This window comes from Sander lucioperca, chromosome 4, assembly GCF_008315115.2.
Source record: "Sander lucioperca isolate FBNREF2018 chromosome 4, SLUC_FBN_1.2, whole genome shotgun sequence".
In the NCBI taxonomy this organism is placed as follows: Eukaryota; Metazoa; Chordata; class Actinopteri; order Perciformes; family Percidae; genus Sander; species Sander lucioperca.
In genome coordinates this window covers 13390608-13523282 of record NC_050176.1, presented here as the reverse complement: position 1 = coordinate 13523282, position 132675 = coordinate 13390608, and the positions used below count along the sequence as shown (strand labels likewise).

Here is a 132675-nt window from a genome sequence, read left to right as displayed (position 1 = left end):
GAAACAGGTATTTGCAAGACTACAAAAAAACGACTTAATGTCTTTTAATATCTCTAATTTACGCAAATTTAAATATGTTCAGTTTAGTAGACCTTTTGGGGCTAAATACATATGTTTGCTTTAATTCTGACAGACAGCAAAAAAAGTACAGAGGTCCCAAAGTCTGCCCCGCAAACAGCTTCCAATCAGGAGCCTAGCTACTTTGAGATCCCAACCAAGGATACTTCCTCAGCAGGCAAAGTGAGTGGTGAAGCCCCTTCACGAGAACAAGAGGCTGGTGCTTCTTCTGCTGCAGAGCCCATCCACGGCCACGCCTCCTTCACCATTGAGTTTGACCCTGGGGCGTCAGGTAAAGTGACCGTCAAAGATCGAGTGGCGAAGGTGGGACCGGAGACCAGGCCGCATCCTAAAAGAGCTGTTGGGGAGGAGCTGAGTCCACTTCAAACAGCCATGGTAGCTGCGGAGGTTAAAGTTGCCGACTGGCTGGCCCAGAATGAGCTGCCGTTGGCCCTGAAAGACACGGTCGCAGAGGATGATGGGGAAAGTGTAAAGAGTGATGTGCCTGTACAACTGAAGAGTCTTAAAGGTGTGTATGTGCAGCCATTTTGGCAGCATGTGTGTGTGTGTGTGTGTGTGTGTGTGTGTGTGTGTGTGTGTGTGTGTGTGTGTATTTAATGTTTCTTGTTGTTTACTTCAGTTTAATTTAGCCAAAGCCTCTCTTTAACCTTCCTCATCTCTGTCTTTACATTTTTACACATTACCTTCTTCTAAACCCTTGCCGTGCCAGGCAGTAAACATGAGGACGGTACTCAGAGTGACTCAGAGAATGCACTTGGCGAGCAGCGCAGGGCTGCAGCAATGGAGGAACGCTCGTGGGGGCTGTGGGGCGGTGCAGGGATGAAGATCAGAGAGGGTCGTGCTAACGTACCAGAGGGGCTCTTCGCAGAGGAGGACAGTCCTGCTCGCCGTCGCAAGACTTCGACTTCCAAAATGGCAGGTGGATTCGTGGAGAGGCGACGGGGCTCGGCACCACATCAGCAGAGTGGGCGTGATGAGTGCTATCACCACGGGGATGATTATAGTGACAGAGGGACCTATACTATTGAGCTGGAGAATGGAGATCATGAGGAGGAAGAGGCTAGGAAAATGATCGACAAGGTTAATTAACCCCATTTCCTATAATCATAAAACAATCATTTTCATACATGTATGCTTGCTCACTTTTGCATGTGTGTGTGTGTGTGTGTGTGTGTGTGTGTGTGTGTGTGTGTGTTGCAGGTGTTTGGTGTGGATGAGCAGGAGGGTGTGTGTGTGTCCAGGTTGGGTGGTGCTGACCAAAAAGAAAGGCTGACCTCCCAGAGGTCTGGTACCGGAGACAGAGGAAAGCCTGGACGCATGGAGACAGAGGTGCAAAAACTGAAAGCTTTTGAATTCAAGCCAAAAATTTGCCAGGTGTCTAAACAATGTAATTTACTATCATGTTTCTCTTGTATCTTTCATGCTGCCTTTGTGCAGGTACTATCTGAGGAATTGATGGTGGGCGGTCCTCGCTGGGTTTCGCAGTGGGCCACTCTGGCTGCCAGTCACATTAGGACAGACCCTGAGGGATCAGGAGGAGAGAGTCACATCATGGTCACAGAGGACAGAGGTAAGATGGTCAATCATTTAAAGCTGAAGTGATTTAGGGCCCTATTTTAACGATCTAAGCGCACGGTGTGAAGCGCATGGCGCAGGTGCGTTTAGGGCGTGTCCAAATCCACTTTTGCTAGTTTGACGGCAAAAAAAAGGGTCCATTCGCCGGGCGCATGGTTCAAAAGTTTTGTACTTAGTGTCTTCATTAATTCATAGGTGTGTTTTGGGCATAACATGCAATGAACCAATCAGAGTGTCATCTCCCACCGTAATATTTTTATTTGTAATGTTTTAAATGTTTGTGTGCTGCTGCGCTTCCCTGTTTGTGTGTTATCGAGCATAATGTGCGCGCACTGTGCACTAGCCTAGGCGCATTTTACTAATTTGCTGTTAAAATAACAATGAAATGCTGCACTATTGACTTTAGACCAGGTTTTTGTTGGTCAATGGCACATCTCATGGTTCACCTGGTAGGAAGTAGGGCTGCACAATATCTCGTTTTTTTTATCGTCATCGAAATATCAACTGGCGCAATAACCATATCGCGAAAGGATGCGACATATCGTGATGGACGCTTACGGATGGATTTTTTTGTGTTAGTTGAAAGAAAATATCAGTAGAAACCGCACTTCAAAATCTAATTCTTCATTCTTAATTTAGTGGGGCCTTTTATATTCAATTCAATGTTCAATTTTTTCAATAAAATAATGTTGGAAATGGTTTCCTTTCATTTGTTTTAAATTCAACAATTTTTTTGTATTATAGCAGAATACTGAAAGCAGCAGAACTGAGTCCACTTTAATATCTGTTTTTATTTATCGCAAGTAATATCGTTAACGCCATATTCAACGTTATCGCATATTTTCCTCATATCGTGCAGCCCTAGTAGGAAGAGAAACACTAAATGAAAACCACAGTGCCAGTGAATAAATTCTACCAGAACACCACCCACCGTTGATATGTAATACACATTTATCCAAGGACCCACTTTAGTAATATGTTTTTCTCTCCTTTCAGCTGAAATAAGTGAGTCCAGCTATTCAGCCTCCTTTGTCTCATCTAGCTACACGGAGCAAAAGAGGAGAACCCTGCCCCAGCTGCCAGGTGAGGAGCTCACCTTAGGAAGGAGGACCCCAGGCGCAGGCTTGCGTACAGATTTGGGGGAGAAACAGGACACAGAGCTACAGGAGAAGGAGAGCCAGGGGGAGAAGACGGCCAGGGGAAAGAATCGGCCCGGTCATGGCGTTGGAGGTGCAGGCAGTCACGGTGGTAGCCCCAGTCGCTCCTCACCAGCCAAGTCGCAGGACAGTGCTGGAGGGAGATCATGCCAGTCAGGTGTGTTGACCAAGCTCCCCCCTCGTCCACTGACCAGCGGGGAGAAAAGACTGGAGGAGGCACGGAGGAGGAAAAAGGAAGAGGAGAAGGCTAGGGAAAGTAGCGGGAAACCATTGTTGAGGCAGGAGAGTTTTACTGTGGAGAAACCAAGCTCTAGCATGCCCATTGAGCTCAGACCTTGTATCGATGGGCTCAAAAGCAGCAGATCTCAGAGCAGGGAGGCTGGCATTGACAGCACCACACTGCAGAAAGACTCGGAAGCTGTGGCAGCCTTTTTAGAGACAACTGTGTCAGACCAAGGTGATCCACCAAGTCAGTCCATTGAAGGCTCCATGTCACCAGAGTCAGACGTGGACACGACCAGCACAGTAAGCCAGGCTGACGGAGCCAGAAAAGTAAAACGGCGGACTCTTGCAGGACAGCAGAAGGAGAGAACGGTAGTGTGCTCATCCGGCAAAGGCCCCGCTGGGGGCCGAGAGACCCAGGACAGGAGGGTCAAGACCAGGGCATCTGGTCCTCCACAGCCCAGCCGCCCCTGGACTTCCCTAGACCTCACTGATGATGACGTCAACTCCAACTCACTCCTCTCTGACACCCAGCCCACCTCTACATCAAGAAAGGAATCTAGAAGCTCACATACCAGAGCCCAGACTGGGAGCACAACAGTGGGGGCTGGCACCAAGTCTAGTCGGGCTAAAATCAACCAGGCCCCAGCCTCCTCTGCAGCCAGTAAAACCACTAATGTTCCCAAACCCAGGCCCACCAGGGCGTCCCTGCTGAGGCGAGCCCGCCTTGGGGACTCCTCAGACACTGAACCTGCTGATCTTGACCGGATGTCGGTAGCTTCTGAGGCCTCCACCGCAAGTTCCACATCCAGGACAGGGATGGCAAGAAGGGGAATGTCCAGGATAGAGGCTCTGGCACAGCCGAGGAAGCCGAGGGTGGGCTCCCCGTCCGCCCAGAGTGACTCAGAGGCCACTGTGACAAGAAGTAGAGGTCTAGGGGCCCGGAGCACTGCAGGTGATTATGCCATAAGACAAGGACTAAGAGGGACTAATATGACCTCAGTGTCTGGACCCAGAGCTCGGGCTAACAGCGCCTCCAAGCTGCCTGACAAAAATAAAGGCACCTCCTCATATGGACATGTCACACCTGCGTGTAAGTTGTCTTTCCATATTAAACCATTTACTCTCATGTCCATTGAATAAGGAAATAGTTTGGTAACACTTTACTTGAAGGTATCTACATAAGAGTGACATGACACTGTCATGAACACATGACACTGTCATGAATACATGAACCCTAACCCCAACTCTAACCCTAACCCTAACTTGTCATGACAAAAACCGAGTGACACTTAATGACAGAAGCGTTATGTCATAAACGTGACACGTTCATGATAGTGTCATGTCACTCTTATGTAGATACCTTCAAGTAAAGTGTAACCAATAGTTTTATCCTTCACACATTCTTTCCAAGTCACTGCCTAAAAAGTAATACAATTTGTCCGTAAAGCATGTAAAATGAACAAACCTTACATAAACAGTGGGTCAAATGATTATGTATAATGTCAAAGGAGTCACTCATAGTGACGAAACCACGGAAAATTATCACTCTTAATTTTGCTGAGTTTTTAAAGCATCTTTCAGCTTTTTGTTTTGGTGTTATGGTCCAAAACTAACAGCTCCAAGCAGATTGACTAAATGGTAAACATCCTGCTGCATTTAGCAGCTATTTTTCTTTGTTGACGGAGACCAAAAAAGTGCTAAAAGGAGAGTGAATATTGGTATGGGTTCATTAGGTTGCCATAAACATGACTCCAAATGAATGTTAATGTTGTCTGATGGATGTGTGTAAAGAACACATTTGCCACATCAACCTGAATGTTGTGTTTACACCACATTTGAAGCACCGTTTAAACTTAACTTCCATTTGTTCCTAACATTAGCTGGCACTCGGTGGCGCCGCGTGCCTGTGGAGTATGCCTCCACCTCAGAGGACGAGTATGGCTCAAATCGCCACATATCCAAGCAGGGCCACTCGCGGCCGTTCCCTTCCACTCGGGTAGGCCAGCTAGGAGGGTCAGCCCCAGCAACTCCTAATCCTGCAGGCCTATCTGCCCTGAGGCAGCACTCCAGGGAACAGGACGAGTATATGAGAGACTGGACAGCACACAGCGAGGAAATAGCTAGGTACGTAGATGAGAGGGACTCCAGGGCAGTTTAAGAAGAGTGATGGGTCATGATAGCAGTATTCAAACATGCTTCTCCTGCTCAGAGGTATATTTCATTTTCATGATTTTACGTTTTGGTCAAATAAAACAAGAAGAATTTGTTTATTTTTTGTTTACATATATCAGATGGTGATTTCATATTTGTGCTTGTTCCTCAGAATTAGCCAGGACCTAGCCAAAGACCTAGCCATGCTCGCCAGAGAAATTCATGATGTGGCAGGAGAGATAGACTCAGTCAGCCCTGCAGCCACTGACCCTGGAGCGCTGGTAGTCAACAGATTATAAAATTATTATTTCTATCTGCTAGATTAGATACCTACAACAAAAAAATCTAATTTTGTATATATTTGCTGCTACTCAGATGGAGGAGCGTGTATTTGATGACAGCTTGGACCCGAGTGGTCCTTCTGCAGAGCACAGCAGTATTCTGGGAACCAATGTGCGGTCTGTGGAGCTTCGACCCCAAAGCTCTAGTGGACAGAGCTCCCGCTCCATCCGCCGACAGACATGGAATAGAGATGATGTGAGTCCCTGTTTCAATTTTAAACAATACTCAAAATACGCAGGCAGTCTGCATACAATAGGGCTATTCCAGAGTTGAATTGTGGATGATTTACTCATTTAAGTCTTTATTTCATGTATGAGTAAGGAGTTTACTGCTGGAGCATACTGAACGTTTGTCAAACAATTGTGTAGCAGAAGGTCAACTCATGTCAGTCTGTACCACAGTGTGCCACAAGAGGGGGCTCGCTACATGCCAACTACAGTCATCCAACAGAAAAACTGTGCTTCTGATTGGACCCAAAGCTACTGACTGAGCTGATGAGAAATAGTTTATAAATGCATAGTCATAGCTAAATTAGGCTAAATTTAGCATTAGCATTGAAAGGGTTGCGTTACCTTTCATAGTTTCTCTCTATAATTCCACCATGTGCATTCATTGTATGTCAGTGTTAAATAAAAGATGTGTTCCTTTTCGTCATCTATCAGGCGGTGCTAGACAGTTTACTACTAGCATCTGTCACTCAGCTCTCAACGAGGATACGTCAGTCTGTTGACAAAACAACCTGCAAAATCAGGTGAGCATCATGCTGCATGACAAAACAGGAAGTGGGTCCATGTGCTGCTATAGTTATTTGGTGTAAATGTAATATATGTTATAGCCTACTGAGAAATAGACAAGTGCAGGATAGAATTGTTAAAATGGAAACATTAAAGAGAGGTAAAATTCCTGTATGTGTTGTTTGATGTTAGAACTAGGACAGGCAACACAATTTGAGTGGCACATCACAAAGGTTTACACTGACAACCAGCCACATGTCTTACTCATTAATACAGGCAGGATGACAACTCAAAGGCCTTTTCTTTATTCCTACAATCTACAGACAATGAATGAAATCATTTTAACAGTCAACTAATACTTCTATGAAGAGGTATATTAAAAAATATTTTTCACACATTTTACTTTCATCTATTTTTATACCGACTTGTCTTCCAGGATCCTCTTCAAGGATAAAGAACGAAAATGGGAAGAGATTGAGAACAAACTGCAGGCAGAGCGTGACTCCTTGCTACTCAAGTGCTCCAATAAGGTGATGAGCCTGTCCACTTCTCACACTTTGTCTGTTTAATCTGCTGAAGGCTCGTGAAACAGACAAAAAAGTGATATTTTTAGCCACGCTAGCAGCATGGTTCTAGATCTCTCCACCTTTTGTCCAGACTGAAATATCTCTATTGGATGGATTGCCATAATATTAGGTTCAGACATTTATGTTCCCCTCAGGTTGAATTGTAATCACTTAGGTGATCTCTCAACCTTTCCTCTAGAGCTCTACAAGGTCCAAATTTCACTTTGTCCAATACTTTGGTACTTACAAAACTAATCACATTCCCCCCAGGCTCAACTGTACTTTGTGTTAATTGCTAATTAGCCAATGTTAACACACTAAACTAAGACGGTGAACATGGCCAAGATTATTCCTTCTAAACATCAGCATATTAGCATTGTCATTTTTAGCATGCTAATGTGAGCATTCAGCATTTCCAAACCAACTAGAGCCTCACAGAGCAGCTAGCGTGACTGTCGACTGTTCAAGTGTTGTGTCCAAATGTGTGGTGAGGATTTCAGTATGGGCTCAAAATATTTTCTGTGAAGAAAAAAAAAACATGAAAACCACTGTTCATTTTAAAGTGATGTGTGTCATGTGGTATTAACCATGGCTGAATAGCACAAAAGAAATGGTCACAGAAAAAAAGAGTAAATGTGTGCCTGTGTTAGCATGTTACCATCATTTTTTGCAAATGGAAAGACGTGCATTGTGTGAGGCATTTTACATCAGACAGTCAAATTTCAGGCAAGTCTATCAGCATAATAATGTGCTATTTTTAGTTTGGCATAAATTAATACAAAAAGACAGAAACTGAAAGGCAATTTGATATGGCTACACTAATGAATTATTTTGCCTAAGAATTTGTTAATGTCAGTAATCCATTAGCTTTTCAAAGGGTGAGATTAATGCCATACAGTTTTAAATACACTCCTTCCCTTTCTCTGTAATCGTACAAGCCACATAATATTTGATTACTTACTGAAGCAATCACAGTGAGTGCTGACAGTATTACAGCTGTCTGGGGGATCAAATCAAAGACGCTTCAGTCTTGCACATACCATTTTGATTACCTTGCACATTCCCTTTTTGGAGAGCAGAGCACACCAAACATGGTTGTTTTGATGGGGAAAGAAGACTTACAAGCTGTTGCGGGTGCAAAAAGTTTAAAGTCCACAAAACTTCTGCCTCTGACAGTAGCCAGGTAATAAATCCTGCCTTTAACCCAGCCTGGCCTCATGTGAACCCTTCAAGAGATATGTCTATCCACCACACAGTCACAGGCCTCATAAAGCATTACTGAGCGTACGCGGCACCACTCCAAACTTATTCCTGCTGCCACCAAGAGATGAATGGAGTTGATTTATTTGGTGTATGAACTTTCACTTACTTAATCACATCAACCAAGTTTTATGTTTTCGTTACAGGAAATTTCAACCATTATTCAAGACCTGAGGAGAGTGGAAAGACAACTGCTCGGTATGAATGTGATGATCTTTGAGTTTTTAGTGAACTATGACCCATCAAATTACAAGTGCCTGTACTGCGTTGAATTCAAGAATAATTTCTAATGTTTGTTCTGCGCCACTCTGACAGTAATCGACATGATGGTGGACCCAGACGGCACCCTGGATGCCCTGTCCAATCTGGGCCTAACCAGCCCTCTGACTGACCAGAGGATCGGCCCTGGGACTCAGGAGGGGGTGTCGGTGTTGCACCCTGGAGCTGAAGCTTCCTCCAGCACACTCTCGAGGCCTGAAGGACGGGACACTGAATCATGCGGACCTTCAGGCCATGCAGAGGTGGCAGAGCGAGACCCAGGGTCCCGACAGAGCCCGAGATCCTACAACTGATACTGTACATCATTCGGAATGCATCCTTTATGTTGGACATATCCTGAAGGTGTGAGGTGAGAAGTATTTGGTTTCAGACGAAGGGGGAAAGAGAATAATTGCCTATTCAATGGGAAAGCCTGACTGCCCTATCTGTCAATCAAAGTGACTCGTGATAGGACTTTGTAAAGGTCCAACACTACCAAATAGCAGCTCTTGTCAGATATATAATATGAAACATAACAGTTTTTATTGGTTAGCTCATGAAAAAGCTATGAAATAATATACAGTAACCCATATGTGTTTTTGTGTTGCAGCTCATTCTTATTATACATTATCCTTGACAACATTTAAAAAAGAAGAACATATGTAAAAATTGAGAGGATTCAATGTTAAAGATTAACTTAAGTTGACTTAGGCCAATGCAGAAACCCAAACTAAAAAGGTCAAAAGGTGTGTGTGGAAAGTGTTCTTCTATCCTGCCATAGAATTATTTATAAAAATATATATATATATTGTTGGCCTGTTGCAGTTGCAATCCCCAATCCTGTCTCAGTAATGATTTTCCGTCAGAAAAGGCCATGTTGCTTATTTGCTGGGAAAAGAACTGGGTATGTACAGTGTGTACCAGTGTAAATGTTTATTATAGTTCAATTGAAAACTCCCATCCATGCCATTTCTTCTTGTGGCAATGTCATATAAAAACCAGTGTATCAAAGATGGACTGTGTGTGTTAATAGAAACTATTAAATCAAATGTAGCTCCCAGAAAGGTTTTCCTCTTCCAAATGTATTTTGTCACAAGTGCCCTGGATTAAACAATCATTACAGTAGGAGATGAGGGATGCTAAAGTGTACCGGAGATGTGGCGGAGATGAAATTTGTTTTGCACATTACAAAGCTGATATATGTTAATTTTCATCTCTGATTGACCAGCACGTGATGTGCCCATGCGGCACTCCTTTATCATGTCGATGTCCTCGATCAAAAACAAAAGCAAGGTGAAAGCCAGCTGCCTGCAGATGAACAGTTTGTCAAATTATATTCTGATCACAAACAAAATGTTGTGTTTGAATCAGCATAGACGGGGGGCTACCTCCAAGTCCTGCAGCTGCATTTTATTGTTAATGATGCAATGAGAAGAATGCACAGTGTAATGACTGTAGGTTTTCCAATGTCTTGCCTCATACCAATGTTTACACATGAATGTAACCTGATCAGAACTGTTGAAAACATTTTAGCCAAAACAACTTGAATAAAGACTGATAATTGCATTTTGTGCTCAGCACTTTCTGTACTTTGTCTTTGTTTGAGCATTTAGAGAATTTTTGTTTGGATGTTTTGTATACCGTTTTTTCTTTGTAATGATGTTTGGTTAAATGTTGACCTTGCAATACCTGTGTATTGTTGGTCTCATTTCCAATAAAATGCATGATAATCATGAGCTATTTTGTTTGTTATTTTTTCACAATGATTCCACTGCAGTGCAGTGTTGATCTGATTTGGTGTGAAATGATTTTTAACAGTGGTAGAAAGTAACTCAGTACATTTACTGTGCTCAGTTCTGAGGTACTTGTGCTTACTTGAGTATTTCCATTGTATGCTACTTTATATTTCTACTCATTTCAGAGGAAAATATTGTACTTTTTTGTACTGCTTCACTACATTTATATGGAAGCTACTTTTTACATGCAAAGCATATGATCAGATTATAAAATATAAAGCATCATAGATTAAAATACACAACAGTATAAAGTAGTTAGCTTAACGTCCACCTCTACAGCCTTAAAATTAGGCCTACATGTTAATGTATCAATAATAATATAACACTCTGAAAGTGGTCATTCTGCATTATAAGTTATACTTTTACTTTAGCGACTTTTGCTGATACTATGTAGCCTACTTTTAAGCGACTATATTATTCTCATAATAACAAAGGTGTGATCACATTTAGGGTATTCTAATTGGAGATATTTACCACTTAAATCATAATGTTCCAATGTTTCCTTTAACTATCTTCTATGTAGTTTTAAATCACTATTCATCAATCACTATCTAAATCACAAATGAACATATATAACAAAACAATGTATCAAATGCCTGTAATGTGAAAGGTGTTGCTAGGAGTGATGAATCCTCAGAGAATCAATACCGAAACAGCACTGTCATCGATCCCCTCACATATACAGACAGACCTCTGTAGCAGGCACATGCACACTTAAGACATCGAAAGGGGCTTGAGCACCTGCCCTTTTTCCTCCCTGAGAGAAAGTGCCCTTTTTTCTGGATGTATGTTTTTTTTATTTATTTTTTATTAATGAATGTAGCCTATATAAATTTAGCACAAAAAGTAAGGTTGAGGTGGTTCGGGCATCTGGTAAGGATGCCCCCTGGGTGCCTCCCTAGGGAGGTGTTCCAGGCACGTCCAGCTGGGAGGAGGCCTCCGGGAAGACCCAGGACTAGGTGGAGGGATTATATCTCCAACCTGGCCTGGGAACGCCTCGGGATCCCCCAGTCGGAGCTGGTTAATGTGGCTCGGGAAAGGGAAGTTTGGGGTCCCCTGCTGGAGCTGCTACCCCTGCGACCCGATACCGGATAAGCGGACGAAGATGGATGGACAAAAAGTAAGGAAATTTGCTTTTTGGCAATAAATCTTATACTGTTGGAAAGCCTGTTTAGTTCCCTTTCAAATGGTGCCCCATTTGTAAGGAACATGCATTTGTGGGATGAGCAGCAGCGCTGAGTATGTGGGTTGCGCCCATGAAAAATTTGCCAAATCTTCTCTGCCAATGCCAAAGAGTTTATTCTGCCATTGACTCGTTTGGTGTTTGGTGGATTGGATGATTGAAGTTTGAAGGAACAAGACATATTGACAATTTAACAATTTATTCATTTCACAAACAGGAGCCTCAGTAGCGTGTGGAAGAACCATACACAGCCACAACAGCCTGGCACCTCCTCCTCATGCTGGTCACCAGCTTGGTCACACACTGCTGTGGGATGGCATCCCATTCTTCAACCAGCATTTGTCGCAAGTCAGCCAACATAGTTGTGTTGGTCACTCTGGCACGAACAGCACGCCCAAGCTGATCCCACAAGGGTTGAGGTCAGGACTGCTGGCAAGCCATTCCATCCTCTCCACTCCCACATTCTGGAGGTAGTCTCTGATAAACCCCGCCCTGTTGGGACGAGCGTTGTCATCTTGGAGGATAGAGTTCGGTCCCAGACTGTGGAGATGTGGGATTGCCACTGGTTGCAGAATCTCATCTCTTTATCTCTCTGCATTGAGATTGCCTCCAATGATGACAAGCCGTGTTTTTCCAGTGAGGGACATGCCGCCCCACACCATCATGCTGCCTCCACCAAAAGATGTTACTCTATCGGTGCAGCAATCAGCATAGCGTTCTCCGCGTATTCTCCACACTTTGACCCTATGATCCAACTGCCGTAGGCAGAATTATCCAATCCACCAAACCCAAACGAGTCAATGGCAGAATAAGCTGTTTGGCATTGGCAAAGAAGATTTGGCAAATTTTTCATGGGCGCAACCCACATACTCAGCACTGCTGCTCATCCCACAAATGCATGTTCCTTACAAATGGGGCACCATTTGAAAGGGAACTAAACAGGCTTTCCAACGGTATAAGATTTATTGCCAAAAAGCATTGTTACCACAGACAAATAATCTACCAAACACAAATTTCCTTACTTTTTGTGTTAAGTTATATATATATATATATATATATATATAGTGCAATCAGGAATATTTATATGGCTGAACAAAATTGATGTTACCAGTGTTGTGACCAAGTCATTGACTCCGCCTCGGCGAAACTTACATACTTTTTCCACCAATGGTTTTTAATATTACATTAAAAAAGGGAAACGGTGTAAGATAAAGTAAAACAAAATCTTATCAGATATGAGGTCAAACTTGATTCGTCTATCTCTACTAAAAAGCTGATTACTCCTTTTAAGTTTCTACTTCTTCTTCATCACCCCAGAATCTCCTCTTGGCAGTCATCATCCAAAGCTACAACCTCCCATATCCTTCCTCCACAAGAAGCCCAATCTCCCCCCTCCCTATCTGGCCTTTCTCTCATTCTTTGCAGAGGCAAGTACACACAGCAAATTAGATTTTAGAGGCCACGCTGCCACAGCCAGTGCACTACTAATTGTATGTGTCCAGATATTCTGCTCCACTTCCTTAATCCTTAAAGCTGTGTCAGGGTTTTTCTCCCTTGCGAACAACATTCATCGTGGCTTCACATCAGCGCTTGTGCAGGTGTTCACCTAAGTGGGAACAGTTTGGCTGAATTGTTCCCACTTAGTTTTATTAAGTTCAGGTTCCCTGTAGATTTCATTGCCACTCTCACACTGCTCGCATTTATTGCATACAAATAAAATATTCATATCACTGCAGCTATTTTTTGTCTCGTAGCTGTTAGTCTGGACCTCCTTAACATAAGAAGGATGTGTTTATTTGCTCATGTAGACAAATTAAAATATCATATCAATATAAGGTTATGCACAGCATGTGCCCTATGCACTATTCAGTGTAATTTCAACTGTCATTGATGATTTAGCACCCATGCAGCCTCAGAGTGAATAAGATGTATGACGCTGCGCTGTGTGTGTGCAGGATACTGAAGGTATTTTACATATTCGGCACCTCCTCATTGATAGACCATCATAACTTATGGGTTTTGGGGAGGAGAACAACCGGATAAGGCAAAAATGCTTTGTTAGCAAGTTGAATCCACTCCAGAATCCAGGAGTAGCTCATAAACACAGTTAAGTACAGTCCATCAAATGAAATGCCTGATTGACCTTACTGTAACTGTTGAAAAGCTAAAAGATTAGCCACCTCAATGTAAAAAATGTTGAATAACAGTTTAACATTTTGGTCAAGACGCTTATTTGCTTTCTTGCTGAGAATTAAAATGAGAAGAGTGATGCCACTTAGGTATCAGTGCTGTGGAGATAGGTCTGGCAATGAGAGACTAGTCTGAGTGGTACCACTGAGATTGACTGTAGCCAGCTGTTGGTTAGCTTAGTCTTGAAGCAGAGGGAAACAGCTAGCGTGGCTCTGTTTGAAGGTAACATCTGCCTACCTGCATTAAAAATTCTCTCCCAAATCAAAAAACTAGAATGCAAAAACTGAAATTTGTGATGTCATCAATGTACAGTGTGGAACTGCTCCATTGACAATGAATTGGGAAAGATGTTATTATAGATGACACTGAGAGCACCCATAGGAATGTTCTTAGTATATGGGAACATTTTCGGTTTCAGGACTAAGAACACGACAATAGAAAAAAGTCTCATTTTAAAATGCTCCACAACTACTGAATCTTTTTTTAAAGATTATTTTTAGGCCTTTATTTTCACAGGACAGATGAAGACATGAAAGGGGAGAGAGAGGGGGGAATGACATGCAGCAAAGGGCCACAGTTCGGAGTCGAACCCGCAGCCGCTGCATCGAGGAGTAAACCTACTTTACTATATACGTGAACCTGCTCTACCAACTGAGCTAACCCGGCCCCTGAATTAATGAATCTTAGACTACATACAGCTCTGCTGGTATTGACACGGTGGCCACAGGGGCATTTGTATTTTGAATTAGAACAGTGCTGCAAAGTCAATTCTTCTTACACCAGCACCTTTTTCTAACCATAATGTAAATTGTGCTTGCTATAAAAATCATCAGTCACCTCGTGTGTGTGTGTGCATGTGTGTGCGTGTGTGTGTGTGTGTGCTTTTATTGTACTGCGCCAGAGGTGCTGACTGTTTATAATCATGGAAAGCTAAATGGACAGGGTTGATGCCAGGAATAGATGGATCTCCTCGTTATATACGCTCAAAAGCAGTTTAGATTTGGGTGTCTGTGTGAGAGGCCAGAGAGTTTTCTCTTCACAGATGGGGAAGTCACATTCAAACTAAAATCATTGGGGCAAATTAACACCTATGGGGATTATTTAAATCTGATGGTTAAATTGTAAAAGTACATTTTTACATGTACCTTTTATTATAGCCTGCACTTTTCACATAATATGACATTATGACCACCAACTTAATTTGATGTTAATATTGTCAGTAATCTAATATTAATAAAATAACTAAAGTGTACTCCTTTGATTGCATTGTCTCCTGCTCCCCAGCCTTGCTAATAACTGTTTTGTTGCTGTAATTTTGTAATCTCTTTTGAGATGCCCGCCGCCTTAAAATCTTTTGATTAGAAGAAATATCCTAAAAATAACACATAATACTTTAGTATTGTTTGACTTTGAGGATGGAGACGTGTACATGTTGTCCCATGAGTATCGCTTCCGCATGTTTAGCTCTGTAGAGTATGATCAGAGCAGGCATATGGTGTCTCTCGACCTGTGCCAAAAGGTTTCTTAAGGTGAGGCTACAGTGCTTCAGGACATTCTGTCTCTGCCAGTATCAGTATTCTGTATGTGAGGTGCAAACGGGAGAAATTAGATCTCACACAGTGTGTGTGTGTGTGTGTGTGTGTGTGCGTGTATGTGTGCATGCGTGTGTGTGTGGGTGTGTGTGTGCGTGCGCTTATACGTGTGTGTGTGTGTGTGTGTGTGCGTGTGCATGTACGTGTATGTGTCTTCATGTCTGATAGTCTCCGCACACTTTTCTCAATCAGATTACTCTCCTTCACTGTCTGCTTCTTGCTGCTGTGTCCAGCGCAGCAGCTCCTGTTGCACCTCCACCCTGTGTATAAGCCCACAGAAGCCCATTGCCTGCCCCTCCCATAACCCATACCGCCTGCGAGACTGTACTACACACACATGTGTGTGTTGGAGTGTGAGGATGCATTGGTGCTCTGGCCACAAACAGACATGCTCTAGCTCAGACAGCACAGAGACCAATAGTGGCTGATTCAGCTACTGAATGATAGATAGAAATGCGGGAAGTGACAGCATCTCTATGTGTGCTTGGCTGTGAGTGAGTGTATGAGTGTGTCTCTGTGTGTGTGTGTGTGTGTGTGTGTGTGTGTGTGTGTGTGTGTGTGTGTTCTTGTTTAACTATATTCGTGAGGTCCAAAAACCGGGAATACAGTATACTTGTGGGGTCCGGACAGCTTTGTGGGGCCAAAATGCTGGACCCCACAACTTTAAAGGGCTGTTTGAGGGTTAAGACTTGGTTTTACGATTAGGGTTAGAATTAGGTTATGGTTATGGTTAGGGTAAGGGTTAAGGTTAGGCATTTAGTTGTGATGGTTAAAGTTAGGTTAAGGGGCTAGGGAATGCATTGTGCCAATGACGGGTCCCCACAAAGATAGTGCCACGCACTATGTGTGTGTGTGTGTGTGTGTGTGTGTGTGTGTGTGTGTGTGTGTGTGTGTGTGTGTGTGTGTGTGTGTGTGTGTGTGTGTGTGTCAGACTGTCTGTACCACAGCAGACAGCAGTACACAGGTCATCAATGGAACTGTCACATGATCCAAGGTCGAGGGGGCAAGAGGAGGCTCCCCCAGCGCTCCTGCCTGTGTTTCCCAAATGAAAAGCAGCAGCTACAGTGCTGTCCAACAGCAGGGCTTCTCTGCATCCACCTTTCTACAACGCAAAGATATGCTGGAACAGCAGAGATAACTGTCAGGTACCTCTCAAACATCATAATGTAATTAACAGTAAATCTGCTTTTTAGAAGGGGAATCCAAGTTGACTTGGAAATCCAATGCTTGGAAATTGAAAAGGGGCATGCTGCAACAAATACCATTATATAAAATTGAATATGTTAAGTATAAAGTATGTCCGAAAGTATCAAAAGTGTGTAAAAGCCATTCTATTATTCACCAGCCACATTGTCCAATATGCAACATGTCATCCTGTGAGCCCAGGAGAGGCATTAGCTTCATCCACTGGAAACCCTTTCATTCTGCATGCCTGTGGTGCATCAGCCTCGACTCTGGAGAATTGCTGCTGGAGAAGTGTTCAATTGAGCTCAGTTTCCTCCAATGAGAATTGATTACCACTTTCTTCACTGCTGCCACACACCCAGTACACACACACACGCGCACACACACACACATACACACAAACAAAGACACACACTAATAATCCTACAATCTTAATTTACAGAACGTACAGTGTCTTTTCAATTGTTATATATAATGGAGAAGGAGGAGGAATGGAGGAGGAGGTCGAAGGGAGGGATTAGCCAAAAATGCAAACAAGGGCTAATGATATTAACGATGTATGGAGGGGAACCAAAGCTGCCTCAGGAAACGTGCAACCACAAGTTGCCTCAATCTGTAGCCTTTTAATGCATTTGTATCAATGTGACTGTTCACATGAATAGGTTTTCTTCATTTTGTTATCTTTACCGCAGAGGTTATGTTTTCTGTCCAGTATGTTAGTTAGTTGGTTAGCAGAATATCTCAAAAGCAGGTTTACAGTCAAATATGGTGGAACATTAGGCCATCTGCAAACAATTTGGTGTAGGTAGTACCACTGTGTTGTCATTTATAAAGCACTTTATGTGGTCATAAATCCTGAACAGCAGATAAACTAAATTTTAAGAACAAATTATTGTTCACTAAATGTATGTTATAATTATGATCCTACACATTTAATCCAATCTACACCAATTTGGTATTAGAAATATAGGCTGTGGATAGCCTGAAAACATTCTTAAATAATGTTTCTGTTTTCCCAAATCCTGCAACATTTGATGGCATTTTAAGGTCAGATTTCTTCCTTTTTAATTATCTTTTTATTATAACTTTTTTGTTTTACGACAAATAAATGGGTTCCTCCATCACATTTCTTTGAAGAGCATATACGTACGTATAAGCATATAAGCATGACCTCTTTACATATGAAATTAAGAAATGGAAAAGGAAAGAAAACAGGGAAGATTGTCAATAATTTTGAGTGCTTTCTAGGTTCTTTTTCTTGTTTTGTTTTTTCATCCAGCAAGTGCTTAGTCGTGAATAAATCAATGAATCAATAAATCAATCAATTTCTCAACTTCTCTCTTTTAACCATGTTAAACTCCTGGTTGCAGAGGCTGAGCTAGCTCCAGCACAAGGCTGTGAACAGAGACTCACTAATGGAGCTTTCTGACAATCTAACTGGGTCATTTCTCACCGCTGGATCCCCATCTACACCCCATCCACAGTCCATTTGGCATGTGGCCTAGCTGTCTCCTGTGGCGTTGTGACCTGTCAGCCTTCACTCAGCACCATAGACTGTAAAAAAAAAAGGTTGCGTCCTGTGCACACATGGAGACCTGCTGTTGATCTTTTGGTGTGAAGGTGAAACTATACATTGAGGCGTCCTTCATTGTCTCTTACAGGGCGTGTTTAGATGGGGAGGGGATAGGTGATTTGCAGGTCAAAACCAACATCTAGGTTTCTAGATGAAATTGGGTTGAAAAGTGAAAGTTTTGTGGATATCTCGGTACATGAAATAGGACCTAACTACATACTTTTGGCATCACTAAAATGATGTTGAAACAATGTAATCAAACCTTACCTAAAAGACATGATCCAGTTCCAATTCTTGTAGTAAAAAAGTAATGACCAAAACTAGTAAAAGTATAGACCCCAGGGTTCTTTTACCACACACACACACACACACACACACACACACACACACTGCATAAAAGCTATTACCTGGTTTAGGCCCACTGTATAATAATTTGCTCATTTGTGTGTAAAGTCTGAATGTTCCTTGCAGTGTGGCTTTTAAAGATAAGGACTATTTACAATTGGTCACCTGTGTTGGAGAACTGTGCTGTACATTACCAGATAATGATACCCTGTACAGAGAGTCAGGAGGGAACAGGAATAAACTGTAATGGCTGCTGTGACCTTTGAACTGCTCTCCTAAAAACAGCGGCGCTTGAAAAGCGTACAGATCAAGTCAAGAGTTCTTACAGCTGTTCATTATAACGGAAAGGAAAATGGGTGACTGTGCAGTGGGTAAATTGTTTATGTCAACAGTTTTTCGTTGTGACCGCTGCTGACCGTTATGCCGGGGATCTCGTTCATGTTGTTGCTCAGCTAAAAACCGCGCTGTGGTTCAGTCTCAGCTGATGGTCTGTGCTCTGGATGGTCAGGGGGACAGTGAAAATCCCATCCTGTTTGAAAGTGTGTTTGTATACTGTATGTGCAGCTTTAGGAATATTCACCTCTCCTGGGAAGTGGTCCAAACATTTCTGTCCCCTTTGTCTCTGTCTCTTGATCTCTCTTTAGTGCTCACAGGCAGGGTGACGTGCAGAGGGCACCTGCCTCAAATAAACACAGCAGGTTTCACTGCTATGACTTTGTTCCTTGTTGCTACCAATATCACTCTGGAATCTCACATAGTGCTCCACAAGTCTTTATAAATAAAAACCATACTTACTCTATACTCTTTTAACTACACTGACAAATCACCAGTTGTTTCATTGATACAGTAAAACATACACATTTGTTCATGAGTATGTGAATGAGATTAATATAATTAAGCTTAGCGTTAGTTCATGCAGGACACGGAAGTCATGCCCGCTGATTGAATTATCATTTCTATCAGACACACACCTATCACAGCCATTCTCACATCAAGGCGGTCCTCACTGATCCCTGCTACACTGGCGCTGCTTCACTCACTGCTGCTGCTGGCAACATTTTGCCTCCACTTTCCTAGTTCAGAGTCCTAACATGACTCTTTTTGGCTTACTCTTTTTTTTTACCCCGGTTGGGTTTCTGCAAGGTGCTACCTGTTTCAGTATGGCATGCTGCTTGGCTGTTCCAGGGAGCATTGTCAAGAGCGGAGCCGTCAGCCCCAAGCATAACTGTATTTCCATTCCATTTTCCACTGCCGATACACATTGTCTATCATGCGTCTCCAGCTGACCACTTGTGTTTAGATTTTGTTACTGCCTATGCCACTTCCGCAAGAAGGTCAAAGGGCCCCGCACACAATCATTACGTCCACACTCTAGCCAGTCACATTTGCTTGTGTCAATGCAACACTTTGTCCAACTGATTATAGGGCGTTGGCTCATTGTCACCACATCCTGCATTGATGACTTATTTTCCTGTTACATCACATACATTATTTTACTTAGTCTGCCCTTCAGTCCTTGTGTCCGGCCACTTTTCACTTCCCCAGGTCTTTGCATTGCCATTCTCCATCCATCTACCAGATGCACTAAGCACAAACCACAGCTGAGGCCGATGGGAATGTCATTAGTTTTGCAGGTATTTGGTCATCCAAGAATTGGACAATTTCAAATGTGCACCTAATGATCGCGCTAGATGAAAAATCAGAGGAACACCACATTTATTACAATTATTCCCGAGGGAGACATTAATATACCAAATCTCATAGCAATCCATCCAGTAGTCAAGTTCGGTTGAGTACTACTGTAACTATTTCAAAAGTCACAACCAAGTAAACTTAAAATTAAAAGAAACTCTTTCACCTTCCTTCTATCTTTCCCTTGTTTCTCTCTTGTCCTCCATTAGGTCTTTCCTTTACTCCCTGTACAGTGCGGGACTCATAAACACAGCAGCAGCTTGCCTGCAGTCAGCAGCAGCATATGTTGTTTTCTGCAACAACTCTGAGAAAAGGGTTGGGGCGAATAAAATGGCGGAAGACACTGTTGCATATTACATTTCCCCCCATTGAGGCCCTTTAATGTACTTCTGTGCAACAGAAAGCGGCAGAGCTTTCGATTTGAAGCTATATACGCGGCAGTGAAACATGAATGAGTGCTCTGGAATCTGGTAAATTATTGAAAAGAACATTCATTACAGTAATTTAAATAGTGGGGATTAAAGCAGACAATACTGCTGACTTACAGTTTAAGTTATTAATGGCAGCTATAAAGCTGTTTTAAATTATTTTGTCTTCACTGTTCGTGTGTGTGTGTGTGTGTGTGTGTGTGTGTGTGTGTGTGTGTGTGTGTGTGCGTGTGTGTGTGTGTGTGTGTGTGTCAGCCAGCTGTAACACACAGTGGATCACCAGTGGCATGTTTCAGCATCCCTCCCCTCTAAGCCAAGTCCCACTGCTTTCTGCCAGATGAGTTTTGTTCACAAGGCAGATAAAAGAGGAAGATAGAGAGAGAGGAAGAGGAGGGAGGAGTGGAATAGGAGGAGGAGGGAGGGGGGTTGCTGGGGCTCGGAGCTACTGCGCTGTATTGGCCATTTGAATGAGAGGGGTTGGTCTTTCTATATCTCTCTCACTACCTCCACCGAGAAGCAGAGAGTGAACAGCACACGTCAGAGGCTGGAAGAACCATGTCGGGACATGAGACGGACCAGGACTCGAGGTGCACACACATACCTTCCAGGACAGTGAGGAACCAGCAGGATGAAGACGGCGGCATAGAGTGAAGACATCAGAGTGGGACAGGCTGAGTGGTGACAGACAGACAAAGATGTGTGACTGAGCTGCAGTTTCCACACCTGTCAGAGAAGTTTGAATGAGTGCTGCTCTCATGGCGGGACCGACCACACAGGAGCCCTTGAAGGTGATGTTTACAGCCCTCAACTACACTCGCTTCACTGTGACACTTTTCTCACTTTGTCTGTTGGTGGGATTTTAGTGCATATTTGCCTTAAGCTTTTCTTGCTTTAACGATTTAATTATCAATCAATTAAGACATTTTTTATTTTAATATGTCTGTAAAATGTCAGAAAATTCTCTGTGACAATTTCCCAGTGCCTAAGGGGCATCTTCAAATTCCTGATGAATAGTCAATTTACAATGATATTAAACAATTAAAAGAAGAAAATGCACACATATCGTATACAGTCTTTAAATGGTCAGAAAATAGTGAAAGAAATTATCATTACAACTTAACAGAACCCAAGCGGACGTCTTTAAATTGCTTGTTAGACATTCATAATTACCACAATAAAAATCAATACATTTGAATGGAACCAGCTAATATTGGGCATTTTTGCCAATTGACTTTGTTTCAAACAAACAATTGAATAATTGATAATTATGTCAGCTCTAAACTCAATGCTGGCTATTTAAGGTTATATATATATATATATATATATATATATATAAAACACACCTTACTGTAAGGGTATTTTGACTGTACTGTATCATGAGGCTTTATTTCCGAGCAGTCACATCCACAAGTCAAGCGTGGTCCTTAACTCTGCTAAATGTGATGAAGACCTCAGTGGTCTCAGTGGACAGCAGAGGGAGTGTGAGATGCATCCTTCTGCCAGTAGTCTTTCAGGCTCATTGCCTGAGACAGACCGTGTGGAGAGGAGTGGGAAATGAAGTTGACAAACACCCTCTGAGCCCCATCTTCTCTCTGTCTTGGTGCTGAATTGTGAACCTCTTTTGTTTAATAGTCACATTTTATACAAAGTTGTAGCTGTGGGAGTCATCTGTCTGAGAAAGACCCCTGCTTATGCTCGCGAAGTAATCAGCGAGATACGATTCATTTGATGGATTGAACGCAACAAAAAAGAATATTTAATGTGATGTGTTGACAGCTCAAGAAACCAACAGCCAAACAGGGCAGGGAATGAGATGGGGAAAATCTGTAGTCGTAAGCAAAACAGAAGTGCTTAACTGCACTTTTAAAACAGTGGAAATCAAGACTCCTCGGGCTGGATCAGGGCAATAAGGATGCTGCTTCATAACCACTGACCCCACTGACTGTCACTCTCCTCTCACTCCCTTATTATAACCAGTATACCGCATACAGCCACACACATACATGCACAATTATATAGCCTTTAAAATTGCTTGTCATAAATGCAACATTGAGCATATCCATGCTGGCACAGAGGTCATAAAATCCCTTTCAGCTGGGGATTTGCTTCAACAACAAAGCAGACAGGCAGTATACCGAAAAGCATACACCAGACTTTCCAATATTCCTTATAATTGGGCTTTAGTGTGTATCAGTTTGCCTTCAGCTGGAGTTATGTTCCACCTCACTTGTCCTCTGCCCCGTGGCATAAAGTAGGATTTGTGAAGCAGGGGGGTGGGGCTCCAGGGCTTTGAATTCCTTTGCGGCCTGGTTGTCAAATCAAGAGTTTCTACAGTCAGAAGAAGTTGTTGTATCGATCATGAATCTTAACCTCTAATCAATGATATTGAATGAGGACATTGGCATTTAATGGCTGATTTCCCTTTTGTACACCACCCAAAACCATGTCAATGTCTTCACTGCAAGTTGTTAACCTGCTGTATAACAACATGGGAAAGAGTTCTACAGAGTCATGCATCCTTCACAAAAATGAAGTCTGACTTTAGCTAAATGTGTCTTACTCGTCCTCCAGACCCAACAGAAGTGCATTGCCATCTTTGCCCTTCTCTGCTGCTGTGCTGTACTCGTGGTGCTAATTTTTTCTTCAGTGGACATTTGGGGGGATGATGAGGACGGTATCACAGAGGAAAACTGTAACAGAGACTGCAGGTAAGATGCTCTGCAAGTGTGACATGATAACATAACAAGGCAAAAAAAATAAGGTTTGCATTCATGTATAGTGCAAAACTTTAACAAACTGATTCATTCAGTATCTCTAAAGTATCTCTATCTTCATTCATAAGATTAAAAATTTTTGCACATGCAGTGGTGCTCCTAAAGACATTGTTGAGTTCCACTTTAATGCTTCAAAAACTCACAAAAGCAGGTTTTACTTACAGCATTGTGCTCACGGAGAATATTCCAGACGACCTCTCTCTCCCCACAAATGACAGACTCCACCTCCCTCTCTCTGTTGGCTTTCATACATTGTTGGACCAGGCAAAGCACTCAGTTGAGGTTGTGTCACCTGTCTGGGCCTTAAACCCCTGGGCCCTGGAAACAACGCCAAGCACTGCCAAACAGGTACAAAGTCAGATCTTCAGTCTTAATATTACCCAATACATTCCTGCAGAGCTTGAACCTTCTGCATTTCCCAGGTGTTCTTTAAGATTAAAGGTCCAATACGTAATATATTTACTGTAATAAATCCAAAAATTACCACAACGCGTCATCACATATTAAGGAAACATTCTAAGTTGAAATACTATCTTTTCTGACAACAATGCTAATGCCAGTATTTTCTCCTTTTGAAATTTCCATTCCGTGACGGAATTTCTGTTTGTGTTTTGACCTGTGTGTTGTTATCAACTGCCCAGTTTCACAGCCAGGCCGGGTTGCCAAATATACCTGTGAAAACGTCAATCCAGCGCGCTACAGCTGTAACATTAGTACAGCCATGAAAGCAGCAAACAAACAAACAAACAGGATCAACGGATATAAATTCCAACCGACCTAAAAAAAAAAAAAACGGCATTTTCAACAGTTGCGTGACCAGAGACATAACAAACCCCGGGTAAATATTGGAGATGTATTTGAAAGATGGAGACAGCTTAGAGCCTCAAAGGACACCGAATTAGCTAATTTCCTCCTGAACAGGTAGCTAGCTAAGTATTAGCTTCAGGCTAATTTATCAAGGGACAGGTATTTCATGTCTTTTCAACATTTGTGTACTCACGTTGAATTATATAGACGAGTTGGTTACTTGCAAAAACAACTGAGACACAGCCAGTAAAATGATCCCGACTGGTCCTGGCTAACGCCGCCATGCTAACCCTGCTAACTGCTAACGTTACCGGAGGACCAGGCAGGCGGGCCACGGCTGTTTACAACGTGTAGCCTCTTCAGCGGCCGTAGCCGACAACGGTGAGTTATTTTAAACCAAGAGAGGGATGCTGTAAATCGGGAGGACCGTGAGTTATCAGTGTTTAGCGATTGTTGCCGTAATTCTAAGCCAATAAAGTGTGTTCAGACGGGTGGAGAGGACAGCAAGGTAGTGTTATTTTTAGCGGTTCCTACCTTAATTCTAAGCCAAGGAAGTGTGTCTGTCCATCGGGTGGAGAGGATGGCGAGGTTGCGTTTTTAGCGGTTCCTACCGTAATTCTAAGCTGAAAAAGCGTGTCTGTTAGTTGGGTAGAGAGCTCCCCGTGAGTACAGGCTTTTATGACTGTCAATATAGCCAGCATCTAACGTTAGCTACTCCGCTGTGCTGTGAAGTAATGTCCTATGTGAGACAAGCCTCTAGCAACATTGTTGTGGATGCTACGGTCTCAGCACGGCAACCTTCAAGTCTGGGGAGGAGGGGGCGGGGGAGACGACTCTCTCTAGTATTTTCAATTTGTACTGCAGAAACTATTTTAAACACTAGCTGTTGGTATTACATATTGCACCTTTAAATGCAACTATTTTCTAGAAGAACTGTATTTATTCTTTTAAGTGAAGTTAGTTTTACTAAGATCTAAGTAGCACCCTTTGAAAAGACATCCGGAAATGCTGCTCAACCACAGAACATCACTCTCTTCCTCAGGGTCAGCTGTTGTTCCAGCGACTGCTCAGCCTGAAATCTCGTGGGGTTAAATTGAAGATTGCCAGCAGTCTGACTAACTCTGCTGAACTGAAGACCTTGGCAGCACACAGTGAGTGGCTGTCATATTTCCATTTTATAAAAGCAATGCACTATGCCACTGTAACCTTCCAGAATGAAGATTTATAGCTCCTAACAACTCACTTGACAACATTTCCTGTGCACAAACCAGTTTTCAAAAGAAATTTCGCATGTATTCCATGACTATTTTTTAAAATGTTTTTAGTTGGCAGATGTAGGCTCATTTACACCGTGCAGCTCCATCCAGCAGCTCCACAGCAAAGGTCATACAACCGTCATGTCTGCCAAACTTTACAATGAAGGTCAAAAAATCATGAATGTGCAAATGTACCTGGCTGGTTTCCTGTCAAAGCTGCCGCTCAGGCTGCCTGCCTGCCTTGCCGTCAGCCAGTCCAAGGCCAGTTGTCCAATTTCCACGATTCTCTCCATCTCATTCTTTCAAACTTTTCACACTATTCCCACTCTCTGTCTGTCTCACGTTATCTAGATGCAGAGGTTCATTTTGTTAATATGACAGCTCTTACCAGAGGAGGACTACATTCCTCATTCTGGATAGTGGATCGGAAGCACATTTACATCGGGAGCGCTGACATGGATTGGAGGTCACTCTCCAAGGTAACAACAAACATCGACAACATGAGTGTGCAGAATAAAATCAGACCAGAGGATAAATGAGCCGCTGCAGTCAGGTGTGGTCAGGTCTGCGGTTCTTTTCTGGCCTCAAAATGGCTACAGTAAATTTTGGTCTCTCAGAAATAAAAGCTGGACAAATTTAATAAAATTATAACATTTGCACCCCACAGGGACTTAAAACATAACACAGAGTCTGGATTAGTTCCACTATACACCTGTACCTTTTTAATGCAATTACTCGAGCAGCTCTTAATGGGCATCAGGGATGATTTAAGATTGCAGTCTGAGGCGGGCCAGAAATACGTAGTAGCTTTTCACTTTGCATTTACTATGTAATTCACAATAGAGGAGCAACCGGGGAGTATTAGCATACTACTACTCAAAGTGATTACCTGGCACTTTTCATGCTTCAACGCTGGCTGGAAGTAAAGCTACTATTCGGTGTAATTAACAGCCAGAGCGATAGAAAGGGACATATATATATATAAATGTATGTGTGGTGTGAACACACACACAAATGATAGAACGGCAGGTAAGAAGAAAGACAAAAAGGGAACGGGTCAGAAATTCACCATACATACATGGTGGTAGACTAGACTAAGGCCTCTGTTTGTTTCCCTCTGGCTCACTCCACTCACCAAAATGGAACAAACACAAAACATATTTCTGCTGTGTAATTAATGACCAGGATAGAATATATTTAGAACAAATGTTTCGCTGTTGTAAGCCATGCTTTGGTCCAGACCTGAAATATCTCAACAACGATTGAATGGATTGCAATTATATTTTGTACATGTACCATGCTGCAAGGATGGCATATTTTTGTAGGTCAACCCAGAAGATAGCATCGCCTTGGTTCCCTCCACAAAAAGCCATTTATGGGATTTTTGGATTATTGCAGAAAATTGTTTATGATACTTACACTTTTAGGATTTTTAATTTAATTTAATTTAATTTAATCTTTTTTTGTCAGGGACAGTGCATATTAATAAACATTTCTGTAAATATGCCAGAATTAGCCAAAAGGCTAGTTTTCATCTGTAGTCCCTGGCCAGATGTTTCAATAGGCTCCCTTAAAAACAATGATAGGCATCCTAACATGAGCATGACATTAAATACAAATATAAATACATGTGCACTAGATAAAATCACATTACATTCTTGTCTTGTTTACAACAACTAGAATTACATTCCAATTGAATAAAAAAATAAAAATAAAACGGCAACATCACATAATTAAAAAAATATTTCGCCTATAGAGACCAGGCAAACAAAATGAATAAAAAATAATGAAAAATAAAAATCAGATGGATCAATGTTGACATTTTGAAGCGTGAATGCAATTTAATATTCCCGACAACTTCTGTAGTCTCATTTAGCCACTGCCTTTTTAAGACATGTCAAATCTTCAAAATTCATGAGTGGGGTATTTACTGAAGTATTTTATCTCGTAGAACAAAACGTGAAAATCTCTTAAGCTTTTGTTAATCACAGACCTTATTTCAGGCATCTAACCAAAGAAAAAACATTGACTCGAAAAAAGAGGGAACAGGAAGTGCAAAAATGCTAACTCATTTCCGAGTTTTAGGAATCATTCTTGCAGCACTCTATTGACTTCAATGACCCCCAGACTTTTCCTCTAGCGCCACCATGAGGCTGATATTTGTGGTTTTGAGTGAAATGTCTCGACAACTATTGGATGTCTTTAAATTTGTTACACACATTAATGTCCCCCTCAGGATGACTTTAATGATTCCTCACTTTTCATCTAGCCCCATCGTGGAGTTAAAATTTCAATTTGTCCAATACTTTTTTTTTATGATCAAATACCTGCAAAACAAATCACATTCCCATCAACCTCAGCTGTTGCGTTTAGTGTTAGTTAGCAAATGATAACATGCTAATACGCCTAACTATAATGTATAATATTTACTTTGTTCACCATACATGGTAAATATATACCTGATATAACGTCCTCATGTTAGCATTGTCATTGTAAGCATGTTAGCATGCTTATGTTATCATTACGCACCACTGTCCCTACTGCATCACAGAGCCGTTAGCATGGCTGTAGAGACTCTAGAGGAGGAAACCCTTATAAAATTATAATGGGATCAATTTCTAACAGTGGTGGTAGAAGTATTCAGATCCTTAACTTAAGTAAAAATAATAATACCACACTGTGAAAAATACTCTATTACAAGTACAAGTCCTGCATTGAAAATGTTACTTAAGTAAAAGTATGTAAGTATCATCAGGAAAATGTACTTAAGGTTTTAAAAGTAAAAGTACTCAATACAGAAAAATCCTCACATTTTATAAACTAGAAACGATCAACTGTACTTGTGGGCCTGTATATTGTTGGGTAGTTTAATTTATAATAAAACGTCATATTTTATAAACTACATGTGTTTTGTGTGCATACATTGTCCTTTGTAAAGAAACTAGTAACTAAAGCTGTCGGATGAATGTAGTGGAGTAAAAAGTACAATTTTTCTCTCTGAAATGTAGTGGAGTAAAAGTACAAAGTGGCATGAAAACAAAAGACTCAAGTAAAGTACAAGTACCTCAAATTTGTACTTAAGTACAGTACTTGAGTACATTTACTTAGTTACATTCCACCACTGAGTTCTACTATTTTTGATTATCAAATCTTATACTATTCTCACTCTAAAATCAGCATCACTTTTGCCTTTATATAACTTCCTTTCTCACATTGCGGCATGTCTATCCAGTGAACACACTTAACACTCAGACCGCAACTTTTCTGCTGCGTCACCTCTTCCTGTGTGCTCCTTTCTGACGCCCCACAGAGAAAAGAACTGGGGGTGGTGGTGTATAACTGCAGCTGTCTGGCTCTGGACCTCCACCGAGTCTTTTCATTTTACCGGCAGCTCCATGAGAGGGACTACATCCCCTCCATCTGGTCGAAGAGAGTTACAGCCCTCTACGGGAGGCATGACGCCTTGGAGCTACAATTCAACGCCACAGAGGCCGCTGCTTATGTGTCTGTGAGGAACGGCTTTGTTATGTAGCAGTATTCACTGTATGTTAGCACATAAATTGACTCTATACAAAATGCACAAACCACAGGTTGTGTCTGCAATAAATTCTCAGACTGGTTTATATTCCTCTTAAGGCACCAATTTCCTGACTCTGGACTAGATGGTGAAGGTCTTAATGAAAGTTTCATTACCAACTAATAACAGACACACACAGGGGGTGATTAATCATGGTAATATCACGCTGTGGAGCATCTTGAGTCTGAATATCTTAGTACCTCAACCTAATTTGACAGTAATGAATCTTGTTGCTCTCTAAGCGACAAGACGCTTATCAGTTGCATTTAGGACATTTATCATCCTATAGGAACTAATGGAGTCACGCTGTCACAAGCAGCTGGCAACTCCAATCTGCTCTTGTGCCTCGCTTCTTTGAGTGGTGATACATGGTTGGAGATGTGCGCCTTGTTGTTTTTCTAGCCCTTTAGTTTGTCAAAGTTGTTACACTGAATCTGACGTTTTGGAAAATTATAAACTCTAATGATGTTGTCCTTATCATTGTAACAATTTAATGGGGTTGTCAATCAAAAGGTGCGGTTGTCAACTTTTGTTTGTTGAACTGGGACAAAATGAAAAAATGAAATATTGAAAGTAATCTAAATCATATTTTTGTCCACCTTTCAGTTCTTCGATTTGATCTTTATTCAAGGGCATAACTTTGGGTTTAGCATTGGGGAGATTGAGATCTCCACTTTTGAATAAAATTGAAATTTTGAGCATATTATGAAACACTTCATTTCCTGCATTGTGGTGAATTTTCTGCAACAATTTGTGCCTTTTCTGCATCAAGTTATGGTGCAAATGTCTTTAATTATGTAAAGGAAATTATTATTATTAGATATTCGCAGGGGGGTTGCCATGGCCAGTTTTGATTATTGGGGGGATTGTAACCCATCTCCACCAACCCTGTAAATTACACCTGTGTCTTTATTACATTTTTGGTCCAAACTTGTCTGAGTGCTTGTATCGTTTCTGCAGACGTCTCCTGAAATCTTCTGCGCTAAAGATCGCACCAGAGATGTAGATGCCATCTATCAAGTCATCCAGAGTGCAAAGACATTTATCTTCATATCCGTGACGGACTACCTCCCTCTGGTGAGCAGGAGTTTCAAAGGAACCTCGGTCACAAGGTACATCAGAACTCAGATTGGTTCCATTATAAACTGTCATTTTTGGTTGAATGAAATCAAATCTTTCAGTAACTTAACTTTAAGAAACAAACTGTACGAATGTGTCATTGCCTTCAGATGTAAAACGGTGTCTAATTATTCCAATGGTTGCATCAACAGGTACTGGTCACCTATTGATGAGGTGATCAGAGAGGCTGTGGTACTGAGAGGAGTCAGAGTTCGCCTGCTGATAAGCTTCTGGAAGAAGACTCACCCCCTCACCTTTAACTTTGTCACCTCCCTCAAGTCGCTCTGCATGCAGCTGCACAACTGTTCACTGGAGGTGGTACGTGATTATTCCTCCAAATATGTTTCATCAAAGATGTAGTTTAATATTTGCTGTGAACTTCTGGACATTTATCTTGATTCATTATGCAAATATAAAATTGAGAATGGACGTGGTTTCTTTACACATTGATTTTGTTGATCATATTTTTTTTTTTTTTGCAGAGGTTTTTTAGTCACAAGGAGCAAGACGATGATATTCAACATGGGCTCAACCACAACAAGTACATGGTGACCGATAATGCTGTTTACATTGGTAGGCAATGTATAACGTGTTTGCAACTAATTCAATTTACATATAATTTTTTGCACTATTTTTTAATGCTTTGAAAAAAGCAAATAATACTTTGAGGTTTTGGGGAAATAGGCTTATTCTCTTTCTTGTCGAGCTCTAGAAGAGAAGATTGATACTAGAGTGGTTTCAATCTTCTCATATATCTCTCAGCAAGAAAGTGAAGCGTATTTTTTTCAAAAGAAATTAAACATGTTTTCTTTCTCACACACACACTGAGACACATAAGCACCAACATGTATATACATTTGTACACACATAAAGATGAAAGCACAGTAATCAAAAGACTCAAAGTCATTATTTCTTGAGTATACAGACACAATATCTAAGGTTAGCTTTTTGTCCACAGGTAACCATGACTGGGTCGGAAGTGACTTTGCTATTAATTCAGGAGTTGGGCTGGTGGTCAAGATGAAAAATAGTCTTAAAGACAGGGGAGTGACAATCCTGGAACACGTCAAGGCTGCTTTTGAGAGAGACTGGAGGTCCCGTTACACTAAGAGCCTACACGGAAACAAAGGTCAACAGGGCAAATACAGAAACCTGCAACAAGCCAAAGTTCACATGGAGTCTAAGGAGGAAAAGGAGTGGAACAACCCTTTATAAGCACAGAATGTCTTTCTATATCCTAAAGCCTCATGAGGCTGAATACTCTAGAGTTTACAACACATGTACACAATGTAAGAATGTGACTTAAGCTATTAGACTTTAATTGTGTGACGTTATTTGAATAGATTCAATTACAGTCAGCAAAGACAATAATAATTTGACTCACTACAGCTGCAAGTTACAGTAATAGTATCTAACTACTTAATTCAATGTTGACAGTTATATGAGCACGCTATGCTGCATGAATATTGAAAAACAGTATTCAAATTGAAACTATATGCTAGGACAAGCAATATGCTAATTATAAAATCAATATGCTCTCTATGTGAAATTTATTCCAATTCATAAACATATCCCATCAAACTTTACGAATTACATTTAGTATTTAATGATGATGCACTATTTTTGTTTAGTTTTAATATGTATGTTTTATAAACTTTCATTACTTTTTTTAGCATTTAGGACTTTAATGCTATATCGCCACTCGATTGTAACGAATTCAGTTCCTTGAATGCACAAGCTTATGCAGTAGTTTTACAGATGTGCCGACAGCTGTTTATCATCTCATTGAAATTTTCATCTGTACTTATAAAATGTATCTTTTTCCTAATTGTTGTTGTTGTTGTTGTTGTTGTTGTTGTTGTTGTTATTGTTGTTGTGGTGGTGGTGTGTATTTCAACATCACTTTGCTGAGAAAGCATAGAGTGGCCCACATTTACACTAACATAGTGCTGCCCAACCATTGTTCATATTTTCCTTTTATCAAAGCAGTAAGTATGCAGACAGGCATATCTAATGAGGTCAGTGTGTTTTATATAATCTTCTCAAATTGCACCCACAACACAGTTTAAATATTGCATTGTTACAAAGCTAGAGTCCCCTGTTGATAAAACAGAGCATCTCCAGTATGTCCAATAACTCACCCTGTACACTAGAAATAGTCCAAAACATTAGTTCAGTTTGTGTGATACTCCATTTACACTCTGTTATGAACTCAGGCACACTGCATGAACCAGATTTGGCCACTGGTGGGCAGACAAACACCAGAACAAGATGATTGACAAAATACCTGACATGGTGTGTTAGCATGTTAGATAGAATAGTAAATAGATTTGGATTTTTTTATTAACGTTTTTATTTATCTCAAACAATCAACATACTGTAAAAAAAAATGACAAAAATCAGATAAAAACAAAGATGATGTAGATAAACCAATCTGATTCCATCAAAGAACAAAAAAGGAGTTGGAGAAGGAGAAGAAGAAGGTGTTGGCCAACACCACCCACACATAATTATCATCCCATTGGAGACAGTAAGTCCAGTATTCTATTTAACACATTATAGGAATACTTAGATTTATTGTTATGTCAAATAACTGTACACAATTGCGGTTCCTCTTTTAATTCAAGTGGACAATGGTTTATCTGGCTGTTGAATGAGGGAAAACATCTGGCATTAAGATTTATCAAATTAAGATTGAACTTTTGGAAAAATCTTAATGTTTTTAAAGGAAATCATATAGTCATCTAACTGTTTGCATTGTTATTATTGTGAGGCAGTGTATGCTTTTACAAAAAGAAGTACATCCCTTTAAAATAACACTTTTTACACATTTAATTTTGTATTTTTGTGGTGTCGTTTAATTGTGTTGTGCTACACTGACAGTTGTTATTATTTTGTCCACCCCATTTAAATTGAGGGCGGGCTAAAAAACAGAACCAGCTTTCTATATATTGCAATAGTTCAACAACACCACAAACTACATCCTCCAAAATGTTCTGAACAGTATAACCTTAATGAAGGTAGGATTTATTGCAGGACTGATGTATTATGTATGATGATGTATATATATATATATATATATACAAATATATTTAGAAATAACACATGATTTATCTGAAGGCATTATTTAAATTGGTTGTATACTGCAAAATTATATTATAGTATTACATCGTTTTTTACAGTAGGCTATTTGTAATGTAGGCTACATCTATGACAGATTTAACGTTAGCATTCAGAGTTGCTTCCAGTCTTTAACACAAGGAGGCGCCATATATAGCACCATCATACGATCACAGGATGCTAGTTTTGAAAGCCACAGTTTGGCATGATGAGTTTGTATTCAAAAGGAACCTCATCATATCTGTCTCGGATAAAGTCCGACCTTTTAAATTCAGTTTATCACTTTATTAGCACTTGCTGAACAGGATTCCTTAGCTGAACATTGAAATAGAACTGAATATTTTTGTGCAAAATCATATTAGGCTACATCATAAAGTACTCATGATGAGTGTATACTTGCAAATGAATTAAGGGTAATTGCATTGAGGGGAGCTTATTATGTTTATAGTTGTTTATCCGGTGAAAATTTGCTAAATATTAAACTAATTTAAAATAAATAATAGGCACATTAAAAAAACACATTTATAACATTACAAAAGGTTGTTGCAAATTTTCACAACATCCTACTATTTTGTTATGTTAGCCTACTTGAACAACAATATATCATAGCTAAGTGGTTAACGTTGAAGGGGATGTGTTAGCAGCAGTGTTGCTTTTGTTGTCATGTGAAAGAGAGACTGCTGCTGCTGTTGATGGGGAGGGGTGGGGGCGCTGTTGTCATGGTGACAGATTAAAAGGCAAAGATATTTCAGATGGCTCTATTAGCACGTCTGCTGCAGGGGCGGGCAACTGTATCCGAACTAGGGAGGGAACATTTCATGTTATGGTGTCTAGTCCAAGAGTTTTTAAAAGGAAATAGCACATTTGGCTAAACTGTCACTTTTGGTTAAGTATTTGCAAAAGAAATCCCTCCATCAGTTCTAACTCTTTCTGTGTGACGAGCAGGGAAGCTGGGAGGAGGAGGGGGGTTGGGGGGAACTGGCGGCAGATGCCTTTGCAGCAGAGAGGACCAAGGAGGATGTTAGAGTGTGTGTGTGTGTGTGTGTGTGCTTTTGCGGGATGAAATGCGGATAGGACCGCTTTGGCGACGTTTAAAGTGTCGGATGTCGTGGATGTAGCCGCTAAGCTATCAAGAGGAGTCTGTGAGTAGAAACGCCGACAATCTGTACAACCGCAGTGGAAATTATCAACTAGTAGATGCATGGGACGATTTGGATGGTGCACTCCTGCAAGACTGCCTCACTTCTGAAGGAAATGTAGTTAGTGTGTTGCTACCAGTCTTTTCCTGATTGACCAAACTAGGATATTCTGTTGAGATTTATCAGCCACAACCTTGGTAACGATGGAAATTGGAGTGTTTCTGCCCTGTCTGGATCAATTCATGCTGAGCCCACTTGTCACTTGGGTAAGTAATTGCAGAAGGCTCAGATTTCCTGCCAGACTGTGATATCAACCTGTCATCCTGTATATTCTCTGTGTTATTTAGGTGAAGACATTCATGCCACATGATGGGGGCATGCACTTGGACTTTTCTGAATTACTGGATGGAGTTTTTTTGAATGACATAATGACACAAATGTAAGTCACTTCGTGCCAAAGCATTGTTCTTGCATCTTATATTTCATTTGTCACATTTCTAATCTTGTGAGCGGTGTCCAGATGGATATTCAGAGTAGTAACCTGTGTTCTGAAACTGTTGGCTCTCATAGACTTTATATCGAATCTGTCATTAAGTTATGATTAATCGTTCAAACACTAGCAAACAACCCTTATTAAGTCATTTTTTAATAGAATACGTTATCTTCTCCCCTCATGCCATTTATAGCAGCTACTGATACAGTATCAAGCTAACATTCTTATCCAGACACAAACAGTACTGGCTTTGTCACTCTGCAGTAATAAAAGGGGATCTTTGTAGTCTGCAGCAGTCTTTAAATGCAACTTCCTCATTACTTACAGGTTAGGGTTTCTCAAAAAATGTTAGAATTAGCATGAAAGTTACAGACACTGAGGGACAGAAGAAAAAGACTACAAATCTGTCAAGACATGAGGGACATCATAGATACTGTCAAGATGCTACTTAAGAGATTATGATTTGGGTGCCTTATGTTCTGAGGGAATTACCCTCACCCTTAACAAACACTAACTAACTAACTGATGGCCTTTAGGCAATTTACAATGTGACAAAAACTGCTGTGAGCTGACAGGTGGCGAGACCCTAGCTTTAGTCTTTATGTTGGGTTGACACTTCAGACATTGATGGTAGAGCTGAAATTGAAGAGTTGCAAAGAAAGGGTGAAAAAACTGATGACCCAATGCACTTGTGGATAATGCTGTCTAGCCACCCCAACTCTACAGTATCCATTCATCCCACTTATCCCCAAGGGTCACAATAACCAGCTCTAAATGCTCTAGCATTAAAAACAATGCTGCGCCGAGGGGGGGGGAAGAGGCGGGATAATCTCTTGGATTGGGAGACCCTCTGGGATTAGGGCCTCGTTGCTGCTGTTTAGAGGCATTGGGACACAGATGGGAGGGAGGGAGGAGAGACACATAAACAGGACAAACAGCACTGAGATGGAGACAGGCGAACTAAAAAATGTGATGCACTGGGCAGCTAGGCAGCATCTCTGTCTCTCTTTCATCCATTATGTCTTTCTGTCTTTTCCCTGTCATAAAATAACTGACGTGTGATATACATTTTAGTCCATCGCTTTGCTAGCAATCTTTCCTGAGCAAAAAGGTGAAGTCTGACCTGTATAACCGCACAAAGGTTCATGAATGATTGCATTTCAGCTATAATGTATAAAGACAGTTCAGCCCCAGACTACATTAGGCCCGAGCCAACAGCCTGAGAATCCAGCTAAAGGGTTTCCTTTGGGTTGCAAAGTCTAATGCCACCCCATTTGGCTCGAAAACAGTGCGGTTTGTTGGCTGAAAGGAATGATGTCACACAGGCTAAAGTTAGGAATGAATAGAGACCTCATACATGTTTTCATGGCGATCCCTGAGCCAAGACTTTTACCAGCTTTTCTTCTTTCTCTTACTCCATTCCACTGACAACCATTTGTTTGTAATTAGCAGAAATGTCAAGTAAAATGCCTTTATGTTGCATCCCATCTTCAGAAATCCCTCGGCTACACCTCAGGGTGCAAACAAAGTGAGCAGGGATCCAAGTCGGAGGATCCAGAACCTGAACTTCCTTGTCCAGCAAATTAAGACTTATTATCTGGTGAGTTTTGGATGTTCCCTGTTCTTGTTTCTCAGCCATATTATATGTTATCAAAGATACAGGCTGCTAAGCTTTCCATCTCTCTACATCAGATTATGGTATCTGAACATGGACTTGGATTTCTTGCAATTCTGCATCATCCATCACGCACACACTGGCTCACACATGCGCAAACCAGATAGTTGGTAGATCAACTAGTTCTTGTTAAGCTGGTGCCCTAAATATCAGCCATGACACATCTGTGTAATCAGCACAGGAGTGAGGTTAGAGCGCAGCACAGAGACACAGTAAAGCTGCAGTTTCACAGACAGACAGACAGACAGACTCACTAGGGTGTAGGCCTATATGTAGGCTTGTTTGCTGTCTGTACAGTAGTTGCTCTTAAAGGTCCTATGACATGGTGCTCTTTGGATGCTTTTATATAGGCCTTAGTGGTCCCGTAATACTGTATCTGAAGTCTCTTTCCCGAAATTCAGCCTTGGTGCAGAATTACAGCCACTAGAGCCAGTCCCACAATGAGCTTTCCTTTTCCTTTTTTCTTTATAAAGGACAACACACATTAATCAACATTTCTGTAAATGTGCCAGTGTTAGCCAGCCGGCTAATTTTCAACTATAGTCCTTTGGCCAGATGATTTTAGACCAGAGCAGCAGGAAGCAGCAAGATATTAGTGCAGGTTAATCTATACAGACAGAAATCAACGAGACATTAGTACAGATTAAACTACACAGACAAGAGTCAACAAGACACCATACAGACAGCTAAAACAAAAAAAAGCTTTCTCAGTTTGCGATGCAGTGCCACAGGAAGCATCAAAACCCCAGCACAGCTACACATCAAACAGTATCCACCTTCAGTATAGGAAGCCATGCAAACATCAGAACACAGTAACATAGACCAACCCATCTTCTAACACCGCTCAACCATGCAAAGCCGTAACAGCAGTAATGAAAAGATGATACTAGGCTACATCAGTCGTAAGGTATGCGTTAATATGGCACTGATTGTTAAGATGGTAAAATATTTAAAATACAATTTCATTTTTCATACATCCCCAAGAAATGCAGGGCGAGCTAAATTTGATACCGGGCAAGATATCAACACATCAAACTTAGTATGTGTCATTTCTGTGTCTGTAGCTATTGAGGAGGAGAGAGGGGGGGGCAAGGTGGAGGGTGGGGGTGTGGCCTTGACCAACTGCCACTTTGCTCATTTGAAAGCCATGATGTCTCACTCTTTCTCATGGGCGGGCCAAATTCTCTGGGCGGGAAAAGCAGAGAAAGGGGAGGTAACCTTGCTCCTTATGACGTCATAAGGAGCAAGATTCCAGATTGGCCCATCTGAGCTTTCATTTTCTCAAAGGCAGAGCAGGATACCCAGGGCTCGGTTTACATCTGTCGCCATTTCTAGCCACTGGGGGACCATAGGCAGGCTGGGGGAACTCATATTAATGTTAAAAAACCTCAGAAAGTGAAATTTAATGCCATGGGACCTTTAACATATTGCCCCTTGTGGGATTAATAAAGTTGTTGAATTGAATTGAATTTAGAAAGACAGACAGACAGACAGACAGACAGACAGACAGAAAGAGCTTTAGAGTGACACATTAAGTCACGAGATTGAGATGGGCAGACACTACTGATGTTGAATCTTGGATTTGCTGTCTGTGTCAGAGTAATTAAATACCTTTTAAGCTGAGCTTTCTTCAGTTAAGAGCACAAGAAAAATAATTTCACTGAGGTCAGGACAATCAAATTCTTTTGATTAGCACAGCAAAGGAATAATGGGGGGTTATATACTATATTTTTGTTAGCACAGATGTATAGTATATCTGATATCATATCATCATATAGCATTGTTTCTACTGTGGTTACTCTCGGTAAACTCAAAGTTTGGTAACTTTTTAGTCACTCTGATCACATTCATCGCAGCTCTCCTTCCAAGGACCTAACAGGAAGGAAAAATGTCAGAATTAATTTATGCCTGAAACAGACTGCAGCTTCTTTTTATGATTTTGCCCATACTAAAATAACTCTTGAATACGTTTCCTGCAGTAAAAGCAGATGTAGGGCAGCTCTTGCATCTTTTAACCGCTGTCATGTGAAAAGTCAGTCAGTCAGTTAAAGGACTTATTTTTTCCACTGGTTGAAAAATTAGACTGAAGAGTCTCTACCAGTGGTGTAGTCTGATGTATTGTAGTGGGTATACTGTGCTGTATATGGGCCAGAATCTGGGGCATATCATAGTGGGGGGTGTGGGGGTCCTCCCCCAGGGAAGTTTTGAGCATCAACGACTTAATTTCCTGTATTCGGATACAATTTTATGCACCGATTTACAGTGGAAATACATTTATTTAGCCTATGTGAAGAAAGTAAAACACAGATGACAATTCAAAATATATCAAAAATATAATAGAAAGTATGTTGTTGCGTGTCATTGGGCATTTTTAAGTGGGTATATGGAAATCCTGGAGCTTTCTTAGTGAGTATACTGTGTATACCTGCGTATCACGTAGACTACACCACTGGTCTCTACAGCCATGCTAGCTGCTCCGTACTTTGGTACAATGGTACTTTGAGCTACATGCTAATGTAAGCATGCTAACATGCAGATGTTTAGCAGGTTTAATGTTTACCATGTTCACCATCTTAGTTTAGGGTTGTTAGCATGATTTGCTAATGACTTGCTCTCAGCGCCATGCTCCATAATCACACAAGAGCCACACAAGCTAGGAAAGTAGAGGATGATGGGAGATTCACGGCCAGTCAGTTCAACTGTCCTTAAAGGGTCACAGTGGCAATCACTGGAAAATGTGACTATTAGTGCATGGTGGACTGTATTACATCAAAGACTAAATGATTCCTGTCAACTGTAGCTTTCCTTGCATATGGGAATACGTTATGGTTTCCTGAACTTTACATGGTTCCTCATTAGGAACTATTAACAATTACTATTATACTGCGCACACACATACACCACACCAGCACACATACTGTACACATACGCAAGCCACTCATAGCCTGATACAAGGCTGTACTAAACACTTTTGGTGGATTTCCCCACTGCACCAGGGAAACTGGCTCTGTCATCTACCCATTCAGAGCGCTCCTCCATTTGTTGGCTCTGTTTCTATACACGTGTTAAAGCAGCTGCTATGTGCTGTACATACATACGTCCCTGTCCATTCAAGCACTTTGGCTCGACCACAAGAAATGTTGTATTCTGTCCTTGTTTCAGTTTTGGCCTAAAATGTGCTTATCTCCCTTATTTCTCTCCACCCATCTCCCTCGTCCCTCTTTGTTTTTCTTTTTTGCAGGATAATCTGAGACAAGTAATCATGATTCCTTTGCCAAACGTGTTGCTGCTAAGCAGGACTCCTTACTGTGGTATGCTCTTTTATTACTTAGCTCTCCTCTCTATTGGAGCTGCAAAGTCAGTATATGGTTGGAAGCCTGATTAGTCTGTTTGCTGATACTCAATAAGCAGTGCATTCTTTTTTTCCATTGATTTCCATTCATTTAGCTAGGATTAGGACATGTGTAATATGGATTTAGTGTCATTGCTAAACTGGTCGAATTAAAAGATCTAAGAAAAAATACAAGTTTATTAAAATATATATTAAAACTATTAAATATCACATGTTGTAAAAAGTGAGCTTTCCATGTTTTTTTATTATAAAGCAGGTCGAGGTGCTATAACATACTGTGAAAGTATCAAAAACACTCAATCAACAGAAAAATACACACAGCCCGTAATCAGAAACTGTTCCTTTAAACGAGCAGTTAGGCCTTCCATACAGTTGTGATGTCACTACTATACTATACAATACTATACTATACTATACTATACTATACTATACTATACTACAGAGTGTTTTAGACATAGGGTAAATGCAGGTTTTATCAGACAAACAGTGTGAGAAAAAGTATGTTTTTTTTAACATAGTATGTAAACATGTTCCAGTAGAAACCCAAAATACAAGTATGAACCTGAAAATGAACATATGTCCACTTTAAAACTGTTTGCTAATGAAACTAAAGTCAACTACTAGCAATAATGTAATTGGTAATTGCATATAGAAAATGGCAACAATGCAAAATGCGTTATAATCTTTGTTTCTAATTAGTCAACAATGAAAATCAAGCAGCAGTTTCCCCCCCAAAAAAGGCTTCCCAGCACTGAAAACAATTACAGTATTTCCTCACAGACAGACTGCGTTAGGTCTTTAATACAGTTTCTGATACAGTTTTAATTCAATTGCACTCTATTAGTCTGATAACCACACAGCCTTGTGATGGTAAGGCTTTGGAAAGTGGTGACCTAAATTCACCAGCCAGCATTCTATTCAACTTAAATCCATGCCAGCATCCCTCAGAACTTCAATCTGATAAGTTCTATTTCAGATAATGAACTTTTTTCCCCCTCAGAACAAAGTCTGGAGGAAATGAAGAAGCTTTTGCTGCTGCTGTTGGGATGTGCAGTCCAGGTAAAACCTGACTATCTGACTATGGCTGTGCAGAAAACCTGAAACAGACTGCATAATAAATTTAATAATAATAATAATAATAATAATAATAATAAATTTAATTTGTATAGCGCTTTTCAAGGACTCAAAGTCGCTTTAAAGACTCAAAGTCGCTTTGAGGACTAAAAGTCGCTTTGATGTCACTTTGCATGAGCTGTGGAGATCTAAATTTTTTAACATTTTCACTTTCAGTGTGAGAAAAAAGAGGAGTACATCGAGAGGATCCGGTCGCTTGACTTTGACACAAAAGCTGCTATAGCTGCACATATTCAGGAGGTATTTGACTTTATATGACGTGAGCTTTGAAATGCCACATTCGTTGTGCAGGATATCAGTTTGTGTGTAGTCGTGCTCGTACCTGGGAAAAATAAAGAATACAGTTTGTGTTAGCTAAATATATTATGAGAAATACAGTTTGTATGAAAGTTTCTAAGGATTTATTGGGAAGTAAAAAAAAGTTACTGTGTATGTCATTTTGTAGCTGCATCCTGAGGATATGTGTGCCACTTTATATTCTTTCACATTATATTGTGCTTTTTTTCTGCTACCCTGAATGTCCCTTCCCATGTTAACCAGTTGACTCACAGTCAGGAGAACGTGCTGGATCTGCAGTGGTTGGAGTCCAGCGAGGTGCACCCAGATGAGCTGGAGGCCGTAGCGAGGAATATGGCCACACACCTCCGACAACTGCTGGACCAGAGGGACACCCATCTAGAGGTATATATGACATTCTATCATAATTTAGTCTGATTGTTTAAGAGATGCATATTAACTGCATGTTTTATCAAAACCTGTTTGAATCCAAACATATATTTTACATGAAGTTGTATTTTGGGTATAAAGTAGCTACAAAGTGTGCTTGTTAAGACATGAAAATTCTCTATAGATAGAACCGTTTCAATCAACACGTTTTTACAGTTCTACTCTGAGTGCACAGATTTTCAATTGGTCTCAATTGAGTCATATGCTTTTTTTTTGCAGACTATAGCAGAGCTAATGCAGGAAAAGGAAGGTGTTGTTAGCTTGCTCAATACCCCCTCCAGCCCACAGTCTGGCAGCTACTCTCCCAACATGCAGCAGCAGACAGGGACGCAGCAACACCTGGCTGTGGAGCTGGCTGATTCTAAGGCCAAGATTAGACGATTTAGACAAGAACTGTGAGTACCTAACACTTTATTTTATTTACAAAAATATGCAATGTAATTAAACAAGAAAACATGAGGAAAAGAAACACTATTTAAAGTATAGTGGATAGTTTAATGAATAATAATGCATCATATTTTAATTGTATTTTGTGAGTAAAAAAATGAATCTGGCATGTTCCTTTGACAATTGAATGGGAACATGGCTAGTCATAAAAGCATCTTATAGCAAACATGCCAATGCATGGGAAAAGTGTTGATCTGAGATCTAAATACAACGCAAATGGCATGAAATAAAAAATACACACTGATAGAAGTTAGTTGTCCTTTCCCACAATGATTGTTGAGAGAGAGAGAGAGAGAGAGAGAGAGAGAGAGAGAGAGAGATACTACAGGATAAGAGTTGCCCCTGGGAGTTTGGCCCACATTACTGGTTCCATGGCTGTGCACCACCACTGACCCACATTAGCTCTGCATTTCAGTGGATACTGCACGCACACACACACACACACACACACACACACACACACACTAACCCTGATCCGATCAAAATCTCAGTTCCATCATTGCTCCCCATCCCATCTTCTCAGCTGTATTGTCCTCTCTTGTTGGGCTGCTCAGATTCACATACTGCTGCCTCTGAGCAAACACAATATCACGTAAAGCATCATGTATGGCCCTGGCCTAAGACACTTCTTCCATGTGCATAAATACATCTGAATCTGCAATAGCTCTTTTTACATGCATCTGTTTCTCGACAATCAAGTATATGTAGGTTAGTGCAATGCAAGTTTCTAACAACATTATTAATGATAGCCTACTTAGCATATAAAACAACATTTCAAAGGGGCATTTGTGTTTGGTCATTTGCAGTATTTAAATATATGTAAAAGTATTGCAGAAAAGTAGTAAGTAATGCACACTGATCGGCCCGCCTGCTTGTCTTTTTTGCGCGGCACATCTGACCCCACCAGAGAAGAGAAGAGTGAGCAGATGCTGGACTGCAGACATGAGCTGGAGAACATGGAGGCAGAGCTGAAGAGGATCCAGCAGGAGGTTTGAAAAGACATAGAATAAATTGCAGCTCCTTCTGATGGTGACACACAGTAACCTCCTGTCCGCTCTGAAGATTATACAGATTATTGCACGCCACACTTTGCTGCAGAGCAGTGATTAATGACAGCAAATTTAAACCTTGACTCAGATACAACAAAAGCTTGTAGGGCTTTGTCTGAAAAGGAGGTCTCAATTTGTATTCTCTGTTTAATCCTTATGGCTACACATGTTAGCATGGTTCACATGTTTCCAACAACCAAGCATATTGGTTCACATGTTTCCAACAACCAAACATTTGTGGCAAAATGAAGCAGAATTAATTAAGGGACATATTTGGCTTTTTAGCTGCTAAATGTTCCACAAGCTAGTTGCTAACTTTGTCTGCTAAAAAAACGGAAAGCTAAAGGGGAACTGCAAAGTTGGGTGATAATTGTCTGTGGGTTCTTCACTACCCTTTCACAATACAAGTACGCATTTGATTTATTGTTATTATAAAACATTGATCAATGCAAATAATGTAACAAACTGACACTGATATTATGCTGAGAGACACTTAAAGACTTCCAGGACTGGATATGCTTCAGATCTCCATTTATTGTAAGTTTTTTTCTGTAAACTATGCCTCTATCTTCACCAGAACTCCCAGCTGCTTGTAGACGCTCGCGCATCCCGCACCTACCGCGACGAGCTGGACGCCCTGAGAGAGAGAGCCATAAAGGCGGACAAGCTGGAGAGTGAAGTGGGACGCTACAGGGAGCAACTGCACAAGATGGAGTTCTACAAGTCCAAAGTGGAGGTTGATGCAGTCTTACAAATGCTTTACTAGTGATTTTAGACATGATATTATAATTATATGTATGCTTTGTTGCAGCGGTAGCTCAGTCCGTAGGGACTTGGCTTAGGACCCGGAAGGTTGCTGGTTCAAGTCCTTGTACGGACTGGTGCCAGTTCACCTCCTGGGCACTGCTGAGGTGTCCTTGAGCAAGGCACCTAACTGCTCGGGGGGCCTTTAATGGGCAGCCCCCCACGCTCTGACATCTCTCTATTAGTGCATGTATAGGTCTTGTTTGTGCATGTGTGTGATATATATACAAAATATATAAAAAAAAGATCAATAAAGTATCTCTCTTGGAATTGAATCACTGAATACTCTGCTGCAACAATCACATATTGATGTTTTTTGCGTGTGTGTTTCAGGAGCTAAAAGAGGATAACAGGGTGCTACAGGAGACCAAAGAGGTATTGGGGGATCAGTTGGCGGGCTGGAGGGCACGCTCCGATAAAATCCACCAGCTTGAGAAGCACAGTCTGCTGCTGAAGGCCCGGGTCCACGACATGGAACAGGTCAGACATCTGCACACAAGAGGGTCTAAGTCTTCTTTCTTACCGTTGTGTTGCGTTGCATTAAGCCTCTTCCACGGCTTTCGAGCGGCTGGACAGAATCTGTACTCATACCTCTGCTGCTGATATTTTGTGTCTCGCCTTCAGGAGAGGAATGCAGATCGGAGGCGCATTGACGAGCTGCAGGAGGAAAACCTGGCTCTCTGTTTGGCTCAAAGGAGGAGCATGGAAGAGTCCCAGCACCTGGGCTGGGAGTTAGAGCAGCTCTCCAAGACCACTGAGAACTCCCAGGGTAAGTCTGCATTCAGACAGCCTGTGTTGGCCGTTAGATGGTGTGGCAATAACGCCAGTCTTTCCATTCATTTTGAATGGGGGTAGTGCGTTTAGGCTGCGGCGGGGGTTTCCGCAGGGGGAGAGACGGAAAAAAATGCAGCAGCCTGTGGCAAAAAGTTAAGACCGACTCAACTTTTGAAGAAACGCAACCCCACGTCACGCTGCGGTGGCCAATCATGTCACCAGTGATCAGACTTGTCAGTCGGTTTTGAGGCGGTGTGAGAATCCCGTACAGGAAACAGGAAACATCACTGCCTCTATCGCTGCCACAAGAAAGTGTAAAAACACACGAAACACAAGCACTGAACTGCCCGGGAGTTTGTGTAACAGCTGAATGTTTGACAAACAACAAAGCACAGTCGATCGGTCTCGCTCGTCTCTTTTCTCTCTCTTTCTCCGTGAAATGAGGCTGCCTTCAAGTGCGGTCGGAAAACGTTGAGATCTATAAAGGATCTGACAGAAAACAGTAACTGTGAAAGTCTACTTCTGCTAAATTGGGGGGTTAAAGAACACAACAGGACGTCACACAAATGGGCCATTTCAGTGACACTCCCACATTGCTTTTTTTGGTCTGAACGGGAGAGCTGGTGATACAGTAAGATGAAGTAATGGAACAATTAATGGATTGGATTGGTTGGAATGGTAGAGAAAATAAGGAAATTGATATGTAAATTATGTCAATGTGTTCATGCATGGACAGATGCATGCATGAGTGCTTTAATCTATTAGCACTGTTATATACTTCTCATATCTGTTTTTTTATGTCTCTGCATACAGTTTGAATGTATGCTGAAGCATGACCTAGAGTTTAAGCTCATTTACTAGATGTCCACAGATCAGTAGATGTTTCGCCAAACACTGTAAATTGTGGTTAACAGATTTATGATGTCAGTAATCTTTTTTGTTAAAGTTTATTAACTGTATATTGTAATTGTTAGGATTGTAATGTAGAATTATATGTATGAAAAAGTTTTAAAATGTTGCGCTTGTATTGTACCATTCTGCTACTGATCCTACAGAATTAACTTATTTAATAGGCTAACTGAACTGGGCTCAAGAAACATTCAAACTGTGCACAGATATAATAAAGGTGTCCACTTTATAAAGTGTGTCTCTGCGTACGAAAAGCCTTTAAATGTTTGCAACTAGTCTTTCATTCTGTCCGTCTCAAGTTCTTATGTCCTTCAGTTAATTGCCGGCACGTGTTTGTGTACAGGCCAGCAGACTCTGAGCGAGGAGGTGAGTGAGAGGACCCGCAGTCGGATGCTGAAGCTGGAGAAGGAGAACCAAAGTCTCTTAAGGAGCATAGAGGAACTCAGAGCTGCCTCTATTAACAACAGCGCGCAGCCCAAACATGGCCACCACCTCCAGTGTGAACATGTCTGCCAGGTGGTCTGTACAACAGATGAACCCACGGGGTTGCAAACCACCTGCTCACATATAGAAAACCGCACTAATGTATTCCCGCTCAGCACAGTAACACAGCAGATGCTGAATGGAGGTTCACACTGCCATCAGCCACTCCATGCAGAGGATGAGCTGGAGGGAGTCCAGAGTGAGATCCTTCTCACCGAGAATCCAGACCTTCATATGAAGGAGAAAGGACAGCTAGAGGACGGAGATCATTTCAAAGAACTGATGTCTGATCTGGATGTCTTAGAAAACAATCATAATAGGCTCCATTGTTTTGTTGGATCACGGGATAGCTCCCCTGGCTCGAAGAGCAGCAGTCCCTGCCATGACAGCATCTTCACAGGTCTGCCAACACGTTCCTCCTATGCCAGCAAGCACACACAGCGGCTGGAGGCCAAGTGCAGAGCCCTGGACACAGTTAACCAGCATCTGCAGACTTCCCTCGATAACACTGGTAGGTTCTGTAGATTAAACCAACATTTAAGAATCAGTGATGCAAGCATAAAATTACTAAGGTTTCTTCTACCCACCCTCCATCTCTTTAGACCGGAAAGTTCAGCGCCTGGAGGCAGAGGTTCAGGAGCTGGAGGCAGAGAACCAGAGTCTGCAGGCCACTTTAGAAGAACTTCGGATCTCTGCACGGCGCCTGGAGCAACTGGAAACAGAGAAGCAAAGCCTGGAGCAAGAAACCACAGTCCTGGAGAGGGAAAAGAGGCAGCTAGAGAAAGAGAATCGACGACTCCGCCAGCAGGTAAATAGGCTTGTTTTCTAAAGATAAGGTGTTAGATGCTAACCTAAGGTAGGGTAATGATTAGAAGACTTACATTGCTCTTGAATTAAATGGCTACTGTTCTACCTTCCTCTTTCTCAGGCTGAAATCCAGGAAGCCAACTTAGACAGCAGCAATGTCTGTATTGCCAGCCTGGAAAGGGAGATGCGTTTTCTTGTAAAGGAGGTGGAGGGGTTAAGGGAGACTGCTGAGAGGGTGAAAGGCCTGGAGAGAGACAACAGAGAACTGAGCAAGCAAGCTGCTATCGACCAGAGGACCCTGGCCACCCTCAGAGAGGTGAGAGGAAGTCTGTGCTGTCTAGTTTACGCTGACTGAATAAATAATCTGCCCTGACGTTTCACTGATGATGCACTGTTTTTTTACAGCAGCAGTGTGCATGTGTTTCACACAGGTTTTGGCTAGATATTACCTGCACACAAGTGTACTAGGATGCATAACTCACCAAACTCTTAACTACAAACATTTATTCTGAAAAATGAGATGAAAGCAAGTAAAACATACCTGTAAAATGTATGTTTTTGTTTTCTTTTTTTCTTTGAAGTGTTTTCTGCAAGTATTTAGCATTTTATGTCCTAACATGAAGGCTCTGACACGTGCAATGGTCTGTTGTTTCTATGACAATTTCTTTTTTTTAACCAGGCCTGCAGATTAACATAAAGCTGATAATTGTTTTTTTTTTAACATTTGGTTCTGTGGATTTGGAATTATGTCCTAACTTTGAAGTCACAGTTTTAGCAAAAATTACATTTTTTTGTCATTATCTCCTGATCGTCATGTTGGTTAAAACCATAGATAAAATATAAAAGTTCCAAAAATGATGTTAAATGTCAATAAAAATCTCTTAATTTTTATAATTAAAATAAAATGTGTAATCCACATATACTGTCCATCTTTAGGAGCTGGTGAGCGAGAAGCTAAAGACCCAGCAGAGAAACAATGAACTGGAGAGGCTTGCCCATGATTTGGAAATGAAGGCCCTGAGCCAGGAGAGTGCAGAGCAGGCTGAACCAGAGGCTCCAGATACCAGGTGCTTACATACTGCTTGGAGTTCCCATCCTGTAACCCTTGAAGTGAATATGATAAGAAATGAGGAGGGTTAAGCGTGATTTATGGTCCTGCGGAGGCTCCACACAGAGCTTTCGCCGTAGCCTACGTAAGTGGCCTGAAGTTTATACTTGTGCGTTGGTGTGTGCGTCAATCTCTTTAGGAGAATAGCAAGGCCAGCATGTGTGTGTGCCTGGGGAGTGTGTGGTAGAGCGAGTGAGAGAGCGACGAAGGGATTAGCTTCAGAGCGAGTACCGACTCTAGAGTGTCTCCCCTGTGCTTTCTGACCAGGGTGGGAAATCTGTACCAGGAAAAGTTAACCCTCTCCTTGTTGTTTATGGAGAAGGAGAACCAGGAAACGAGTAGGGGGAAATACAACGCTACCAAGCCAAAACAGAGCGACGTGCGTCACCGTGTAGTTAAATTTTTCGAGAGGTGCACGTCAGGCTACGGCGTAGGGTCCGTGTCTCACGTACCTACGTATCTAGCCACGGCGTTGATTTAACGCAGAAGAATAAATCATGCTTTATAATGCCACAGTTGCTACAACAGTCCTTCTTTCCTCTATGCAGTAGGTTTAAGATGCTAGAGTCAGAATTGGAGTCATCTCTGAAAAAATCTCTTCGGATTAAAGAGGACAAGATGGCAGCTTTGGAGGCTCGTCTGCAGGAATCCTCCACCCTGAACCAGCAGCTGCGCCAGGAGCTCAAGACTGTAAGTCATAAAGTTTACCTTTGGAGGCCTGTTAGTGCCACATTTGGAAAAAAAAAAAATCACTTTACAAAATACATTGTACTTTGCTACAGATCCTAGTGTTTAACCTTTGACATTACAGGTGAAGCTGAGCTATGAGGCCTTGCAACAGAGGCATGAGGAAGAGTGGACAGCATCAAGTTCCACCCCTCCCAGAGAGACTGGCAAGGTAATGAGCGAATGGCTGCGTGAAAGCCAGGAGGCCACAAAGGAACTGCTGAAGCTCAAAGACCGTCTCATTGAAGTGGAGAGGAATGTGAGTGGTGCTCCTTTTTTAAAGCACTTGCTTTTGATGTTGATTTATGTTACTAATAGACCAAACAATGTGCTGAGGACATGGAGTGAACACTACCTCCTTGTTTTCATGTCACATTTTACAATAATGTTCTCTTCTCCACTCCAGAATGCAACACTGGAGGCAGAGCGCCAGGCTATGCAGGCCCAGCTGAGGCAGCTGGAGAGTCAGTCTGACAGCCAGCAGGCTCAGGTCCTCGCCCTGCAGAGGCAGGCTGCCTCACTGCAGGAGAACAACACAGCCCTGCAGACACACAACGCTAACCTGCAGGTGCCACTACAACACACATTATTCTTTTTGATACATTTAACGTACACACATACATATATTCAAGCCTCTGCATCAGTATGCATGCAGACAGTACACGCTGAAATGCTACATCAACTGGGTCCCTTTCTTTCCCAGGTGGAAAAATCCACTCTGAACTCACAGAGTGCTTCCCTCATGGCCCAGAATGCTCAGCTGCAGCAGCAGCAGTCGGGGACAGAAAGTGAGCGCGACGGCGCCATGCGGGAACGCGAAGACCTGCGCGTTGTTCATGAGCAGCTGTTAAGAGATCACGAGCGGCTGGCAGCTCTGCATGAGCGACAAGCTATGGAGTACGAGGCCCTGATGGGCAAGCATGGCTGTGTGAAAAACGCCCATCGCACTCTGGAGCTGGAGCATCGCACACTGCAGGACAGGTGCACTATTGTCAGGCCATGTTGTACAAGATCCCGACATGTTTTCCAATTTGAATCGATTTTCATTTGAATGATCCAAAATTAGGGCTGTCAAACGATACATTTTTTTCAGAACTGTTTTTAAGTACATATTAACAATGGAAAACAATTCTTACCAGTGTATCTTGACTGGGAATCAAATGAATGCAAAGAAATTTGATTTTAAAATTTGTATTTGTTTATTATTTATTTATTTATTTACTGTAAACAAAAGAAAAATGTGTGAATCTAGTCACACATTTGAATCTAGAGTCAATATAGTGTGCAGTAACTCCTAAATAATTTTGGTTACTCACTGACGTCCAGTGATCACCTTGCATCACTCTGCAGCAGTTCCAGTCCTGCTTTCTCCACAGGCTGTGTGTGCGTGAAACTACTGTCCCCCTCGACGGCAATGTTTAAGAACATGCCAACCGTAGTCTTTTTTTTTTTTTATAGTTATTTTTTGGGGCTTTTTCCCTTTATTATGTAGTGACAGTGGATAGAGACGAAAGGGGGAGAGATATGGGGGATGACACGCAGTAAAGGGCAGCAGGTTGGATTCGAACCCGCGCCGCTGCAGGACTCTACATGGGGTGCACGCTCTTACTGGGTGAGCTAGAGGCCGCCCCGCCAACCGTAGTCTTTAAGACCCGCGTCTTCTATGATGTTGACAGGTCTGCAGTTAGTTGCCACCCATTTCGCAAGAGCGGTAGTCATTTTTTTGGATTTGGTTTCATCCGCAGGTCAGAAAGTAGCACTCTCCAAAATAGTGCTTTGCCTAAGCCCGCTAGCACGTTAACTGTACTACTATGCTTAGCTCGTAGGTGGTAGCTCAAGCTTGACGTGCTTCGGTGATATTTTAATTCGGCTTTACACAATGTGCATATGGCTTTCGAGCCGTCCGGGAGTTTTGGAAAATAAAAAGCGCCATTCAGAATTTCGTTGCTGCTGTCTTTCTCCATCATGCCTGCAGCCTGCAGCAGCAGGATGCGTTGTTACGAGGAAGTATGGTAAAGTGCGGCAAAGGGTCAAAATAGTACCCTGTTAGGCACGACGCGAAGCTGAGTGAAGTGAAAATAAATTAATAAATGGCGGCATGCGATTAAAAAAAATTAACGCGTTATGCTCGGCCCTTAATCGCATCGCGATTAACGCGTTAATGCTGACAGCCCTATCCAAAATCGATTCATAAAATCCAAGAATCGATCGTTGTCTGTATCATATGAAACTAGAAGCCCTTAGGAATCCATTGGTACGCATGGTACTATGTAATGCTAGCTTGTCGGGAAGGGGGTTAAATAACCCTCCAAAGTTAGGCTATATTTTGGTTAGGGAAAAACTGGCATGGCCATTTTCATAGGGGTTACTCAAGATATCTGAATGAAATGTCTCTCAATACTCACTGACTGTAGAGTCTGTAGAGCTGCACTTTATTGTGTGTTCATGTTAAATAAAAAGTACATTAATGTGATTGCTTTGGGGTCAATTCTGAATGTAAACATTGATACATTTAAGTATGCAGCAGGTTAGACGGAACCTTGTACTTGTAATTGTAGAATCCCTTTCATATCCAAGCTAAATTGGTATTGTAACTGAAATGTTCCTAACCTGATGATATCGAATCGAAAATAAAATCGAATCGGGAATAATTTCGATTCGGGACCTTGTGAATCGGAACCGAATCGATTCGGAAAATCATTGACGATACCCAGCCCTATTCCTGTGTGTGTGTTTTCATGCATGTTGATGTGTGTGTATTGTTTGGATCTTTAGGTACAATAGCCTGTTGCAGCAGCGTACCAAGCTAGAAGACCTGGAGAAAGCCCTGAAGGAGGAGCAGCTGAGGATGGCTCTGGAGAAAGAACAGCACAGGACCACTGCTGCTGAATGTCGCAGGCTCCATGACGAGAAGGACTGGTGAGGAGGCACAGGCCTACACATTACACACTAATGCATGGATTTGACCTTAAACAAGGGGATAAACATTAACGTACAACCTTTTTTTTTTTTTTTTTCAGGCTGAACCAGACATACCGTCAGCTTCTTAATGACAACGAGTTGCTAACGGCGGATCACAAGCAGCTCAAGAGCCAGCTGAATGAGGCCAAGCTGGAGCACACCTGGCTGGAGGCCGACTTCTCCAAGCTCAAGAAGGAGTTTCAGCAGCTGGACATTACCTCCACAAAGCTCACCAACCAGTGTGAGGTATTGACATGCAGCAGGTTGAGCTGGTGTGGTATTGCCTATTGAATAATATAACTTTACCTTGTAGTTGCCTCTTAACCTCAGCACACTCTGGACAAACACTCTTTAGAGTCAGGCCTACATAGGCTCAGTAAGCTGACTTTATGTGTAGTAATGCATTTTTCTGTTTTAATAATTGCATGATAGTGTGTGTTTTACATACCTGCATACACATACATACATATCAAGTCAAGTCAAGTTAACTTTATTGTCAATTCTGCAATATGTGCCAGAGCAATTGAAAATACGTTTCTCACCGACCCACAATGCAATAAGGACACGTACAACAAGTTTAATACAAAAGATAAGAAATATATACAAATAAGATAAAGAAAGATAAGTAATGTGTACAATACAGTAATACATTCTAAATAGAGCAAATGTAAGGCAAAACCAAACATATATAGAAAACTAAAGATAAATGAAATGTGCAATATAAAAGGAAGAGGCTGCTTGTCTTTGTGATGTTTAGCTACTGGGCCAGTTGAAGGGCAACCTGGAGGAAGAGAATCGCCACCTGCTCAGTCAGATCGAGACCCTGATGCTACAGAACCGAACCCTGTTGGAGCAGACTATGGAGAGCAAGGATCTGTTTCACGTTGAAGAGAGACAGTATATGTAAGCAAATAGGGCCAACACCATGACAAGATAATGTAGCAATAAATAGGGTCTAATGTGTTGATTTTCAGCATGTTACAGTAGTTTGTTAATGGCACTAAGGCTAAGCAATTGATACCTGCAAACAGCACAAAATGCACCCTATTTTAGGACACCAGAATACAATCAACAGCAGGCCGCTGACGATGTACTGTATCTGTTTTCTCTCTCTGCCTGTCTCTGTTCAGTGACAAACTCAATGATTTGAGGAGGCAGAAGGAGAAGCTGGAAGAAAAGATAATGGACCAGTACAAATTTTATGAACCATCCCCTCCTCGCAGGTAAGTTGCCTGTAATAGTGATAACTATGATTATTTTTTTACCCCTACTATAGTGAAATTGTGATGTGTTAATTTCTGTTTTCACATCCAGCACTCTGTAGTACTTGGCTAATTAACAGGAGTATCAAGTTATGTCATTTCATAGCTCACATACTGTACATCACAGTTCATACACATTTATTAGTTATTTAATCATTCGAGAAATATTCATAGTGTAGTCAGTAATACAGTGAGCTCCATGGTTCTCTGTATCTTTGTATAGCAGGACATGTTTCTCCATGTGCTAATTTTCTTTTTAAAGCTCTGTTGAGAGCTCTGTTTTTGGTCTCCACCAACTTCCTGAAGGAAATAAATCTTGCTATTAAATAATAACTAATAAATGCTCCACTATTTTTACCAGCTAGTTGCTGACGTTGTCTGTCTGTTGTTTGGTGCTGGGCAAGTAGAATACTTTGGGTTTATCAGAGCCTTTTCACTGAGAATAGCTGCAGCCCAAAATGCAGCCATTAGAGCAGTGAGAGTGAACCAAAACAGTAAAGTTGTGGGCCATAAAACCAAGATGCTCTGTAAAGCTGAGAGGAATTGTAGAGTTGTTAAAGGAGACCTGTTATATACTGTTTCAGGTTCATACTTGTATTTTGTGTTTCTATTAGAACATGTTTACATGCTGTAATGTTAAAAAAAACACTTATTTTTATCATACTGCCCATGTCTGCAGCACCTGTATTCACTCTCTGTCTGAGGCGCTCTGTTGTAGTGCCTGTCTGTTTAAGCCCCCCTCCTGAAAAAAAAGCCCAGTCTGCTCTGATTGGTCAGCGCTTCCGTGTCTCCACATCTGTCCTCCACCATTTGCTCCGCTCTGGCTGTGTCTGTACTACTGCAGTTGCAGTCGGAGACTGACTGCAACAGTATATATAGCGTAACTGTATCCCGTGAAAAATCACTGTTAAAAGCTTCTAAGCCAAAAACTACACAACCAGACGTGTTCCAGAAGGAATGTGATCCGAAATTAGAGCGAAATCACCAACATCTGCAACAAAGATTACAGGTTTCCCTGATGTTAGCATGTAGCTACATGTAGCAGTATACTGTATGTAATGTAAACACTGCAGTAGCTGCCTGGAGCAGATATAGAAAACTGGCCCGGTATGATGTCACTCCGGGCCGAGAGTAGAAAAAACAGTTGAACCAGAGCGTTCCGAACAGTGAAATCTGAGATTTTGGCTCATAGGGATTACTTTTAAATTTATTTACTTTATTATTTGAAGCTTTGGCCACGTTTAATATGAACATCCGACATTGTAACATTAAAGATATGACAGAAAATACAGAAAAGCATAGTAGGTCTTCTTTAATAAAATAATATTGATAACAGCAGCTTTAAGTGTCCATTGTTTATGCTGAATATCCAACAAACATTAACATTCATTGCTGGTCTAGCTCACTTCTGCGCGATTGGTGATTGACTGCCCAATACTTTGGTCTGCCGACCAGCCTGGCCTCCCTGTACGGGTTATTTGTGTCTCATTCTGTTAAGGTTTCTCTTTCCTCTTGTATGTCTGCCCTTTCACAGACGTGGAAACTGGATCACCCTGAAACTGAAGAAGTTGATTAAGTCCAATAGCCGTGAGCATGGTCCCGACTGCCCACCCACACCCACAAGCTCAGGCTTTACTGAGCCACACCTCACCTGTCAGGACAACAGCTCCTTCGTCAGCTCAGATGGCTCTGGAGGCTCAGCCTTAGCAGGTGATGCCATCTCACCCCAGCGTAACAGCAGTGAGTATGACCTTCTTGAATTCATCAGATCTTCCCCCATTGACTTGGCGGAACCGGTCTCATCAAAGTACCAAAGTCCCCCTTTCACTGCTTCAGCCATAGACCAGGAAGTAAGATCATCATCAGAGGCAGGGCACAAACATCATTCAGGAGTGTTTTCATGTAAAAACCAGCCCACAGCCAGAGGACAGAGAGACACGAGTGAACCGAAAGCCACAGCCGTTTCATCTACACATGAAGCTGCAATTGTAGAACAGGCATTAAAACTCCCCCCTCCACCTCAGAATTTTCCAAGGAGACGCAAAAACTCAAATAAATGGATTTTAAAGTAAAACTGTGTGATAAATACATAAATAATGCAGGTGTTGCAGTGTGTTTAAAAATAAGCGTGTGTGTGTGTGTGTGTGTGTGTGTGTGTGTGTGTGTGTGTGTGTGTGTGTGTGTGTGTGTGTGTGTGTGATGTCCAAAGGGTCATTTGTGATGATGCATGACGTGTGTAAACTTTCCTCAACAGTCCTCAATGTCTTCCCCATGTCTTTCTTGTTTCTTAATGTATTTCTTCACCCCTGCCTACCTTCTTTCCCTTTGTCTTTTCATTTCCTTCCCTACCTACCTGCCTCCTCTCTTACATCCCTCTCTCTGCTTGCATCCATTCCTTTGTCTACCTCCCACGTGGCTGCACTTTGCTGTTAAACAGCGACCAAAATGTTTCCCCGAATGAGGAACAGGCTGAAGGACAGAGACAAAGTCAAGTCCCTCTTCCGTCGTTCCATGTGTAAGAAAGACTGTGGTCCGGTGTCTACCCTCCTCTTGACTGTAGCCTTTTATTTCACTGCTAACTTGATTATACTAAGTGTAAAACTATGCTTTATTGTTTATCTTCTACATGCCATAACACCAAAGTAACCTTGAGTAAAGTGTGGATGCTTCCCAGCAGATGTAAATCATCAGTCATATGTTAGTAATGTGTCCATCCATGCCAACCTCATTCCACCACTACCTTAACTAAATTAGATATGGTATTACATTGTTTGACCATCTGCAGCAGTGATTTTCTTGCAGAGTGCTAGCTATGCTTGAAGAAAATCGGGGGTATTTTATCAGAGGTCAAAGAAATGCTGCATTGCAGAAGGGACACTGGTGCTGCATGTGCTCTGCCCTACCACGAGCCAGCTGTTCTGTAAGGATCAAAAGTATAGTAGCACAATTCTAGACGATTGTGTGATCTGTGGAGAAAGCAAGCCATCCCTGTCTCTGTGTTTTCCACGCCATAGAATAAAAAATACCTCATAATCTCCATGACCAGTTCACCTTTCTATCCCCCTCCCTCATCCACTTCCCACTTCTTCCACTCCTTGGTCCAACAATGCAGCCCTGAGCAGCTTGGCGTACCCCTCGGCCCAGTTCGAGGCGGATCGGTGGGCAGACAGCTCAGAGCGGCTCGAAGGGTCAGAGGCAGGAGGAGGATCCTATGTGGAGGACAGGAAGAACGCATTGTCCTCATCCCATACCACATCCATCTTGTCCATCCTCCACCTTAATCTTCCCACCACTCTACCATCTGGCCACGTCACCATCACAACCACTGACACCACCACCGACACTGTTCCAGATGTTTCTGAGCTCTGGGTGACAGGTAGAAGCATTCATGAGCCACTGTTTTGATTGATGTCATCTTCATTAGTTAGATGCTAGAATAGTGTGTAGAGGAGAGAGTAGAGTGAAGGCGCCTTTCTATTCTAAGTGTTGAAGCTGGAAGTGTTGAAAAGTGTCTATCACGTATAACCATTCATTGATTTCTCATTTTATGCCCCACAGACAAGGATTCAAATGATAGCGCTGTGCCATCTGGATTTGAGGACGACGAGCTGCAAAATCACGGTAAAACCCAGTGTATATCTGGTTTAGAGGGTTCGGCAAGCATACAGATGTATTACCAGCTCGGGAATTAGAGCAAATCCATCAAATTGCAATCATGACCTTGTTTCATATTAATCTCTCTGCTGACTACAGAGGCCAACAACTGCTTTAAAAAGACTTGTCTTTGCTGCCCCCTGTTGGTCATTAAGAATATGTTGAATATTGTGTTTTCATGATGTGTGTATATATTGTATTGTAGCTCTTTGAAAAACATAATAATCTCTTTCCAGGGCTGAATGGCGTCCAGAGTCGTGCCCAAAGTGAGAGCAGCGGTGAGTTCAGCCTGAGTCTGGAAAATGAGCCATGGTCAAATGGCAGCAGCCCTGTCAAGCAGCCTCCATCACGCCACTCCTTCTCCTCCTTCCAGCCCCCCAGTGATACCTCCACCCCCCAACACACACAGAAGCAGCAGCAGCGGCACAAGGAGAAAGCCTCTACCATGCCCATCACCAACAGCCAGAATTCAGATATCCAGTCTACACCACAACAGAAAAAGCATGGGCTCTCTCAGGACTTCTGGCTCACAAGGGGTACAAAGAGCATCCGGAGGGGGCCAAGAGGGAAAGTGACGCGTCGCTCGTCAGATTCAACGGGCACAGTTAAAATGAACCCAGGGCCGAATGGGATGAATACAAAATCGACCTCTAGCAAAGCTGAAACTACCCAAACCATAGCTTGTTCACCTATCGCAGTGCTGTATGTTCAGGGCAAGTCATCCTCAGTGTCTGGTTGCCTCAACTGCTTCTCAACCCCTCTGGGCAAAGAGGGGCGACTTAAAGGACCCAGGTCGCCCAAAAGTCTCCCCCGAGCCAGCAGTGTCATTTCCACCGCAGAGGGATCATCCCGGCGCTGCAGTGTAAACAGTGACTGCAGGGCAACTGTAAAGACTGACCCGCTTTCCGCCAAGGTTTCAGAAGGGAGCGGTGGTCAGGAGGAAACAGTGAGTCAACCTGAACCAGAGACCAATAACAGTGAGCCTGAGCCCATTCCTCCAGTCAAACCTCCCAGAGACCCAGCAGTTTTTGATCCCACAGACGGCCCCAAATCCCCCGTGCAGGAGTCACTTTTTGGCTCCTCGTTCACTTTCAACTCTGTCTTCTCCAACACGATCTTCAGTGATTCTGTGGTCACGACCAGTCTGGATGCCCTTGACACCAACCAGACCTTCCTCTGTCTGAATCCATCTCTGGTGCAAAACTGTCCACTTGAGAGCCAGGAGTCCACTCCTCCTAAGACACCCCAAACACTGCTCAACATGGAGAATGAGCAGAGTCAAAATGCAGAACATGCAGCTGGGATAGATGAGAAGGACAAGCCACTCACAATTGCATGAAAGCAGCTGTCACATCATTGAATATTGTCACATTCAAATATTGCAGCTAGCTGCAAGTCCACTTCTCATCACATCAACCGAAGCACACAATTTAAGTCACAAATTGAATTTGCATTTTATTCCACTGACTAAGTATACAGTTATCTTAAAAGGTGTAAATAAAAAGATGTTTCTTTCCACAGCTTTACTGTAGTAACATTAGTGCATATTAATATGCCTGAGTAATAGTTAAGAGATTAACAGTATTATCTTTCCATTCTGTTTGTCTTTTTGCACAAATTATGTTTAATATAACTGAATGATGTATGGATAGATGTCCTCTTTTGCCCAATAAAGGGTTAGAATTGGGACAGTTTACTTGTTTACTTTTCCTTTTACACACTGACAATCCTATTATGTACATTTGTGTTTGCCAAAACATTTTGTTCATTTCCCCTGTTTCTATTTATGTCATGTCCCTCAGACAGAACTGTTAAATTATTATATGTTTGTTGCGGTCTGTTAGATTTACATGTGAGCCTGGAGGATATGTGACGTTCATGTGTAATAAACTGTAAATCTTGTAAAATAGGATGTGTACCTGAATGCTATTTTCCCTTAAAATAAAGAAACCCTCTATGTAAAATATGTATTTGCCTTGTCATTGTTTTATATAACGGTGCGGGAGAACTTGTGCCCGCCCAGTAGTCTTATTGGATGGCAGATCAGTCACATGAGGCAATACGGAAGTGGACCATTTTCAGCCGAAAAACAAAACATTCGTGGGTGGTGTTGAGTTATTCAATCCGGACTGACGTTACTCATCTCTGCTGGAGTGGTTTCGTAAACTGTACCGCATAACTCGACAGTTATACCCGGGGTTTGGCACGATGCTGAACGCCGCCGCCGCGGAGAGGAACAAGGAGCCCATCCTGGCTGTGCTCCGGGAGAGCGTGAACACCGGGAGACCCCTGCAGGCTCTGGAGATCTCCTCCGGTACCGGGCAGCATGTCACACACTTCGCTCAGGCTCTGCGGAATATTATCTGGCAGCCCTCAGAGTATGACCGCCAGTCTCTAGCCAGGTAACACAGGTTGTGTGTATCTGTATCAGTAACAAATTACATTACTGTTGTAACTTACCTTATAAACAGCTTATAAACTCGAGTATTTACGATTAATTCCTGCGTAGCAAACTTGAAGCGAAGCATTATTGGCCATACACTGAGGTATTACGGTGGTTCTTTTAATACTACCGATGCAGGACTGTGTTTTGTTGGAGAGTGCTTGCATAACAATAATGTCTTTTGTTCCCATTCTCAGTATCGAAGCGTACAGAGCCCACTACCAGCTGCACAATGTAAGGCCCGCCATCAACCTGGATGTTTCTCTGCCCCATCAGTACTGGGGAGGTATCCAGCCAGAGAGCCTCGACCTGATAGTCAACATCAACATGATCCACATTTCTCCGATGGCTTGCACAGAGGTAGGACTCGTGATTTTATAAATGCTCACACATAGTGTTGTGATTGGTTTAACCCAAGGACCTGAGTATCCTGCCCAAAACTAAAACTTCCAACTTGCAAAGTAGGCAACTTCCCCGGGGCCCTCAGGAGCCCAGAAGGCCCCAGATTTAATGTGTGGCAATTAGTTTGCAGTGATTTGATAAATTGCACATTTGTTTAGTAATACTGTATGCACTACTAAAGCACAATTTTATATTGTAAAATTTGAAAAATGTGCTCATCAGCACCTGCATTATCAAGTTTTAAGGCTTTTATTATTTGGGTTTATATTGTGCTTACATGGTGCATATTTCTTTAAAAAATTGTAATAAATCAACCCACCACAAACTAATTACAAATTAGGGGCCCTCAGCTCAGTTTTGCTCTCGGGGCCCCCTAGTGGGTTAATCTAGACCTGATCCTTGTCCCCTGTTCTATTATCTTTATTGTTACTATAATTGCCACTGTTCATCATGCCAATTGCTATAATTATTATGAATCATATTTCTGTGTATCTGTTTCTCTGTGTCTCAAGCGGCAGCGGCAGATGGCTGCCCACCAAGAGTCAGGTTCTGTCCGAGGTTTCTGCCTGTAAAAAGGACGTTTTTTCCTCACCACTGTTGCACCAAATGCTTGTTCTTGGGGGGAATTGTTGGGACTCTGTAAATTAGAGTGTGGTCTTGACCAGTGGTTCCCAACCTTTTTTCCTTGGCGCCCCCCCCTACTTGTGTCTAAGAAAAGCTGAGCCCCCCCTCCGAAACCGAAGTTGAGGTAACTTTCCCTTACTTTCTTTTTTGATACAGAGGAGTTATCAGCACTTTTACGTTTCTCCGCCATGTTTCGTTCATAAAATAGTGATGCCGTGGCGGCAGGAAAAACGAGGATGATAGCAGCTAGCAGCTGACCTGATGACAGCAAGGGTCCCAGGTTAAGAGGTCCCGGAGGTTTGGCCTACTAAGTTGCCTGCCTACAAGTTTAAGCGACAACAAAAATATATAGTTTTTATACAGACTTTTGTATACATTATATATTTATCATAATTTGTTTAACATGTGCAAATATTTTTTTTTTACCTCAACCTCAAACCAGATAAAGACTTGCGCCCCCCCCCGTGATCTTTGCTGCCCCCCTTAGGGGTCCCTGGACCCCAGGTTGGGAACCACTGGTCTAGACCTACTCTATCTGTAAAGTGTCCTGAGATAACCTTATGTTGTGATTTGACACTAATAAATAAAATTGAATTGTCTCCTACCCAAACATAGTTGTGGTTTAAATCTATACAAGAGGAAGCCCACAATGCTAAGAGATAGACGTTCTTCTTTCAAACTGTACATAGTCTGGCTGGTTTTGTACAGTGATCTATTGACTGGTCCTGGTGTTCACGTTCCATGAAGCAGAAAGATTGCAGTGTATGCTGCTATATGCTACCCAGAGTGTATATACATTATGACCCTATTGACCTCAGATAACTGTAAGCAATGCCCACTCTACAATTTCTGCCTCTGGCCTTTCAGTCTATAAAAGAGACCAAGAACAAAAAGGTGCTGGAGTAGTAGTCCCTCCGGCCTCTAAACCCCCACCGCATGTGACGTGATCACTATTTTCTTTTAGGGTTTATTCAAAGGGGCTGGAGCAGTGCTGAAGCCGCAAGGTCTTCTACTGACATACGGGGTGAGTGAAAAACCATTGTCTCATAAACATTCACTCATTCATGACTAGGGTTGGGTATTGTTTGGATTTTTACGATTCCAATGCCGAACCGGTACTTTTAAAACGATTCTGATTCCTAAACCGATTCCTGAAAAATGACATCAAAGATGTAATATGTTTACTAGCGATCACGTGCAGTGAATGGTTAATATGCTTTCACGTTCGTTTTGGTGAGCCCAGAGGGAAAATATGGCATTTTAAAAGTAGCCTACATTTACGGTAGCTAACTAACGGTAGACTACAGAGAAAGTGTGATATTTTTACATCCGTTTCGGAGCGACGGAGGGAAAATATTTCAGTCGACACATTAAGTAGAACCGAAATTTGCATTCTAATCCGGTCCGATAGTGGAACCGGGTTTTGGTACCCAACAATATTCATGACATGTTATTATCGAATGTAAACATTAAAGTGTGCCATAATTGCTACATAACATATTTTGTTGTTACCCTCAGCCTTATGCAGTGAATGGCCAGATCACCCCTCAAAGTAACATTGACTTTGACTACAGCCTACGGCAGAGGTAACGTGTTTTAAAATGCTTCATGGAAGTTGCTTATGTTATAAAGGGAGGTTATCTTGTCAAAGTAGCATCTATTTGCAGCATTGTATACATAAGTTCATGTGTTTATGCCATCCATACAATAAATAATGCAAAGGTGAATGTGGGATATATAACTGCTATATGTTTTAATCATACAGGAACTCAGAGTGGGGCCTCAGGGATATCTCCTTCCTCAGCTCTACAGCACAAAGAAATGGTTTATTCCTGGAGAAAATAGTAAGTAATTTAAACATCCAACACATTCTTTGAAACGTAAAAACATGAGAACAAAAAACAGTGCAGTTTTGGGAGTATTAGTTTACTAATGTATGGTTTTAAATGTTTTCTTTGCTAGATGGACATGCCTGCAAACAACAAGTGTCTTCTGTTCAGAAAGGAGAGTTTGGTGTGAAGTACCCTGTTGTTCCTTCTCTGGGTGCAGACCAGTATTGGAGCAGGATGGTCGTAACGCCTTAACTTACATTTGAAGCTCAGATACATTGCCAAATTTCCAGAACTTTTAATGAACTGTTTCCCCATATTCTGATACACATTGACATAGATACAAGTATTTATTAAGAACGGAAATACTGAAATCTGTTATACACTACATTCTTCTGTATTGCACACTTGAGTAAAAAGGCTCACAGATTGATATGTTGTCTTTGTACTATATTTACCTTGATACCGCCACCTACTCTTTCTATTTTTTCATTCAGTTTGCAGAGACTGAGACTAAGTTAGCAGAAGTGCTTTGCAGAGGGAGAGAATGTGCGGCACATTAGATCTTGAAATCATACATAACAACAAAAGGTAACCTACCGTATATAAACAGCTATGTAAATGACTAGTATAAAGAACCCAGTACAAAATAAAGATAATACAATAAAATAGAAAAACAAACACAATCTGGAGGTAATATACTGTAGGTGTCTAGTTCTTTAGCTTCACAAGCTAGGCATATTGCAAATTGATCAACTTGTGTGGCTGCTATGCTATGTTATTTTTCAGAAATATACAGAATATATTTCAAAAGAAAGAATATCTATATTTAAACTTATTAAAAAAAAAAAACATGGTATTCAAGTATTCAACACATCTGGAATGTAGTACAACCTGTGTTGTAATGAACATACAAATCACCTGACACATTGACATATAGTATTTAACATATTTGTGTCTTTTGATTTAAAGAGTTATTCAATTTCAGCTTTTTTTGTTGCAATTCTGATGCTCATCCCTAGTGCTTAAAGGTAAAGGTGACCACAGACCCTCTGCGGGCTAACAAGTCTAAATTCTGGGACTTCTACAATACCTCACAGGTCTTTTTATTCAGAACCTCACGTAGCTTCTTGAGTCGGCGTTCGGTTATGGCTCTGACATAGCTGTCTGATTGGATGATGGCCATGCCATCCTGCACCACACCCATCACCAGCAAAGGGTTTTCCTCCATGGTGATGTTGGGACAGGGACAGCTCCAGTCTATCTTGGCTATAGTCACCTCTAGGTGTTTGGTATTGAAGAAAGTCAGTCCCATCTTTTCATCTCTGAGGACTTCTTCCAAGCTAAAGCGGGCAAACCCAGAGTCCAGCTCCTCCACCAGCTCTGTCAGCCGCCCCACAATAGCAAAGTCGCTACGGCATAAGCTGGGCACCATTTTTCCCTTCACCCGACAGGTCTTACAAGGTCTCCTTTTGGGCTGTGGGCAGTTTGCCTCACACTCCTTCTTGGTGCTGAAGTTGTTGGCATTCCCATGGCAGCCACCATAGGCAAAGGCCTGGCACTGTTTCAAGATCGAATTCCAAGCCCAACGTGGTTCCCAAGATTTGCAGGGGCCCTGGACAGCAGGCAGGAAGCAGATGCCCATCCCCTCTCTCTGACAGGAGGCCTTGCACTCCTCGTAAGTCTCAAATCGGTTGCGGCTGTCGTCACATCCGCCGTTGCTGAAGGCCATGCAGGAGCCCATCTTGCTGTCATAATACCAGTCCATGTGACGCTCACCACTGCACACTCTCAGGTCTACTTCAGCCAGGCAGTCTGCTGGGGAGAATGGGCGCCCCATCGGCATCTCAGGATCTTCAGAGAAATCGTCATCAGCCCGGCGGATGACAGACAGAGGGTAGTCTGCACGAAGAACACCAGCAGAATTCCGTGCAATACAGGTGTAGATACCTGTATCCCACACCTGCGCGTTGTAAATAACAAGCTGACCGATGTTGGTGATAACCACGTTGCCATACATCTGGTCAGGCCTCATGACCAGCCGCTCGCGCCGTTCACTTTGTTTCTCCCATGTTACATCAGGTCTGGGGACTCCAACAACGTCACAGTGGAAGCTGACTGTGCCTCCCACATAGATGGACTGGTGGTGAGGGTTGGAGTACAGTGTGGGGGGCATGGGATCCTCCTGGGAGGATGTCGGGGTGGGGTTAGCTGTAGTGTCCTGAGGCAGTGGACTGGTGTGGGGCCCGGCCAGGTAAAAGCGGCAGGCGACCACGGTTAAAGTCACACCACGGATGCAGGCCTCTGCATCCATGAAGCAGTGGTTGAAGTAGGTGAGGCCATCTGAAGCGCAGGTGAAGTTGGGCTCTTTCTCACACCGGTCCCGGCACTTGCAGATGGGCTGTCCATCCCAGATGTCACAGGTGGCTCCCTGCTGGCTGCAGATAAAGCCCTCGCAGGTAGCTGTGGAGTTTGGGGCATCATTTCCTTTTCCCCCACCCTGCCCATCTGGCTGGGCAGGGGTGCCATCAGAGAAACGTGCAGCCACACAGCTGTTGAGACCACACACGTTGGTGCAGCATTTCTCAAAGTCAGCACAGTCCTGCACAAACACAATGCACACACAGAACAGCATTTATGGAAGCAGATTTAAAATGAACAAAACACAAAATGAACTGATGATTATTAGTGTATCACTATTGAGAATAACCTAAATAACAACACCTCGTCGACGTTGCATTCTCTCTCGCAGGTACTTTGCGCATCAACCCAGAGATTGGAATTCAGCTTGTTAGGACAAAATCCTTCGTGTTCAACTTTGGATCCTGCCACACTTGCACACAAAGAAAGTTCGGGTAATTCGCAAACCAGGAGCATCAACAAATACGCACTAATCCATCCTAATACTAGTTTATTTGAGTTGGGTGCATTATGCCAACTTTGATCCTTTATACATCTATCCTCCAAAAGTTTTAGAGGGATTTTATACATTATTGCTCTTTTGCATGAGTCGCCCACCGAGTAAATCCATTCCTCCTTTAGGTCTTCAAATTCGGATTAATGTCGATTTCCAAACGTGGTCGTCCGTTTTGTACGTAAACATTGTGGAACTCAGTTTGCTGTGCGCAGAGAGGAGATTTGTAGCAATCCAAAAGATCAAGACGAGTTCCCATGCGCTGGACATTTACTGAACAAAATATATCCCAGAAACGCGTGTAAAAAAAAAAATGCAGTTGCGTTGCATGAAATATATGCCTTAATAACCAAAACAAAACTCAATGGGCAAACTCACATTCAGGTCGATTTTCCCGAACAGCGAAATAAGCGAACGAAACTGCACAATGAGAGAGAAAGACGCAACATCAGCCTTTCAGAGTGTGAATGGAGGTGGAAAGGGCAGCCCCTCTGACCGCCCCCATGGTCGTCCAGTGTCTGAAACTCTTATGAAGCAGCACCGTGCGCTAAGCAACTGGACAAACATAGTAAAAACATCAAAGAAAACGTGGAGCCGTGGTGGCAAGCTGTCCCAACAACCTTGCGCACGGAGCTACACATTCCGGTGAGAAATCCAACGTTAAATGTGTCCAGACAGAATTTATAGAGGTGTCATTTATAAAGAAGGCATTGAGCTATTTGTTGTTGTTGCTGAAAGCCGTTGTAGTTGTTAGTTATCATGTTTATCTACGGTTACAAGTATATATTTCCACGTTTTACGCAGTACAAACTTCGGCACATAGTTTTCTTGCACAAACCAAAGAGCAAATTGTACCAACAAAAAAAAAAGTCGCCGGGAGCGGAAAGCGTGAAGACCAAACACGGGGCGTGTCGCATCATGTCTAGCAAAACATGTTGTTTACGTCCTGCTTGTCTAGACGTCGGTCAATTTAGCACCGTCGCTCATTCACACGGAGCTCAGAGATGCCACGGCCAGGTGGGAAGGCGTAAAGCGCCACATTTTCAATAGTGTGCGACTCATCTTTGTCCCGGCGCAGCTCCGAGGCGATGAGAAGCAGCACCCCTCATCTTTTCATTGGAAGTGACCCTGCAACCTTTGGGTGACTTTTGACCGCGTTGCATTCATGCGCTGCAGCGAGGTGCCGGTTATCCAAAACTGGCCAATACCGAGAGAGCGGCTAATCAATTCAGCACCCCCAACGGGTTTTATTGCATTTGATCATCGGCGCCCCGGACTGGACAAAGGGTACAAAAAAAAAATTCCCACAATGACTTTAATAAATGAATGAAAAATCATTGCAGCAAAGCACACAAGTTGATGAAAACACAAAGCAACCCTGGAGCTTTACCCTTTATTTTGTTAGGTGACTGTTTTCAATGGAGACAAAATTATAATTTATCCCGTATCCAAACCTTAAGACACACATCTCCGATAGAAACAATCATTATCAAACGTTTACATATAGTGCTTTAAATAGCTCATTGTGCTGGTCTCAATAGACCACATAAAACAGGCACCAGTAGAAAAACATGCACCATTTTTGTATGCCCTCAATAACCGTATCACAGACATCTAGCCATGACACTGGGAATGTTGAAGTGGAAATACAGCTACGTTAATCAGAGGTGGAAAGAAAACGTATAAGCTTTATAAGCAAAATAAGTATTTGTGTAGATTATTTAATTAAAAACAATATCATTAGTTAGCTCTGATTAAAAATACAAGACTTTCAGTGCCCTCTCTGAAGTCTTCAAAGTTCACCTGACAAATCTTTCTAACCCCTACTATTATACACACATTTTAGGAGGGTTAGAAAATAAGAATGAAGTTACAGTACAAATACTCAACGCTTATTAAAAACATCACAATAGCAGATTACCTTCCCACCTCTGATTCTTACAGTCCCACATATTACCACAGCAAGGTAGCAGATGAATATTGTGTTACATTCATAAATACATTGCATATACAGAAAAGATCCAAAAAGCAATCAAATCAAAATAGTCCTTTCACCAATGTCTAGTGAGTTAACAAATTCCTGGTAAGAACCAAGACACGATCGCAGCTCTTTCTGAAGGCAAAACGCCACGACTGAGCAAACAATCTGCACATCTGATTTGTACAAGGTTTCCCTCATCAGCACCAAGCAATCTCTGAATTGCCACAAGAGTTAATAGATTGATAGATGAGCACGTGGTTGATGGTTTAAACCAGTTAAGCAATGAGAATGCAACTAAAGATATTAGATTTAGAGGCAAAAATGGCCTGAGAAAGTCAACAGATGTTGACAATGACTGATGGAGACGGAGGGTGAATTCATTTGGGCTGATATTAAGAGGCACCACGGGAAGTCTTCAAAATAAGACAGGTTGGCTCTACTCTGTTTCACAGATGGAGCATTGCTAGACTAAGTGTTTTTCAATGGATAATGGTCTTTTCATTTATTTATTTTTTTCAAATCCAGCCTGGGAAACTAGTCCTGCTCTTCTCATGACATTCAATTTAAGCTAGTCTACTGTAATTTTAAACATAACTAATCTGAGATTTAAATAAGTAGCTCAGCACCCTTGAGGTTGCAATGAAAATGTTCCACGGTAGACAAAGGGCATAAGACGCACAAATAAATTGGACACCGAAGCAGGTCTCCGAAAACATTGAAGACAAAACAAGCATAAGAAGCTCACCGAACACAGACCAAAAACGACTTTAGCACATATTTACAACTTTAAATACAATAAACAATCATTTTTCAAAATAAAAGCTAGCTAATGTCCCTCCACTCATTTTTAGTGTTAACAGGTGAGCGATTATCTTCGATTCACATGTGTTGGTCCCAGGGAAATCTTGTTCTACTTGATCATAGCGAGCCATCCGTAGTTAAGAGTACGGGTTAACAGACATCCACAAGATGGCACCAGCAAGCGCAAAGACAGCAGAAACCAATCCAACCGTCCAAGGGTCAATGAAAGTTCACAGCTGTATCCGTTGCTGGTGGCTCTCCGTGCTCTACCATGGCCTTGTGACCTCTTGGAGCAACAACACCTTTAATACTGGCCCTATGGAGGCAACCATTAGTCCGCTCCTTCACTATGAAATCTTACAGCTCCCCTTAGATGATGACGACGTGGTCTTTGGAGGGCTCTGCGGAGGCCTGAAAGACTTTGAGCGCTTGAGACTGTTGGCTTTGCTTCCGCCGCTGCTACCGCCCGAGGCTGCACTGTTGGCCACTGAGTAGGAGCGTCCGTGCATCATGACTGCATTCATGCCGTTGGCCATGGAGAAAGACTTGAGGTGCGACTTGATGGCCACAGGAAGGGGCAGTTTGTCAATGAGGTGAACCGGTGTGCAGGAGACGATCGAACGGCAGCACAAATCTTGGAGGCTGAAGACTGTGGGACAAGAAGAGGGAATATGGATGTTACGACTGGATGTCATGTCAGAAACTTAAAGTTAAACTGCTTAAGGCTGCGGTCAGACTGCCTGCGTCGGCCGCCCGGCAAAAACGCAGGTCTTTCCATTGATTTTGAATGGGGGTAGTGCGTTTAGGCTGCAGCCGGGGTTGCCGCAGGGGGGACACTGAAGAAAAAAATGCAGCGGGCCTGCGGCGAAAAGTTGAGACCGCCTTAACTTTTGGAGAAACGCAACTCTGCGGTGGCCAACCATGTAACCCGTGATCCGACTTGTCAGTGTGTTTTGAGCTATGGTTTGAGGCGGTGTGAGAATCCCATACAGTAAACAATCTCTGCCTTTATCGCTGCCACAATAACGCTTTAAAACACTATGAAATAAAAAAACAAGCACTGAACTGACCGGGAGTTTGTGTGTAACAGCTGAATGTTTCCTGCAACCACAAAGCACTCAATATGTCTCGCTCGTCTCACTTCTCTCTTTCTCCCCTGTGAAAAAAGCTGCCTTCAAGTGCGGTCGGAAACATCGAAATCTATAAACGATCTGACGGAAAACAGTAATTGTGAAATATAAAGTCTACTTGTGCTTTGTTGGGGGGTTTAAGAACACAACAAGGCGTCGCACAAATGGGCCATTTCATTGACACTCCCTCCCGCCGCACTACCCTGCGGCAAATCGCAGGATCACTTTTCTTGGTGTGACATCCACAATACTCGTCAATGCATCTTTACAGCTTGCTCGTGAACTGTACTATTTAGACAGAATAAAAAAGTGGAGACCAAGCCGAGATAAAGATTTACTCCCTGCACATTTCTTACTGTTTGCACTATAAATGTTTTTAGTTTCATGTTGTTACCAATATTTAAGCTTTAATTTGTTAAATCAGTGCATTTTTCTCTTCTTTTTTCCAGTCCTCGCTCAAGTTTTCCAACAATGAAGTATTAAATAGCTTCAATTTCACACCTGTTTAAAAGCAAGATATCAAAAAAAAAAATTAAAGATTTCAATAACTAGATAGTTCCACCATGTGACATACTATTTTTGTTGACATATGTGTTGCTACAGTGTCATCCCATTTTGTCAGGAAAAGAAAAACACACCCTCAAAGACAAAAAGATTCAAACAAACAGTTACAGAGGCCACAACTCTGTTGGTTGGAATTTTTTTTCAGACTGTCTGAACGAGTAAAAAGTGGATCCTCAAGTGCTACGCACAAAACTTGGCATTGTGAAGTACCATGCAATTCAACTTTCTGGGAGATTTGTTTTGTCATTTACCAACCCTTTGTCTACAGAAAAAGCATACATTCCTAATCTGACCGAATTGGTATGAAAAAACACATTATCCAGCTCACCTCTGTTGGGCCTCCAGAATTTCTCCATCCCGTGCCTCATCAGCACAATGCGTGAAAGTTCTGTGAAGGATTCGATGACATTGAAGTTGCACAGCGGACTGACCTCAAAAAAAGTCATGCTGTTCTTTTCAGCATAGGCCCTTGCCTGCTCCGTAGGTACCTGTCGCTTGAAAGCCAGGTGAAGCCGATTTCCCACTAGGATCCTGGGTACACCTGGGGCATGCTAATGGAAAGAAACAATATGGAAATAGAAATTGCTTTTAGGTAGGGTTACCAAATTCTGTTGTCTCTCTTAAACAGGATTTTTTAAAAGCTATTGCACCGACTTCTTTTTTTGACTGAAAATTGACTCTCACAGGGATGGAAGCATGTAGACACAGGATTAGGGCTGCGTGATATGAGGAAAATATGCGATAACGTTGTTGAATACCGCGATATTTTTTTTTTTTTTTTTAAAGATTAATTTATTGGCCATTTTTGGCCTTTATAGGACAGTTTAGACTTGAAAGGGGAGAGAGCAGGGGGAAAGACATGCAGCAAAGGGCCGCAAGTCAGAGTCGAACCCACGGCCGCTGCGTCGAGGAGTAAACCTCTATATGTGGGCGCCCGCTCTACCAGGTGAGCTAACCAGGTGCCCATAAAACAGATATTTAAGTGTACTCAGTTCTGCATTTCTGCTGCTTTCAGTATTCTGCTAAAATGCAACAATTGCTTGTTGAATTTAAAACTCTAAAATTAAATAATTCCCAACACTTTTATTGAACAAATTGAACATTGAGTTGAAGGCACCACTAAAAAAAGGAATGACAGTTAGATTTAAAACTGCAGTTTTCTACTGATAATTTCTTTCAACTAACACAATAGGTGCGATAGGTTTATTGCGCCAGTTAATATTGCAATGACGATAAGAAAACAATATATTGAACAGCCCTACACAGGATATACCCCCTTCCCATACAGTAGTAAGTAAGTAAGTAAGTAAAGTTTATTTCTATAGCACATTTAAAAACAGCTTGCGCTGACCAAAGTGCTGTACATAGCACATTAGCCACAGGGTAATAAAATAAAATACACTTACAAATCAGTGGTTTAGGCACTTAATTACAAACATAGCAGAGTAAGACAATAAAAATGCCGGGAAGGCCAATGTAAAAAGGTGAGTTTTGAGCCTGGCTTTGAATATCACAATAGAAGGGGCATTTCTGATGTCAGGTGGCAGTCAGTTCCACAGCTGAGGGCCAGCAACAGAAAAGGCTCTGTCACCTTTTTGCTTAAGCCGGGACCGTGGGACATGGAGGAGACCTTGGCTGGAGGATCTGAGGGACCTGGGAGCTACGTGGGGATGAATGATATCCGCTATGTAGCTGGGGGCCAGGGCGTGAAGAGCTCCTAGACTGGACTGGAAGCCAGTGCAAGGAGGATAGGACAAGTGTAATGTGTTCACGCTTTTTTGTGTTCGTGAGCAGCCTAGCCGCTGCATTTTGAACCATCTGAAGCCGTGCCACCAGAGTCAGAGGGAGACCAAGGTAGAGTGAGTTATTCTTTGTCAACTAGAAATGGGTTGAATGGGATTACCTCATCAATTTCCCGTATCCAGCGGTCAATGCCATCAAAGGACCAGCCGTTTGTGATGTCATAGACAAGCAAGATGCCCTATGGAATGAAAGCCAAACATGTTGACATACATATAGAATTATATAATGAGGGGAAAACACAAAAATTGCTCTACAAGTCGTCACCTGTGCTCCACGAGAGTAAGACCTGAAGATGGTGCAGAATCTGCCTTGGCCCGATGTGTCCCTGTTGAAGACGCACACAAGCATGTACAGCAAGTACACCCACATGCAATGGCTTTGTCCATTTTGCCACTTTTGACTTGCTAATTCTACACTGCTAAAAACACTTACCATAACTCTAATTTCACTCTTCTCCCATCTAGCAGAATCGTGGTGGTCTTGTAATCAATCCCTGAGATTACACACAATCCACAGAAAGTTAGTTCACGTTGGTCGGTCCAGGCTTTTTCTAAACAACTGAACAAAAGCAAAGATAGTTACTCACCACTGCTGTATGCATAGGGAGACTCGACCGATCCGTCTTGTAAACTGTCCAAGATTTCTCCCTTTCCAACATCGCTGTCTCCCACCAAAAGAAATTTCAGGAGATAATCGTAACTCTTGACTGGACTACTCTGGGTCCCCATCATCCCACGCATTGGGTCCGGTTCACAGGGAGCTTTTTAAGCTCGCCAGACGTCCACTATTTGGGGTAAGGGACAAACCAGACGCCCCCCGATAATGGTAGCTAAAGCTAGGCGACCGTCGTTTGACGTTAACGTTAGCTGATTAACTAGCTGGTACACTACCCAAGACTTACATTCACTCTGTCCTTTGTAAACCGTGGATGTGACGTTAACGTTCACATGAATAACCAAAACAACCTTAACTAGCTGTTAGCTGGCGTCTTAGCTAGCCAGCTAACACAAACAACAATAACGCATTCTAGCACAAACAATTGATACTGAGTAAAAGCGAGGCGGTTTAGTCGAACATAACACGATACTCCACTAAAGCAAATACGATTGTTCCACTTTGTTTATGAAGAAAAAAGCCAACGAGGGCTATTTTAGCTTCCGAGCATAACGTCAAGCCAAGTGGACTGCGCATAGACAGTATGGGACTGCGTTGGAACTTCCTGGTATTGACATCATTGGCTGCGTAACATCCGGTTATTATAAAAATAAAAGAAACCCAACGTGTTGTTTACTTTTTTTTTTATTTGCCGGATTTAAAATTCACTAACACACGTTTTCTAAATCTCACCCATCTTTTAAATGTGATTGATTTTGAAAATGACATCGATACTCTTCTTATCAGTATTAGTAAATGTTTAATTAATCTGCCTGGGAATTATTTAATTCCATTTAATAATACATTTCCTTAAATGAATGGGAAATTGGAAATGTCATATTATGATATAATACTTTACCAACCCACACTGGTGTATGACAACAGACTACAGAGAAGGGGTGATTATATGGTCGCCTCTCATTAGTTGTTCTTGATTGGCATTTGCAGCAGCTGTGGGAATTCTCTACAATAGAGAATTGCAGAGTACAAAAGCCAGTCGAAACGCCACCATTATATCCAGCCTGTGAGGTGAGGGGTCAGTTAGAGGTAACTGCTGAAGTGGAAAAATGGATCTCAGGCATGCTGCGTTTTTGTTACTGCTGTTTTGTTCTGCCTGTAGTTATCGGTTCAGAGATAGAGCTGGGGATAGCCCGGTTGTGGAAGGCTCTGAACAAGCGTGGGAGAGAATCAAGACAGTGACGGGCAACGAAACGGCTGAGACCCTTGTAACCAAATCATTTGGGAATGCATCAGATAATGGCTCAATACCTCAAGCAAAACGAGTTCGTGAGTATCAGGCAGTCTCAAGGTTAAAGGACCACAGAAAGGATTTCAAGCCAGAAACGGGTGTCAGGCCCCTCCCTGACTGGGCCAGCGATATGTTGCTTAAGACTGCTACCGATACTATTCCAACTGAACCAGCCAGACCACAGTTGGTTGAAATCCTGTGCCATGTTGACAGAGTTTATGTAAGAATCAGGAAAAAGGTCTTTAAGACTGACAACGCACACAGGTATTTGAAATTTGGCACCTGTCGTGTTAACCAAGTTACCAAAGATCATTACTACTTTCTGTACCTTTTGACTGCTGACTGTGGATTTAAGAAAAAGGTTGGTAAACATTTTTATTGTCATTTTGATAAATACTCGTGTTAATTTTGATTAACCACAACCAACACAAATGTGTGTTCTAGAGTACTGCAAATTATCGGTATGTTGGCAATGTGCTCACCTACAAGCCAACCACTCCAGTTTTAAGAGATATGCCATTTGACATTCCCATGCAGTGTAAATTTCCCAGGTGAGATTAGTTTTATTTGTATTTTTTTTAAACCAGCATTTTATTTGCATAACACTACAGGGTAATCAAGTATTGCTATTTTACAATTTTGTGCGTTAACGGCAGGTCTCTCGACTGTTGCAGGTTTTTTCACTCCTATAAAGTTGGCTTCTATCCTACGCTACTGGGAGGCAGAGTTTTCAAATCGCTCAACCCAAAAAGCAGTTTCACCCTTACTTCTCAAGATGGTATGTTTCCCCCTGTTCTCTCTTAACGTGATATGACTCGTGTTAACCGGTGTGTTAGCATTTCACACGCAAAGCTGTGGACTGGTGTGGCCTTTCCCCTACAAGCTTTAATGAATTGCAGAAAGAAGCAGGCCTTTAATGTCCTTAACTTGCAAATTCACAAATGTCTAAAGTAAATTTGGCTGTGTTGCATAGATGTGTAAAGGACTCTAGATGTTCAATATCTTATCATTTTCCATTATGTAACCCGAGTGGAAAATGTCCATTTAAATGTGTGGAGACAGCAGGATAAACTACTGGAGATGGCATTTTCACTTGGTCTTAAATGAGGCAAGTAATTGCGCAAATAATGCACATCACTTTTCTTTTTTTTCTCGAACCACAAGTGTTGAGTGTATGAGGAGAGAACTTGAGCTTGTAGGGCACAGACTATGTTGCCAACTTTTAGCTGCTTTTGAGAAAACTGTTAAAAATAAAAATCCCTTTTTTTATTTACAACTTTTTTATTAACAACTTTTATGCCACCATATAGTAATAAGGTAGCTTTGAAGTGCTTAAAATGTAATTTATACAAGCATTCAATACTAGCATGTACTAAAAGTAGTGTAAGGATATTCAGACCACAGTTTAGGCAGGTATCCAACATTTACACTCTTTGTAATTGCAAACGTATGCAGCAGCCTACTAATTTGTAAGCTTCGAAGACTGATATCCCTCCCTTTGCCACAGCATCAGGGTTAGAAATCAATGGTACCCAATCCTACATCTTGGGCCAGACAATGTACTTTCAGGCCACAGAACTTGCATCCTCTGGAGAGGAGAGGATTTACATCAACTACTGCTTTATGACAGCCTTCCCAAATCCTGCCTCAAATCCTAAATATACAGTCATAGACAACTATGGGTAAGAGATTTAAATCAATTCAGAATTGAGATGGGCATGTCACTACTTTCAGAGTTAAACATGCATATTCTCTCTTGCAGCTGTATGGTTGACGGCATGGTGACGGAAAAGTCAAAGTTCCTCTCTAATACTTCACAAATGGCCCTGAGATTCAGTGTGGCCGCTGTGATTTTCAAGGACGTGATTTCCACTTGGTCTTCATCACAGGTACTGTCAAGAGCGAGTGGTACAGAGCTCTGTACTGTCACATAGAAAATGTATTAACACTGAAATCCAATGTCTTACAGCAACTCTACATGCACTGTGATGTCTCTATGGGAACACTTGCTCCAACTGAGAGTTCAAAGACTTGCAATTATGATCACGCTACCAAAAAGTGAGTTGACTCTGGCTAAAGTAAACCATCCACAGGTTGCTTTTGAAGGTCTTGTTGGATGACCTGTGCCTGATGGCCAAAACTAAGCTTTTTGTCATAACTGTTTTTTTTTTGTTTTTGTTTTTTTCCCCCCAGGTGGAAGGAGCTGTACGACAGTGACGCTGTGTGCACCTGCTGTGACTCGACCTGTCCCTCAGCAAAGCCTAAAGGTAAGTTTACACATCATGACAGTGGATAATCTTGGCCAAATGTGGTATGAGATGACTTTACATGATCCTTAACTTAAATGTCAATTCATAAAGCTTTTTTTTATGTACAGCCAATATGGATTATTGCCTATGCCTTATTTGATGAGGCAAAAGCTGTAGAGTGATTTTTACTTTAAAGCTACCCTTCTGCAAAGTAAGGTTTGGAATTTAATCATGTCTTGTTTCAACAGCTTCTAGGAATATGATCTCAAGTCACGCTTGGAAGATCGACTTGAGCAACAAGGATGGATATGGCAAGTTTCACCCTCAGATGAAATCCCCTGATGCAGACAGTTTGGACGCGGCAGAGCATGCAGACGAGGCAGAGCATGCAGACGAGACCATGCAAACTTCCTAAAGTACTGGGGAGGACTAAAGGAAATTGAGCTGTGAACATTTTAAAATAAAATTTGATTTCTCTTGTACCTGATGTATTTCAATATGGTCTAAATCAGTGGTTCCCAACCTGGGGTCCGGGGACCCCTAAGGGGGCGGCAAAGATCACAGGGGGAGGGGGGGGGCGCAAGTCTTTATCTGGCTTGACGTTGAGGTGAAAAAGAAATTTGAACATGTTAAACAAATAATGCACTAGAATATATAATGTATACAAAAGTCTGTATAAAACTATATTCTTGCTTAAACTTGAAGGCAGGCTACTTAGTAGGCCAAACCTCCAGGACCTCTTAACCTGTGACCCTTGCAGTCATTTACTCAGCTGCTATCATTTTTCCTGCTGCCACGGCATCACTATTTAATGAAAACATGGTGGAGAAACGTAAAAGTGCTGATAACGCCTCTGATTAAAAGTAAGGGAAGTTACCTTAACTTTAGTTTCAGAGGGGGGCCTCAGCTTTTTCTTAGCCATAAGTGGGGGGGGGTGCCAAGGAAAAGGTTGGGAACCACGGGTCTAAATGACTTAACAATTGCCACGGTCGTACACTTCCACATAATCCTGTATCAGCATGTGTGAATTGCTAAGCATTTCCTGGAAATGCATCACAGCATTTCTGTAGAGGCAGTTGTGTACCACAAGGGGATGGAAGAGATTCACGGTATTTGCATGAGTAAATTCAGCAGGAAGTTCAATAACCCTCTGACTTAAAGGGTTCCCAATAAGAACATGGTGCAGCAGCTTTGTCTTGAGGCTTCTCTCCATGAAGGCCAGTAAGTCTCGAAGCCTACAGGCCACATTGCTGGGTTTCCACTGCGATGGGTCTTTGGTCAAAAGCAGATGCATTAGTGCAATTTTGAAATGCAAATCCTCCAGAGTGCTACTTCCTGACAATACTGTCTGTCTCCTGTGAAGGAAATGTGCAATTTCAAGAGTTTGACTGTGGCATGAGTTTGCAGGCAGGCGTTTAGAGATGTGTTCCAAGAAATTGTCTTCATAGCCGGTCAGGGAGAGTGTCCAGGAAGTATCCAAGTTTGGAGAGTGAGGATTAATGAAGAAATGAGCATCAGCGTTGACTTTGACCACAGGATTCATACTGAAGCTGATCTTCTTCCCTGATCTGAATCGAACTATCAGAGCTCCTGGAGCACCAATGTAGCGAATGTTCAGCTCAAACTCATACTTATGTGAAATCTGTCCCCACGCTTGTTTGATAGTGTTCTGAAACCATCTAGTAACCTGTGATTTTGACAGGAAGTGGGAGTTCTTCATGCAAAGAAGGCCGGCACAAACATCAGTCATTTTCCTCTTTACTTCCTCAGTCTCACAATGCAGCAAGCACACCATATCATCTGAATTAGAAGACTGACAGGGGCAGCCATTTTGGATTTTATTTTTCATCAGTTGGATTCGACCACAGACTTGCATATCTGGCAGCAGGTCACTTGCCTGATTGTTCCAGAGCAGACACTGGAAACTATAGGGATCAGGTGGGGTAAAGGGGACGATGATATTGCACACATCCACTATCTGAAAGTCCTCAATCACCATACCGCTATTTCCATCACAGACAGTCCTCATGGCCTCCAATAGATCCTTTGCAAACCCCTCCAAAAACTCCTTCCACTTATTTTCGGATGAGGCTTGAATACATTTGGAATGAAATCGCTGCAGAGTTTCACTGTCTGGTAGTGGCATTTCAGCAGCGGTGCAGGTCACTGGGAAGGCCCTAGCTTCTCCTTGTTTTATTTGGGAAATTTTCCCTAGGTATTTCCTAAAGAAGCGGATCATGGAAATGATGGAGACTGTGTTCCATATGTACCAGAGGTAGTCCTCCTCCCAGTCAGTGATGGCCTCTGAAGTTTCATTTTCTGATGTCATGGTGTGAAGGTGTGATGGAGGTGATTCTTGTTCTTTGGAGCTGAACACTCCCTTCTCCTCAGGCTTTTCTTGTTGCCCTTGTGGCCTGCTTTGGTCTGTAAAAGAGCCATCAGTCTGGATGTCTTCTCCCTGTTTACTCTTCTTGTCCAGCTGTAGATTTCCATTTTGCTCATGGTCAATTTGTGAAGTCTTCAGAGCAGGGTCAGGTTCACGTTTAGAGTTTTGTGGCTGACTTGGATCCAAATCTGCTTCTGGTGAGTTGTGATCAGTAGCGTCTTCCGCAGAATCATGTTTGGTGACAGTAATATCTTCTAAGACTGACATTTGATCTTTTTCAGTAACGTGTTTCTCAGACTGAATGTTTCTTAAGTCATCCCGACGAGGCCCTCTGTCAGTATGTGTCATTTCCTCGGTGACAGGTGCCATTTCGTCACCCAGTTCCTCTCCTCTCAGCAGCCTCTCTTCGTGCTTTTGCATGCCCACTGTGGTGATATCGTCCCATTCCTCAACCCCAGGGTCATCCCTCGGATACGTTAGGAGACCCAGAGCCACCACAAACACTCGCAACAGAGTATCTTGCATTGTCAATATTGTCTGTGAATAAGTCAAAAAGCATAAAGATTTGTTAATAATCTAAGTGATTTTTAAACATACATTAGTGTTCTTTGAAATATGTAAAAACAAAAGAATGATTAGAAATCCTTGTTATTACATGAACATGTTCCTGCAGGCAAATTTCATATTGATGCTAAGCAAGTAAGAAAGAAGCTACTTCCTTGATGGCCTAGAATCATCCTCTTTACTCATTTCTGTGATTACATCATACATTATTTATTACTGCACACAACTTTAAAAGAGAAGAATAAGAATACGCACCAAAAGAAGTGATTAATTATCTCAGCTTTGCAACGTTCCGGTAATGTGTGAATAGGTACAAAGGAGGAAGCAAGAGACTAACCTTGCACAGCCACAGGCTCTGTGATCTCTTCCTATTTTAGATGTCGTTGTCTTTCGTGACTTATTTCCTGCACACCCTGCCCATGTGCTCAGCTGTGACATTTTCCTGTGCAACACACAGAAGAAAACAGATAGCACAGACTTCCTGTAAGTTTAACTGAATATTCAAATGAGTCTAAAGTGAACCATTTACTCTGAGTCACTGAATAAATCGTAAACTTTTTCATTGCGTTATGAAGGACCAAGCATAAGGCCACACACTAATGTTAAATTAAAATGTGGAAAATGGTTTGCGTCTATGAATAGGAGAGTAAGCCCCTGCCTTTTATCCTCTTGTGGGCTTCTAACTGGTTTGTCGAGCTCTGCCTCATTCAGTGGGTGCAGTTGAGTTCAAAGGGTGATGTGAAGTAAAGTAACAAATCCCTTTGGAGTTTTAATAGTTATACTTTGCCTGAGATAAGCTAATGCCCCTTGATTTATTTGGTTCTGATTAAACAAGTGGAAACAGATTCACCCTTCACCTCTTAGACAACAACCACATTTTCCAGCCAAAGCCACAGATATTTGAATGGATTGAAACTATTTTTGCATGTCTGGATCATTCTGGCTGCAGCTGAACAACACTGCACCCCCAATGTACAGGTAACTTAAGTTAACACACCATGTAATATATTATAAGAAAGGGAAAAAGGTCAATTGTCAAAAGGACCGCTCCAAGTGTGTTTCTATGAACTGTTAACAGGTTTACTTTAAAGAAAATGTGCGCTGAATGAGAATCTTTTGTTACATCACACTAACACCTGTGAAGGGAGGGGCATGCTGACAGATGATGTGGTCGACTTTGAACATCACCACAGAAAATTCTAGAAACACCTTTCAGTCGGTCAGAGCTACGATGCCTGTTAAGTATATAAAGAACTGCTAGTTCTTAACTACATGATTTTGTCCTTTTCCTTTTTGTCCATCATCTCTTAAGAAAATAGGTAAGTGTGTGTTTGTGAGGTTTCTTTCTGATCAATATGTACAGGATGCCTGACTTTGTATTATCATCTCTATCAAACTGACGAAACCATATAGTCTGCATGAAAGCTGGTTTAGAAGAAAAGTCATAGTTCACTATAAGCATATGAGATTCTGGTAGCATTTTCTCATAAGTCACAGTGTATTAAGTGTTTATAATAGCTTTAATAACTGTAAAGAAATAATGTACTAATGATTTATAGAACAGCAATAAGCTATTATCAACTTTTGGATTGCCGGAGAAGTCTCTCTGTCTGTTGAGCCTCTAACCTTCTGGCAAAAGTCTGCAGAGCAACTCGCCCAAAATGTATTAACAACTTATTATTAACAGACAATGGGTTATTGTAAGCACCCTTTATTAATGATTTATTAAAACGTATAATTGATGACTCAATAACTTTTGTTGTAGGGTTATTAAAAAAGTGGAAATTGTAAGTGACATATATACATTTATAACTGCAGACTTCATTTTTCAATAAGATTGCTATTTTACAATCTATCAATATAAAAGGTATTATAGTTTATAACTTATCTGGGATCTGTTATAATAGTTTAGTTTTATAAAACACTAGTAAACAATGTATTAACCATTTATAAAGTCATTAGTTACAACTTGTAATCCCTGTATATAAAGGTTCCTATCAGAAAGTGGTAACTCGATTGCTACTAAATCTTCTCATTTAACAAAATACTAAAACTTAAGTTTAATAGCACATTGGTTCTCAAGCGAACTGTGTACTACAATGCTGTCAGCATGCTATGGTGCCTTTTCTACCACTTCTTTACTGATTGATTTCAAACTTCCTACTGCACTTTTTCCCCCACAGATTTAACTCCATCTGAACTAAAGATCCACCGCATCTCCCAAAATGGATAAGTTTCGTATGATGTTTCAGTTCCTCCAATCCAACCAGGAATCTTTTATGAATGGCATCTGTGGTATCATGGCACTAGCTAGTGCACAGATGTACTCTGCCTTTGAGTTCAGCTGCCCCTGCATGCCAGAATACAACTACACCTATGGGATCGGACTGCTCATTATTCCATCTATATGGTTCTTTCTGTTAGGTTTTGTATTGAACAATAACGTGTCAGTGCTCGCAGAGGAGTGGAAAAGACCCACAGGGAAACGGATCAAGGATCCAACAATCCTTCGTTACATGTTTTGCTCAATTACACAGAGATCATTGATAGCACCTGCAGTGTGGGTGTCAGTCACTCTCATGGATGGGAAGAGCTTCCTCTGCGCTTTCAGCATCAACTTGGATATTGACAAGTTTGGGAATTACAGTCTGATGATGGGGATGTCAGAGATGGAGAAGATGAAACTGCTGGCAAGGATTCCATGCAAAGACCTATTTGAGCATCATGAAATAAGAGTGGCAGCATCACGATACATCAAGTGTATATCACAGGTAGCCTGCTGATTTTCTCCTTAACTTTTCTGTGAATGGTTTTAAACTGACGGGTAATTAGCTGGAATGCTTTTGACAGAGACAGACCTGGAGGCAAATGAAACTATTTTATAGCCCAAACATGACTAATGCAAGAGGAATCTGATGTCATCAGTGCCGTAGCTACTATTTTGACTGGTCACAGTACAGGAAAAGCACAGGTGTAATTAATAAAATGAATGATGGCTAAATTCCATTTAGCTGCTTCGGTTTCAGGGTCCTGGTATTGTGCATGATGGTTCACACTATCATGACTTACTGGGACACTTGAATAGAACGGTGATGAGTGATCGTTGAAGCTGCAGTTGGCAACTTTTATAACATTACATTACATTACATGTCATTTAGCTGACGCTTTTATCCAAAGGGACTTACAATTGCTATATATGTCAGAGGTCGCACGCCTCTGGAGCAACTAGGGGTTAAGTGTCTTGCTCAGGCATTCTAACTCCTAACTCCTAAAGGCATTTGTAAGATTCCACCGCGCCTGAAAAAAAAAACCACCAATCAGAGCCGAGGAGTCTTTCTCATTTTACAGCTAAACAGTACACTAAAATATGTTTCTGAAAACATGTGACACAGGAAATAGGCAATGCAGTAACATAATCTTGATTCATATTTGATCAGCACTGCCTAGTGTGATTGCAGTTCACGAGTCATTGACACTGCGTTAGAGACTTCTCGGCTCTGATTGGTTGCAAATGCCATTAGGGGCACCAGGAGGAGACAAAGGAACATGTTTTTTTTCACAGATTATCTGTTTTATGTACTACTTTCAAGTTTTGTGACAGATTCAGCAAATATGATAAAAACTTTTGTTACACTTCCTTACTATGACAAGTCAAAATGACGGTTGTGAAAAGGGCCTATTGAAGACACTGGTCATGTCTTCAGTATAAAGAAACCCCTGGATTTCACAATAGCAAAATAGAAACATTGTTTTATTCATCTTTGTGTTTTCAGTATTTGGGGGAGTCTCTGACTAAAAGGGCATTTGTAATGTCAAGATAATAAATGTTTAAGTTTGATAGTCAGCTTAATCAATCAATTTAAATAAAAGTGTAGCCAAAAGTTGGGGAAACTTTCAGCAGTATTCCAACTTCATCACAGGATATGATGACTAAGCAAATTAATTTTCCCTTGCTTTATTCCTCAAAAACTCCTTAACTTCAATCTCCCCACCTGACTCTAGCCTTGCACTTTAAGCTCACTGAAGCTTTCCTGTTCGCTTATTAGAGGGATAGATAAGCCTCAAAATGTATTATTCATGGAACTGAGACCTATTTCAATCCATCCAAAAACACCCACACTGTTAGTTAGGTCTTTGATCAGCCAAAGGGAAATTATACAGGCTTAAAAGTGACATGTCTCTGAAAAGTCTATTGATATACATATTATGTTAATGAGCCATGAAACTGTCAGGAAGCTCCTAGATATGCTTTGTCGATCACATGGACTATTCGACTTCCACTATCTTCAGTATCTGCAAGACCACAGACACGATTATTATTATTTATTTATTTTGTCCCTCTCTCTTTTTTCTTCTTTCTTAATTTTTTATTAATGTAATATGATGATGTGTTGACCTGCCAAGGGACTACAGATGAAAATGAGCTTTTTTGCTAACTCTGGCGCATTTACATTTTGAGTGTAAACAAAAAATGTCAATTGATGTGCATTGTCCTTTTTAAATAAATAAATATAACATTAACTTAGTCAAAAGTAGTCAGATTCTCAACCAAAGTCAATTTTTGTGTTATTTATATTTTCTTCATATACTGCAGGTTCATGTTTTAGTGCTCAGAATTGGGGTTATTTAGCCACACCAATATATTTAATAATGTCTATATTTTACAGGCATGTGGATGGATGTTTCTGCTCATGATGACCTTTGCGGCCTTCCTGATCCGAGCTATTCGACCATGCTTTACTCAAGCCGCCTTCCTCAAGACCAAGTACTGGTCCCATTACATAGACATTGAGCGCAAGATGTTTGATGAGACCTGTAAGGAGCATGCCAAGAGTTTCGCCAAGGTTTGCATCCACCAGTACTTTGAAAACATCAGTGGGGAGATGCGCAGCTTCCACCACAATCGCTCCAGCATGGACGACACCGACAAAGAAGAGGAGGATAAGAGAAGTGATGAAGAAAAGCTTCTGGGTATCAGGGCCCAGGAGGATATGAATAAAGTTTTATGGAATTGGCACACCTGTAAGCCAGCTCTGGCTCTGAGAAAGGACAAAATGGACGGTGAATACAATGGCATACTGAATGGAGAGGCCAAAGGAGCAACAAACGGATTTGTAAAGGGACACACCCCTGTAGTGGAAAAAAGGGAATGGGCAGTGTATTACAGTAAGGTCTGAAGAGTTGAAAGGGACAAAGGAAAGCTTGCATTGGCTCTTCTTTAACTTTCCTGGAATGTTAGATTGTTTCAGGAATCATTTCAATTTGTATTAGCTAGTATTAGTAATTTGTTAAAGTTAGCTAGAAATATAATGAATTAGATTTTTACCTCAATGCACAGATCATATAAACGAATATAAATTAAAGTCACTGTTTGACTGATAGTACAATACTTGAGCATTGTCAACATATTTCGGGTTCACAGAAGTTCAGTTAACTGAAGAACCTGTTTTGTCACAACTATTTAATCAACTGTTCTAGTCATAAATTACTAACAAACAATCTGCTCTCTGAGGGACAGAGCTTTGCAAAAATCTGAAGTCCGTAAAGTCTAGGCTGCAGAAGTAGAGCTGCTGTATCCGGCTGATAGTAATGCATTATTACAGCACACTGGAGAGTTGATAAAAACACAAGTGAATATTCGTATTGCTCTAAAGTGCAGGGCCACCATAAATATCCCCAGGGCAGAAAACAAAGTGTTAAAATGAGTTGTATATATACAGTAAAAGCAAAAGAAAAAAGGCTGCGTGCAATTCAAGCCCCTGCTGGAACAAGAGTTTATCAACGTTATTAGAATCATGTAAAAAAAAAAAAAGAATTCTGCCTTTGAAAAAGGACAATTTTCCATTAAAACATTTGTATAATGTAATTTGTCATGCTTTGAAGTGCATTACTGGCCTTAAACCTTGTTATGAGCAGATAAAAAAAAAAGAAGATTTATGCAAAAAAAAAGGTTGGGACAGCCAAAACAATTTACATGTCACTAAGAAAACAAGGCCAACATTTGCATCTCTCTCGCTCCCCCCTTTTCTTGCTCTGTTGGTAAAACAATGAGGAATTGTCTTCTATGTTTGAAGAAGCCTTTTCAATATCTTTTACAGCAATTTTATTAAAGGTGCATGTGGATAACCTGTGAACATTTTCGTATTCTGTACATCTATAGGAAGTTGTTGAAGCGGTTGTTGACAATGGCGATTTCATCATATTTCACAAGAGGGTATGCTGTTGACAAAACCCCCATCCTTCACTTGCCAATGACAACATAACCCTGTAGCTACAACACACATCACCTTTGATTCTGAAACCTGTAAACACCCAACAGTGCATGTGTATTGAGGACTGTGCTTATGCTCATGCATCTGTGCGGTCAATCCAGCTGTCCCTCAGTATACAGCACTAATGTCTTTACTAGAGCAGGAGGGGAGGGCAAAATAAAAATGGCATGGATCCCATTGAAGCAACTCCTCCCTCCCCCTGGGGATTGATGAAGCAGCACTCCCCTTGACCGTCTCACAGCTTGCCCAGTAGCCCAGCAGCTGTTCTCTCCCTCAGCAAATTGGCAGCCAGGGCCGCTGGTGTGGGGGTGGACGTGCAAGGCAACGTCTTTGTCCAGGCTGTGACTTTTCTCTCTGTGTCTCCCACTTTTTCTGTTCATATGTTTTCCCCTCATATCTCGCTCCCTGCTCGGTTTCCCTTTAGCCACAGAAATACCCCTTTCCCTCCTCCCTGCTCTTGCTCTGCTTCGTTCTTCCTTTGCAAAAGAGTGACCTGATGTTTATATATAGATCAAAGAAGCAAACATGAATAATAAGCAGCTGTAGTTCTAAAAATACAATCAAATCAGTGTATGTGTGAATGGAGGGAATGGTGAATGAGGTTGCAGCATCGCTTCTTGTGCTGACCTCCACTTCACACAAATGGCTTTGTTTTGGTTGCAGGACATCAGCCACGCGCATGCTACTGAACGGGGCCTCCCTCGACTTTGCTGCAAATGTCTCTCTTCTCTCCCTCTCACATATACATGCACAGGGGTGTGCGCATGCAGACACATACACATCAGCATGCTTGCAGGCGCCCTATTCGTCAGTGTCGGGCTCATTCTGCCTTCCTTCTGCCTACAGATTGGAGGACAAAGGTAGCGAGGGAGGGCTGAGGGAGAGGAGAGTTGCGAGGCAAAACGGCTAGTCACATGAGCAGAGATCTGTTTACAAACCCAAGGCAGAGCAGAGCAAGAGCAAGGGGAGGAAGGAAAAAGCGAATCCATTGCAGGCTGTCTCTGAGCACCATTATGGATTGGAAGAGGAAGGGGGGAAGCCTGCCATGATAAAGCCAGCTGGAGGTTGGAGAACCTGAATACGACACACGCACACACACTCGTGTAAACACACTGCCTTTGTCTCTGATTTTTTTTTTCTTCTCAATTGAAGGAGCAGATGGTTAGAGGGAGAGTAGGATCCCCCCCCCTACGCAAGCACACACACACACACACACCCACCCACATTCACTAACTGACACACAAACACACGCTCACCAGCAAAACACCAAACCCAGCTAGAGGACTGTTGCTGACTGCATGGAGCTGCCCTCACTTTGTTTTGGCTTTGAGGGAAGCACATCCATACTGAGGAGGAATACCCACTGCAAGATCAGAAGACTGAAGGAGGAGACAACAGAGGTGAGGGGGATGAGACTTGTGAAAATCCTCTGTTAAAAAAAGCAGCTTTAGAAGGAAGACAAAGCACAGACTAATGCCAGATAATTACCTTCATTGGATGAGGACTGTCATTTTAAATGGTGGATGTCGTTGAATTTGAGGGGACGACACTGCAGACGCAAAGTGAAGTCAAAGAGGCCCTTTTCTGCTGGAAATGTAAGTATTTCCTGTTACCAAGCAGCCTGAGTTGTTTATGACATTGTGACTGAGTGAGATTCAGCTTTTCACAATAACAACTCCTGAATAACACATGGTGTGAGGCATCTGAAAAACAATCATTTCTTGTCAACAAGATTTCTTTGTTTCTTCTTCTCTCTCCTGTGATGACATCATTCTAAACTGGGAGGAGGAGCACATGAGGTCTTCAGTCCCGGTCCAAACTCCAGTCCAAAATCTCCCAATTTTAACACGGAGTGGTTAATCTAGATTTGGGAATGCTGGGCAGCGGAGACTACTGAGCCAACAAAACCGTACCTCCCGAGGATTTGGGGAATCTGAGCAAATCTGAAAAAATCTTGATGGTTGTTTTTGGAGGAGCTGACACACCACCACAAAAGAGCAATCAAGCTCAGAGTGACTGAATCCAGGATCCAAACGGATTCAGTGTCCCGAGCTTCGGCCCACGAGCTTGGCCCCTCTCCAGCCTTCTCCTGACAGGGCCTGAATTTACTGCTGCTACCCTGGGAGTCAAATTTCATGCAACAATTCCGATGGTGTAACGGTAAGTGAGTGGATTTCTCTGCTGCTTGCAAAATACACAAGAGGTAGTGGCACATGTACTTACTTGTATCTCATAAACTCTATTACTTAGTTGCTGGCCTATGAGAACCACATAATGGGCGTACTTGTGAAATGGTAAATTACTAAGAAAGTGGAGGCCTCAAAAAAAATAAATAAATTCAAGGTCAAGTTTGTTTGACAGCCATGACCACTGAAACTGAAAATATTTTTACTTTATTCCATTTTCTTGTCTTGTTTTGTTAACTGTTGAGTCTGCAGTGCATCCAAGCCTGGTTCATAGTCGTATCTGTCATTATGCTACCCTAGGTCTTCCCTACACTAAACCCCCCCACCCCCCCGTAAATCCCCCAACCACCCAGCCATGTCAACCTACACCCCCACAGTGCGCAAGCTGTACCCATTGATTCACTCTAAAGAGAGACACATGGACATTTAGAGGCTGGCAAAGAACATCCTCGCTGCAAATTAATAGGAAGACATGTGGCGTGTGGAAGTGGGGCTTCCTCTGGTATTGTTTTACCAAATGGTCCTTTAGTCTCCAGAGTTCAATCTGTTTAATATACCCCACCCACCACCCCCTTCCACCTGCAACACACACATTTCAGACACACACACCCCCACTCTTCCATCCCCCAGTGCTGTCACACACAAACACACACACACACACATACACACACACCACCAGTCAGCTCTATAGAGTTTGTGGAACAGATGGTGGTGTGGCGGAAGTGGCGTCTGTCCTCCGTGTTTATCTTGTTCACAGCCAATTAACGCAGAGTCCTATGAGCCCGCAGTTGCTACCACAGTGCCAGTCATAGCTCCCTGGACACACCTGCATCCAAACAAACTCCTCACCAATTGTTTAATAAAACTCTTGATTGTGTGGAGAGGAGCCAGTGTGCCGCATACTCATTGTCAAGCAAACTTATGGTAAGGTTTTGTGTCTGTTGGCAGCCAGAATAACCCAAAGCCTGTGGTGGTTCTGTAGATTCATGTTGTAGTTAATGATCAACAATCTCCTACTTATCTGCCATGATTCCTCTTTCTCTTCACTGTACAGTTTTAATACATTTATTACTGCTTGCAAATAATAATCATTCCTTGACAAAGGAAAATGATTTTCACAGATCTCGAAAGCTTAAATGGTTCTCTGAACTCCTAACAGTGCTGAAAGTCTATGCTACCAATTTAGACTTGCACTGTCGTTGCTAACAAATGTATACTGTAGATCTTGGGGGAGCTTGGGCATTTTCTCATGGGAAAGTAAACATTAAAAAAATCAAGTTTTAGAGTTAATTATTAACTCTTCCTGCCAGGATGCCTGTGTTTGGGTTGTCAGCGCTTTGAACACTACTGCAGCATGACGTCTGAGATCTATCACCTCCCGCTCAATGTGTATGTCATTGTGCTGGGCATCGGCCTCTTCGTCTTCATGCTCAGCCTCATCTTCTGCTGCTACCTTTTCAGGTAGGTGGGGGAGGTTTGGGAGGAAGATGGACTGGGTAAAGGGGAGGAAGGTAGCTCTGTGAAAAATGTGGGGAAAAGCACAAAAAGTACAACAAAGAACTGACATTACAGCAAGAAGGAAATTAGTTCAATCGGTTGGAGAGCATTTGGCAGTTAGAACGAGTATTGCAACACAGTTTGATACAGCAGGTTAAAGTTAATTCAAAACTAGCTTGGTAATAAGATCCTGCGTGTGGTAATAGCAGCAATCATGATGCAAATTTGTGGAGTGGTGCCCTGCAGTCCAAATTTGCTACATAATGTCTATACGATAATAAAAGCATCAAGCATGCTAGTATTTATATGGATGTTAAAGCAAAAGCAAAGTTATTTAATAAACTGATAAATCAGCTGGACTGCTGTATCAACCACTCTATCAACACTCACTATAAGCTACCTGCCCATCACCAAACAATAGACAGACAAAGTTAGCAACAAAATAGCTGACTAGCTAGCTATAGACCAACAAAGAGCTATAAGGAGTGTGAATATTGGACTCACATTCATCAGGTGGACACAAACACGACTCCAAATAAATGCTAATGTTGCTGCAAATCTGCTGGACGTCTAAATAAGCAACTGTTTGCTAACATGTTCACGATATCAACTTCATAAGGTGATAATATCTCAATAGTATTCAAAGCTTGTTGCACTGCCCTCATGTGGCCAAAAAAAGCAATGACTGCATATGTTATGTGCATCAACAACCCAGCATCAGTTAGGCTGTACAGTGATATGAATAAAAATGTAGGCTAATCAATCAAGTTATAAATTGCAACGTTTCTATAAATGTATACAGGTGCCAATTCATCCACTAGTGTAGTGCTGGTTAATATTAAGATATATACTGAGTTTTGATGAACAACACAGATGACTTAATCAGTGGTTCCCAATATTTGTTTTGCCTGTGACCCCCTAATATTCGTACGCAATATCTCCCTCATAACCACTTGCATGTCTATGAGTTGTGAGCAGTTAAGTCAAAGAATGATTTTCTCTTCCCAGATTGCTTCATTTAAATAAACCTGGAGAGGAAAAACAAAACAATAATTCACAAGAAGGAAGCAAAGTTTGGATAAATGAAAAAGAAAAAGTATTTATTTTCTTATTTTCTACCTGGGTGATCATCTTGCATCTATTTTGTATTCATAGTAGCCTACTCCCTCAGTGTAAGCGGGATTCTCAGCTGATTTCCAAAGCGATGCCACGTTAACCTGCCGTGACATCATCTTTAACGTGACACTCCCTGGACATACATCGGCAACGATGCCTGCACATTGATAATTTGTGATAATTTGATATTTTTTTTTATATCCGGGTTGAGTGTATAAACAAATTGCGTCGCTATTGACGCTACCATGGCTATTTAAAAAGGGCGGGTTTGTGCAGGATGTCCTGTGTCATGCTAGTGATGGTTCTCTCTGACCAGTCACTGGTGTGCAGTGTTTTAACTCCACCTTCTAGTATTGGCTCAACCTGCATGGAACCTGGTATCAAAAGAAGTACCAGGTACTATCCACAACTTTTGCTTATGGAAAACCCCCCGAAAAAAGAGTCACTTGAGGTTGAGTAGAGCAGAGCCGTGCCATTCCATGCTGTGCAGTGCGAATAAGACATTGTATTCATCTTGCGAGCCCTAGGAGGGGTCCCGACCGCCAGGTTTGGAACCACTGACTTAAGTTACAGTTGTTACGACAGTCACTTCTACCATACAGATGTTGTTCTCTCTCTGCCTCTCTCAGGTTGAAACAACACGGAACAAGGGAGCAGTTCAGCTACAATGAGGTATGTCACTGCAGTATATGTTACTATGGATGAACATGTAACACCAGCTTCTGAGGCCGGTTATAAATACTACTACAGTTTTCACACTGTGTCTACTGAGTGTATGAAACCTAACACCACTCTTTATAGATGTCATTGACTTTATCCATGTGTCCTTTCCTGCCCTCTGATTCAAAACTGTTAGTGCCATGTGAAAAGGCCTGATAGAGTAAGCAGGTAGCAGGGTGTGACAATGTGGTCACGGTTGGTGGCAATGTTTTCAGCTTCGGGGAAGGTTGAACTGCAGTTGTCTGTATTATATGTATTAATAATGATTTTTTTTTTGTTGTTGCCACAAACAAGAGTACAGTGTTTTCCCTATGTTTGTGGAAGACTTAGGTGCGCGTATTTCAGGGTTTAGGGGTCCTCCCTCACTAAAGGTTACATTTTTCAATAAAAGAAATGCAATTTCAGATCATTTTGAACCATTATTATTACCATGTCCTTGTCTAAAACGTTGTAAAAGTTAGAGCAGATAATAAATAAATGACACTCAAAAAGCTTAAAGACAAAACTTGTTAAAGAAGTCCGCTGGGGACCAACTACAATCATTAGATCTTAAAAAAGTCTTTAGTTTTTATGCCCACATTGATTTTACATTTATTCAGCTTAGGTGGTGCCCAAAACAACTTGGGTGCTGCACCTAAGCCTTATTATGACATTATTAACCCTGGAGCACACACCACTCTTGTAGATATTTTATGCCAGTCACATCAGGACATTGAACCCATCTGAAGTGTTTGTTTTACAACATAGATTTTCTGCCAACATAACTGTGCTGACACACCCATCACATGACACAATACTTCTCTCCTCCTTTTTCCAACTGTAGGTGGTGCTGAAGGGAGCAAGCAAGAAACTGAGCCTTCTAGGAGTAAGTAATTCTTTCTGTACATGGCTTTGTGCTAAACAGCAGCTGTGCCCACACTGCTTCCATGCCAGGTCAGATGATGAGCTGGGAGGGTTCGGTTGGTTAACTCAATCAATTTCTCCTCTCGGATGTGATTAACATGCTGCACACAGTCAGAGGAGATGTCCTGAAAATATCTTGTATCTCAAATGCAGCCATTTAAAAAAAAAAGTCAGAGTGCCTGCTTGGCTCTCTATTTGTAGCAGAATTTAAGACTCCAGAAATAACTGCACTCATTCAAAATGCATTATAAAAAGATCTCTTCTCTTTTTCTTGCGATTCCTAAAAAGATTACTTTTCCAAGGCTGGTGGTTTTCAGTTTTCAATTCAATGACAATCTCTGTTTTTGTACAAGAAAGGTTGAAATAATCCTGTTACTTGTTAACGGTAAAAGCATCATTTCCAAACACAAACTTGTACTTGAGTAATGCTCTGGATCACGTGATAAACTCAAGGCACGCGGGCCAAACCTGGCCCCTCGCAAATTTTGATCCGACCCGCATTTCAGTTTAGGTTCACGATAGATTTTGAAAAACTGAAGAAAAAAAAACTGTTTTTTAAACTGCAATCACATGATAGAATTTGATTTGCCAACTTTGAGACTCAGATATTCCAACAGAACCAGAGAGTTTGCATATTCAGGCTGTGAAACAGGTTGCTGTGAGTCGGCTGTGTGGTAGCAGCTTTTAAAAATGTAATCATTGTTTTGCTTAATTTGCTAAACTCTATAATGGCTAAGGATTTTTTTAGGGCTTTATGCCGACTTAATTGTAAGTCGTTTACAATTTTGTAGATACCCCTGCTCTAAATCTAGGTCAGATAAGATGACTGTCATAAAAAAATGTCAAAAACACATAACCCTAAAAAAATTCTAACAAAAGGTTTTTCAGCTGGTTTTTGTAGTATTAGGTGTCCTTAATAACATACTAAAAGTTTACCAAAGTTTGACCACTAGAAAGGTGTAATTTTCAAGATGGCGTCCAAGATGGGCAGGACACCCTTAAAAAATCCTAAGTCTTTCAATATTTGACCTAGCCAAGTAATCTTGGTGTCTAACCCCACGGTGTCTGGGTCTATGAATCCATTGGACTTGTCTAATTTGCACATGATTACATACTTATGGAATACATGATTTTGTGAGATTACTGTAAAGTTGTTTGGGATGAACCAGAGATGTAAACAGTTTAGCCTATGTCATGTAACTCCTACTCAGTATGTGTTTTTGGACATACCCTTTTTTTGCTTAGAAAAAGACTTGACATTAAATGTAAAAGTTATTTAACCAGTACTGGGCAGGCCTTAGCTCTGACCTTATCATCGAGCAGACATTGATGCGATCCTTGAAAAGCAGTGGAGGCTTGACCCATGGAAGTGGAATGACTGAAGAAATGCGAGCATTGTGGACCACGTCTACACCCATCACATCTGAATACGCCATGCAGGAATTCAATGACCTCGCCTACACGACCAGCAAGCAGAAAACTGGACAATTTGCACTGGAAGATGTAATGACCTATGAAGGAAAGCCCCAACTAGCACAGACAGTCACTGAGTTCTTAAGCAAGAAATCTAACAAAACTGTCCTGGATTCCATCCCACCAACTGAGTATTATGTTCTTGGCAGTGGCTCCCTGGTTCACCGCTTGGCATGGAAAAAGGGTGACAGTTACGGTGCCATTGCACAGTCACATGCAGACTTTACCATACGCCATTATCGTTTTTGATGGTTATAGCCAGTAGTGGAATGTAACGAAGTTCAAATACTTTGTACTTAAGTAAATTTTTCAGGTATCTGTACTTTACTTAAGTAGAATCAATAGTGCATACATTTTGCAGCAATTATCTATACTTTCTACTCCACTACATTTCTACAACGTTCCGTTACATTTTCTGATCACTTTTCCCCCCTGCCAAAATGTCTTCCTGACCATCACACGTTTGTCTCACTAGTGAAGTTTGGATGCTATAGATGGGGCACCGCCGATCTGTCATCGGCTTCCAAGCCGGCTCCGGTGCTCCAGAGCCCAGGCGCAGCGCCACTGACTCTCGGTAATACAGCCTCCGGTAAAAGTGAAAATGATTTTTTTTTTTTTTTTTTTTTTATTATTCCCGTTTTTAAATCATAGTTGCCATCTATTTCTCTCCACAGCGTTGTTTTCTTCTCTGCCAGGCTTCGTAAGATGCGTTGATATCTTATTTATTTGGCTGGACCTCTTCACATCCGCTCCCCCTTTTCCGCTGCTTCACACACTTTATTTGCCTACACTCCCATGGTTAAAGGAAATAAAACTTAAAATACATCCGTGAATAAAACCAACCGCATTCCGATTCTAACAACATATTTCTGTTTTATGCTGGTTAGGATAAGGACTTTTTTTAAAAGCTAGGCCTTGTTTGTGGTAGTGGACAGTATGGATACTGTCGAAGCTCAGCATCACAATAACTGAACCACCCCTTTGTAAATCACGGGTCGCTAGACACAGCGCCCTCACTGACCAAGGTGCAAACTAACGAATTAACCAACCTTTTTTCTTATTTATAAGATTGAGAATAAATCGTTATGCAAGTACTTTTACTTTTAATACTTAAAGTACATTTACTTTTTACTTTTACTTAAGTAGGGTTGTCATTGTGGTATTTCTACTTTTACTAAAGTAAATATGTCTCTGGTTATTTGTACTTTTATTTAAGTACTGAGATTCAGTACTCCCTCCACCACTGGTTATAGCGAAGGTCCTTCCATCAAAGAAAATACGCATCAGAGACGTGGTGAAAACACTCACCCCATCGTTAACTTCAATGCAGAGACTGAGTTTGTGGGAAGAAAGGATGATTTCCTTTCCAGATCTTGCAACAAACAAGGACTTATCAATCTTATGACCGCATCAGGTGATGCAGACATGGACATTGTCAAAGCTGCAGTCAAGGCCTCAGAACATCAGCCCAAAACCTTGATAGGGGAGGATACAGACTTACTCATTCTTCTCCTCTACTATGCTGGGACGAACAATAGAGGCCTCTATTTTCATTCTAAGCTACTAAAATGTACAACATCAGTGAGATGAAACAAGTCATGGGTAGTGACTTGTGTTCCGAGTTGCTGTTTATTCATGCCTTCACAGGATGTGATACAACTTCTAGTGTTGGCAAACAGACAGCATTCCAGAAACTTGTGAATGGTGAATCAACCATCCAGTCCTGTGCAAATGTGTTTCTGCTCCCACATCAAGCATGGAATGTGATAGAGGACCACGGGACCAAGGCAATGGCAGTGTTGTTTGGCGGAAAGAGTACCGATTCACTTGCCTCTTTGCGCTACAACCTTTTTAGCAAGAAAATTGTTACCGCCAAATCATTTGTTACCCCATAACGTCTGCCTCCAATTGAGTCCTCAACCAAATACCACTGCCAAAGAGTTTACTTCCAGATCGTGGTGTGGATTGGAAAGGAAGGTGACATGAACACAGTGGATTGGGGATGGAAACTGGTGGACAACCGGTTCCTGCCAGTTATGACCAGTAAGACTGCTGCCCCAGAAAGCCTCCTGCCAAACACAACAACAGTTGCAGGGCATATGGACTAGAGCTGAAGATCTCTTAATTTCTATCATTTTACACGGGCTCGGGCCGGGTTTGGGCCGGGGTCGGGGTTGCGCTCCAGGTTGTGTGGTAAATGAGCGGTCAGGTGATGCGTTTCGATTAGCGTGTAAATGGATGCTGAAGAGGTGAAACAGAGGCTGGCCTCTGGAGGACTTGTTTTATTTCTTTGTTCCAACTTCCAAGTGGCCTATAGCCTACGTTAGTCACGAATAAATGTATAAATGACTCATTCTTGACGAAAGACAAAAGAGCTGTGTGCGGCGCAGTCTCTTTTTTCTTTCTGTCCCCTTTCCGCCGAGTGGTGCGTGTGCCCGCTCGCTGTGTGAAGGGCGTGTCCGCGCTATTCTCAGACATGTCCTCTAATCACTGCTGATAGACGGCCTTTTGTACAGTTGGGCTGTAAACGGGTTCGGGCTTTTAAAAAGCGGTCAATCAAAATGTACTTGTCGGGCTCGGGCCGAATTCTGTCGGGCTCGGTGCTTTTCGGGCCTAACTTTTAAGGCCCGATTACAGCTCTAATATGGACTACCATGCATGCCTGCTTGTGGACCACGTCAAGTTGGGAATTGTGAAAATCACTATTAATCAACCTCTATGGGAGGAAGAATGTGACGACTAATGGGAAAGTCACGGTGCAAAAAAGTATAAAAAATAAACCAGAATAAGAGGAAACAACTGAAGAAAATAGAAAAAGATATGTATAAATAAGAAAAGTATTAAAAAAGTATAAAAAACAAAAGGCAAAAAAACCAAAACGCATTATAAAAAAATATTAAAAAATCTGTAAAACAGTAAAACACAAAAAATGAAAGGGGTTGGCGGTACCCTGTTTTGACTAATTTTACAGTACCACACAGTTCTAATGAATTTATTCAAACGATATGAGGAGGAGAAATATGCAATTACTTAAGGGAAATTGTATTATTAAATTGTATGTAATTGTATTCAACCTTATTTTTCACATAAATATGTTTGTAACCAATTGCTCTAATATAAATTTGTAAAACAAATCATGTAATAGACACCAGTATTCCTGGTCTAGGAGGAATACAAAGGAGTAATGGTCATTTTAAGGACCTGACGGCCGCCATTTTGAAAATGGGGCCTTTCTTGGAGTCAAACTTTGGTAAACTTTTAGTATGTTTTTAAGTACATCTGATACTACTGTAAACCACAGAGAAATATTTTGTTAGAATTTTTTGGGGTCAAGCCATATTTACAGCTGACTATTGGCTGTGATGAGATACAAACCTACTTTTGAACAGAGATGGAGCCACACAAAAACAAAAATCAAATCACACATAAACTAATCTTGCTGTTGTTTTTGTTCTTGTAGCAAACCTGTGCGGTGTGTCTGGAAGAATTCAGGACCAGAGATGAACTAGGAGTGTGTTCATGCTCACATGCATTTCACAAGAAGTGAGTATTATTTAACTAGAAATTATAAATAGAAAGCAGAAGAAATACGCTCGTTCGCTTAGTGGTCAAAAGTTAGATGAGTAGAAAGATGCCATTCTCATGTCTATAAATATGAAGCTACAGACAGTAGCTAAATTGTTAGCTAGCTAGCTTAGCTAACCTACCTGGAGCCTTCGCTGGTTGCCAGTGGCAACATCAAGGGGACGTCTTCACGTCGACGACACTCCAAGAAGTTACTGCGCCCAGCCAAGAAATAGTCCAGCACAAAACTACAACTTGTCCATTTACACCCCGGGTTTTGTAAGGACTAAACAAACGATATATAACATGTTAATTAATTAGCTTTAGAGGTGCTGGCAAGTGGGTTTTCTTGCCTTTATGCTTTGGACAGACCCAGATGAGCCGTTTCCTCGTGTTTCCCAGCGAGCTAAGCTAACTAGCTTCTGGCTGTAACCTTGCCAGTGGTATCAATATTCTAATATTTGATACTATGATTCTAACATGGATGCCTTGCTTGAAATGGGCCAGTACGTTCTCTTAATACATCCATGGCCAGTACTCACCAGTACTGTAACTGTAATTTTTGTGTCAACAACGCCTAAACAAATTCCTTGTATGCGTTAAAAACGTACGTTAAAACCCTTTCTGATTCTGATGAGTAGGCCTACCCTTACTTCTAATTGTTATTAACGTTAACAGTATTATTAATAGGCGGATATTTATACTAAAATAGGCTATTTATCATGCTTTATTGGGAGAAACCAAGCAATTAAATGGACATCAACATATAACATTCAGCATCCTCATATAGCCGGAATGGATTGATCCTTTGTTTCATTACCACATTTTCAGATGCTGATGATTCGAGATTGGCAGTCGAATCAGGTGCCTTAGATCTATCGAATAGTCGACTAGTTGGGGTCACCCCTAAAAAATATAGCTACACAAATATAAATATATCCAAGACACTTGCAATGATCATGTCATGCAACTGCTGAATGAGGGTACTGGCACCTTTTTTGGTCCAATTCAGGCACTGCAGGGATATATTATAAGCGCAACATTTTTTCCCAGAAATGTCTTACTATTCCATTATGCTGATTTGGACAAAGCAGTATCTTTGCATCTTCAAAGACACCGAAACATTTTCACCCAATTGTTAGGTTGAAAAAAGTCAGTGTTTAACCACTTTTTCTAGCCCTAGGGTTTACATAGTGCACCTTAATAATTCTATTATTAGTATTATTGTCCTCCTAATCGCATGCTAATGTAAAAACGTGACAGCAAAACCCAACACACTTCATTTTCACAGTTTGGACTAAACCTCCATAAAATTAGTGATGGTTTCCATTTCTTACTGCTGCAAAAAACACTAAATCGTGATTCCAGATGTTTGTCTCTGGAGTTGTTCCTGTTAAATTAGATTCAGTTGTCATTGTATTAAGCTAACTGTTCCTGTTTTTGCCCTGTCAGGTGCCTGCTTAAGTGGCTGGAGATCCGCAGCGTGTGCCCCATGTGTAACAAACCCATCCTCCGGCTCCACACCGACGCTCCCCAGGGTGCTGAGGGTCTAATGGATCCGGAGGAGGTGTGAGGGAGCTGGGAAAGAAGCAACCTGACTCCCCTTACAGAAAATACACACATTAAATACACTAGGGATGATGGACAGTGGTCATCTTAAAGACATCTCACAGGAAATGTTGATAATGATCCCCAACGGTCACCCTGCTGCTGACCTTTGAGCAATATGCTTTGATGGGAATTGGATATTGACAGCACCAAAATGACTTGGTTAGATCAGTCAGGGAGTGGGTGGATGAATAGGATCATTTCATAATAAAATGCTCCTAGTTCTACTTCCATATTGCACTGTTCACCAAAAACATGACAGGAAAAAGGAGCCACATTAGAGAGCAGGATATCATTGCCACTGTCACTGGACGACTAGTGCGGCACTGCCAGAGACAAACACCGCAGGCGTTGAGCAGAACATTAGCGTACTGGATCAGTATGGATACCTCTAATATCTCAGGGGTGTTACCAATACAGCCAGCACAGACCATGTCAGTCACCCTATAACCCTGTGCCACACATGCATTTTCAATACTGCCAATGTAGGTGAAACGCTCCAGCAGTCAGAGGTAGCAACAACCTCCGGCTGAAACAAAGACCAGCAGGATTACAACCGATTTAAGTAGACAATATTGTTACCGATTGTGTCCCATGCCCTTTCCTTTTAAAAGAAGGCTGATAGGAAACTAGTCTTGCCTGTATGTATTGTATGTAAACATGTCCCTATATATTGTTATTTTGTATTTGTTGCTTTTAAATAAAACGTCACGTAATGTATTGTAATGGTGTTGGATTTATTGAAAGGCCGGCCAGATTAATAGAAAATGCTACCACACATTTGAAAAGGAATAAATCCATTAAAATATGCAGTAAACTAAATACTTACATTAATTATTCTCTTCATAGCTCATTCACATACAAAATTTACTAAAATGAAATGTATTTTTTTTTTTTTTTATACATTTATAGATAATTACAAACCTACTTTACAAAGGTTTGACTTTCAGGTTCAGAGGTCCCCAGTCCACAACAATAAAAAAAAGCAATCATTTTGAGGAACCTGTATGAGCATCTGGAGCCACAAACTTGCTTCCTAACAGCCGTGTCAGCACACTGCAGTCCACACACATACACAATGGGTGTATCAGGTCATTAGTTGGCAGCCTCTGTGCCTTTAGCTTCCACAAATTCTATGGCCTTCTCCTTGACTGCTTGGATGCTCTGCGGAGTGCCGTGCTTCTTCTCGTACTCCAAGTAACGCTTGAAGAAGAACTTGATCTTTTTTATTGAAACACTCAGGTGGATCACGCGATCAAAGAGCGCCCTGCAGGAGACAGGAAGTTGGAAAACGAACATGACGCACTAGTATTTAACCAGCTCACTAACATTTTCAGTTTTACGCATGTAAACCACTATGATTGATTAGTTTACATGGTATTGCATATTTTAGCAAATATTTCCCTATATATGAACTACAAAAAAAAACAAAAAAAAACTAAATGTGTTAAAAGTGACAATGGGGAGTCAGAAAACAAAGTAAGGGCTTTTACTCACCTAACTTCCTTCTGTGATCCATGTTTGACCATAAGGTCGATAAAGACGGACCAGAGGTCTGTGCGTTTCGGGTAGCTCGTCAGGACTTTGTCAAACATGGTGCGACCTTTCTCTGAATCACCATAACGGAACTCCAGCTGAGCGAACTTGGCGATCACATCCACACCTGAGAGGAAGCGTGACAATACATAAAGGTTAAAACCTGTGGAGATGCACAGCTGGGGAGACAGAATCGGAACACAGACACACACATGCACGCACGCACACTCGCACACGTTTCAGTCAATGGCGGTGTACAGTTCAAAAATACGAATAAACATCAAACTGTGCACATTATGTCACCAGTGTTTGGGCAGGCCATCTTACTTTCTTTGGAGGGCAGACTCTTGAGCGCCCTCTGCAGGAGAGCACTGGCAGCGTCACTCTGACCCTGCTGGAGCAGGAAGGTCCCGTAGCTCAGCCACACTGCCTTGTTCTGACGGAAACGCTTTACCATCGTCTTATACAGGCCCTCCGCCTCCTGGACACAAACATGAGTCACACAGAAAGACAGACATGCAGATTCGGGTTTAATATTTTTTTCCCGAAAATTAGATGAATCACATCCCGGGAAAAGACGACCCATTTCCTGGGAATCCCGGGAAATAGCTGTTTTTTTTGTTGTTGGTTTTTTTAGCCCATGTATCGATATCATTCAAATATGCGTTCCCAAATCCCAAACTGACATTTTTTGTATTATGTGTATCATTATTAGGGCAAAAGAACACCGTTGATGTCCATCATCAACACAGTTTGCAATGATCAATTCTGCTGCGTGATCAAGTGAGCTGCGTGCGTGACATCTGCTGCAGCGCTAATTATGAAATGCCAGGTGGAATGTCTGTGACTTGTCTTCTGAAAATCTAGGCAACCCTTATAAAACCAATATTTTACAGAACTCCATTATAAAAACTAACGAAATCTGCTAAGGTAAACCATTGAAGGATTCCTAAACCATTCTGTTAAACGAAATCCATCCTGCGGCTGTTGAGATTTGTAAGCAGCTGCAAACGGGAATAATCACTCAAAGTTAACCAAATATTTCTTTATTAGGGCAGGGCAGGCATATTTCTCTTTTAAACACAACTAACTACTTCAACTAAATTAAAGAAAACGACCCACAGAAATGTACAACTGTGCACTACAAAAAGACAGGGCCATAGGCCTATGTAAAACTGAATTGAAAAAAAAAAATGCCTAAACACTCTGCCACAATATCAGCATTTCATTGAACTCGGGACAACTTAGGCTACATATTTCTTTTAGTTTACAATGCATTCTCAACCTGCCCTTCTTTCTTTTTCTTCTGGAAGTGTGCTATCAAGAAGCCGAGAGCGTCGATCGACTCTGCCCCTCAGGCGGTTTCGGATTTCCATGACAAATTTGCCGCAGATAGAAAACGCTCTCTCCACCTCCACGGATGTAGCCTGAATAGTACCAAGAGCTTAAACAACTGTTGCAGGTGAATGAATTTAGTGAGCCTGTATTACCGTAACTACGGTACGGCACCGTCGCCTGCATCAACGTTACCGCATAACAATAGACGTGCACTCCTTGCATTTTTTATTTTTTTCTGTTTCCCGTCATAACCTTTCCCGGGAAGCGGGAAATAGTCTTGATCAGATTTCCCGGGAATCCTGTCTCCCGGGATTAAACTCTGAAGCAGATGTAAGTGGATCCAGAACACAGCATTTTTGCATCAGTCTCAACAAATGGGCATGAAGTATAAAGTAGGGAAAGCTCGGGTGAGTATGGTATGGAGTATTTAAAAACACTCAGTAGATCGTACCTTGGTTTTGTCGGACTTTGCGTAGATGTCAGCCAGCTGCTGGTACACAGGCATGGGCTCGCAGAACTGCAGCGCCCGCTCAAACACTTTCTTCAGGCTCTCCTCAGTGCCGTACATGTTCTCCAGGTTCAGCAGGGCCACCCACACATTCAGCTTCTCTTGCTCTTCCCTGGACGGACACAGGACAATCATCTGTTAAAATGTGTCTTTATCGATCGACACAAACATGTATGTAAACAAAGTAAAAACCTTTCAGCACATCCTATTTCAACAACAGATACTATTATTCATTAGGGATGATACAAAGATTTAGGTCAACTAAAATACACGACAAACGTGAATAAAAAAAAAAAAATAAAAAAAAATAAAAAGAATACAGTCACCCTATTTATATGTTGTTTTATTTTATTGTTAGTTTGAAACTTTTTTGTGCATCTTTCTGCTGCCTTTTGGTGATCTGTTAAAATAAATGTAGACACTCACATTGGATTAGCTAAAAAAAAAAAAAAAAAAAAAGTATCTAAAATTCAAATCACCTAAAGGAGATGGTCTTGATGGCCCTCTCGGCCACAGCGCGGGCCTGCTCGATCTGGGTGGCCTGTAGATGGTGAGCCATGTACTGGAGCCAAAGCAGTGAGCTGTTGGGTGAAGCGAGGAGCAGGCGCTCAAAGGCGGCTGCGTCCTGGGGTCGCAGGTTCGGATCCATCAGCTCAGTCTCACGCTGTACCAGGGCCTTCTCTGCGGCCTTTTTCTCTTGCTCAAGTTCATGACGAGACTTTTTCTGGGGCTGGTGGAGTACAGCGGTGCGCCCCAAGGCCAAAGACAGGAAAGAAGATGAATAGTGATGGTGGAAAATATTTAAATACACATAAGGAAACAGAAGAAGTCCTACACTACAAAGACTTCTAGAGATAATCTTTAAACTGCATATTCCAAAAAATAAGAGTCCGGAAACAATTTCCCGATTTGCCTCATTGGCATTGTAGGACTGGTGTCTAGATTGGCTGCAATACAAGTTGCATGTTGGTCTCATTTGTAGTCGTAATACAGCTAATTATATATTTGGACTAGACAGAAAGAACTACAACACCACCAAAAAAAAAAAGAAAAACATTCTAAAGCGCTGCGGCAACATTTCAATGAGCATAAGAGGTAGCGTTACAGTGACGTAGGAAAATTAAGACCTGTTCAAAATTATTATAGACCTAGAACACAATACTAAGAATTTTTTAAAGAACTTTTTAAGGCCTAAAATTTTGAAATTTTAGACTTTTTTAGGCTTTTTAAAAATGCAGTAGGTAAGACTTATAAAAACTAAAACTAACTTTCTGTCATATTTGCTGAAACTGACCCTTTGTTCCAGTAGAACTACATCAAGCAGGTCATTAAAAAAGAAAAACTGCATGTCAATCACTGCTCATGCACACGCATTCATTCTCCCTTGTGGGGGGAGGGGCTTAGGAGACTGTTTTGGGCTCCAGCAGAAAGGGGGGGGGGGGGGGGACTGAGAAGTTGTTGATGTTCAAATTCTTTGGCTAAAGCCTGGATCTTCACAATCCTACCTACAGCACCTTTAAGACCCCACGGAAACCGTGAGTAAAGGCAGCACATTTAGCACATTAAAAACAGATGAAGCAATGAAACCAACACATAAAAACAAGCGTGTAAAAAGCAGGCGAAACAATAAAATCCAGCAACTAACAGTGGATAATATGTGAGACTTTTCTAGGCGGAAGGCTAATCTGAAGAGGTGTGTTTTGATGAGTGAGTTGAATACATGCATATTTAAGGTCAGCTCACCTTGCTGCTTCCATCTTGGTCCTCTCCATCACTGGAGTCCCCCTCCTGCGCTGCAGAGGCAGGCTTCAGGGAGCTCAGTCCCACGTCCCAGGAGAAACCTGCTGCCACCTGCAGCCTGCATGGATCCGCTGAGCTGTGCATCACCTGCTGAGTGAGGAGGTGGATGTTTATTTATTTTAGGTTCTGGATAATGTTGTACAGTTGTACATTTTATTTCCAAATTGTATATATTTTAAATATTGCTCGTGTAGTAGTATTCTATTATTATTTCATGTATATCGTTTCCTATTATTTAATGTTTACTCTGTATGTGTGCTTTGTGTCTGATATTTTGCTGCTGCAACACTTATTTCCCATTTTTTTGGGATCAATAAAAATAAATCTAATGATATTACAGTACCACTGTAAATACTAAGCAGCAGTTTATTCGCTTACTTTTACAGAATTAGATGTGGGTTCTTCTTCAACTTCCTTGTCTTCCTCTTCTCTGAAGTACACCTCCACTCCGCTGTCACTGTCGTCAGTCTTTGCTTTCTTGGTTTTCTTCTTCTTCTTGGGGACCTGGGACTCTTCTTGTTTCTGGCAAATGAAACCGCAGTAGAAAATACCATCAATGATTAAATAAACTGCAACATAAGTGCTTCAGTGACCATCTGCCTGCAATCAAAGCTGCAGAGTAGGCAGAGAGTTTTAACTGAGGCTAAAAACAATGCCTCATTTATTACCGAGTCTCGCATTGCCAGACCTATCACAACAAGAGGAAGGTCTGCCGCTTCCACACAACATTCCTGGATAGCAGAAAAAACGGTCATGGGTTGTTTGCATTTCTTAAACCAATCACGATCGTCTTGGGCGGCGCTAAGCTCCGGACGCAGCGACCGTGTATCTGCAAAATGGTCTCAGGAAGGACCTTGTTTTGGTGGAACAATTGCACCCCGCAAAAGAAAAACGCCACATACAATATTAAATGAACTTAACTGTTCACACAATACAGTAACATGAGCTATACCAGCGTATCGCCCTGTGTATTTTGTCCATAGCAAACCCCCGGCAATAGACATCCCAGTTAGAGAGTAAATGGCGTAAAAATAATCTCTGTAAATCTTTACAATCATTCCCTGAATGAAACAAACAGGCCTGCCTTGTTGCACGATCCAAATTTTCCTTTAAAAACTTGCCATTGTCAGCATGTACTGTTGCTCAGGGGTTCCGGTTAATGTTGCGACCAGAGTTTAAAGTTACATCAAAGAAAGCGGAAAGTGAGGGACATCCGGCGGAATTTCCGGCAGCCCCGGAACTATCCCGTAAATGAACCGTCGACGATACAGACTACTGTGAGACCAAAAGGACAATGAGTGAGAACTGGAGATCTACAGTATGTGGAGTCACCTCCTTGACCCCAGCACACTTAAGAAGACTGAGAAGTGACTCATTTACATCGTGTTTACTTTGATGTCAAAAGCAGGGAGGGAGAAAGGAAAGCTTGATGCGAGAGAGAGAGAGAGAGAGAGAGAGGAAAGTGAAGCCGTTTGTCACCTGCTCGCTCTCAGACGCTGCACGTTTCATCTTCTTCTTAGTGTCATGTTCCTTCTTCTCCTCTCCGATCAGACGCAGCGGCAGACCGAGAGACTCTGGAAGGACGTCTGGCTTCCCGGTGTCCTCTGGGAGCAGCGAGAGGTGGACCAACTCCTCCTCTTTGTCAATACTGTGGACAAGCATAGAAAGCGCCGCAGACTGAACATGAGACGATGGCAGCATTGCTTCTATAAATGGTTATTACCTAAAGCTGCACGGGGCAGGATTGTAAAGACACACCATCAGCATTACGGCGCTAGATTCTTTGTTTGTCCAAATCGATTTCTGATGTTTGGTATGATGACATATTCCTTTCTTTATAATATTTTTAAACACTATATATATATATATATATATATTTTTTTTTTTTACCTGAGGATCTTGGTAGTGAGCAGGGTGTTGGGAGTCAGGTGCTCAGAGAGGACTTTGTGGTGGTTAACAAAGTACTTAGTGGACTGCTGAAGTTGGGCTCTTCCTGTGATGCTTCTTGACAACCTGGAAAACAAATGTGAAATAACAAGTATGATAATTACTGAAATAACCACATTGTCCAGAGAAATATGGAGCATGTTGTTCATTTGGAGTTTAAAATGGTTTAATAGTGCTGCGTGAATTTCTCAGTTACCTGATGAAGACCCCCTGCTCTCCCACGGACTTGACGTAGCCTCTGATGATCTGGCCTGCCTTCAGTTGGTCTACAGACAAAACTTCTGGGTCCTTCGCTGGCTTGGCCTGCTGTGGGTTCAGCCTGGAAGAGCAAAGTTATGGCCAACCACATGTTGTAATAAAGATACGCGTCTGCATTTGTTACACAAACTCACAAATCCAGTGAAACTCGATCATACCTTGATGGACGTAGGGACAACTGCCACTTGCCTTTCTCTTCCCCAAAAAGGAAAAACCTGAGGCAAAAGAGGAGGCAAAACATAAACTCTACACTTCAAAATTATCAAAATGGGTTTTGAACTAGTGGTATCAAAAATGTTTAAATTGGAGCAGCTGAGAGTTGATATGGTGCGCCAGCAGTTGCCCATAAATGTATTGGGCAATTGGGAAAGTCAATGTTGACAACAACTGTGACAATAAGGCGCTAAGGATTCCAACATTGGCCTAAACAGTCAAAACCTTTGATTCTTTTAGGTTCATGGACTAAATAGCCATTAATCACATTTTGTAATTGAAATAAAACATAATTTATTGCATTCTCTTATCAAAACGCTTTGAGGGAATTTAAGTTGGGCTTTTATTGTGAAGGGTAGAAACGGAAGAAGTGAAGCTGTAGCGTTGCGCTGCTGTAGTCAGTATGGGAGTTAACAAAAGTGTGTGGGCTGTCTTGGTTTGCACTGGTTTTGATTACGGAGCCTCTGTGTTTTTGTTTTATTACCCTTGGCTACAGTAGTTAGCACACATTAGCTCGGACGGCTGACTTGGCTTGTTTACTTTATTGCGTGAACGTCTTTGTCAGCCTGAACGTCTGGCAGCTCAATAAAGTGTTGCTTGATACTGAATACCTGAATAAAAGGAACGAATAGTCAAATATTCGTATTGAACGACCAAATCAGATTCGACTGACAAAAGTCTGAGTTGGGTACAGCCCTATCTAACTGTGCCTCAGACCATGCGCAGTACATATTAAAAAGGCATTTTTTCGGCCACAGGTCACTGCTGCATCTACTGACCTGAGCAGCTTATCCTTGCTGTACCCGTCCAGGGGGTTCGGCCTGTAGGCATCAGCCAGGTCAGTGACATCAACAGTTCCCATGCCGCCAAAGGGAAGTTTGACCAGGAGGCCAACTTGTGGCTGAATATTAGTTACCATCCCCAAAGATACACTGTCTTTCTCCAGTTTATGGACACCTGGAAAACAAAATAATCAGATTAATTGTTGCATGTGATAAACAATCTGAGGCAAGAGATAGGGATAGGGATTACAAAAGTAGTAGTCTATATAAAGGACGTTCCACTTCCAAGATTGCTCCTGTGCCGCCAGAAATTCCGCCGGATTTCACTCATTTAGGCTGGATGTCTGTTGCCTTGGGCTTTCTTTGTGTTGGCATTTTAAAGTCCGGTGGATTTATGAGGACTATGGTCTCCTCAGATCTCTGCAGGGTAAATCCAGACAGCTAGCTAGACTATCTGTCCAATCTGAGTTTTCTGTTGCACGACTAAAACAATCATTGAATGTTCCACCTAAACAAGTTCCTTCCCCGAGGCTATTTTGCAGAGGCGCCGTTGCTCCGTATGGTGCTTAGTGCCGCCCAAGACAATTGTGATTGGTTTAAAGAAATGCCAATAAACCAGGGCATGTTTTTCTCCCATCCCGGAATGCTGTGTGGACTAGCCAGACCCTCCTCCGTGGCGCTGTGGAGGAAGGTCTGGCAATGCGAGACTACAAAAGAAGTAACAGCCAACAAAGAAAGGAAACGGCATGTATAACGTGACGATTACAAACAGTAAACATGAAAACAGTCTGAGCTTCTCCTACCTGTGAGTGACAGCATAAAGCGCTGAGGTTTGGAGATCACTTCTACCACTTTGGCATGGACTGCCTGGCCCAGCTTGTACAGTTTCTCTGGGTGGCTGGCCTCCTGAAAATGAGCAGAATTCAATCACAACTGTTTGAAACAAAGGTTGATCTAAACTATAATAACTTTAGACTGTCAAAAATGATCCCATATTCATATTGTTGAAATATTATAAACTTACTTTTGGGTCGGTGATCATGGCCAGCAGTTCAACCATCCCAGTAACACAAGGATCAGTGGTGACCTCCAACATCTTCCTCACTGGATTAAACTGGGGTCAGAAGCATGAACACACTGAAAACCTCTACTCCAACATCCTCCAAAGTTGTTTTGGATTTATTTTTGATTTGTCAACTTATAAAATCGATGTAAAAATGTATTTTGTGGAGACTGCCAGGGGAAAAAAATGAAGCAAGCTACTGCAAACCATTATGATTTCCCAAACTTACCTTTGATACAAAGCATGTCACTTCTTCCCCAACCTTATAGCTGTTTATTTTTTCTTTTACTGTAACTGCTTTGAGATCTGGACACTTATCAAGTTTACTACAGAGAGGAAACAGAAAGAGAAACAAATAAGAAACTGACAAACCACAAAATGTGAGTGTGAGTGGATTGAGAACAGATATAAAAATACACATCTCTAATAATGTAAAAATAAAAACAAAGCAGACAAAAATGTCAATGAAATTGAGAACGTTGTAAATTTACTAATTTACTTTAGGATTAAACAATATTCAGGTTATCATGCAGTATATGATCATGATAATGTTCAATGAAATGTACTATACAATTACCTGGGTATGAGTGTGAGCTCAGGAATGGTGTATGTAAATTTGGGATGGGAGAAGGGCAAGTATCTGAAATAAAACCGTTGAGATTAATTTCAAGTTCAATACAATTTAACAAATAGTTTAATAATAATATATTCCAAAACGTAAGATGTAAAATGAGACCCTCCAGCAGTCTTTACCTGTGACTGGAGGCTTCTCGCCCTCCGATGACCCTGGCGGTGACCGCACTGCCCACTTTAACAGAGGCAGTGGGGAACGATCCCTGACACACATCTGCACCCTCCACCACCTCAGACACGTGCACGCTGCCAGTGCTTCCATCCTCTAGTGTGACCTGAAGGGAGGTGGGCTTCACGGTCCGTACTTTACCCCGCACGATTTCACCGAAGCAGTAACCCTTAGAGCTCGTCTGATTTTCCGAGGTGGTGCGCTGTCGGTTTGGTGCGGTGCGCTGCCACGACACCAGGGAGAGCCCCTGCAGTTCCTGACAGCTGGGTTCTATAACCTCGACGGCCAAACACATCCCCGCCTTCAGCTTCTCTGACTCGGACAGAAACGTCTCATTCAGGTGGCTGCTGGTTTGGATCACAGTCAGCTGTGCCGTGTCTTCCAGCGAGATGATGGCGAAGTCTCTGTCGATGTGCTGCACCATTGCTGTGTACTTTGATCCTTCAGCCAACTGTAAAATACGAATGGAAACACACATACGAATAGGTCAATAACTACATTAAATGATTATAATGTGACTCTGTACGAGTGCCCTCACATGTAATATATACCATCTACATATGTGTGAAAATGTGCGATATCAGGCTGCTCCAAGAAAGCAGTGTTGGAAAATGCGCGTTCAGTCCAACTTCCCCACACACAGTACATTAAAAGTCAGAACACGGTCATTGTTTTAAAACACCGAAATGGCATTAGGAAAAGTAACACTCACAGATTTCTTCTTCGCCACCAGCTTGGGAAGGAGGGACACATGGACACATGACGACAGGACGTCAACACGGAGGATGACCGCAGTAGCTTTCTGCCCTGGGGTCAAATTAACACCTGGAGCAGCCAACAGAAAATCATCATCACTTACATGAAGTGATTTTGAAAAATATATATAAATATGAATAATATGCTACTGATAGAGTTTACTTCATGGGGAGCCCCATAGCTTCGGGATTAAAAGGGCCACTCCGCCGATTTTACACATGGAGATCCGCTTAGCAGACATGGTAAGTATTACTCAGCCTGTCTTTCTGAGTCTTTTATCAACTCCTACATTAGGCCAATACGGTGGGATCAGGGGAGAACTTGCTTGGACGCGTGTTCTGCGTGCCAATGATCAATGTCCACAATTTGTTTGCATTTCGGTGCTGTGACCCATTTATTTTCCTTAACGGCCTGCTCACCGTCGCACAAGCATTACAGTCCATTTCATTTCATTTCTGGATTAGTTCCATTCATTTTCCTTATCAAACAAAAGACACCTGTGTACCTGTGGCTGATTACCTTTATGCCTTCCCAAAGGCAATACTCCACCCAGTGGTCAAACATAAAACTGCATATTAATTGGCATAACCAACATGGTAGCCTATATAAACAAAACAAAGTGGTGTAATAATGTCCTCTGTGGCAATGGAGGGAGCTCTCTAAAGTCACACGTCATCACTTGACGCGGACATATACCAGTCAGAAAAGGCTAATGAAAGATGCCATTTCATTACGGGAAATGTAGGATCTAGGGATGTGCAATTAATCAAAATGTAATTGTGATTATGATTTTGGCTCTCAATGACCACAAAAACAGAATAATCGAGAAAAACTATTATTTAGCTCATTACGTTTTGCAAGTAAACTCTTTATTTTCTCTTGTGATCTGAATGAAAAAATAAAGTGTAAACAGGAAAAGTATTAAGGCAAATTTTTTACACTGTTTTTTAAGTTCAATAGTTGCAACATCTTTCCAGAAGTCAACGAGTAATCGTGTTAAATTATTGTGATTTCAATATTGACCGAAATAATCGTGATTATATTTTTCTCCATAATCGAGCAGCCCTAGTAGGATCCAGTGTTTTTGGAGTTTGACCCGTACTAGAGAGCCTCAGCTGCATCAAATCTGACCATTCTTTCTTATATCTGCCTCTTGCAAGTCTTAACTTTATGGAGGTGCAATACTTAAAGACATAATATGGAGTAACTATTGCAGTGAAATAAATGAAACATTTTACTGTTTAAATACATACCCATGACATGGTGCTTGGTGGCTAGTATGGTAGCACCGGCCAAATCATCAGACTTAAAGGTGGCAGCGCAGTCCTTCGCAGTGTCTACAGTCAGCTTCAGCTTCTGACCAATGGACAGAGCGGCCAGCTGCTGGCGGAGATCACTGTTCTCTGAGAGTAAAGACAGAGGTAATGGGAGGTTCGACACTGCAGACAAACTTCAAATGAATAATTAAAGACCAATGCAATCATACCTCTCACAGCCAACATTTCAGCCACAGCTTTTCTCTCCTGCAGACCATTGATGAGTCTGGTCTGGACATCACCCTCTGGAGATATGACCTCCGACATCTTCAGCGTGACCAGGAAACGCCGTTTTTCCTCATCCAGGTTGGTCACTTTAGCGAGCACTGTCTGGCCCGGCTGGAAGACGGTTATCGTATCGCTGATGAACTTGTCGGTCATGGCCTAAAAAAATAAAAAAAATGCAGAGGAAGAATTTTAGTTGAGAAAACAGACAAGATTTTCAGGGTCGAAGACGCAACACAAAGCCGTTTACTCACCGACTTGGGTGCAAGACCAACAAGCCCGTATGGGAACTCCACAAAGACGCCATAAGACATGATGTTCTTGATCCAGCCAATCAGCTGCATTCCAACTGTGATTTCAGAGAAGTCCTTGGCAACAACTCCTTCCTCCAGGGACCATCTCACTGTTGGTTTCTTGGTGAGGGTCTTTAACAGGGGGAATTAAGGAAAACCGAGACAATGTTCCTGCTTTTCATGATTGACTTACCGAAGCATCAAAACACCAGAATCAATCAATGGTAGCAGGCTTGGGGTTAACTTTTCAGTTGTAATCAGGAGCACACAAAATCTACAGACTTGTTTTAGAAACAGGATACAATATTCTGTTTGTTCTTGTTGAAGCACATGACGTTTGAGATGACGTCTCCCTCCTGCAGGCTCTCCCACAGCAGAGGGCAGTTGGAGATGTGATCAGAAAGGTGCATTGTGGGTAGTACGGCACGGACCTCATCAGGGAGGACGGCCACCTCCAGACCGTTGACTGACTTTTTCAGCACCTTGGCCTCCAGCCTCTGCATCACACAAATACACACGCTGAGGTCAAAATTTGATAAACTGAGATGAAAGAAAAAAAACGTGAGGCTTTAACTTACCTTCCCCACCTCACAGTCAAACTGGGCCGTGGCAGCTTCCTCAGTGTCTCCTTCCGCCGCTGCCTTAAATGACAGCAACATCTTCGCCTTGTCGGGGTCACACTGAAGAACCTTAGCCTTAAATACCTGGACAATCGACGTCAAACAAACAACTTATTAGTTGCCAAATAATAAACAGTTGAAGGCTTGTTTGTAATGGTTCCTAAACATCTTAAAAAAAAAAAAAAAAAAAAAAAGACACCAAAAGAACAAACTTGATCCTCCGTGTCCATGCCATTTCTTCTCCTCACCTGTCCCACATAGAAGACCTCCTCAGGACTGATGACGGGCTCAGAGCTGAGCTCGCTGAGCGGCACCAGACCCTTGACGTTGTTGTAGAAACGAACGATGCAGCCGAAGTCTTTGATGCAGACGATGTAGCCGTGGGAGACGCAGCCAGGACGGGCATCGGCATAGCTGAGGAACAATGGCAGAGAGCTTTCAACCAGGGCCTTCTTTCTGGTCAGATACAGCTTCTTATTCTCTGCGTCGACTGACAGCACCTGAAGGAACATATTCACACACACAAACACAGGGGAATAATATAAATGAGTTAAAAACGGCATGTTACAGATTTTATTCTCGTGGTCTTCTGAGCGTCATTAACCCAAACTGGACTGACCCGACATTTGATCTTCATGCCCTCTATGTACTTCTTCTCTGGGTTCTTAAGGAGGATATCAGACAGGTGTGTCCGGGGCACCAGGCCTTTGATGTGGTCGGACAGATGCACCACCATGCCGTGATTCAGCAGAACTGACACTGTCCCCTTGAAGAGAGACACACGGAAGAAAGACAAAGTGAAAAGGACAACTTAAGAATTAAAACAATCTGTGACAAGTGAGAAAACTGGGTTTTTGGGAATATTTTGGGAAATACGCTTCTTAACTTTTTGGCTAGGAAAAGTTGCCAAGCATCCAGGAAGTCACTAAGCTAACTGACTGCTGGCTGTAGTTTCATATTTAACAGACCGATACAAAAGGTGGTATCGAGCTCCAACTCTAACTCTCTGCAAAAAAGCATATAAATGCATTTCTCAAAATGTCGACCATCTATCTATAAATTGCAGGAACGTCTGTCTGTCTGTGTGCGTGTTATGCGCATATCTCTCGAACCGTTAGTCCAATGACAGAACTTGACAGCTGTCTTGCTACGGGCACAAGTAAGTGCGGTGCCAAGTTTAACGTTGTTTGGATTAGAAACGCAAAATATATCTGTAAAAGAAGCACACATTGGCTTTTGCCGCTCTAGCTCCTGGCCACACTCCCTCTCACACTGCACACTGAGTGAGCACAGCACAGGACCAGACCCACCTCAGACCCACAAAAATGTGCAAAGTAGCACTACTTTGGACTGTCTGACTTTGAATAAACAAACAATTCCCGAATTTAAGGACGTTTCAGAATCCCACACATGCAAAGCACAACCAGCTACAGACAAGTGGTCTCTCTCTCTCTCTCTCAGTAATTTTGGGGTACAATTTGGTTTTGATGAATTCTACAAGCAGCAATACCACAGGCCAAGCAATCTGTCCGTTCCAAACAGGCGCATTTTACAACGGGCACTGCACTAGTTTCCTTTAAATAGAAATGATTTAAAAACACATTCTGATGTCACTGGATTACTTTAGGATGCAAAAAGAATCAATTTTATGCACAAATGTCTAAGAAATCAAAAACGGAGGTTTCAACAGAGAATGTGTCCTCTTTCTCCAATAACTGAAAACACACAGAAAATACATTTGGGGTGTTGGATATCTTCTCAGTCAGTGTCAGAAATCAAGGGGGCGAAAGAGCAAAAATGCCCCAAGAAATCTCAGGATGCCCTTAAAAAACATGATTAAGGTGCAAATATTTCCCCCCAAGATTCCTAAAAATATATTTACCAGTTGGGGGCAATAGCCTAATCCTACATTAAGCCATTTAATACACAAACAGCAGTGTTACATACAAAATTAAAAGTAATGCATAAATGTACCGATATATAGTATGCTTATAGTATAGTATGCTTTTTATTACCTCCGCCAAGAAGGTTATGTTTTCGGCTCGGTTTGTCTGCTGGATTACGGAAAAACGTATGCACCAAATACTATTTTTTTTTTTAAAGTACCTCCAAAATTTTGTATAGGCCCCGATTTGTTTGACATTGTCAAAATGTCAAAACAACAAAAGTTGTACACAGAAAGAACTGATTTATATAATCTATCAGCTCTAATGTATAACAAGGCTTAACTTGCTGATTTCATACTGTACGATTCAATTTTTGAAGTGGAAAGATGTCTTGTGTTGCTTTCACAGATTGAAAAGCTGAATCCAAGTCCTTGTGTGACAGGGTACTGACAGGTAGGTGGGGATGCTTTCTTCTTACCTCTACAACCTGTCCGGCCTGAAGATCATGATATCTATAAAAACGCTTGTCAATCACACTCCTGCAATCAAGACAAAAGAAGGTTGTCAATGCATCACATTAGAATTGTGAAGTCCACACTTGCCATTGAATACGACGCATAAGTGAGGGGTCACATACTTTCGCAGAGAAGCAAAATGAATTTGGTCCATGGCGCTGAAGTCCAGGATCCTGCAGGTGTGCTCAGTCATGGCCAGCACTCTGTTTTCATTGGCTGGCTCATTAGACTCCTTCAGGTGGTTCCTCTGTCAAGAAGGACACATTTCACGTTATTACCCCAATGCTGAGTCAGCAGGAGATTTACAGAGAGCATTTATTCTTCTCAACAGTCAAAGTAGGTTTAAATAATTTACAGCATCACTCCGACTCACATGTACAAAGGCCAAAGTTTTGTCTGGCAGTTCCAACATGGCTCCAGACATGTGGTGCATAGTGGTCATCTTGCAGTTCTGCACCACCTCACCAATGCGGTCACCTCCAGCAGGAGACGGGTCAACTCTGGTCCCGGGCTGAAGGAGGTAGCTGCGCAGGCTCAGGCCCACCAGACGGGTGGACGGCTCCACATACAGCACACAGGCTCGCACCTGGGTGGATTGATGCAAAACTGGATTAGCCTGCCAAGTTTGTACTCAAATACAAAAAACGCATGGAAAAACCATTAACTGGCCACATGTAACACCTTCATTGAAGATTGTTTCAAGAAAGGGGGCATTTCAATCCAGATTATCAATTAGAGCGATCGGATCAGAAAGCCGAAAACAACAACAGACACAAAAGGGATGGTTTTGTATAAGTCAACAGGATCCATGTGCCAGGTGCGTTTTACCTCAGCTCCCTCGGTGTAGCTTGATGTCTGCCCTGGCTCCATGTGGAGAAAGTCCACCTGGCCACTGAAGGAGGACAGGAAGTCCAGGATCAGACCGTGTTTGGTCACCTGCAATATGAACATGTAGATGTTATTCAAATGAAACACAGCTACCACCGAAGTTGTTATAGTGACTGTTAGGGCAGGAGTAGATCATTCACTAAAATAAAACAGCTTTAGGCTGCCACAACATTTACCCCCCATATCCTTTGACAGAAGATGTACTCATTACCAAAAATTAAAAGCTGTCTCTACCTTTTTGATCGTGGCTTTGACCAGAAGCCCAGGCAGCAGGTTAGTGAGGTTCCAGCCCTGCTCGGATTCAGCGCAAGCCTGGGCGACGGCCGGGGGGCTGACAGAAAGGCGGACCACACGCCCATCGTTCTTTACTTCTTCCACTTGAGAAGTCACATACTGACCCACGGTCAGATCTGGACACATGAAACAGACAAATGCTTGCGAGATGTATGGACACTTTCCTCCAAATACCGGAGTTTCTACATGTTTCACCAAGTCAAATTTAAGACCATTATGAATTAAATTTAAGACCTTTATTACAGCATCAACCAAGCCCGAAATTCAGTTTTTTCAAGCCAAGTAACGCTAAACTTGCACTTCCCCATAACTGAAGAATAAAATCCTTTTTATGTCTGTGGTACAATTCGAAAATGACTCGCGCCAATAACACGAAAGCTGATTGGCTGCAATATAAGTTGCATGTTGGTGTCATTTGTAGTCGTACTGCAGCGAAATTACATTTGGACTAGCAAAAAAAAAAAGAAAAAAAAAAAAAAAGCATTATAGGTAGTGTTGCATGGATGTAGGAAAATTAATACCTGTTTAAAATTATTTAAGACCTAGAACACAATACATCAGAGAATTTAAGACTTTTTAAGGCCTAAAATTTAGATTTTGAAATTTTACACTTTTTAAGACGCCACGGAAACCCTGAAATACGCTACTCTATGACCTTGTTTGCCAAAAAAAAAAAAAAAGGGAAACAACTGCACGATCCAGGTGGAGCAAAACCCTCCTCTGCATCAGAAAGGATGCAACGGACTTGAGATTATAGTCTCCTATATCCAAAATCCTTTTGTCATACCTTCTGGGTTGTGTTTATCTTTCACTGCTTTCTTGTGCAGGAAGGCTTTGGTTCCATTGATGCCAATGTCCACTATGTAGCCATGATCCTCCACACTCTCCACACATCCGCTCAAGACCTGAGTTGCCAAAAAATAACATTACCATCAACTGTTGGATAAAAAAGGCAAGCTGAATGTTTACAATTTTCTTACCAAATATTTTACTGAAGATGCTCTTTTCTTTTCTTTTTTTAACTCACCATGCCAGCTTTCAGAGAGGTTGAGGTGAGAGCCTTGTTGATCAGCTTTGGATTGATTGACAGCTGGATGCTAAGAGAGCCTCCTCTGGCTACATCTAACTTGGCAACCACACACCTGAACACCATGCCAGGGTAGAATATGTGTGGCAGAGAGCAGATCTCCTGTGAGGTAAAAAAAAACAGCCTTAGATGTTACAAAAATATCCTGGCATATGAGTAAACTGTTGACATAACAAGCTCAATGAAGAGCCCTTAGTCTAATGTAGTAATTCATGACCTGATTCTAGACTCCAAAGATCCAATAAAACCAAAAAGCTCACAGAAATCCACCCATATTTTTCAGTTTCAAACGTGTACTGTACATCACCACCTACCTCTGTATCAGCTGACTCCAGTTGTTCGCTGAGGAGCTTGGTGTACGAGTCACAGATGTTCCTGATGCTGAGAAAGCCTTGCATGCCACAGGGCAGGCTGACTGTCACCTCAAAGTCAGTTACCTCCTTCACACAGCCCAGCATCAGGATACCCTCCTTCACATTCTGGAAAATGGGAAACCACACAATAGCAAGTCAGATAATGTGCTTAATATGCTCCTTTGTACACATTAACAAATTATATAAAAACACAAGTTGGCACTTGGTAAATGGATTACCTTCATATGTAGAATTTCCACACACTTGGCTGCTGCATTTAGCGTCAGACCATCTCCTTTGCCCGTCTTTGGCTTCTTGAGCTTCTTTCCGTCATCTTTGACCGCCCCCTTTCTTTTCTTGGTTTCTGCTTTTTCGTTCGACTGCGAGAGAACAGCAAACTATTGTTAACATACTCATACCCTCTGTCTAAATATTAAAGTATTTATCCTCTGTCTGAAACGCTCCATTTTAGCGCCTGATATTATGTCCTCTCTTTGGGGATAGTCATAACTTATACACAGTTCTTTCGAGTCTTTTCCCAATTCTCAGTGACTTGTCCAGACAAATCAAAGGCTTTTTTTTCACAGTAGTTTGAACAGAAAGATAGGAAAGAGTGAAGCTCTACCTGGAACAAGTTGTCCACTTCAGTCCGCTGAACCACTATTTTACTCTCTGTGGGCTTCTTTGCTGTTCCTCCTCGAGGGAAGTCCTCCTCCACTGATGCCATGTTTGATGTTGTTTCAGACGTCTAAGAAAATGAAAGATACTGGCAATAAACAAATCATTTCAAACCACTAATCTGCTTATGATACAAAAAAAAAAACAGTTAGTTTATGCTAAGTGACGAAAGCCAAGCATTAGACCCAGTTTGTGCCCCATGTATCCAACGTTAAATAATCGTTTTTATATTTGAGACTTGGTGACTTTATTACATTTGTACAAATGCATAAGAATGATAACACGAGAGTCACAAACACCAGCATGGCTCTCTAATTGGACATTGGTTTAATCATGACATGCACATAGAATTATGCTAACCGCTTTCTTGGAAAAAAGATAACCAAGTCCATTAGGATCAGTTGCAATACTGCTGCACATAATGTTACCACTCAAAATGCACGAGACAACATGAGCAACTTAACGTTGTCGTATTTTTGCACTCGGGCTAAGCACAAAGCAAGTTTGCCAGCAGACAAAAGGCTTACTCAGATCGAGACAAACTCAAATTTTGATCTAAACAAATATGAAATGGTTCTTTCAGTATATACCATGAAATGTTTCCTTACATTAAATCTCCAGCAAAACTCACATGTTGTTCAGCAACACGCCATGATCGTAACCCGGAAGAAAAACTCATATGGGCGTTTCATTCTTGATCCAATCACAGATTAGAAAGAATGATTGACACCGTTATTAGTCATTCAGTGGTCGTTTTATACGACCACCTTTGATTGACATTACTTTGGACCAATGCTGACACACTTTTGGATTGCTAGAGTAGGCGGGATTTCCTAGTGAATTTAGCATTGCGGCCTCTCTCTGCTGAAGGGCACTCGTCTCATTCTGCGTGCACAGGGGTCGAGTATTAAAGGTAAGTTATAACACATTTACAAACAAATTAGCCCATTCACGTTGGTTTTAAGAATGCTGAGTAACGTTAGCACCCATGGTCTTTAAACGTCTGTGTGACAATGTAATATGTAGTTAGCGGCCTGGAAATTTAACAAACTAACGTTAGCAGGCTAACCTAGGAAGCTAACGTTAACCCTAATAACGTTACTGTGTGTGTGCTAGCCAACAAGCTAACTTATGCAGTTACTGACCGATGAAAGTCAGTCTGACCAAAATGCCCACTATTAGTGCATTTGTCAGCCACACTGTTTTTTAATTGAAGGGGGTTAACTTGACAGTAAAAATGTTCTTATGTTTGAAAGCAGCATGTCAAGCCATAACCACCATTAAAGTTGCACACTCTTATGTAATAACGCTATTAAATTCAGAAACGTAAGCTACAATTGCAAGAAAGTTGTTTTTGTGTGCGGCGGGTCAAAATGAAATGCTTCCTGAAGTGTTTTACTAACGTTAACGTGTTTTCACACACTCCTTCCTGTCAAGTTGTCAACACCGTGCATTAATTAAAATTTATGCTGTGTGACTAATACAACTTAAAGGTCATTTTAGTAGTAGGATTTTTTTCATTATCAATTTGAGGTCCTGATTATTTCTTGGCTATCGTAGTGCCTAAGGTGACGTCTTCAAATGTCCTACTTTGTCCCAAAGATATTTGAATTGCTATCATAGAATAATTTAAAATGACTTCACAGAATCTTAATTTACTTAAAGTGTAATTATCAACATTTTCTGTCAGTCAACTGAGCATTTCAGGCTACCAGATTATGTTTATCGGTGTTTTAAGCCCCCAGCGTCTCCTTCCAGGCAGCGCTGCCTGGAAGGAGACGCTGGGGGCTTAAAACACCACCGAGCACCAGAATATAATCACTCAATCACCACTATTCTCCTTGTTATAGGACCATTAACAATCCATCATGGGAGGACACGACGCAGGAACCCAGCATCAGTTCACTGGATTTGCAAAGTACTTCAATGCATACACAATCACAGGAAGGAGGAATGTGAGTTGTGTGCAACCTAACTAAGATTTTCATACTCTCACTTGCTCTATGAATTTCTCATCATGCCTCCTTTTTTTCTTTAGTGTGTTTTGGCCACATATGCCAGCATACTAGCCATTGGCCTTTTCTTCAAATTGAAGCCCAAGAAACAGGCCGCTGTCACAGAAAAGTGATCATGTAAGTGCAATAAAGTCTCTCCATCCTATATGTATTTTAGGAAAGCATTGCCCCATTCAATTAACTCCAAGCCCCTATTGTCTCCTTACAGGTGTCTATTTTGACCATCATTTATAAACAGCTGGGAGTGGAGAAAGCAGCTGGACATGCTTGTAATAAAATGAGTGTTTGATTTCCCTATGTTAACAATAAAGAAAATGTATGCCCAAAACGTAGAAAATGTGTTTTATTTACACCAGTATAAAAGACTAAGATACGGAAATGTCAGCCACATGTTGAACAAGCTGTACTCATGGCAGTGATTTAAAAAAAGCAGTCCTCAATCAACAATGGCACTTAGCATGGCGAGGGGATATCTGCAGTAGATCAGCTTCATTTATGGCCAGAACAGAAGTCGGCTAATTTAATTTGTATCTTCAATCACTGCCAGTTTCTCGGCAGAGGTGATGTTGATAATACAGTTTGGTTTTATCCCAACTGCACCACAAACCTCTTCAATCACCTGTGGATCTTGGGGACCAGACGTTTGCTTAATTTTGAACTTCTATAGATTATTTTCTCATAATTCAATGTCTCATGGATTGTAAGCCCCAGTGGCCAGCAGCAGGTTTCTGCGAGTGAAGTGAAGGTGTATAACAGGTGTAGATTTAGACATGTAGGTGCCCAGCAGAAGCTCCTGGGAGTTATCTTGTAGATGGACGTGTCCTGTAGCTGCTGTGAAATCATCGGTCTCTAAATCATCAAAAGCTTTCATTGCATCCCACAGACGAACCGTGTTGTCCATTGATCCTAGAATAACAATGAACATTGTCACTGCAAGTGTAATGTAGTATAACTGCAGAAAGTCCACTCAAATCTGCATTTGAATACATTGAAGCCAATAGATGTATAAAGACTGCAGGGGTATGGTCTTTTGAAAGCTTCATTCTCTAAATGAGATTTTATGTTCAACAAATGTGGCTGCAAATGCATTCAGTTTAACTGTATGTTAATAAATATTCAACTGATGTCAAATTAAGAGATGTAGGTCACCCACCGGAGGCAAGGATCTCTCCGTCTCTGCTGAACCGGAGCGAGTAGATGGTATCTGTGTGGCCTTTAAGCTCTCCAATCATCAGCCCATGGCCAATGTCCCACAGAAGAACTCTGCCATCAGTGGCTCCTGAAGCCAAGAACTTCCCATTGGGAGAAAAGGCCAGCGCATGGATAGGACCCTGGAAGAAAGAGACCGGCTCAGTAGTGGTCTCTGCAGTCAATTCTGCTAGCTGTGCTGCAGTATGAATCTGTGAACCTTAAGCACCTTTCACTCTGTGGGTGTGAAGAAAAATTCTCTGAACAGCCTTACTTTATAGGATCCATCAGAAATTATAGATGTGTTGCTCCAAGCATACACAAATGGTGTAGACCGTTTATTTAATGTTAAATTGGCTAGGTTATTTTTTTTTAATTGACAACCTAGTTTTGATGTATAATAGGAATCACATCACAATATTAGCTGGATGTGTGTGACTTGTCAAACTGCAGGATACCAAAACTAAATGTAACACGAATGACATTTTCTAAAATATGACATCATTTTGTCTGCCTGATTTCATTAGTTTAGACCACAGATTTGGCTATATCATGACATGGCCCTACTGCTGAATTTGGAAAGCACAGATCAGGGCCCTGCTATGGTGACCAGTCTGACCTTGTGACCGGTGAAGATGCGGACGCAGTTTCCGTTCAGGACATCCCAGAGCCGGATGGTGCGATCAGAAGACCCTGTGGCCACATAATTAGAGTTGGGGTGGAAGCGGGTGCAAGTGACATCAGCTAGGTGACCAGAAAACATCCGCAGAGGCTGGTAGTGATCTGTAGCCCACAGACTGTTATAGAGAAAGCACAACATAGGACCATGACGGACATCTGTAGGTGCTGCTGTGTATCGACAGTGTGTTTTCCTCTGTTACAGTTTCTTACCGGGCAACTCGGTCATGTCCCCCGGAGACAAAATAGTACCCATGGGGGGAAAAGTGGGTGTCCCACACTGGGTAGTTGTGGCCTTTGTAGCCCACCAGACAAGTAAATGTTTGGAGACTCCATAGCCTGACTGTACCATCTTCAGAACTTGACAACAAGTAGTTTCTGAAAAGTAAAACGAGAAGGTCAACAGGAATTGCCTATGTGTTATGTTTAGAAACACATAAAGAAGGGGTAGTCAGGGGTCTCTTCACTATGTGCCTGTTCTTAATACTCTTGATCTAGACTTCTCATAATTAATATTTTTTAAGTCCCTATACATCACATGTGTCAAACTTTGGGCCAAATCCGGCCCCTTGCAGATTTAGATCCAGTCCGTATATCAATTTGGGTTCACAATAAATTTTGGCCCGCCTTGTTGTGCGCCAAACCAAAAACACAGGAAAGTGTTTTTTAAACTGCAATTACCTGACATTCAAAGCAGAATATGGCAGATTTGCCGACTCTGAGACTCAGAAATTCCCCGAGAAGCAGAGAGTTTTCATATTCAGGCTGTGAAACAAAAATGTATCATTGTTTCGCTTGATTTGCTAAATTCTATGATGCCTTTTGATGACTTTTGTAGGACTTCATGTCAACAAAAATGCAATAAAAAGCGTACAAAAATGTCGGAAAAAGCAACAAAGTAGGGCTGGGCGATAGGGAGAAAATCAAATATCACGATATTCTTGACCAAATACCTCAATATCGATATTGCGACGATATTCTAGGGTTACCAAAATGTAAAAAGAAAAAGTGACATGCAGTAACAAAAGCACGTCAATAAACTCTACATGTCTGGCCCTTGGTGTGATTCTCTTTTTCCAGCGTGGCCCTTAGTGAAAATGAGTTTGACACCCCTGCTATACATGGTTTAACTGTTAACGTGAGTGCACAGTTGACAATAATTATGTAAGCTGTCAAAAATGAACAGTGAAATGATTTATACCTGTCTGGGCTGAAGCTGATGCCATACACCGGGCCACTGTGTCCATAGAGGATCTTTGACTCACTGGCCGTCTTCTCATCCATGATCCTCTCCAGCACATCGTCTGACTCTTTGTCGATCAGATTCAAGTCTTGAGAGAGAGAAGAGGGGGAAAAAAATGACTTGTGTTATAAAGTCAAAATATGCGGCGGTCACAGTCATTCATCAGTGGTCACAGTCATGCACCGTACCTGCTGCAGACTTGACCTTGCGGAGCTTTTTCGGTGTGACACTCCACACCCGTACTGTGGAGTCAGCGAAGCCTCCCGCGATCAGGCTGGAGTCATCTGTGAAGTCCACTGCAGTCAGACCCTGCAGGGCAAAAGGTGAGAAAAATTCAAAATGATTCTCCTGTCGTTGACAATTAACTGTGCGCTCGCTACCACTTGTTTGGTTATTATGGGTTATTACCTGGTAAGCATTGAGAAAACTGTAGAAGCAGATGGACGGCAGGTTATCTGGTCCCAGGCGGATCCTCTTGGTGGCCTCCTTCATGTACATGATCTTGTCCAGCTTGTCTGAATCCTTCAGTTCTGGAAGAGGTATCCTGAACAAAAAAAACAATTACAACTGTCACTGACTGGTGGGTCTACAAACAGTTTCAAACTGAGCTTGCAAGTTAATAACTGAAAATATGTACAGTGGTGTGCATAAGTTTATGAACCCATGCTTAAGTTGACTAAAAAGAGGAATAAAAAAAATCATCTTTTGGAAATTGATCTTAATGCCTTAATTAAAAAAATGAGGAAAAATCCAACCTTTAAGGACACCAATTTTCTTTGTGAATGAATAATGTATCATAAATAGATACATGTTCTTCCTTAAAATACAGGGGGCATAAGTAAGTACACCCCTATGTTAAATTCCCATAGAGGCAGGCAGCTTTTCATCAATCAAACCAGCTATTAGGCTAACTGAAATAAAACCATGCCAATCTCTAGGTATGGTGAAGGCTATGTGATGATGTGGGGCTACTTTAATTCCAAAGGCCAAGGGAACTTTATCAGGATGCATAGTATCCTGGATCCATGAAATAACTGGCCTTTAAAAATAAAAATCTGCCTGCCTCTATGGGAATTTAACATAGGGATGTACTTACTTATGCCCCCTGTATTTTGAGGAAGAACATTTATTTATTAACGATACATTATTCATTTACAAAGAAAATTGGTGTCCTTGTGGTTGGATTTTTCCTCATTTTTTTTAATTAAGACATTAAGATCAAATTTCAATGTATTATTCCTCTTTTTAGTCAACTTAAGCATGGGTTTATAAACGTATGCACACCACTGTATATGTATCTTTTAAACATTGAAATATGTAGAGACTTGGGCATTTTGCAAGTACAGCACTATTAACTGTCTTGTACTGTGTATGAATAAGTCATTTCCTTCAAATTAAAAGTTTGAATTAATGCAATCATTTTCTGACTGAAATGTCTCCGATCACAGCATCTAACTTCTAATGAATCATACTGTTCTGGCCGTACAACGTTAGGTGATGGAGACAAAAAAAAAATGGACCAGCAGGACTCGCTTAGACAGAGCTATATACCAGTGTATCAAAAATCTCTACCTAGTTTGAGAAGGTGCATTAGGATCCTGCTTCTTGCTCTTGGAGCCCATGCTGTCCTTTTTGGGTTTCTTCTTCTTGGGTTTACCCTCCTCATTCTCTGCCTCCTCGTCCTCATCATCAAGAGGCAGCTCAATTTCCGGTTCCTTCAGCAATCCATAGTAAACCTGGTTGAATGATAATAAAACAAGAACATGTCACAGCACAGGTAGACAAAGAAACCAAAGATGCCATCATATATGAGTGTCGGTGTATAAGTCCAACCTTAGCCTTATTGGCCTCTCGCTTGCCCTCTCCTGCCAAGCTGCCGGACATGGCATCAATCTGGCCCTTGCTGCGTGGCATGCCATCAAAGATGTCAATGTAGAGGTGCTCTTGTATGATATTCCAGATCTGGTTGTTCTGACGCTCCTGCAGGTGCCTCTTCAGCAGCTGGTAAGAGTCACGGGAGATACGCAGGACGAACTTGCTGGTGCGGAAGTCCATCAGGGTCTCGTTGCCTCTCATGTGCTCCCTCTTGGACAGGCTGGACAAAACACGCAAGTCGTCTTCGTAGTAACACTCTTGATCGCCACTGAACCTGAGATGGAGAGTAACAAAAAAAAAGGTAGGGTTTATCAACTGTGCAGGATTTAATGCTACCCAAAACAAAATCAAGTTAACTGTTTATAGTTGGAAGGACATACATCGTGTCAAGGAAACTCACTTCTCAAAGAACGCCTTGGCCTCACTCTCGTGATTGTTGTACACCAGTTCCAGATACATGTGAACAAACAGCGGGTAGAAGAGCTGTGACAGCTCCGCTCGGTGACAGTCCAAAACCGATTCTATGAACTTCTTCAGGCCGCTGTAGTAAACCTGGTACAGAGGAGGGTCTCCCTGCTGGTTGTAAGCTGACAGCACCACGTTGACATCTGGCTGATCCTCCCCAGCAGCTGTTACAGAAGAAGTCTGAGTGAGATGTGCATTCTATTGCTATCGGCTAACTGCAGCTTATTGTATTTTTTTCTTTCAAAGATTACTTTAACTGATATTTAGGTGAAGAATATAAATAAAATGGCTTTATAACACAACTTTTAAACTTGACAGATGACATGATGACAACTAAGGCAACTCCATGACAACTGAGAAAACTCCAACTGTTGTGAAAAAAGTGGAGCATTTTGTCAGACTTTTTGTAACATTGTTATGACAGGCATGTCTATAAAGCACAATTTGTTTTGTATCTTTATTTGCTGTTACACTTAAACTAAAGTGCATATTGGTACTTGCTCATTTAAATGGGAAAATAGTTAACTATTGCTTAACTTGAAAAAAACTCTGTCATCTTTAAAGCCAAATTAAACTTTGTGAACACATTAGAAACTGTACACTCAATGACCACAAACACACAATACCTGTACAATATAATGTAAACCAAGCATCCCTTAAATACAACCTTTGTGGAACTTTTTTTAAAACCTTAACTGAGCCTCTGAGAGAGGATTTGGATCAACATAGTGAAGTTTGTGTATTTCTGGGTCACTGAGAGCACGATTGTAGTAACTCTATAGTCGTAAACGTGATAGTTATCCATGGAGGAAATACTTTTAACTCGTAGGGGATGTTATATCAACAGGAAACGCAATAGCGTTTCACACCGTAAAACGACAGTAGTAGCCAAGTTCTATATCGGACCTTTAGTTGGCGCCTGAGCTACAGCCGAGGATGAGATGGTCACCCGGCTGAGAAGAGAGCTCGCATCCCCGCCTTCTTTGTCCCCACTGCCCGCAGCACCCCCCGAGCCTGCACCGGAGGAATCACTCCCCTTCAGTTCCGGTGAATCCTCCGGTAATCCCGCTTCACGACGCAAAATTTCGACGGACTCGGTCAGTTTGTTCTTCCTGAGGAATTGCAGGACTGCCAGCAGCGTCTGCTGGTCCTCCGGGGCTCCTGTCGCAGATTTATTAATTCCAGCCGAAGCACTGGAGCCGGGGGACGTAGAGAGCACTCTTCCGTCGTTTGCATTATTATTTCCAAAGCCATCGCTTGATGGTTCTGTTTTTATGTCTTTTTCTTCGTTCGTGTCGGCCAGACCACCTTGTACGGCCGCCATTTTAAAAATGAAATGCGCATGTGCGAGGTTTAAAAACGGAAAACACGATCCGTGTAAAATCAGGTCACTTGATTGGTGCTTATTGATGCAGCGTCATGCTGTGTAGAGCAGAAGTCCCGCCTCTCGTCACCAGCAGCTGTAACTCAATGGAATTTGGTAGTTTATGAGTAAATTGCGACATCCATGGTAAATTGGACTAAATCCTAATTTATAACCCAAAAACAGGTTATATTTCTGCTCCAATAGTTTCTAAATAAGCTTTTTGCATATGTACCATGCATAACTATTGCACCTGTTGTCATTTCCATTCTACTGAAGCTTAGGTAAACTGTATGCATTTAAACAGTAATTATCGTTTTCTTTCAGAAGTGAAGAAGTTCTATTTATACATACGTTTGTGTGTGCACTTGAAACTGATTTGCATATTGTATTTGTAATTAGAGATGTACCATTTTGTACCAGGTGGTGGCACTTTGGTCCCACGCAACCCCTGCCCAGTTTTGAGTGTCCCAACCAAAGGATCCCTTGGACAAATGCAAAGAAAAACAGAGTCGCGATTAAAAAAGATGATTTACATTATCAATTAATCTAGTGATTTTTTTTCTTGATAAATCGAGTATTCGTTTTGTCAATTAAAGGTCAGCAAATTCACATCACATGTTCCTAGAGCCCATGGTGACACCTTCATATGTGTTGTTTTGTCCAACCAATAGTCAAAAACTCAAAGATATTCAATTTTCTATCATAGAAGAGTTAGAAAAACATTCATACTTGAGAAGCTGAAACCAGTGATTTTTTTTTTTCTTTTTTCTTTTTTAGTTACAAATAGATCTGCTGTTCTAACCTTTCTGCTTGGTCATGCTTTTATGACAGTGCTTTTTAATGACATATCCTTCTGTGCTTGACAGTCTAATAGGATTTTATAGCTATCTTCCCCTTTATTTGATATACACACTACTGAAATAGAATTGTCTTAACACTTACTCAATCCAGCTTAGCGTTTTGCAAAGTTTTATTATGCATCTTGCAGCAGAGAGGAATAGAAACTGATACTACATGTAAGTATGGGCAGTACTCACTTTGCATTTTGCTGAGGCTGGATTTCTGCCTATATAGTACAGAATAACATACCTTCCCTCTCTGAACTCTCTGTCAGAGACACGCTCACATACTGCTGACTGGGCATCTTTCGGGTCAGCACAGTATCTGTTTTCATTTCTAGGAGACTGTCAGTAGAAAATCAGAACTCAATAGCATTTTATTTTATTTTCAAACGAGCCGTGTTCACTCACTGACAGCATTTCTCATTTGTTTCATATCTCTTCTGTACAGTATTTTGCTCAATATCTGTCTTGATTATAACACCTCATAGATTGTAATATCTGTACATCTGTGTTCTAACCTTTGACTCAGATGCATTTATAGAAGCTTTTCTCTCCATGCCCCGGCTCATCCACACTGGATATCATAAGAGTGATAACTCAGCAGCAGGTTTATCATGCAGACTAAGGACCATAATGAGGGGTGGGACAAAAGAAGGAGAAGGGATCACAGCAGAAGCAGCAGGGCGTTGTATAACATTGCGGTGGTGTAACTCCACGTGGAGGAGAGATAGGGGTGGGGTTGGTTGGTGGGTGTGGGAGACAAAACACATATTACACATTAACATCAGCAGCTCAGGGCACTGTCAACAGTGCAGGCTCATTGTAACATGTCTCCTTTTGGTGTCACTGAATGGCAATGACAATGTATGTGGTTTAATACAATCAGCAATTTTACTATACATGCTTAATATAGCTTTTGTTGTATTCACCTTCTCTCTTACCTGACAAATATGCAGATGACCAGGGCTGAAACACGTGTGTCAGGCTAAAGGTTATTGATTTTAGATCAATAACTGTTCCCTTCAAATAGTAATTTACACAGTCTGCTGCACTGCAGTGAATTATTGCAATGTCCAGCTCCTGTGCCACCATAAAGGTACCACTAATGTGTGCTTTTGTATTAGAATAGAATCACTTTACTGTTTTGTTGAAGTGCTTTTATTTTTGAAATGATAGAATAATGAAAGAAAAATCCATCTCTTCTGGCTGCTTTAATGCTTCATGGCAGCCCATCAGTGTTGACGTTGAAATGAAATCAAACTGAGAGATTACATGCTGCAGTAAGCTGGTACTGGAGGATTGAATTGTTTCAGTGAGATAGACTACTAGATTTTGAGGTAGACAATTTATAAATTAACGTATACTTCTGCTTCACTACATGTCAGAGGGAAATATTGTACTTTTTTTTTTTACTTCTCTACATTTATCTGATGGCTGTTAGCTTCATTTGCACACAAGCTCATAAAATGTGATGCATTCAGTGCCACCTGGGTCATCTGAACGTTATAATGCTGCTTACACAATAAAACATAATTTTACACCTCACAGTAACTACTGTTATTACAATTTCCTGCTTTGATAGTTTCACAAATACTTTTACTTTTAATGGAGTATTCCTGCAATGTAATTTTGCTACTTTCTCCTGAGTACATTTGATTTCATCCACTTGTGTTAGATGTCAGTATATTAAAATGAAGTGGCTCTCTCCCCCTCTAATATTAAATGTTGAAATGAAATGTTATTACAAACAATTCAAACCCAGAAACCTTGTGCAAGCTGTTGCTGCTGTCTCTGATCTCTGGTCACTTGTACACCTTTTCCAGTTGCTTTTTAGATTTAAACTGACCATCTTCACAAATATATGTGTGTGTGTGTGTGTGTGTGTGTGTGTGTGTGTGTGTGTGTGTGTGTGTGTGTGTGTGTGTGTGTGTGTGTGTGTGTTGCCTGATATTCAGTTTATGTAAAGCTGCTCACATGCTGTTCACAATAGTAATGAAATGGTCGAGTTAGGTGGGGAAAGAAACATATTCAGTTGGATTCTCCTTTCACACCTCAGGAATGGCTTTTCTCACTTCCTCTCGGTGTGTGCAGAAGCTGGAAGACTCTCCCTCCACCCCCTCCTCTCTGTCTCTGTGAAAGGAGGGAGCAGGGTGTGGCATCACCCAGACAGCTCTGTAGCAGCACACAAAAAGACCCTAAAAGAAAAAGGCTGTTTCATGTGCACTTAAACCCCTGAAACTTGTATTGCTGTAAAGCCACAATGTACTTTTTGAGAGCAATAAAATAGTATGTAATCCAAACATTAGAAAATCACTGTAATGCATGTTTGAGCATTAAACAATGTTCACGTCTATGTCATTGTCATGTCAATTGCTGCCGTTCCTGTATCCTACTTGGTTTATTCACATGGTACTAACCGGTGCTGCTAACCACTAACATGCATTACTGATTTAAATGAAAAGGCTTTTGCTTTGTGGTTACAGCGTTAATGTGGTTACAGTGTTAATGCGCTTTATGTCTGTCCCCTCAAGCTGTTGTGCTTATGTGCCAATACAATTGTCCTCTGATGAGATTGGAGGAAAGGTTTTGGTGTTGGTGGCGTTAGCCCAACTGTGAAAGAAGAGAGCAGCAAATAAAAATGTCAGACGTTGGATTGATATTAGTTTGATATCACTTTTACTAGTTTGCTGTAGTGAAGAAGAAAAAAATATTGTTAAAAAAGCCTTGCTTTGCAGGAAAGTGTGTATGTGCATGTTTGTGTGTGAGGAAATAGAGAGTGGTGTGGGAGTGCAGAGTGGGGCGTGGCAGTTTTCTAGCTGTCAGTGTTGTTTTTTTAATGCATGCACGTGTAGGGTAGGTTTTTCCCATCTGCGAGAAATGGTGCAGTTGAGCTGCATCTGCTGATTACCTGAAATATATTCACCATCTCTGTAAGATAATGTCTTCTTTTGAAGGGCCTAACTTTGTGAGAATACTCTTATAGCATAAGATGACAACTACACCTCGAATGTCTTCTTATACATATTCACATATATATATTTACCACTCAAATCATGCTTCTCTGGCTCGCTGTGTTTGTCCTTCCTCACTTTCTTATGACGGTGTTAGAGAGCGATCGTGTGAAGCAGACGATCTGTGACACTAACTGTACCTACACATTTAAAGGACTTCTTGCCTTTCAGAAACCATCACCTGTCAATCTTTCAGCATTAAACGGTCAGGGAATGCAGCAAGATCCCTCACTGAGAAGCACAAGTAAATAATTCATGAGGTTTGACGCTCAGAATAGGTGGAAAATGCCCTGAGAGAAGCAAAAGGGGGAGGAAGAGAGTGAGGGAAAAGATGAAGGGAGAGAAAGGAGTGGAAGGGATGGGGATTGGGCCAGCACACAGGGAGCGATAACAAGACAGAAAAGATGGTGCCTTAAAACTCGGAGAATGTATGGTTAATAGAGAGGCAAGGAGAGGAGCTCAAGTGAGATTGTGAATGTGAGAGGTGAGAGGCAGGTGTAAAGGCAGACGTGGAACCTGTAAATGATCAAGTAAAACAGCAAATGAAGAGTGCAACAGTAAAGCAGATTTATTTCAGTGATGTAAGAAGTAAGCAGGAAGGGAGAAGGGGAATAAGTATTTCTCTTCTAGTAGCCGAAAGAATTGCGTCTTCATCCAGTTTAATTACACTGAGGTGACGCAGTAAAGATCAGATTTAGCTTTAATTCGTACCACTACCATAAGCAACTGGGCGTTAAACCTTTACCACACCTGAATACAATTTCTTTTCACACCAGCTATCACAAACCTTGGTGTTCGTAATACTTATATGAGGTTAGGTTGCCAAGAAATTCCCGAAATCCATTGTTATGTTACAATAACTCACTGAAAGCTGAAAAGTTATTTCCAAGGGGGTAAGTGAACATCTGGAAAGCGTAGGTCCTATGGCGCCATTTTGATGCTACCTAGCGCTCACCCACCGTTAGCATTCCATTGACTGCCATTCATTTTGACGTCACTTTGACAGCGAATAACTTTACTTTTGAAGCGTTTAAAGACTTTGTTTGTCCATTGTTTATTTCTAAAGAAACACGACAATGTATAAAAGGCTCCATTACCTTGTACCTCACGTTATGGCTCCGTAGCAGACGTTTTTGTAAAAATAGGCTAACGATTGTGTCATAACCACGCGACTTACTGTCGCATAGTAGAGAAATTACCGTATAGTACAGGAGTAGCTCGCAGGCAGTTTCGACTTACATTAGCTGTTTAAGTTTAATTACTAATGTTAACTAGCATTTTAGTTAGCAATAACTAGCCTGTGCCTATGTTATCTCCTTACATATACCTACGCTCTCCGTCTCTGCAAGATTGAGAATGATTGAGATTTCTCTTGGCACAGCTACCAGAAGACTTACAACTTTCAGACATGTTGCTCACGTCACATTTACGTCGTCTCTCTCAGTTGGAGGCTGCGCAGTAACGCTCAGCCATCACCGGAAAAGTGCTTCTAATATCCTTCACTGGTCTCCGTCCAGAGCAACGGGATCTGTTGGTCCACTCTTATATACAGTCTATGGTTTTTTCTGGTTAGCTTCTATCCTGTCATTCCTTGTCTTGCAGAGGCTGCTTATTTTCTTTGGCCTGTGTGTGTGTGTGTGTGTGTGTGTGTGTGTGTGTGTGTGTGCATGCTCGATGGTGCACTTGTGTATGTGCATGCATGAGTGCATCTTAGAGCTTTTTGCCCATTCAAGTGGAATAATGGGTGTGAACGCAGAGCTGTGGCACTAAAGATCTCACTTTCGGGGGGATGAAATATGGGGAGCCTGCATTATTCAATACTGACCTAAAAGGAGGGCTGGATCCTGCACGCAGTTGTCGGCTCTGCCGCCCTCATGGATGGGCGGTGGCAGCCCCACAGAAGCAACCTTGTTCAAATCCCCAAAAAATACATGCAAAGTGCCCTTAAGCAAGGCATTTAATAGTTTGACGTGTTTGGAAATTGTTTGCTTTACTTTTGCTTCTATTTTATATTAATGAATTCATTTGAGTTGTTTTGACTTTATGCACAGCCTCTCCTCTCTCTCCCTCTCACTGCTTGCTATTCCTCTCTGTTCCCTCCCACCAACGCATTTTCTGTCAGTAGATTTAACCAGGCACTTTACCCCCCCCTCCACACACACACACACACACACACACACACACACACACTGCAGGTCCTTTCCAACACAATGTTCTGCACCACAGTTTCTTTATCACTATAAATAATGCAAGCTCCTTAAATTAATAAGGCAGCACGGCACAGTGAGGTGACATAACAAACTCAAACCAAGAAACACGCCGAGTCCTATTGAAGCATTTTGATTCAACTCATTATTTCAGGCACACAAAACTGTATGTCTCCATATTACATAGTACATCATAATTAATCTTGTTATTATAATGAATTGCTTTTTGTTGTTGAACCACACGGCGGTTTTACAGAATGGAGACAATTCACTGCATGAATGTCCTTTGTTCCCTGCAATCAAAACCACTTCAGAAAGCTCCCCTACCAAATTAGCCTTCTATGCGGTCCAATAAGCATATCTAAAGATTATCACACACACACACACACACACACACACACACATACACACACACACACACACACACTGACTGACAGCTGCTGTGAAGGTAAGATAAAGAGGTGGCCTCAACATTTTAGAGAAAAAAACGATAGAATTTTATGATTTATATAGTATTGTCTGCTGTTTTAGCAATGACATTCAGTCAGTCAGCTCTTCTATGGACGTAAAAGTGAATATTCCAAAACGATCTGAAGAAAGACAAATGGTTGTATTATTAGCTCTTTGCATCCATCCCCTTATAAATTAGAATAATTTACTTGAGGGATATCACACCTCTCCCTCCTACTGTGTGTCACTGGCAGAATTCTTCTTCAAGGACATCCAGGACAATAAACTGGCTGATAAAAAACGCACGTAGTAAGCTTTTGGTAAATTCCTGAAATCTGTCGATGTGGACCTGAGTTAAATCCTGATTTGCTCTGTAAGCCAAGGTGTTCAGGAGCACCTTTTCATGGTAGGTTATCAGTTCATTTGTCGGAAAAGGACACATCGATTTTCATTCAGTTGCCTGACATCGTGGAGGTGAGGGACTTGGGCTAGGCCTACTGCAAGGCCAAAATGTAATCAATCATTCTCTCTCTCGAGCAAAAAATATATACATAGATACATACATCCGAAATGACAAACAGGCAAATACACAAACAACTCTGTTCATGGAAAAGCAATGCTCTTTGTTCTCCTTGTGTGTGTGTGTCTCAGACTCAAATTAAAAGGGTGGGGGTAAAACCAGGTTTTTCTTTGTCACACCATTTGATGTCACCAGGAGGGGAGGGTGGACAGGATGATGGGAATGTCCATGGGGACCAA

At 41.7% G+C, this 132675-nt stretch overlaps 13 protein-coding genes and 1 long non-coding RNA gene across 25 annotated transcripts in view; 8 read left to right on the top strand and 6 right to left on the bottom strand.

Moving 5' to 3' along the window:
- Positions 1 to 10082, top strand: part of cep170ab (centrosomal protein 170Ab) — a 14523-nt gene extending 4441 nt beyond the window's left edge. For both annotated transcript variants that reach the window (XM_036000839.1, XM_031289420.2), the window contains exons 7-19: positions 1 to 7; positions 134 to 586; positions 788 to 1158; positions 1279 to 1407; positions 1516 to 1648; positions 2650 to 4125; positions 4916 to 5159; positions 5359 to 5467; positions 5562 to 5723; positions 6191 to 6279; positions 6699 to 6792; positions 8235 to 8286; positions 8404 to 10082. The exon at positions 1 to 7 is cut by the window's left edge and continues 122 nt beyond it. In XM_036000839.1, coding sequence (XP_035856732.1) covers positions 1 to 7; positions 134 to 586; positions 788 to 1158; positions 1279 to 1407; positions 1516 to 1648; positions 2650 to 4125; positions 4916 to 5159; positions 5359 to 5467; positions 5562 to 5723; positions 6191 to 6279; positions 6699 to 6792; positions 8235 to 8286; positions 8404 to 8660 — 3576 coding nt within the window. In that variant the 3' untranslated portion in view covers positions 8661 to 10082. The remainder of the gene's footprint in view (positions 8 to 133; positions 587 to 787; positions 1159 to 1278; positions 1408 to 1515; positions 1649 to 2649; positions 4126 to 4915; positions 5160 to 5358; positions 5468 to 5561; positions 5724 to 6190; positions 6280 to 6698; positions 6793 to 8234; positions 8287 to 8403) is intronic.
- Positions 10083 to 18384: 8302 nt separating this feature from the next.
- LOC116042864 (girdin-like) lies at positions 18385 to 58452 on the top strand. 6 transcript variants are annotated; one of them, XM_036000835.1, is made up of 31 exons: positions 18385 to 18395; positions 24864 to 24867; positions 34058 to 34388; positions 34470 to 34561; positions 36110 to 36215; positions 39532 to 39601; positions 40643 to 40701; positions 40933 to 41016; positions 41317 to 41457; positions 41722 to 41897; positions 42857 to 42938; positions 43576 to 43734; positions 44136 to 44282; positions 44427 to 44571; positions 45829 to 46479; positions 46571 to 46776; positions 46897 to 47091; positions 47712 to 47842; positions 48432 to 48573; positions 48695 to 48868; positions 49016 to 49177; positions 49313 to 49590; positions 51385 to 51528; positions 51630 to 51816; positions 52328 to 52473; positions 52701 to 52793; positions 54367 to 54572; positions 55270 to 55347; positions 55945 to 56208; positions 56391 to 56453; positions 56723 to 57825. In XM_036000835.1, the coding sequence occupies exons 3-31, from the start codon at positions 34326 to 34328 to the stop codon at positions 57823 to 57825; spliced, it is 5547 nt and encodes a 1848-aa protein (XP_035856728.1). In that variant the 5' UTR covers positions 18385 to 18395; positions 24864 to 24867; positions 34058 to 34325. The 6 variants fall into 6 exon arrangements, with proteins under 6 accessions (XP_035856728.1, XP_031145140.1, XP_035856729.1 ...); XM_031289280.2 differs by lacking the exons at positions 18385 to 18395; positions 24864 to 24867 and adding an exon at positions 24631 to 24642 and having other exon boundaries at positions 56723 to 58452; XM_036000836.1 differs by lacking the exons at positions 18385 to 18395; positions 24864 to 24867; positions 55270 to 55347 and adding an exon at positions 24631 to 24642 and having other exon boundaries at positions 56723 to 58452.
- pld5 (phospholipase D family member 5) lies at positions 20754 to 31691 on the top strand. The gene is made up of 10 exons (XM_031289574.2): positions 20754 to 21118; positions 22902 to 23038; positions 23269 to 23452; positions 24954 to 25062; positions 25519 to 25646; positions 28478 to 28675; positions 29705 to 29856; positions 30016 to 30181; positions 30346 to 30436; positions 30822 to 31691. The coding sequence occupies exons 1-10, from the start codon at positions 21071 to 21073 to the stop codon at positions 31076 to 31078; spliced, it is 1470 nt and encodes a 489-aa protein (XP_031145434.1). The 5' UTR covers positions 20754 to 21070; the 3' UTR covers positions 31079 to 31691.
- LOC116042865 lies at positions 54120 to 54596 on the bottom strand. The gene is made up of 2 exons (XR_004103332.2): positions 54484 to 54596; positions 54120 to 54391 (listed from the first exon to the last, which is right to left on the bottom strand). It is a non-coding gene; the product is annotated as an uncharacterized LOC116042865 (long non-coding RNA).
- An 84-nt stretch (positions 58453 to 58536) lies between the features above and the next one.
- On the top strand, positions 58537 to 62217 carry mettl26 (methyltransferase like 26). The gene is made up of 6 exons (XM_031289103.2): positions 58537 to 58888; positions 59127 to 59289; positions 60920 to 60979; positions 61474 to 61541; positions 61721 to 61799; positions 61918 to 62217. The coding sequence occupies exons 1-6, from the start codon at positions 58695 to 58697 to the stop codon at positions 61972 to 61974; spliced, it is 621 nt and encodes a 206-aa protein (XP_031144963.1). The 5' UTR covers positions 58537 to 58694; the 3' UTR covers positions 61975 to 62217.
- Positions 62068 to 65969, bottom strand: wfikkn1 (WAP, follistatin/kazal, immunoglobulin, kunitz and netrin domain containing 1). The gene is made up of 2 exons (XM_031289099.2): positions 64509 to 65969; positions 62068 to 64386 (listed from the first exon to the last, which is right to left on the bottom strand). Exons 1-2 carry the CDS (start codon positions 64773 to 64775, stop codon positions 62869 to 62871), a joined length of 1785 nt encoding a protein of 594 aa, XP_031144959.1. The 5' UTR covers positions 64776 to 65969; the 3' UTR covers positions 62068 to 62868.
- Positions 65970 to 67195: 1226 nt separating this feature from the next.
- Positions 67196 to 72163, bottom strand: LOC116042755 (ras-related protein Rab-40C-like). The gene is made up of 6 exons (XM_031289102.2): positions 71564 to 72163; positions 71410 to 71470; positions 71242 to 71302; positions 71078 to 71155; positions 69503 to 69725; positions 67196 to 68129 (listed from the first exon to the last, which is right to left on the bottom strand). Exons 1-6 carry the CDS (start codon positions 71715 to 71717, stop codon positions 67828 to 67830), a joined length of 879 nt encoding a protein of 292 aa, XP_031144962.1. The 5' UTR covers positions 71718 to 72163; the 3' UTR covers positions 67196 to 67827.
- Positions 72164 to 72629: 466 nt separating this feature from the next.
- On the top strand, positions 72630 to 75614 carry zp3c (zona pellucida glycoprotein 3c). The gene is made up of 8 exons (XM_031289100.1): positions 72630 to 73241; positions 73325 to 73431; positions 73555 to 73658; positions 74388 to 74562; positions 74643 to 74769; positions 74850 to 74938; positions 75074 to 75147; positions 75378 to 75614. Exons 1-8 carry the CDS (start codon positions 72699 to 72701, stop codon positions 75542 to 75544), a joined length of 1386 nt encoding a protein of 461 aa, XP_031144960.1. The 5' UTR covers positions 72630 to 72698; the 3' UTR covers positions 75545 to 75614.
- A 480-nt stretch (positions 75615 to 76094) lies between these two features.
- LOC116042751 (inositol 1,4,5-trisphosphate receptor-interacting protein) lies at positions 76095 to 78518 on the bottom strand. 2 transcript variants are annotated; one of them, XM_031289098.2, is made up of 2 exons: positions 78335 to 78518; positions 76095 to 78052 (listed from the first exon to the last, which is right to left on the bottom strand). In XM_031289098.2, the coding sequence occupies exon 2, from the start codon at positions 78038 to 78040 to the stop codon at positions 76103 to 76105; it is 1938 nt and encodes a 645-aa protein (XP_031144958.2). In that variant the 5' UTR covers positions 78041 to 78052; positions 78335 to 78518; the 3' UTR covers positions 76095 to 76102. The 2 variants fall into 2 exon arrangements, with proteins under 2 accessions (XP_031144958.2, XP_035856730.1); XM_036000837.1 differs by having other exon boundaries at positions 78417 to 78518.
- A 1730-nt stretch (positions 78519 to 80248) lies between these two features.
- LOC116042759 (calcium homeostasis modulator protein 1) lies at positions 80249 to 83692 on the top strand. Its single transcript, XM_031289110.2, has 2 exons — positions 80249 to 80850; positions 82747 to 83692. Exons 1-2 carry the CDS (start codon positions 80305 to 80307, stop codon positions 83254 to 83256), a joined length of 1056 nt encoding a protein of 351 aa, XP_031144970.1. The 5' UTR covers positions 80249 to 80304; the 3' UTR covers positions 83257 to 83692.
- A 1536-nt stretch (positions 83693 to 85228) lies between these two features.
- Positions 85229 to 98144, top strand: zgc:175214 (uncharacterized protein LOC557610 homolog). Of its 3 annotated transcripts, none has more exons than XM_031289107.2 (7): positions 85229 to 85751; positions 86137 to 86511; positions 87848 to 87998; positions 89780 to 89822; positions 90694 to 90735; positions 95707 to 95789; positions 97263 to 98144. In XM_031289107.2, the coding sequence occupies exons 2-7, from the start codon at positions 86487 to 86489 to the stop codon at positions 97381 to 97383; spliced, it is 465 nt and encodes a 154-aa protein (XP_031144967.1). In that variant the 5' UTR covers positions 85229 to 85751; positions 86137 to 86486; the 3' UTR covers positions 97384 to 98144. The 3 variants fall into 3 exon arrangements, with proteins under 3 accessions (XP_031144967.1, XP_031144964.1, XP_035856731.1); XM_031289104.2 differs by having other exon boundaries at positions 85229 to 85946; XM_036000838.1 differs by having other exon boundaries at positions 85229 to 85950.
- On the bottom strand, positions 98139 to 117273 carry pdcd11 (programmed cell death 11). 3 transcript variants are annotated; one of them, XM_031289094.2, is made up of 36 exons: positions 117208 to 117273; positions 116524 to 116646; positions 116138 to 116278; positions 115860 to 116024; positions 115486 to 115647; positions 115246 to 115363; positions 114399 to 114574; positions 114105 to 114212; positions 113650 to 113862; positions 113399 to 113523; positions 113240 to 113300; positions 111495 to 111641; positions 111124 to 111375; positions 110834 to 110959; positions 110558 to 110752; positions 110217 to 110387; positions 109908 to 110121; positions 109675 to 109824; positions 108378 to 108490; positions 107617 to 108116; positions 107441 to 107503; positions 107093 to 107189; positions 106825 to 106914; positions 106604 to 106706; positions 105798 to 105975; positions 104964 to 105020; positions 104744 to 104866; positions 104491 to 104613; positions 104080 to 104248; positions 102979 to 103122; positions 102544 to 102690; positions 101280 to 101530; positions 100744 to 100912; positions 99282 to 99435; positions 98916 to 99081; positions 98139 to 98685 (listed from the first exon to the last, which is right to left on the bottom strand). In XM_031289094.2, the coding sequence occupies exons 1-36, from the start codon at positions 117253 to 117255 to the stop codon at positions 98514 to 98516; spliced, it is 5514 nt and encodes a 1837-aa protein (XP_031144954.1). In that variant the 5' UTR covers positions 117256 to 117273; the 3' UTR covers positions 98139 to 98513. The 3 variants fall into 3 exon arrangements, with proteins under 3 accessions (XP_031144954.1, XP_031144955.1, XP_031144956.1); XM_031289095.2 differs by having other exon boundaries at positions 102544 to 102687; XM_031289096.2 differs by having other exon boundaries at positions 117185 to 117272.
- Positions 117274 to 117360: 87 nt separating this feature from the next.
- Positions 117361 to 118919, top strand: atp5md (ATP synthase membrane subunit DAPIT). Its single transcript, XM_031289109.1, has 4 exons — positions 117361 to 117489; positions 118427 to 118531; positions 118615 to 118708; positions 118800 to 118919. The coding sequence occupies exons 2-3, from the start codon at positions 118445 to 118447 to the stop codon at positions 118702 to 118704; spliced, it is 177 nt and encodes a 58-aa protein (XP_031144969.1). The 5' UTR covers positions 117361 to 117489; positions 118427 to 118444; the 3' UTR covers positions 118705 to 118708; positions 118800 to 118919.
- A 2-nt stretch (positions 118920 to 118921) lies between these two features.
- On the bottom strand, positions 118922 to 125388 carry taf5 (TAF5 RNA polymerase II, TATA box binding protein (TBP)-associated factor). The gene is made up of 11 exons (XM_031289097.2): positions 124947 to 125388; positions 123976 to 124204; positions 123534 to 123849; positions 123273 to 123436; positions 122109 to 122244; positions 121889 to 122009; positions 121659 to 121788; positions 120671 to 120835; positions 120399 to 120576; positions 119745 to 119922; positions 118922 to 119497 (listed from the first exon to the last, which is right to left on the bottom strand). The coding sequence occupies exons 1-11, from the start codon at positions 125362 to 125364 to the stop codon at positions 119283 to 119285; spliced, it is 2250 nt and encodes a 749-aa protein (XP_031144957.1). The 5' UTR covers positions 125365 to 125388; the 3' UTR covers positions 118922 to 119282.
- Positions 125389 to 132675: the final 7287 nt, after the last annotated feature.

Bases quoted from the DNA above. Each gene is read 5' to 3' on its own strand.
- pld5 (XM_031289574.2), top strand. From the start codon at position 21,071: ATGAGTGCTGCTCTCATGGCGGGACCGACCACACAGGAGCCCTTGAAG. The intron at 21,119-22,901 runs GTGATGTTTACA...CTCGTCCTCCAG, and splicing joins CCACACAGGAGCCCTTGAAG to ACCCAACAGAAGTGCATTGC. The intron at 23,039-23,268 runs GTAAGATGCTCT...TTTTACTTACAG, and splicing joins AACTGTAACAGAGACTGCAG to CATTGTGCTCACGGAGAATA.
- LOC116042864 (XM_031289280.2), top strand. From the start codon at position 34,326: ATGGAAATTGGAGTGTTTCTGCCCTGTCTGGATCAATTCATGCTGAGC. The intron at 34,389-34,469 runs GTAAGTAATTGC...TGTGTTATTTAG, and splicing joins TGAGCCCACTTGTCACTTGG to GTGAAGACATTCATGCCACA. The intron at 44,283-44,426 runs GTCAGACATCTG...TCTCGCCTTCAG, and splicing joins GGGTCCACGACATGGAACAG to GAGAGGAATGCAGATCGGAG.
- mettl26 (XM_031289103.2), top strand. From the start codon at position 58,695: ATGCTGAACGCCGCCGCCGCGGAGAGGAACAAGGAGCCCATCCTGGCT. The intron at 58,889-59,126 runs GTAACACAGGTT...TCCCATTCTCAG, and splicing joins GACCGCCAGTCTCTAGCCAG to TATCGAAGCGTACAGAGCCC. The intron at 59,290-60,919 runs GTAGGACTCGTG...ATTTTCTTTTAG, and splicing joins CTCCGATGGCTTGCACAGAG to GGTTTATTCAAAGGGGCTGG.
- wfikkn1 (XM_031289099.2), bottom strand. From the start codon at position 64,775: ATGTATAAAATCCCTCTAAAACTTTTGGAGGATAGATGTATAAAGGAT. The intron at 64,387-64,508 runs GTGTTGTTATTT...GTGTTTGTGCAG, and splicing joins GAGAATGCAACGTCGACGAG to GACTGTGCTGACTTTGAGAA.
- LOC116042755 (XM_031289102.2), bottom strand. From the start codon at position 71,717: ATGCGTGGGATGATGGGGACCCAGAGTAGTCCAGTCAAGAGTTACGAT. The intron at 71,471-71,563 runs GTGAGTAACTAT...GTGTAATCTCAG, and splicing joins TCCCTATGCATACAGCAGTG to GGATTGATTACAAGACCACC. The intron at 69,726-71,077 runs GTAATCCCATTC...TCTTTCCATTAG, and splicing joins GGATACGGGAAATTGATGAG to CATGCCCCAGGTGTACCCAG.
- zp3c (XM_031289100.1), top strand. From the start codon at position 72,699: ATGGATCTCAGGCATGCTGCGTTTTTGTTACTGCTGTTTTGTTCTGCC. The intron at 74,563-74,642 runs GTAAGAGATTTA...TCTCTCTTGCAG, and splicing joins ACAGTCATAGACAACTATGG to CTGTATGGTTGACGGCATGG. The intron at 75,148-75,377 runs GTAAGTTTACAC...TTGTTTCAACAG, and splicing joins TCCCTCAGCAAAGCCTAAAG to CTTCTAGGAATATGATCTCA.
- LOC116042751 (XM_031289098.2), bottom strand. From the start codon at position 78,040: ATGCAAGATACTCTGTTGCGAGTGTTTGTGGTGGCTCTGGGTCTCCTA.
- LOC116042759 (XM_031289110.2), top strand. From the start codon at position 80,305: ATGGATAAGTTTCGTATGATGTTTCAGTTCCTCCAATCCAACCAGGAA. The intron at 80,851-82,746 runs GTAGCCTGCTGA...TATATTTTACAG, and splicing joins ACATCAAGTGTATATCACAG to GCATGTGGATGGATGTTTCT.
- zgc:175214 (XM_031289107.2), top strand. From the start codon at position 86,487: ATGCAACAATTCCGATGGTGTAACG. The intron at 86,512-87,847 runs GTAAGTGAGTGG...TCTTCCTGCCAG, and splicing joins ACAATTCCGATGGTGTAACG to GATGCCTGTGTTTGGGTTGT. The intron at 87,999-89,779 runs GTAGGTGGGGGA...TGCCTCTCTCAG, and splicing joins TTCTGCTGCTACCTTTTCAG to GTTGAAACAACACGGAACAA.
- pdcd11 (XM_031289094.2), bottom strand. From the start codon at position 117,255: ATGAGTTTTTCTTCCGGGTTACGATCATGGCGTGTTGCTGAACAACAT. The intron at 110,960-111,123 runs GTGAGGAGAAGA...TCGATTGTCCAG, and splicing joins AGGTCTTCTATGTGGGACAG to GTATTTAAGGCTAAGGTTCT. The intron at 104,867-104,963 runs GTATGATCGAGT...TTGCTCTTCCAG, and splicing joins TTGTCCCTACGTCCATCAAG to GCTGAACCCACAGCAGGCCA.
- atp5md (XM_031289109.1), top strand. From the start codon at position 118,445: ATGGGAGGACACGACGCAGGAACCCAGCATCAGTTCACTGGATTTGCA. The intron at 118,532-118,614 runs GTGAGTTGTGTG...TTTTTTCTTTAG, and splicing joins CAATCACAGGAAGGAGGAAT to TGTGTTTTGGCCACATATGC.
- taf5 (XM_031289097.2), bottom strand. From the start codon at position 125,364: ATGGCGGCCGTACAAGGTGGTCTGGCCGACACGAACGAAGAAAAAGAC. The intron at 122,010-122,108 runs GTAATAACCCAT...TTTGCCCTGCAG, and splicing joins GTTTTCTCAATGCTTACCAG to GGTCTGACTGCAGTGGACTT. The intron at 121,789-121,888 runs GTACGGTGCATG...CTCTCTCTCAAG, and splicing joins CAAGGTCAAGTCTGCAGCAG to ACTTGAATCTGATCGACAAA.